Source organism: Colias croceus, chromosome 24 (assembly GCF_905220415.1).
Source record: "Colias croceus chromosome 24, ilColCroc2.1".
In the NCBI taxonomy this organism is placed as follows: Eukaryota; Metazoa; Arthropoda; class Insecta; order Lepidoptera; family Pieridae; genus Colias; species Colias croceus.
This window is the reverse complement of record NC_059560.1, coordinates 2,386,192-2,507,458: the sequence shown is the minus strand read 5'-3', so window position 1 is coordinate 2,507,458 and position 121,267 is coordinate 2,386,192. Positions and strand designations below refer to the sequence as shown.

General features: G+C 32.2%; 3 protein-coding genes across 11 annotated transcripts in view; 2 read left to right on the top strand and 1 right to left on the bottom strand.

Annotated features, from left to right (window-relative positions):
- The window catches only part of LOC123702834, a 6,254-nt gene extending 2,960 nt beyond the window's left edge, over positions 1–3,294 (top strand). For all 3 annotated transcript variants that reach the window (XM_045650649.1, XM_045650651.1, XM_045650650.1), the window contains exons 3-5: positions 402–716; positions 800–2,281; positions 2,556–3,294. In XM_045650649.1, the coding sequence (XP_045506605.1) occupies positions 402–716; positions 800–2,281; positions 2,556–2,789 (2,031 nt within the window). In that variant the 3' untranslated portion in view covers positions 2,790–3,294. The remainder of the gene's footprint in view (positions 1–401; positions 717–799; positions 2,282–2,555) is intronic.
- A 15,834-nt stretch (positions 3,295–19,128) lies between these two features.
- On the top strand, positions 19,129–45,481 carry LOC123702977 (protein phosphatase PP2A 55 kDa regulatory subunit). 7 transcript variants are annotated; one of them, XM_045650847.1, is made up of 11 exons: positions 19,129–19,277; positions 28,042–28,196; positions 30,564–30,764; positions 34,964–35,100; positions 37,911–38,085; positions 38,430–38,493; positions 39,951–40,098; positions 40,904–40,982; positions 41,454–41,581; positions 42,274–42,406; positions 44,183–45,481. In XM_045650847.1, exons 1-11 carry the CDS (start codon positions 19,142–19,144, stop codon positions 44,306–44,308), a joined length of 1,482 nt encoding a protein of 493 aa, XP_045506803.1. In that variant the 5' UTR covers positions 19,129–19,141; the 3' UTR covers positions 44,309–45,481. The 7 variants fall into 7 exon arrangements, with proteins under 7 accessions (XP_045506803.1, XP_045506802.1, XP_045506808.1 ...); XM_045650846.1 differs by having other exon boundaries at positions 30,564–30,773; XM_045650852.1 differs by lacking the exon at positions 19,129–19,277 and adding an exon at positions 22,509–22,702 and having other exon boundaries at positions 30,564–30,773.
- A 6,299-nt stretch (positions 45,482–51,780) lies between these two features.
- On the bottom strand, positions 51,781–111,429 carry LOC123702714 (ABC transporter G family member 20-like). Its single transcript, XM_045650499.1, has 16 exons — positions 111,204–111,429; positions 82,521–82,686; positions 81,696–81,855; positions 77,492–77,754; positions 63,276–63,366; positions 61,470–61,617; positions 60,197–60,300; positions 58,822–58,925; positions 57,061–57,182; positions 56,284–56,408; positions 55,665–55,839; positions 55,144–55,247; positions 54,846–54,928; positions 53,898–54,051; positions 53,102–53,300; positions 51,781–52,792 (listed from the first exon to the last, which is right to left on the bottom strand). The coding sequence occupies exons 2-16, from the start codon at positions 82,634–82,636 to the stop codon at positions 52,578–52,580; spliced, it is 2,163 nt and encodes a 720-aa protein (XP_045506455.1). The 5' UTR covers positions 82,637–82,686; positions 111,204–111,429; the 3' UTR covers positions 51,781–52,577.
- Between the last annotated feature and the right edge of the window lie 9,838 nt (positions 111,430–121,267).

Sequence of the window (121,267 nt, the reverse complement as noted above, 5' to 3'; positions counted from 1 at the left end):
TTTCATCCTCTACTATAGAGATGAAATAAAGTTGGAAAATTTTATTCTAAAATTTTTTTGAGTAACTAAGTAGGTAGGTATCTATACTAGTAACTATTTAGTTTATTTTTCGCTAGATGTGGTACCTAGTCTATCGTTTTTATAATAATTTTTCGTTGATGTTCCTTTAACTGGTAGCATGAATCGCAATCGAGAATAGCAGATTAGTAAAATAACAACTTTCTGCCTACATGAGAAAATCGCGTTCAACTAACAACCTACAAAGTACAAATTAAATATTAATTTTAAATTTTTACTGGCCCATGATTCAACTGAATACTGTTCAAAATTGGTTCATCATTTGGACCAAAAAATTTTTTTATCATTATTAAGTAACTATATAATAAAATAACTCTTTACAGATAAAGCAATGGTACTTTTGCGAGTTTTGCAACGATTTAATAAAAACAAAGGCCAAAATACGATTGCATATTGCTGAAGATTCACACTTGATTAACAAGTTTCGTCAGTCTTTGTTACGATGTGATTATGGCATCCTTGCGTATGGTGTTATAGCCATCAGCAATAGTGCCTGGAGTGGTTTATGTGGAGGTACATGTCTAATCTGCAACTGCGAATATACAGATGAAAAACAACACATAGACGAATCTATGCATATCATCAATTTAATTAAAAATAACATTAAATGCGATGCTCAATATAATATCTATCGTTTGGTAAGCTTATTATTTTTTTACATTCATTTTTTTTTTACATTTCGTTGCTTCCATAACATAATCGCAAATGTTTTTTTTTTCAGATTGATGCAACTTCTTTTCAATGTTTGACTTGCAATTCTCTGGAATCAATTACAACTATAAATTCTCATTTTACGCATGATACTCATAAAAAATTATCCGAAAATTGTAGACAGACAGCTAAATCCCTTAAAACTATGGCCATTACTAAAATGTTACCTGCAAATACTGAATTGAATACGAATAATTCAACAGAAAACATTGATTTGAATGAAAATGGTTCAACAGAAAACATTGAATTAAATGAAAAGGGTTCAACAGAAAACATTGTATTGAATGAAAAGGATTCAATAGAATCGGAATTGAATGCAAATAAAATAGATAAATCCAAGGAAGGACATGAAATCAAGGAAAGTAAACAGACAAAAAGAAAAACTTCGAGAAATGCAAATAGTAATCAAAATCCAATTAATGTCAAATACTGCAACGTAGAAGAACGTGAAAAAATGATTTTGAAGGTATTAAAGACGCAGGATTATTTTGTACCTTATAAAAATGATAGAATGATGTGTGTCATATGTGAATGGTCTATTGACGCAAGTTGCATTCAAGAACATCTCACTGAATCACACCATGAAAGTTTGCTTAAACTTCATAAAGAACGTATACAAAAATTAAAGAATTCTCCACCATACAACTATAAAACAAACGAAAGTAACGAAAACGACTCAAATGTTGACTCTAAGATGAATGATAAAGACACATCCGACGATCGTTCTAACATCTTGGATTCGTTAGAGTTTTTACAGAAAAACAGTATCAATGTTAACTTTGAAACAAATAACGTTATGTGCAAGAAATGCTCAAAATCAATTGACTTTAATTTAAAATGCATTAAAATGCATATTAATAAGCACAAATCCACCAGTAGTGCAGACACGATACAGAAAGAACATGGAAGGTTGTCAAAAGACGAAATAGTCGCAAAAGATGCATTGCCACAAAAACCAGCAGAAAACACAAGTTCCGTAACTCTTAAACATAAAAAAACGGAGAACTCACCTAGTCAAGATGACTTGGAAAAATTTGCAAAAGATAATAAGCTGAAATATAAGCCTGGAGGTAAAGACGTATTCTGTGAACAATGCAGAACTAGAGTGCCACTCACTCTAAACAACATGAGGGAGCATATAAATGGTAATGCACATAAGTCGCGGGATGAATCTGTAAAGAAAATGAAAAACAGAAAAGTGGAAACTGTCGTAATAACTGATTTCATCAATGATATCACTACAGTTACAAAAGACCTCAACATGGATTTCGTTATTAATGGAGAATTTTGCATAACACTAAGTAGCATGCTTTTAATTAAACGTTGTGAAAATTCCTACTCATTTCAATGTTTAATATGTCATGAAATTCTAAATGCGTCAAGCCTTTTCGTGAACGTAAATTTTTTAACAGATCACTCACAGAAGCATTCAATTTTGGACAATATACCTGTGGTGAGAAGTATACCTTCAGAGTTTATTCGAGTGTTAGAGGTAATGTTCATTTTTTATTATATAACTTTCCCTTTTAGTTCAAAATATGTTAAAATATGAAATATAAAAAAAAAATTACCATGTTCAACAGAACAACAACAGCTGTCATAATTATATTGTCATCATAGCTGAAATAATTTTCAAAATTCATCAAGTAGAGTAACAAAAAAACTTCATTAAATTTAAACCTCCGTCTCCAATTTTTCTATGAATCTAGAGATATAGACTGATAAGTGATAAGATACTAGATATATTTTGTTAAATTATATTTCAGGCACGAAATTGTTACCACTGCGGTTATTGCAATGATGTTTATTCTCGGGACAAGTTGGATGAACACTTACAATCGAATGGACACAAAGAACACAAGAATTTCGCTATGTATCGTTTGGAGCAGTACCTACCAGATATTGTACTGAATCAAAGGACACAAGAGCAAGAAAGATTTTTCTGGAATGTCCTTTTTAAACATATGATTATGTCTAATATTATGTCTAATCAGCATTAGGACTGTACTACTAAGGACTGGACTAATATTATTATATGGACTGGACTAATATAATTAATTATATTCAGACTGTTTTTGAAAAATTTTCTTCAAAATTTTTTTTTGTTTGATATAACTAAAAATATAATTTCAAAAAAATTGTGTAAACGTACTACTCTTGGTACAATTTTTCTCATCTATTTTTCTTATTTTGTTAGTTTAACTTTTTTTATTTTTCAAGTAAGTAAGTATTATTAGTTTTAGTTTTCCATTATTATTAAGGTTATTTTTTTTTTATTTATCGATTTCTCTCAAAGTAATATAATTTCGTTATTATAATTTCTTAAAAAATGTTTTTTTTTTATTTAATGTTAAGTATAATTTTTTTTTAGTTTTCCGTTACTCCTTATCCTTAATTACTTAGCTGACTTAATTTTTTTTATTGATGAATATTAATACTTACTTAATTAAAATATAATACTTATTTTGATTTGATAGTTGACAACTTAATAAAAGGTTGATAAATTTTAAGAATTTTAAATTACACTAATAAATGTTTTGATTAAATATTTCTGCTTTTTATTTATTCTACCTAAAGTCACAGAATAATAACTAGTAGGTAGCTTGCTAAAGTTTAAATTGTAATTACCTACATAAAGTTCGTAGTACCTAACTACTATAAATTCTAGTAATACCTAGTTCTTTTTTTCTCTTCGTGTGTAAATTTTATGTAATTTTATTTTTTTATCTAGTTTAGTCTCTTTTTTGTATTGCTGTCCTTGAAATAATGTATTTTCTTTATTTAATAAAAGTTGCTTATTAATTTATTATCAGAAGACATAAAAATGAGGAGATGGTCCTACTTTAGTGTAGGTACCTATATGTATTTTTTCAATCAATGTTGCTAAAAAAAAGCGGTGCTCAATTAGGCTATATTTTTTTATCAGTGTCCTCAGGAACATCAGTGATCTTTTTTGTAGAAAAGGTTTATTTTTATGTATAGTTATGTTATATATTAGGTATATAGTCGAATGGTTCATGGTTTTTACTGTGCATTATTTCACTATGCTGCACTTGCTGACGCTCTCGTCTTCATTCATATAGTCTTATTAGTTTCTTGTAGAATATACCTATAGGTACATAGTATTTGTCTGATTTTACAATGCACATTCTGCCACGAATTTGTAAAATGCAACATTTGGCGGGTCTAATTTCTAAACCTATCACGTGATATTACCAGTAACGCACAACCGAGTCTCAATAGATGTCGCTACATGCTTGTCTATATAGAAATCCAATTGTATCGGCGCCACGGTCGACAACAATAAATAATATTGTTTGTTTACGTCAAGTTTACGTCCACAACGCTGCGAACCACGCTGCGAACGGCAGATTGTTCAACCCGTTCGAGTTGATAGTGCGCTTTGGCTTCGTGTGGATTCAATTATTTCCCGCCATTTTATGACATTGTGTGATATCTGTCAAAATATCTGTGGTTATTGTTTGTGCAATATGTACCTAATACAAGTTAAAATCTTATTTTCCTGTATAAAATTGGTCAGCTAGATACCTACTAAGTAGGTATATTTAATTTAGTTGATAAACTTCGAAGCAATTAAAACTACGGCATGAACCAAATTATTTAATAAAAAAAAAATAGACATATTTCCAACTTTGTACTAGGTAAGTACTTATTTATATACCTACATTTTTATCTATTGAAATTAGGACAATAAAAAGAAGTGCAGTGACTTTTATTATTATTATTAGTGATATTTATTTTCTCTATGCCTATAAATTTTTCTAAGAACAGTGCGTAAAAATGTTATAAAAATTATATTTTCTCGTTGGGAAGTAAAAACTAGCAGCTTACCTTGCTATAAGGTCATTCTTGCCTACCTTGTTAAAAAGGTTATTTATGTTTACAAATTTATATATATGTGTAGTGTGTACATAGTATATATCTTTACTCTATAACACATGTAGCTCCATATTATGATATATAAACCTAAGTACCTACCTACATAAATACATACTTAATAGATAGTACTTAGAAATGTGATCGCTCGACTCTCGGTCTCGGTGAAAAACTACCTAGGTATATCCAAGAGCCAAGAGGCCGGTTGAGCTGTCCTTTCAAATACAGTTTACATTTTTCAAATAAAAATCTACCAACACTGATCCTTATTCTACTTACCTAACCTAGTAGGTACCGTATATACGTGTGTAGGTACATAATATTATGTATTAGTTAGGTATATATCGCGACGAAACATTGACAAATCTGTATATAAACGAAAGCTATACATAACGATGTAGGTATCTTCGATTGAATTTGAATTTGAATATCGTCGATTCGACGACTCATACAAATGGACATACCCACATATTAGGTACTTACTAGCTTTCAGCGCGCGGCTTCATCCGAGTATAGGTATAAAGGAAATTGACATGCATAGTTAATCATACAAAGATGTATAAAACTACGGTTTTTAGTTAGATAAAGCTAACACGGAACCGTATAGATCTATGTTAAATTAAATTAACAAGCGACTGTCGAATTATATTGTCATTGTTAACTCGTTATGCGAAGTCTTTACTTAGTAAATGGAGTCAAGGTTCGCAAACAGCTGACTGACGGTCAGCGCTCTTGAATTGCGCCCTTCGAATAGGGAAGTGAATAAATAATCGATTATTACTTTAATCGATTATTTTTTTTCCATTTTCGATTTTTTATAATCGATTTTATTAATGGTAAAAATCGATTTTTAATAAATCGATTATAAGAATTACACAATTTAAATCGATTTTTGTAAATAGTGCTATCTGTGCGATGGATGACAAATTATGAGACTAAAGTTGACAGACTAAAAATATTCATGATATTTGATGGCAATTAAATTATTATAAAAAAAATGTGTGCATGAACTAGTGTACAAACGTAAGAAGTGAAACTTCTTTAAGACCTTATTTTTCAAAAAATAATTTACTATATGCAACTTTACAGAAATACATCGAATCACGCGTGGTAGGGATAAGAAAAAGATCGCGCGTAACGGAAAAAATGTCATGCGTAACGAAAAAAATGTTACACTACATTTTTTTCCAACCCCGATAAAGAAGTTTCACTTCAAAAAATTAATTCAAAAATTTCACATGTGAAAATTAATAAAAATTACAAATGAAAATTTTTAGAAGCATTTTTTTACTGTAATAAAATTTTAAAATTTACACCTGACAGCTAACTTCAGTATTATGAAATAATTGGTAAGTAAGTTTACTGAACAAGTCGATAAAAAAATCAGCGCCATCTGTACTCCATGTATTTGTATATCTATATTCACAAATATATAGGTATATATAAATGCATGGAGTGTTCAGGGTCATGTCCGGTACATGGTCCGGTATTGGGGCTTTTACCTTACATCGAATAGGTTTTTTCGCATAAAAATTCGAGGTGAAAACAAAAATCGATTATTTTTTTTTCAAAAATCGATTTTTCACAAATCGATTTATTTCTAAACAAAAAAAATCGATTATTGATTAATCGATTTTTCTGAATCGAGGTCACATCCCTACCTTCGAATGTTGACCGTCTCATACAGTCAGTCTAATGTTTTTTGATCATATTTAACTATAGACCAGGAGATAGTGACAGAAATTATTGGGTCATTTGTACTAGTCAGTAGTGTGAAACGATTTGTTCAAAAAAAAAAATATTAAAAAAATGCTGATTTTCGGCGGTATGGCGACCATTTGGAACCGTCCGAAAAGTAGGTATGGCATATTGGCGATATTCGTAAATGGTTGCAACACTTACGATGATTTATTGTGCATAAATTAGCCTGGTAACTACGAATGGTTGATTTTTTTCACAAGTGTCAGAAGTAAAACTTCCACTCCATATTGTGACGGTATTGAATGACGCGAATTTGAAATTTAACTATCAACGCGCTTACAAAAGATGTTTTCTTAGGATGTTTCAATATAGATAACAATAGAATTATTTCAACTCCGTAGGTACCTACGTAATATTATATTATCTGTACCTGCAACGTAACTAAATAAAATATGTACCTACTTACCACTTACCTACTTACTAACATGCTATGGGTAATTCGATCAAATTGTATTATACCTAATAATCGCAGGAATCATGGTCAATTGGTTTTCTATTGCATTAGTAAACAGTTCATCATTTTACAAAGTCGTATTTTAACATCAAAATAGTATCTAGTACTTCTAGTAGGTGATTTCAGTTTTGTAATTATACACTGTGACCATTGAAAAGATCTAGTACTTATTTAGGTAAAATTTAGTTTATGTTGGTTAGTTTTAAACAAATTGTTTTCTTATGCAACGACAAACCATTTGTATTTATTTCTTAATAACTTTGACTTTATGAACTTATGAAGATTCCTAACTGCGTATATTATAATAGACTATATTATATATACAGAAGCGCAGCCACGCGGGAGAAACCGCGGAGCGCAGTCTATTATAATATATATACGCGGGAGAAACCGCGGAGCGCAGTCTATTATAATATATATGTATATATATTATAATAGACTGCGCTCCGCGGTTTCTCCCGCGTGGCTGCGCTTCTGTTGGTCTTAGCGTGATGATTAAATATAGCCTATTTTGCCTTTCTCGATAAGTGGGCTATCAAACACCAAAAGAATTTTTCAAATCGGACCAGTATTTCTTGAGATTAGCGCGTTCAAGCAAACAAACTTTTCAGCTTAATAATATTAAGTATAGATAATAATATAAATGCATCTACTATTTTAAGTAGGTTAAAGGTATGCAAGATTTTGTATGAATCATAGTAATTAAATATGTTACTGTTACCACTTACCAATATGGTACTGATCCTTAAAAAATATGAGCTCAATGCGAAATTCAACGATACGTGATTCAGACATAAATTAAACAAGATGATAAATTAATTGATTATTCACCAATTAATTTTGTGATGTGTCTCTTGTACGTGGAAATCATAATAATGTAATTATTTACATAATCATAATTAACTAGTTTTACCCGCAGTGCTCCGCTCATGTTGTACCTACATAGCCTATAGCTTTCCTTGATAAATGGGCTATATAACATCGAAAGAATTTTTCAAATTGGTAGTAGGTATCTAGTAGTTTCTGAGATTAGCGCGTTCAAACAAACACAAACTCTTCAGCTTTAAATAATATTAGCTTAGATAAGCACGCTATTTGTAATCAATTGTTAGAGAAATTATTATAATTTGTTTACATATTCAAACCTTTAGGCCCTTTGAATATATAAGTCATTATACTTCGTTAGCCGTCTCTGCCCAATACTACCTACTTAAAAGGTCAAAGGTGTGACCTAAATTATAAGATACCTACTCAACATGAATCGAACATCCTCATCAATGAGAATAAAAATCGATTACCGTTTTTATTCACGTGCGAAATCGATTTAACTGGTTGCATCGTAAATTAATGCCACTTCGTACGAATCTATCACAGATCACAGAAATGGAATCTATACTAATATTATAAAGCTGAGTTTGATTGTTTGTTTGAACGCGCTAATCTCAGGAACTACTGATCCGATTTGAAAAATTATTTCGGTGTTAGATAGACCATTTACCGAGGAAGGCTATATATAGGCTATATAGGTAACTGTCATTCAAAATTTAGATTCGTGATCTTTGCGTATAGGTACTTAGTGTAGGTATTTTAAATTTGCACCCAAGCGCTTCCCAAGCGGCAAGCACAGAATAATAACTAGTAGCACCCAAGCGAGGTAATTAGGTACTAGGTAGGTACTTATATGACATTTCTTCAAAGAATTGTAACCTTTAAAATTAATTAGGATAGATAAACAATCATAACTACACGTTTGCACTATAGTTCCAGGTACTAGGTACATCCATAAAGCGCAAACAGTAAACAGACATTGAATTAATAAATAATCAATACAAGACGATAATCCAATAATCTGTTATATTTCTGCAACGTTTCCTCAACATAACGTGTCATGACTTTATAATACACTTTTCCTTAGTCTATGATCCTTCATATGTTTCCTTGTTGCAGATAATTTGTAAGTGGGATTTAGGTTCAAAGTTATGCGATGATGGGATGATTCGAAGCAATATTTGAAACGGTCGTTGCCCGCTCTAAAGGAATTAACGATATTGCCACAGATAATATAATATTACACTCGCCTCGTATTGGTAGAATATCTTATTTTTACGATCATTATTAACAATTTTGTTTTCTTTTTAATCACCCAGTTACCTATTTTTTATTTCCAAATAGAATTAATAAAATTGTTCCATAAAATATTAATTCTAGTAATTACCAGTATTAGTATAGATTTTTATCTGTACTACTAGTATTCAGGGGCCTACTAGTACGAGATCCGGCTGCAGGATTAGTGCGTTCATCGGTTTTTTGCTGAGAACCGAATTTTTATGTATATTTATAATTAGGAGAATATATATCGACTAGGTTGCCAGTCAAAATTTGGCCGCAAGCATGTTTAATTAAAATTTTTCTAATCGATTTTTGGGAAAAAAAATCGTTCACTTGTTTTTTGAATAAAATGTAGTCTACATCACGGCAAATGATATAAAGATTCAAAAAAATCACGGTTGCCGCTTTTCACCTGGCCGCAACATCTTGGCAGCCTGGTGCAAACAGGTATGATTTCGATTCATTTTTACGTTCATAACGTACATTTATGAATCATATATCAAATTAAAGCTAATTTTTTTCTATTTATTATCATATATGGTTGCCTAATTAAATCCGGCCGCAAATAAGGGTTGCCGGCTGTTAAAGATGTTGAATATTTAAGGTTGAGTGAAAGAAAATATGTCGTCCTTTTCAAAATGACAAATTTAAAAAGTAATATTGATTTAATATAATTAACAGCCGATCCTCTCTTTTTCTCGTTGTTTCGCTGCCGCACGCGAATGCGACGGTGTACTAATAGGCGTAAATATTTATAATTTTTAACAGCCGGCAACCCTTATTTGCGGCCGGATTTAATTAGGCAACCATATATAATAATAAATAGAAAAAAATTAGCTTTAATTTGATATGTGATTCATAAATGTACGTTATGAACGTAAAAATGAATCGAAATCATACCTGTTTGCACCAGGCTGCCAAGATGTTGCGGCCAGGTGAAAAGCGGCAACCGTGATTTTTTAGAATCTTTATATCATTTGCCGTGATGTAGACTACATTTTATTCAAAAAACAAGTGAACGAATTTTTTTCCCAAAAATCGATTAGAAAAATTTTAATTGAACATGCTTGCGGCCAAATTTTGACTGGCAACCTAGTCGACATATATTGTCCTAATTATAAATATACATAAAAATTCGGTTTTCAGCAAAAAACCGATGAACGCACTAATCCTGCAGCCGGATCTTAAACTATACCATACATACATAATACTTATACTGCGCTAACGGGGTCATTCAACTAATCTATCATAAATATTAAATATATTATCAAAATGTGCCATTATTCTTCAACTGAGTGTTTATTTTTACGAAATGTAGGTCATGATCGACGAGTAGGTATGCGACTGTTATAAATTAATATTATCAGCAATAAGGAAGCGATTATATTCTATAGATATGTGAGACATTGTTTTATTTTCATTATTAAAATATTTAAATTATTATTAAATAGGTATGATAAGTTTATCACGATACATAATATCTCGATATAAATTAGTGTCCATGAAAAAAAAATGCATCGAAACTGCGTAATTCCTCACAAATCACAATCCAACAACTTCTCTCATGTGTCCACACTAGTCACTACCACATAGTCACATAGGCACTACAGAGTATGGTAAATTAAAATATTATCTGTTAGCAGTTAGACCTACCATACTAAATCTGTGACACCATACAAAAAGAATATAATTTCCAGGGGCACTTAGGTACCCAATTATCTAAAAAGTAAGCTATTGTACATTGATTTCTATAAAGAGAAAGACTCGGAGACCTCCAAATGTCAGTTTTCTTTTTAATTCATAGCCAATAAAAGACTGAAATCGAAAAATGCCATAGTTTAGTCCAAAAACATAAAGTAAGGCTATATTAATTATTAAAGAGTCTTCCTTTTCATCTATTTAGTTTTATCAGTTTTAAAGTATTAGGAAACTGTGGTTAGGTATATATTTACGATTTACGTTTCGGAGTTTAGTCGGAAATAAAAGAGTCTAGCTAACAAATATATATAGGTACATATAATAAATCTGTAGAAGGGTCAATTCTGTACATTGAAAATATTGAAAAAATAAATAGCAGGGGGTGTTACTGGATCGATACCAAGCCCAAATATGTGATTAAAAAAATTTTTGTCTGTCTGTCTGTCTGTATGTTCAGGCATCACGTGAAAACTAACGGTTCGATTTCGATGAAACTTGGTATAATTATACCTTATTATCCTGGGCATAAAATAGGATACTTTTTATCCCGGAAAATATGTAGAAAAAAAATAAATCTTAATTTTTCCGCGCGGACGGACTCGCGGGCGGAAGCTAGTCATTAATATATATTTAATCTGTAGATTCAGCCCAAGTCGGTTCCAGACTTTCACATACCTAATTGTAAGGTCACATAACATGACGTGATATAATTAAACAATGGTTTAAGTACTGGAAAACCGGTCACACGTGTGACCTAGCTCTAACCTCGGCGAGGATATTTTTTATCTGTGAGAGAAAAGTTAATAGCGGGAAGCTTTAATTAGGTGACTTGTGAGTGAAAGTATCTATAAATATATCCTTGTATATGTTATATTATTTACGTGACACGTAGGGGGGGGGGGGGGGGGGAAGTTCCCAAACGGATTCGACGCAGGTACTTTCAAGATAAGGGCATATTAATACCAACACATTCGCGGTGGCCCTAACATCGCGAATGCTTATGGGCGGCGGGCATCATTTTCCATCAGGTGACCCACCAGCTCGTGTGCCTGCTTAAGCGATAAAAAAAGCATGTTTCGTTTAATATAAAAACATGTCGTAAGCTTAGAGTGGGGGTTCAGCTTCACCTGTATATTTATATGACGCTCTAACCGTCTTCTTCAGATTTGACCTACTGTAGTACACTTATCAAGGATCGATGACAATACACTAATTTCATATACGTGTTTTTTCAAACCTTATTATTATAATATTCTGATGGACAATCGACTTAGTCTTTTCGTTAGGTACTCGTAGAGTTAATCGACATAGCACACGTCATTCGATTAATTAAAAATAAAAAATTGATTTTTAATGATACCCCGCTTAATAACTTAATTATATTCGCGTGTGTTCTAATCTATCAACGCTCATTATCTATGTGCATATTAAAAATATAATGAATAAGTAGTTAGGATATAACCTAGTGCAGTTGCAATTTAATATAAATTATACTATTACTACATAGCTGTCCCGGCAAATGTTGTTCTGCCTTACTCTTATCACTTGGGGTATGAAAAATAGATGTTGGCCGTTTCTCAGAACTACCCGATGACAGAAAATTTCATGAGAATCGGTCCAGCCGTTTTAGAGGAGTTTGGTAACTAACATTGTGACTGGGGAATTTTATATATTAGATTTATACTAGCCGCGGGCCGCGGTTTATATTAGAGTATTTATATTTTATACTAGCTTCCACCCGCGACTCCGTCCGCGCGGATGTCGGTCTTCGCGTGGATGGTTATTTCTCCATTTTGAGTATCTCTGTCAATAACATCTTATAAATATCTATTGGACCCAATTCCCAAATACGGCTAGGCCTATAATAATATGCAACGTGTGTTCGCGGTTCTACCGGAACAACGTCTATGGATAAAACTGAAAAATTAAGATTATTTTTTTTCTACGTATTTTTCCAGGATAAAAAGTATCCTATTTTACGCCCAGGATAATAAGGTATAATTATACCAAGTTTCATCGAAATCGAACCGCTAGTTTTCACGTGATGCCTTCACATACAGACAGACAGACAGACAGACAGACAAAAATTTTTTTAATCACATATTTGTGTTTGGTATCGATCCAGTAACACCCCCTGCTATTTATTTTTTCAATATTTTCAATGTACAGAATTGACCCTTCTACAGATTTATTATATGTATGTATAGACTACTGTAATATATACCTACTCTTAGGTTTTTACCCATTGTTCCTCTCCTATTGGGTTTAGCGTGGTGACATTATTTCCTCTAGCCTCCCTCAATAAAAAAGGCTATCTAACACTGAAAGAATTTTTCAAATCGGACCAGAAGATTTTGAGATTAGCGCGTTCAAAAAAGCAAACAAACAAACAAACTCTTCAGCTTTATAATATTAAGTAGGTACCTAGAGAATAACATTATCATTGTAATTTGTATAATATATTCTTCTATACGAGACATACAAAAAATACAAACGTTGGAAATATATAAGATTAGTTGCACAAAAATATGGTATCATCAAAATATTTTAAAATATTTACTAGCAATGATCAAATGAACTCATAATTAAAGAATTTTATTTAAATGTGATCTTGGTCACGTAGGTATATATATAATGAATCAATATTAGGTATCAATACATTTGAAGTTATTTAACAAGTTCTTATAAACAAGCTATTTCTCGCAAGTACATATTTAAAAAAAATGTTGTGTGGTTTTATGAAACCACGGTAAAAGTGAAACTTTTTTTACACTATAGACATTTAACTAAAAATATTTGTACGATAATTATCGTACGTATCGTGCGTCACGCGACATGCGCTACACAGACCAAAAAGTTTGAGACGATGTAATAAAAGTTTCACTTTAAAAAAAAATATAGAATACATAGGTATCCTATACTAGCTGTGCTCCGCGGTTTTTGCCGCTCCTATTGGTCTTAGCGTGATCGTGAGCTATCGAATTTTTCAAATTTCAAATTGGACCAGCAGGTACTTCCTGGGATAAGCGCGTTCAAAGAAACAAACAAACACACTTTTCAGCTTTATAATATTATTTTATTGTAAGTATAGATTACAGACTATAGTTACACCACAGAAAACTAACGAATTGACGTAACTCACAGTCATTAGTTAACGGTTTTTAAAGGCTTCGTAAGTACCTAGGTATTATTATAATAGATCTTGTATTATCAGCAATTTCTTTGAATTAATGCTTCTTCGTCGCATACGTCTTATGTCCGCTCTTCTATCATTCATTTTCCTTGCAGACTTTAGATTTGTAACACAACTTATTGTAATTCTATCGATATATATAATATATAAATATGATGAAGATACACGGATTCCTTCGAATCGATATAAATTAAATGAAAATTTGATGAATTTTAATTTTTATTACTATACGCAATGCTGTATTTTTAGGGTACAGCATAAAGGTAAATCTAAACCCAAACAAATACCTACTCACAGCTACTACAATTATAATAGGTACTTCGTTTATTGGGTAAGAGAAAGAGCATGGTAAGAGTATTAATTTATTGCTCAAAGACCTAAGTTTTATTAGGACCTCCAACTTCCCCACACTGCCCACACATCACGTGAAAGTTGAAAAACAATAGCATACGCATGCTACTATTTACCAGTGATTAACCATCTCTATCACAATATACAGACGTAGTATATATCTGTCAACTGTGTCTCTATCTAGCTCTAAGAGCTACATATTAACTACTAGCTGTGCCGCGCGGTTTCACCCGCATTGCTCCGCTCCTGTGGTCTTAGCGTGAAGATAATATATAGATATAGCCTTCCTCGCTAAATGGCTATCTAACACCGAAATAATTTTTCAATTCGGACCAGTAATTTCTGGGATTAGCGCTTTCGAACAAACAAACAAACTCTTCAGCTCAAGCTTCAGCTTTATAATATTACAATACAAACAGTATAGATTTAGTAATCTGTGCTTCTGTTGACCTTCACCGCGAGACGGCCAGTTCTCTAGTAGAAGAAATGAAACATTCAGATTATTTTTAAGCTATTGCATAGCTTCTATCGCGGGCCTTGAGCGCGGGGACCGAATCGAGAAATTCCGTAACGAAAAACCTCACGCTCCCCACTCCGACGGGCGCGGAGCTCGGAGGTGTGGCTTGGAGGCATCAGGCATAGCATGCAATAGCTTTACCGCGGCAGTCCCCGAGTGCCACACGTCGTTTTTTTTTAATTTGTTATAACTAGTACCTATCTGTGATTCAGATCATCAGAATGTCAAATAATCTATATCTGTATTGCGATTTATTTTTTAATCTGTGGCCGGATGAGCAAAGTGTGAGGCTCTTAGGTGTGAGGCCCTCGGTGAGGCATATAATATGTGACCCCGTCGGTTTATGGCGTCCTATTACAAAATTCCCAAGATAGTTCGAGTAATTGCATGAAAGATGTGTTGATGAAAACCAGTATGAGAGAATTTTATCAAAATAATAACTAAAAAGTTGAATTTGATGTTGAATTCTTTTAAAAAACTATACTTAATCAATACTAATATAATAAAGCTCAGGAGATTTTTTGTTTGTTTGCTTGAACGCATTGATCTCAGGAACTACGGTTCCTATATTTTGAAAAATTATTTCACTGATGAGATCACAGATCACAGAAACTAAAGGACTGAGATAGTCCATTTATCGAGGAAAGCCATAGATAGGCTTATAAATCTTCACGCAAGGACGAAAAAGAGGAGAACAATCACAGTTAGTACATTGAGTAATTACTGTGTACTGAGTTAGTAGCGGTTTTTTTGAGTTAATTTAATTTATTTGAATTTATTTTCATACAAAGAAAGAAGGATCTTTAGAGGACGTAGGGTACTTTTCACGGTGAAAAATTATACACTGACATTACCTAGTGGATAAGTTTAAATTCGAAAATGTTACTAGAGATTTTTCAATGCTTGGATAAAACTTATTCGTCGAATAATGTATAAAACTAACATTTTAAAAACGTATTCTAATTGCCCGTATTTGACAGTTTACGTGACATTTTAATATTATCGTGTAATACTTTATTGGACAGATAAGTTTTATCCAAGCATTGAAAAATCGGCACTTATGTGAGCAAAGGCGTGGGCTAGTTAGATAAATAATTATGATGATTCAATAATAACATACCTATCTACAATGGAACTATGCTTTGTTGATATATTATTAGGCATGACGAAAAGTTACTACATATAATACTGCGTCCGATATTCATAACACTAATATTTATTTTAAAAATATTTGCTACGACGAGTCGACGACATGCACACAAATAAACCAATTATTACATATTATGTATATGTTCGATACTAGCTGTACCTGTATAATAATATAGAGTCACACCATGACTTTGAATACTTAATATTATATAAATGGCATGATATTGAGGTACCTTTTTTGACTAAACTATTTTCAACCGACTTCAAAAGTATCTCAATACGACTGTTTTTTTTTGGACAATAATTTTGTAAATTTTGACTTTTTTACCGAATTTGGAGGGGGTTATTTGGCTGTTAGATACAGATAGGTACCTACTATTAGTAGGTGGCTACTATACACATCTTCCGTAAGCCCTACATCGTTATTTGTACTGATCGTGGGAAAGCAGCGCAGATGTTTACCTCACCTGCTCTCGACCAATGACCTGAGTCTGCAGATGCTTCTCTATCCTGTCATGTCTGCTCCGTTGTTTATATTGAAACAAACAATTACATCACCAAACTATTTGATATGTGATTTTGTAACACGTCGCAAACATATTTCTTGGAACGAATGTTATAGGTGTGAATAATTAATAACACAAAATTTAAGCTATGATTTCAAAAGTATGAATAAACCATATTGCCGCGAAGGCGACTTCGCCCTCGTTTTCAAAGAAACGCATAGTTCCCATTCCTGCGGGATTTTCGGGATAAAAAGTAGCCTATGTCTTATTCTGGGTCTTCAGCTACCTATATTATGTATACCAAATTTCATTGTAATCAGTTCAGAAGTTTTTACGTGAAAGAATAACAAACATCCATTCATCCATACATCCGCACAAACTTTCGCGTTAGTACTTAGGATTTACTTCAAAAGTACTTTTTTTGTCTGACGGTCATAGTATGCTGTATGATTACTATGTAGTGGGTATAGGCCATAGGGTCCATTCATGATAACAAAAAAATTTAAAGAAAAAACAAATAATTAATTTATATTTATTTAATACGAAGGAACGCAGAGTCACCAACGCAGTGGTCCAGAGCCTCCATCAGGTCCATGGTTTCCTGGTGACAGGTTTCCGCTGTGTAAGATTTGGAGGCGATTCTGTCTTCACAAGACTTCAGTGTGATCAGTATCTTCTTTACGTGATGGTCCTCTAAAAGGTTAGGATTGTGAAGTTGAAATTTAAATGACTCTATATATAAATTTAAACATGCAAAAACTTTAATAAAACCGAAACAAATATTGAAAAACGTAAGATTATTGTAGGTAGGTAATAGTATGAAGGAGATATTTAAAAGAATAAAGAATAAATCTTACTTTCCATACAAATGCCTCGTGCTTTGGTCAGCTGGTCGGGCGAATTCTGAGCAAAAAAATCATAGTTAGATATACATATTATATTCATCACATTGATGTAATATGGCCTCGTTATCGATTACCTACTAATCAGACAAAAGCCGGTAGCTAACTATAATTTTCGATCCAGAATCCATATCTTTGTTTAATTTTTGTATTAAAAAAAGCCTTATTCTAAAGCCGAAGTGAGCTGAGTTTATGAAATTAACTTATTGACCTTGGTCCTTGATCTTTATATGCCTAAGAGGAAATGTCCCTCATAATTATTCGTGTAAGTACTGTACCGCAACATTTAATTTTGTATGAAGATCGACTCTCAAACTGTGTAGGTAGATCTTTTTCAAGGTTTTAAACCCAAGCCACAGAAAACATGATATTTTTAAGATATAGGTATAGGCCAACTTTTTACGACACCTTTTTAGTGAAATAAACGTAGTTAAGTAGAGCATTAAAATCTTTATAAAAATGCGAGCCCAAACTGAGTCGTTGGAAAGAAACATACTTATATAAGATCATTGACTCAGCAATTAGTTAGGTACCTACATTAGTTTCTTAGTACACAATTAAATCTACACTGAATTGCATCAAATCAGTTGGAATCGGTTCTCATTAGATCCTTCGTGGGAGTGACGCTAAACAATTAGCGTAACATTTAAAATGTTCTTTATTTTTTCCAGAACATTCTAGAAGTAAAGTTATTGTTTTTCGATTGATTCTACGTTTTTTTTTTTTGTATTTTAAGCTATGCAATGGCAACTCGGGAGCGTATTTCCTATAGGTATTTATGAAAGATAGCATTTCATCAAAGTACAACTCTACATAACTATACAAATGTTTGAAGATACGTACATAAGAAAAGAACATACCTACCTATCCAATGTTCACAACATTATGTTCGTTAATATGTTTTGCAAAAACTATAAAAATACACGTAGTTAGGTCACCAACTTTTAAGAGTTAATTATACGTTTTATGAGCTATAATGTATCGATAATCGAAATAAAAAGTAAAAAAGCAAATAAAGTAGGTTGTGTGCAAAATCACTGAAGGTATTTTGAATTCCATACGTTATATGAAAAATCACTCAACAAATGAATAATCAAATAAAATACAACAACATTGTTGACTTAAAATTGCGTGCAACGATAACGTGAAAGCTTTCGTATGCTATCTACCTACCTATATGTTTATTATATTTTTCCTGATAACTACCGATCGATGTTAACGCTTGGTCAGGGACGTAGATAACAAGCAAGAATATTTCTATAATTGTAAGTGCTCTCCATTCAGATATTATTACTACGTATAGAGAGGACACCACGAACAAAAACTGTGCGACAAGAGCGGCCGCGGCCGGCGGCGCGGCGAGGGGCGGCTAGCTTTCCGCCCGCAGCTCAGCTTCGCCCGCTTTGTCTAAAACATAATTTAAATTATTGTATAACGCCTCGTGCGAAGTCAAAAAATATATGGTATTGTTGAAAACACTACTTTGTATTGTGATTTGTTCGTAATTCATTTAAACATTGGGTGTCCGTTTTTAAAACAAAAATTCTACGAAATTCAACGAATCGAAAATTAACACTACCTATGACTACCTAGGTATTTTATAATAATGTGGACGAATGGATGATAGGTATAGGACCTTGCTCTAAGTTTATAATCGAAGACAACTGAACTATTATTTGCCTTCGATTATAAAACCTACCTTTTTTAATACTTACTAGTTACTACCTATTCTGTTCATTTGATTTTCAAATTCCGCTCTATTGTTGATACGAAGAGCATTTTAAAATTAACGTCCTTTTCAGACATGGTGTAACAATGGCGACATCAACAATGGTAGTTTCGCCGTTGGCAGCACAGTCGCCGCCAAAAAATAAACGTCGTCTTTTTGCTGAGGCCCGGCAGAATAGCTTACAAAAGTTAAGCGTTATTTTCGACCATGGCAATAAAAATGGTGAGTATTTAACAAGAAGCTTATATCTAAGGGCGTATTCAGAAAGAAAGCTTGAAACTTATAAGCGCTTATCGGCGCTTGTCAATGCTCAAACCAGCTTGTCAAAACCAGCATTGACAAGCTTGTCAAAACCAGCATTGACAAGCACCGATAAGCGCTTATAAGTTTCAAGCTTTCTTTCTGAATACACCCTAATACACTGGAGATTTCGGTATGAACATTGACGTGTAACAAGAAAATATTGCCCAGTTCATGTTTTTTATCACTTTCACACCTAACTTGGTATTGCCACTGTTAATACGAAGTTTTCCCAAGGCTACTATGTATGCTGTAATATTCTGTGCAAAAGGTTAGTTTTTGTACATGAGTTTGTTGATAAATTGCCAACAACGTCATTCAGAAGCATTGTTGGATGAGACAATTATTATTTATGCTAAATAAACTAAGTATCTGAACCAATTATTAAAAAGCGATACTCCCTGATTATGGGTAGTCACCATAATAAAATTGTAGCAACTCTCACTTTGTCAATATGGCATGTGTGTCAAAAAAATTGCGTCGCTTCGAATATTTAAGTTAATATTGTTGCTTATTTAATGAATATTTTCCGAATATAAAGAATGCATTGTATTGTGCAAAATTGTAGAAGTGTTTGGACACCAAATTCTGGCGTAGAATTTCACAGGCAAGTGTATATTTACGTTATTTACAATATTCCTCAATACTCCTGCATTTACCTGTTTAGAATCATTTCAATGGCAAAAATTGTCTAATTTAGCATCATTTTAGTAAGCAGTCATGTTAAATTTGTTATTTCCCTAATACTTTATCATTTTTCAACAAGTTTTCAATAAACAGATTTAACAAGTAAGGTAACCATGATGACGAGTTTTTATGGATAGCGAAGAGAATATATTGTAATAACAATATTATGATGAAAATTTAGAACACCATTTTAAAGATTGTTACTAGTAATGAAACAACACATGACATCGGTATTGCACTCACATGTAGTTATAAGATTGTTCGTTTTTACATTGAAATTTATACTTTTTTAACTTACCTCATATTTTTTTGTTTTACGTATTTCAGCTTTCCAAAAAGTAAAATAAAAAGAAATATATGTGCCCATCAAGGTTACTGAGGATTACGACCCAGAAAAAAATACCTTTTGAAAAATAAACTTTGTAAAGTTAGCTGAAATTTGTGCAAGGCTGCTATAAACAGTTTTTCTTTAATGATTCTGGCTTGAAATTGACCCGTCGAAGCAACGCGTTTAAAAAGAAGATCTGAGTAGCTAACAATTTGGTAAACAGCATCTGATGCAAAACACAACTTTCCTCTATTTACAAAGGATGTTAATGCTATATATCGGTTCATATCCAAGCTTTGTAGCCAAAAGTTATTTATAACTATCATTCTATACCAATTAAAATTGTATGTACCTACCTATAAAGTATGACCATAATATTATAATATAAATACTGTTAAAAATATATGTCGTTATTATTTATAGACCATGATTTTTAGTTTTTTCTATTTTGAAAAATCCTGAATTTACAAACCAGCGTGGTCACTCGACAGAAAGAGACAAATAACATGACTGACGTCATTGAATGTCATAGTTTCTTGTTTCAAGTTAATGGTCATAGTGCAATCTCCAGTGTATTAGAGGATATAAGCTTCTTGGTATTTAACGTGTAGATTTTTTTTAAATATTGAAGTAAGTAATATTTAATATATCAGAATATAACTATGTATGTACTTACGTCTAAAAAAAAATGTTGAACCTCTTCAAAAAAGCGGAAAAAATTCTAGGTCACGTCTGTAGATATTATGGTGTAGGTATGTAATTGTAATTATTACCAAATTGAAAAAGAAACTATGTTTTGAGGGTAGCAACTAAAACTATTGAATGTAAATAATAAATATGTACCTATAGGTACCTAATATACCTAGTTATGCCAGTGTGTATCAGCCATATTTTAAATATTAATTATCTAGATCTAGATTACCTAGATTCAGTGTTTTGCACTCCCCATATTATGATATTAAAAATATCTATAGCTATAAGTTGTATGCTTTAAGTGCCTTATGTTGTTACAAGCCTAATAAAAAGTACGTTTTTATTGGTGAGGTTGATTCGATTTTATTATGATGTACTTTTACTATGTACTTTAATGCGTACATACCTCGTCATAGTTTGGCATTTTCTCTGAAATAGGTTTATTATTATTCAAATTTTTGCACCTTCACAATAATATCGATGACAATGTCCGCGTCAGGGAAATAGAAATTAGAATTTATGATTAAAAAAAATAGAAAATCAATTGATGAAAACTATTAGGTAGGTACTTATAAAGGGAAATATTAGTTCGCACAAAATAAATATCAATATGAGCATATTAGTAAAAGAATATGAGCATATTATAATTATTATACAAAAAAGGAAACAAAATATATAAGCACAGACTAATAAATAATGGAATGAAAAGTTAATCGAATATGAACACAAATATTCAGAACATCTGTGATGAATATTAATAACAACGCCATCTCTCCGTCATACTTTTAAAAGCGCTGTAAGAATTAAAATTTCTCTCATGAGCCCATAGATGGCGTGTTTATAAATAACATGAACTGCGTTATTTTGCGCGGTTTTCATGACGGACGCTCGACCTCGACACCAAGCTGTGCATTGACACTTCTGCTGACAATGTTACCATTTTATAAGACGTGATGCATTTGGTAGACATTTTAAAAAACTGAAATGTCTGCACTTATTTTATAAATTAAATTAGTGTATTTGCAAGTTTAACAACTGAAAATGTTGTAGTTAAAATGTGTAGGTACCTATATCGAGATATTTTAAAGAAAACTGAAAAATAAAGACTTTGGTGGACTTTAAATTAATTCATTAGATTTATATAAAAAGAAACATAGAGTTAAAACTGTTATTCAATTTCCCTTTTTCATCAATAAATGTATAATACCAGCAAAATAATTTCACTTAATATTTTTAATATTTTTCACTGTTATGAGCAAAATTTGTCAATAACTGATGAGTAATATATATAGAATGAACAGATTTTATAACAGTATTGATAACGCTTGTATATTACATATTATACAATTTTACTAACAAATTAAATTTTTATTAAGATCAATTTTGCCCGTTTTTTTTAAAAATGTGGTAGAAATGGTAGGAAACGCCAGTCTGCGTATGGCAACACAAAGTTCTGCAGTAATTATTGTATGTTTCTGAAAATTATAAGCGCCATTGCTTTTTCCCGATGTAATGTTGAAATGATTTTAATCGGTTTTAATCCGCAAATCTGTGTAATGTTTTAGCAATATACTAAAGTGATTGTGTACTAAAACTATCGAACTTCTTAAAGTTTTTGTGCTGGGCTTTGTCATGGCCGGTAAGTGCTGACTTTTAGCGCCCGATAGACAAGGGCGAAATCGGAGTCTGGAATCGCAATAAGTCGAAGATGTTTTATCGTTCGAACTCCGACGGTAAATGCAATGTTCTTGTACTTAGTGTGATTACTTATTAGTGTTTACTATTGTATTCGATAGAGTATCTTTGAGTGAGAAAGTGTTTGCTTTATGTTTAAACAGAGTTTTTAACGTTTCTCTCTATGATCTGCTATTGTACTAAAACTACAGTGAAAAGAAGGTTCTCGCAATGATTTTCGATTGAGTTTACGTGATTGTGTCGCATAATAATCCAATGTTGATAATTGTTTGTGTGACCAGATGATTACATTATGTTATTCGTAAAATGAAGGTCAAACGGCCGTCAACAGATTTTTGCTGTTAGGAATAAAATCGTATAGTCGATACGAATTAGTTATCATTGAAATCGTGTGTAAAAGTGAATCCACAATTAAAATGAGGTTACAAGCAGGTGAGAGCAAAATGTTTTTTATATACCCTCTATGTTAAACCTGTTTTGATGGTTATTGAACGAAAATAGTAAGTCTGCTAAAAAAAGTTGTTTGCAATGATCGTGTATGTGGTTACAATCATCTTTGTTGGTATTTCTAAAGTAGTATTCCTTTAAAAATTAAGTTTATTATTATATCATTGACAGATGGCTAGAACTTATAACAGTACCTACCCAGTACAATTTAAGGTCATATCCATAGATATTAGATACTATACATGTTATAAATATATAGTCATGTAGTATCAATTCAATTAATTTCACTTGGACGAAACAGATAATGTTCTATACGCATAAGTTTCACTGTAGTGTAGCTTTATAGTAGTTATATATTTTATTAGTGGTTCATAATTTCTACAATCACTATTTTATTATTGTTGTACTAAATATTTAATGAAATTGATATATTATTATTTAGATAGTATATTGCTGAAACCACATAGAACAAGTTGTTTTATATTTGCATCTCTAAGAAATTAACACACAATTCCATAGATAAATAGAAAGAATATGCCTTGAAAGATGTAGTTTGTCTTATCTGCAGTTAAAACATAGTATCATGTAAATGTTAAAGTAAATGCAAGAAATATGTATGAATTCAGTATGTTAAAGGCCAATAATGCCCTTATTTGCTGATCTTAAATTCTAGTTTTTCAGTTTAGTTAAATTTGGAACATGGTTAGTTTGATTTTCCATTGATATGTAGAAAATGCATTGAGTAGTCTTGTTCTTATACTTTTTTAATGACTAGTTACTCTTTTTCCGTGATTGTTGCATTTTGAGAATTTTGATTTTGTTGAATGGAGTATTCAACTCAGATTCAACTCAACATAGATCATTTTTTTCTTCAATTCTCTTACAGTGAATTTAGATCAAACAAGCGAAAGCTCATTCTAACCCAACTATGTAAAATTCTATGAAATGTTCATATACTTAACAATATTGAATACAAGTTTTCCTTTACACTAAAAGATCACGAGAGAATTCTCTAGCTCTATGTGCGTTTGGTCTAAATCCACCATTACACAGACAAGAATATAATCATTAATCAGGATACTTAATGTCAATAGTAAAACCAAAGAAATAAGTAGGTATTTCTGTAGTTTATATCAAGGTATTGATAAAAAAGTGAAATCCCATGTCCCCGTAGTGGGGTAATGGGCAGATGCATTATACATCTGTTTCACTGATCGATTTTCTTTAGGGACAAGTAGGTGGCCAGCCTCCTGTGTCCTACCAGACCTAGACATTTTTTGAAGGTATTGATAATAAGTAATAACAATTGTAACTAAAAGAATTACTTTTACCATTGATTGAAGAAAAAATGGATAAATAATGGATTTTGATGTGGTTTTTTTAATAGGTAGTAATAGGTAGTTTTGTTTGTATATAATTCAAGCGGGCGAAGGCAGAAAAGTAGTTAAGAAATACAAATCAACAACATTTTTAACTGACTAGCAGTCTGCCCCAGCTTTGCCTGTGACACATGTTTGCATTTTGTCTCCATGAGAACAATCCTCATACTTCAAGGAATATTATAATAAAAGAATTATCGAAATCAGTCCAGTTAGTCACATGTGATGCAGTGACCAAGGGAAATAGGGATTCAGTTTTATTATAACTGATTTTCAAAGTAGGCAAAGGTTTTATTCTGCTCCAAACAAAGTATGTCATATGACAAGCATTTAATCATGTGATTTACAAACATTGGAGAATGGGTAAACAAATAGTTTGCATTGTGGATAATCTATAGTTTATATGTAAACTATGATGCTGATCTTGAATCTATGCCAAATTATATATTTTTCCTTGTGACCTAGTAACAATTTCTTGTTAATTCTTATCTCTAAAACTTCCTTTGGATATACACATGTATACGCATAATATATTTTCTAGGTCTAATGTGATAAATATGACAAATTTATGTAAGGTTGTATGTAAAGAATGCCTATTACACTTACAAATGTAGTCAATGATGTTAGTTTGTTTTTCTCATCTCAAAATGGCCCAATATATCTGGAAAATTTTTGGAAAAGATGGATTATAATCTTGTTTAGTTTATAGGCTACTAGCGGAGATAAACAGTATCTTCTTGCTAAAGTATTAATGTTATCTTTAATTTTAGCAATTTTTCAATTTAATTTAAAAGCTGGATATTGCACTTGCACTTTTGCCCTATATAATATTAAAATATATATTATGTACAATTTTCTTTTCAATATGAAGGACAAGTTCATTATGCACAGCTCCATACAATATTTATTATTATAACCATCATAGTTAAGTTAATCCATGAAATACAATGAAATCTTTCCTCCTTATATGTATCTAAAATTTCTAAAATCAGGTCAAAAACATGTGACATGTATGGTTATGGAATTTTGTCCATGCACTAAACTGACTATTTGCATTAATTTATGATTTATAGTTTCTTAAATCGACAAACAGTATTACACATTTTATTAGGCAAGATTTATTATATAGAAAAATAGAAGTGATACATTTTTTAATTTACACAATTCAATAGTGAAGTCCCATGAGGGGCAAGGGGCAGATGCATTACACATCTGTTTCACTGATTGATTTTCATTTAGGGACAAGTAGGTGATCAGCCTTCTGTGTCCTACCAGACCGAGACATTTTTTTTTCTTCGTCTCCACCGGGAATCTAACCCAGGATCCCTCGGTGCTACGCTCACGCGTCAACCACTGTACCAAGGAAGCGGTCACACAATTCAATAACTGTATATTATTATCTGCACTGCAATGTCTAAATATTTGATGAAAGTATGCAGATAATGCATTGAATTTTCATAAACTAAATCACAACATACAATACAATATATTGCCATAATTTTAAGCACTCTATCCACTCTACAATTTGTGTTGCGAGTTATTAAACAATAGTAAAATCATATCATTCACTTGACGGTCATGTGGCCATTTATATTATCATTGTTAATGTTATACATATATACCTGAGTACAGTATAACAATTGTCCGTGCCTATTCTACCTATTAAAGGACAAGCTCACAATCTCAAGTTTCTTTACAGTTTTCATTCATGGCTATTGTATGACACTATTGTTGTAACCAGTTTGTATCTAGTACAGTTTGTGCCCTGAATTGTGTGTAACATCATGTCTCATTACATCTCTTAGATAATTAAAATATGTGTGGTGTTAATTAGTGAAAATGTTGAAAAGAAGGGAAGTGCCGTGGTATTCAAATAGGATTTGGTTGCAAGAACACATTTATCATTGGACAGATTATTCTTGTGATATACATTTTAGCCGGGCTTGTAATTGTATGTACTGTTGTTGTTTAATGTTATGCCGTATATAATATCATGCAATGCAGATGTTATTAATCATTTAGCAAAAAAATGTATTGAAAACAAATCAATAGTTTTTCAAAATCTTGCATAACAACTATAAATATATAGATAGGTATTTGTTACAACAACTATAAGCATATATTTGTTACAACAACTATAAACATACATTAAAATAATGTTTTTATATTATGATAACTAGATAAAGTTTGTGTCTATGGTATTTAATTTCATTCATGATGTTCAGACCGTAAACATCAGTGCAAATTCTTGCCAGAATGTTTCAAAATAATATTTTTAAGTTATTATTATTAACTTTAGGATCAAAATTATAAGAACTAATATCTTGCACTCTTGCACACTTTTTGTAGTTTTGTTTTAGTATTTTTCAAAAAAATTTGCTTGTATTTGTCCAGTACTATAGATGTTCGCGAGGTAATACTTAACAAATTATTAAAAATCATTGCGTCAACTTTCTTTTCTTCTATCTTCCTTCTAATTCTGTACAGTACATTGCATTTACAGAATATTTTAGTTTGTATGTTTCTACTAATCTTTTAGATTTACTTGTGTTTTACTAACCTTACTCATAATGGTTTTCTTGGTTGTTTTTTATGCAAGTTAGTTTTTATTAACAACTAGATTGTGTGTAGAAAGGTGTTAGGTATAATATGTATTTACATTTTTCAATTTTCATATGATTTATTGTGATACTTAATTTGATAGTTATTGCAATTACACATTCTCTAAATAGCTGTTCAAATATTCTTTTAAGAAATGAAAAAAAAATTATGTATTGAGTAAAAAAAAAAAAAAATTGTTGTCACAATGAAATTTTGATATAAAAAGTATTTTTTGATGGGCTTTGCACAACTATTAATTCTTTATCTTTTATCTATTCATTGTATCTGCTTCTAATCTCTATGACTGCTTACTTAAAATTATAAGTAATAAATATATTTTGCCTAAGTTATATAAGTTTGTCTCAGATTTAAGAGTTGTTTTATATTAAATTCTAATGTGGTTTCTAAGGCAAATTAATTAATTCAAATAAAAATGAAAAATAAACAGATATAGAATTAACACTTATGGAATATGGATATGCTTACTTTGTCCATTTTGCTAGACAGCACTTCACACTTGTAAGATTTCCTCGTTTCGGCGTAAGAAGCCACTTGACATAGTATGTATTTCTATAGCTATGTATATCTTTAGCTTGAGCTAGTATATAAAATTGATTGTAATAGAATCGAATTTAAGTCCTATCATACAGAATTTAATTAATTTTTTTTTGGGAAAATTTTGAAATGAGATTTCCAAAAGTCTGTTTAGTTCTGTATCTTTTGAATATGATAATAGATCTAGAAGATTTATGAAAATAATTTCCACTTCTCTTACCAGACCATTTTTCAGCTTTCTAGAGAACATTAGAATATTCCTCTTATGATTATCTTATTTTAACAACGCATATGCTTGCAGGCAATGGTGGCGAGACGACGTGGTGTTTTAGTCAGGTCAAAGGCACCCTAGAGGATGACGTCACCGAGGCGGATCTCATATCGTGCGTCGAGTTCAACCACGACGGAGAGCTGCTGGCCACCGGCGATAAGGGAGGACGTGTTGTTATATTTCAGGTAATTACACAGAGACAGCTCTCTGTCGCATCTCTATGCTCGTCGAAATTTGAACGAGCTAATGTTAGGAACCACCGCTTTGAATGACAAAATATAGTATACTACCGCATGGCTCCGCTCCTGTTGGTCTTAGCGTATTGATATATTATAGCCTGCCTTCCTCGATAAATGGGCTATCTAACACCGAAATAATTTTTCAAATCGGACCAGTAGTTCCTGAGACTAGTGAGTTCAAATAAACAAACAACCTCTTCAGCTTTATAATATTAGTATAGATTTGTTTTGCATAGTCACTCAATTTGTTGAGGAAGGCTATGCCATCACGATATAATATAATGGAGGTCTACCAGGATAGCAACTAGACCACCTACTTTTTACCGAATAAATGGCGGTTGAAGGGTAATCATCTGTTCGTAATAATAATCGATTAATGCAATGATTACTCTAGTGCCCTATAAAAGGGAAATATGTATATTGTCTGTTAAAAATTTACTTGGACTAAATACATATTTATTATGTACGTAATATTTTTATAACATACTGCAAAAAACAATGCCAAAATTTCGTCACACACGTCTGACGTCTCTAACCATATATAAAAACGGTAGCGAAAGTTACTGCAGCATCTATATCGATAATACTGGTTCTGTGGGCCGATGACGCAATTGCAAGTCGAAATTATTGTGTTTCATTTGATAGATGTTTTAGGGTTTCGAGGTGTGAATCAAGTTTGTTTATATGTCACCTTTTTGATAAAATATTTGAAACTAGCTGTATCGCATGGTTGGACCCGAGGATGAACCCGCGGCCAAAAGTAGTACAATTCAAAAGTTCCGTTGCGTTTGGTAGTTTTCGCGTGAAAGAGTAACAAATATCCATACATTTTAAAATCTTCATGTTTATTAGATGGATTATTTCATCGTTGTATAAAATGTACTTTTTGGTACTAAGTATTAGCTTTTCGCCCGCCAAAGGAAATTCCCTTGGTAATGAGATGTTTTACTGCGGTACAATTAATATAACTCTTTAGTGTCCTCACTATCTCCGGACACAAAAATCATATCATAAAATCGGTCCGTTGCGCTGTGAAAGAACGGCAAACAGCCAAACACATTTTTATGTATTTAGCAAGTAAGATAAGGAAAAAACATGATGCGTTGATCGCACACTTCTTACTTTCGTTTGCATAACAATGATACATACAATATACGTGTACATTGTTTTTCATTTTACACGCGTATCACTGTCAGTTCTTGCGAATTATCGTTCTAATATGTTAACCTTATAGCGTAAACGTCGTCTTAACAGTATAAGGAAATTCATAATACTCTTTAATTTCCAAAGCATAAATATGTAGTATAGATTAATGTCCTTGTGAAGTAATTACAGTTGTAAAGTAAACGCCTATTGTCATGTTATTGTGATCAAGTTCAGAGACATAGTGTAAACAGTTTTTTATATCTTATTTACTATCGCGGTAGACTGAGCTCACATCAAAGGCAGTTTGTAATTTAAGAGTACTAAATTAAATGTGGTTGTTTGACCGTCAAATAAGTGATACTTTATCTCTTTTTAACCTCATAGCTAGAAAGATACATAGAAACAGGACTTGAATATAAATGGTGACATGTATTTTATCCAATGTATTGGTATTTGGTGAATAGAAATAGGATCAAACACTGAAAATCCATACTAATATTATAAATGCGAAAGTAACTCTGTCTGTCTGTCTGTTACTCAACTACGCCTTAACTACTGAACCAATTTGCATGAAATTTGGTATAGAGATATTTTGATACCCGAGAAAGGACATAGGCTACTTTTTACCCCGGGAAATAGGATAGGTTTTATCCCGGAAATCCCTCGGGAACGGGAACTATGCGGGTTTTTCTTTGACTGCGCGGGCGAAGCCGCGGGTGGAAAGCTAGTATTAAATAAAATAACATTGACAAAGATCGCCTGGAAGAGATCATTTCTAAGAGATACCACATATTACTAAATAGTTGTGATAGGGCTAATAAACTATGTTTTTGTGTAAAATTGTAACAAAATTTACTTTATACGTATGTTTTAATGTATTTATATTGAAGAGATGACTAAGATGAAGTCGCGCGCCTTTACTTGTTCGATGACATAGCTTAGTATGCAACCAAAAACGCAACATTAGTATGCAACGAATAAATAACCTCCGTGCTTTTTTTTATCAATAAATTTTTGTCTGAACAATATTTTCATTCAACGCAGTATGAGATGCATCAGAAGGTTAAACACTATATTATGCTCCATTAGGTATACCATAGTTACATCCGTGACACCCTGGATATTACAAACAAATCAATTTTTACATGTAAATTCGTCAATTTTCAGAGAGACCCAGCGTCTAAACAGTGCGTGCCCAAGAAGGGCGAATACAATGTGTACTCGACGTTCCAATCGCACGAACCGGAGTTTGACTACCTCAAGTCTTTGGAGATTGAGGAGAAGATAAACAAAATCAGATGGCTCAAGCGCAAGAACCAGGCGCACTTTCTGTTGTCCACAAACGACAAGACGATCAAGCTATGGAAGGTTAGTTTGGTATGACTGATTTTATATTTAGTTTTAAGGCTGCAGTCTAGCAAAATTGCGTTTTCAACAAGTTATTTGACAATTTTTTCCCGGCTATTGAAATGATAAACTGAATTTTTTTTTCTTGTTTATCAATTAGTGTTATATACGCAATGCGCATGAATTTTTTCACATTTATAAAGTTACTTTATGTTATAGTAGGGGAGCCCAGGATGCTAAATGTGGATTTACTCGAGCGTCACGGGAACCTATTAGAATTGGTAGATTAGACCATAGCGAGAAAAAAAGGTCCTATAATGTTTTCAGTTTTAGCGGTGGGGAAGGGTTTTTTGATTTTTTTTTAATTTAAAAAAGAAAAAAATTGGCTTGGAAATACTCAAGCGCGTTAGATATTGATATTTTGCATGCTCCAGGACGTCACTGAAAAATAGTATACGTTAATCTGACGATTTAAGTGGCGATTTAATCGCTATGAAGAAAGGGTAAAAAATTAAAGTAATATTATTCGAGCGCGTCAGATTAATATATGGGGGGGTTAATTACAATATAAGAAGTCCCCATTTCGCTAATCTGACGATTCGAGCTCAACCTTAGGGAATTATGGATTATTAAAATTTTCCAGCGGGGCCCCTGAGCGCACCCACCAACCATAACTGCTCATATTGACTAGAGGTACTAATGAATAGCTAAGGTACCGTCCCTTATAGTAATCTGACGCGCTCGAGTAAATCCCAAAATCCCCTCTTGGGCTCCCCTACTATTACCTTAATCAGGCCTTCAAGATAAGTCTCTTTCCCCCAAAGACATTTCGAGCTAAGTTTGTGCACTCACTACGTTGCAACCGATTACAATTTATACAATTTGATCAGCGCATTATTATCCTTATATAGTCGTTATTAAAATCTGCTGAATACAATTGCCGAAAAACTTATGAGTTTCCTAATTAGAACGTTATAAATTCATTAAATTTCCCATTTTTTGCCTTACAAAAACTATTGATAAATACTGCTAAAAGTTATTTTTTCCATTAATTTATTCGAGTTGAATGAGTATTAAACCTTTAAAAAATTTTTTTTTGAATTTTGATAATTCTTTAAATATTAAAAAAATATTTAAAATAAGTAGGAAAAATCCTAGCGAATTTCTTTAGTCGCGCTCCTTGGGCCGGAGCGTTCTGACGTGTGCTCTACGCTCGATTTTCCTTCGTACCGAAGTGAAAGTTGCTCTACTTCATTAAATTTAATATTTTTGTTAATTGATTATTTTTATCTTAGTTTTGTGCAAATATTCGTATTTTTAAACATTTGATTTCGATATGGAAAATAAACGAAAAAAATATGCGTGTAACTACTAGAAAAAAAATTATCTTCGAACATAAAGTTAATGAAACCAAAGGTGATTGGCAAAAATTTCGTTATTTTACGGGGTGTCAGTAAAGGGATGTATATTTCTTTAAAACTAAAGTAAGCTCATAAATTTTCTTATAATATAATTTTTTTTTGAAGTTCCAAAAATGTTTATTTTTCGTTTGAGAAATACGAAACATAATATAAACTTGTATTGAGAACTTGAACTTGGGACATACGGGAAAAATGATTTGTTTACTCCAAAATTCCAAATATGTCGAGGTGTTTTAATTTTTTCTTCTAGTCATTTTGAACGTAGCGGCATGTTATTTGATTATTAATTTTGTAACTTAAATACAGGATGTTGGTTTTATATTCTGATCTTACAGACGCGCTGACAAATTTAGTCTACCATTTCTAGTTTAGACCTCTAAGTACCAATATTAAAACGAATGGATTATCATCACATCATCAAAACTCAGATGTAATGGAAGATCACAATAACATTCAATAGGTGTTGAGAACTAAACAAACACAAGTAACAGAGACGCGAAGAATAAAAAAAGAGGACGAAAACGATAATTCGTTGATGCTTTCCCTTTTCGACGTATTGTTAGGGTACATCACCAATCTGCAAAAAATAAAACTGATGATTCCCAATTGCTGATTAAAAATGAAAAACAAATAATCGACAACAGTGGTGAAAATTTGCTGATCACAATGAAACATCCTTCAGTGGTAGCAGATTTACTCATTTAAAATGTAAAGGAGAGGAGGACAGGAAAACATTATGAATGTGGATGGTGGATTGTATACAGGGTGTAATCGATAAGTATATGCAGGCGATTATGACGTTATTATTGCAGGTATCAAAAAACTTAAAACTGATATCGAAATTACTTTACCTAATGAGCAAAATGACAATTATAACTTTTTAAAAGTATAACGAGAAATATCTAAAAAAATTACTTTATACATTCCCATATCAAGAAGGGAAAATGGGACTAGTAAGTAGAAGTTAAATGTCTAATTCCGGCCAAATACATGAATGCGGAAGATGCGGTTAAAAATAAAAAATTTAATATTTGAAATACAATGCAAAAAAATAACACTTTTGTCATAGATAAGAAACATGACTATTTTTTCCAAATTCAGGGACAACTAAACGTTGCAGAAGCAGAAGCCTGCTTATTTGCTGTTTGGACTGGAGTGAATCATAATCGTCTAATATTAATTTAGTGAGAAACGTCTTCCCAGTTCAAAATGGAGAAATAAACCATCCACGCGAACACCGACATCCACGCGGACGGAGTCGCGGGCGGAAGCTAGTCAAAAATAAATATCTTTTGTTTTCATTTGCGCATTTTTCTATTTTATAATTTTTTACACAAACATTACATTTTTTTTTATGATATATACAAAATTTGATAGAACGTATTCGCAAATTTTGTGTACTGATAAAAAGAATCACCCGGTGTAATTTTCACGAAAATTGTTTCAAATTGTCATTTTAGGTACTTATTACGAATATTAAATTATGCATACGAATGATTTAATTTTTAAAAATTAAGTGGAGCAACTTTCCCTTAGTACATTTGTATTATTTACATATAGGATGACAGGATGCATTTGTTTGCACTACTAGACCAAATTTTAATGCATTAAAATTTAACAATACTGTAGATTTTTAAACAAAAGAACATGATGCTGGGGCGGGATTTTGCAAAACAAGTGATTGGGCTGAATAGAGACGTTGATTTTTCAAGATTGAAAAATCAAGTATAACTTATTTTAGAGAAAGTGTAGATCCAAAGAGACTAAGAAAAAGTAAAAAGGTATTTTTTTTTTATAAAAGGTTGCTTTTTTATTTTCTATTGAAACTTTTTTATTTTCTGTTTCATTGCAGCTTACGAATAGTTTCTTCTAACATATAAAATATCTTACAAATTAAGACCAAGTATTTTACAGTAATTTTCATTGAAAAAAAAAATGATATTTTAAAATAATATTCTACACACATTGTGTTGCGTCTTTTTAATGGTTGAAATTGTGTTCAATTAGTTCGTTAGTCATTTAATAAAACTGGATGAGATTCGTTCAACCCTATATTTAGATATTCTGTAATAAAGAACATAATGACGTCAGAAATTAGATATTATTAGATTGTGTATTAATATAGTTTTGGTGACTATAATACGAAATAAACACTTTATATAATATTATACATACAGATTTACACGTTCTTAAAGTTAAAAATAATGTATGAAAAATATCGTCTAGTCAAATGCAATTTATTGCTATGTCATGTTAACAAAAAAATATATTTGTCACTTTACAATATGATGTAAATTAGATGGAGAGATTTAAAATATATAGGAGTATTGCTATTGGCGTCATAGTCGATACGTTGCGATGTTATTTACGAGAACAAAGCGTCGACAATACTTGTCGTGCCTTTTCCTGACGTCAAACACTTGTATTACGTGTCACAGTGTGAATAGATTAGAAATTTCAATTAATCATGTGATATTAGTATCTAGTTAGACCTATTTTTGTATGATGCACTCGAATTATGAATTAATGCAATACTTCTCCATCTCTCTCTCTCTAGGCGTTTTGAGAGTAAAATTTCATGGCAATACTGTCACGTCATCCGGTACGTGTCGTTGTACACCTACCGGAGTACAGCGAAGATTTTGTTATCTTTTAATCCTGCCAAACAAGTTTCACTTCTGACACGTGTGCTCGGCACACACGCTCTTTTTTTTCTGTATTTACCCTTTGTATCGGTGCATAATAAATTAAATTAAATTGAATACACAGCACTAAACACTAAACACGTACAATATACAGGTTTCGGAACGTGACAAGCGCGTGACGGGGTACAACACGCGCGAGGAGGGCGGGCGGCCGCGGGACCCGGCGCGAGTCACGCAGCTGCGCGTGCCCACCGTGCGACCCGCGGACCTTATGGTGGAGGCCTCGCCGAGGTGAGTGCGGGGAGAGGGGAAAGGGGAGGGGGTGTTGTGTAACGGGCCCGCGTGACACGGGTTGGAAGATGTTGCGTGACACGGGGATGTGTGGAAGGGGGTGCGTGACACGAGGACGTGTCGAGGGTAACGTGGGGATGTGTGATATGGAGATGGAAGATGTTGTTGCGTGACACGGGGAAGTGTAAAATTATATTATGTACATTTTTATACCTACTTACTACAGAGCTACTTGTTACCTCATGTCAGTAAGAATTACTTTGTGACCCTGTGCCCCTTATTCAAAAATGATTCATATATAATAATATTAAAAAAGTAATGTAATTAGTAATTACTATATCGATTTGAAATGCATGCAATGCAAACGTAAAACAAATATATTTGTTTCATAATACAAATACATATATTTGTTTCTTTCACGTGTTCTACATTAATTCCAATTGATTTGATTAAGTATAAAATCAGATACCCTCATTTACAAATGCGTCATTTATTTTTATCATATTCAAATGTATATTTGAAAAAAGCCGAAGTCAAACAAAACAAATCTAATGAAAAAAGTTGAATGTCCCCAATACTCTATATCTCTTTAATCTATACGAGAGTTAGGGTGCTTTTCCACGATAATGTGCGAGGAGGTGTAGCGAGTAATTTCTTTAAAGAACCAATAGTATCGCTTCGAAACAGCGGTGCTAGGTTTTTGTGCATACAAAACAAATAAACAGAGAGATGTGTGCGAGGAAGGCGTGCTAGGTATGCTAATTAGTTCTATAAATTTGTGTAATAGAAGACCGCACCGCACATTTTCCTCGCACAAACTCAAACGTTTATTTATTCAATTAGACTTCTACTAGAAGCACTTTTGAATCGTCAATACATATTTTAACATTTACCACTTCTTTGGTGAAAATCCTCACACATTTCAACAGCACAGCTAGAAATCATCGCATGACAAATTCCAAATTCCTCGCACATCTATGGTATAAAAGCACCCTTAACGTCAAAGTAGCTACTTCGCGGCGACAAATATTTACTCTACCACTTATATACATCACGTTTATTGGAAATCATGATTTATCTAATCAGTCGTACAATACATTTGCGTGTGGGATATATGATTGGCTTAATATTTTAGCAAAATAATAACCGCACGACCGACACATTCTTAGAATTATTACATAAATATGGTGGAATTTATGTCTGTATCGAGATTATTATAAACGAGGTTTTTTGTTTGTTTTAATTGACGCAGATAGATATAGTGTCTCGAGTAAGGGGCTGTCCATTAATCACGTGAGGCTCAAAAGGGGGGGGGAGGGGTCCATCAAAACATCACGGAATATCACAAGGGGGAGAGGGGGTAAAGTAATATATCATGTGTATTTGATTTTCGACAAGCACGCGATACTCAACCGAAAAGCGGCGTTACATGTATTTATTTTTAGTCAAACGCGTATACGTACAACTTTTTCGCATATCTTTCATTATTTTTATGTCATTCAAAAACCAACTGCAATCTTTCTGTCTACTTCTGAACGTGTATTATAGTAGTCTTTAATTTACTATAATAAAATTAGATGATACATAAACCTGCATTTTTTTATAAAAAAAAATTGATTCTTTGCAGGTACGAAAAAATACACGTGATATAGGGGGGAGGGGGAGGGGTAGTCTTAAACCTCACCACGTATCACCAAGGGGGAGGGGGGGTCAAAAAATACCAAAAAAAACATCACGTGATTAATAGATGGCCCCTAAGTATATAATATTCAAATGAGAACAATATATAGGACCAAATGTATATTAAATGAATTATACAGGATGTCCCACTATTGGTATACTAAGCGCAACGGGACTTGTAGTTTTACATACACTGATCACGTAAAAAATGCTAAACCAACAAAATTATGTCAAAAAATGTTTGCATAAATTTTTCCTGAAAATCCATGTTTTCATCTCTAGCTTCGCGTAGCCGGCATATACCGCTTGGCTAATGTGAGCATTTTGTCTATTTAAACATAATGATTAAACGATAGGTCACGTGCTGGTAGCAAAGCTGGGTGGGTTGCTTGTTATGGGTGTACACAATATAGAGTTTTAAAAATCCATCTATTTGAAAAAAAGCTGTGTCTGGAATTTTATAAGTATTTTTTACGTACTCAGCGTATGCAAAACCTCATTTGAGCCTAGTATACCAACAGTGGGACACCCTGTATACTACTAACATCAATAGAATCAACATCTTGATATTATCAATTCCAAACAGATTTTTTACCAGGACAGAACTTGTTCTATCGAAATATGATTGACAATAACGTTAGAATAAGTAATGCTTATTAACTATTAAGTGACATGTAGTTTTTTCCCGAATAAATTTAAAACGGTAAACACTACAGTATTTTAGGGAAATAAAAAAAGAGCTGTAATGGTATACAGATGTAATATGACATACTAATAGGTCATAATTTTTTGCATAACATTACTCCAAAAGGGACAAACTAAAAAGTAAAAAATCATTCAAATAAACTTAGTTGTCCTTGAAATAACACGACTTTCTTTCATTCTAGGTTAAAAGAACCTTCAAAGGAGTATAGATAGCGCCCGGCAAAATTCTTGGCAAAAAAGTAGCGTGATGGGGGAAGTTTGCGTATCAAGTTTTAGTACATTTTTATATGCGCAAGCTTCCCCCACCACTCTAAAAAGTGGCCAAGTTACGTGCCGACAACTTTATTAATCCTAGAAATGTATGCATATTTTATATATGTTTATATGTATTAACTATTAATATTAAGTAATACTATCATTTTCAGACGGATATTCGCGAACGCGCACACATACCACATAAACTCAATTTCGCTGAACTCGGACCAAGAGACATACCTCTCGGCTGATGATCTGCGCATCAACCTGTGGCACCTAGAGATCACAGACCAGAGCTTCAACATTGTGGACATCAAGCCGGCCAATATGGAGGAGCTTACTGAGGTACTAAAATAAATAAATAAATCTTTATTTGGTTTAAACATGCTCCTAAAATATGGTGATACATTAATATTTAACATGGAACAGACATGTCCAGCATATTGGCTGTTGAATATAGCATGCAAAACGTACCATAAAGGAGGTACTAAGATAGTAAAATAAGAGCGTGTGTGGCGAGGACACGTGTCAGAAGTGAAACTTCTTTGGCAAGATTCAAAGATACCAAAATCTTCGCGTTATTTCATGACGTGATGGTATTGCCATGAGGCTTCTACAGAAATCAAATTCTAATTGAATTTAAATTGACTCTCCAGTTGTTTATATTGTTTTTTACATGTTAATTACAGGTCATCACTGCCGCAGAGTTCCATCCGACTGAATGCAATCTCTTTGTATATTCTAGTAGTAAGGGTGAGTGTTATTTGAGTATATTTGAATATTTAATTCATTTTTAAAGATTTATTCGTTTCACAATTCATTTAAAATAAAAAATATTTTTTCCCATTTTAAATTGTGTGATTGCCTCTTCTCGCCCAATGCTACCAGTAATTGCTCTATTATGCCCATCGGGATAATAGTACAATGAATACTATTATCCCGATAAACAGTAGTATTTTAGGGATATTATTGTACTATTATGCCCATTGGGATAATAGTACTATGAATAAATCACGTTTATAATCGAACGCACAAGAAAATACTACCGACATCAAATACAATGAAATTTAGCACACGTGAACGGGAGCTATTTTTTTTGAAAACGCGGGCGAAGCCGCGGGCGGAAAATACTTTATATTATAGTAATTGCAGTAATAGTAGAACATCTATCTATACATATAATAAATCTGTAGAAGGGTCAATTCTGTACATTGAAAATATTGAAAAAATAAATAGCAGGGGGTGTTACTGGATCGATACCAAACCCAAACATGTGATTAAAAAAATTTTTGTCTGTCTGTCTGTCTGTCTGTCTGTCTGTCTGTCTGTCTGTCTGTCTGTCTGTATGTTCAGGCATCACGTGAAAACTAACGGTTCGATTTCGATGAAACTTGGTATAATTATACTTTATTATCCTGGGCATAAAATAGGATACTTTTTATCCCGGAAAAATACGTAGAAAAAAATAAATCTTAACTTTTCTTAATTTTTCCGCGCGGACGGGGTCGCGGGCGGAAGCTAGTATAAAAATAATATTAAATAACGATATTACAATTCTATAAAGACCATAACTTCTTGTAAACTAAACTGAAAGAGTACTAGAAATATCATAGCTCTATTTTAGTTGAGACACAAATAAAGGAAAATTCAATCTAACAGCACAATAGAAATAGACAGCCAAAACCTAAGCTATAACTTAATAACATATTATTATTTTAAATGAGAATCCATACTAATATTATAAATGCGAAAGTAACTCTGTATGTTACTCAATTTGCATGAAATTTGGTATGGAGATATTTTGATACCCGAGAAAGGACATAGGCTACCTTTTATTGCGAAATATGTACCACGGGCGAAGCCGGGGCGGACCATTACTTACTTACTTACTTACTCCTGTGGCGCTGAAACCCCGAAGTGGGTCTTGGCCTCCGAGACGAGAACTCTCCACCTTCCCCGGTCCTGAGCGGTCACTTGCCAGTTTTCACTGGCTTGAATCGCACTCAGGTCCCTCTCCACTTGATCGCGCCAGCGATACTTGGGTCGACCCACCGGCCGACGGCCCGAGGGACGGCCCAAGTATGCTCTCTTCAGACCTCGCTCCTCACCCATTCGCTCTACATGACCAAGCCAACGCAGGCGATGCGCTTTTATTTCCCCAAATATACTCGGGGCGGACCATTAGTAAATAATATTTGTAAAATGTGCAGGTACAATAAGGCTGTGCGACATGCGCGCGGCCGCGCTGTGCGACCGGCACGCGAAGCTGTTCGAGGAGCCGGAGGACCCGCACGCGAGGTCCTTCTTCTCCGAGATCATATCCTCCATCAGCGATGTCAAGCTGAGCAACTCGGGCAGGTGAGACTTGGGATATATGATAGAACGGCCACAATTGTAATACTTCAGAAACATGTTTTTTTCTACACTCATATTATAAAGAGGAAAACTTTATTTGTTTGATTGTAAATAATAAGGCTCATAAACTACTGGACCAATTTTAAAAATTCTTTCAACATTCGAAAGCTACATTATCCAAGAGTAATATAAGCTAGGTTTTATCCAAGAAATCCCACGGGAACGGGAACTATGCGGGTTTTTCTTTGAAAACGCGGGCGAAGCCGCAGGCGGAAAGCTAGTATTATATAAATCTCTACCACCGTTAGATATCGCAGTTATACGTTATATTTTAATGCAATAAATGATTTATTTATTTATACATATATCGAGAATGTGCTTTTGCCGTCGATAATGAGTACAAAAGTCAAATGAAACCTACACATATTGAATGCCTATTTCACAATTGGACAAATTCATATCGATAAATTACAATTTACGGAAAAATAATTCATTAAATTGTAAGCAGTAAGGTATCGTTAAGAATTTGTCAATAGGTAACCATCTCATGCATGCATTGATGCATTTACATCAAACGAGCGTATGCTCAGTTAAACCCACTATGTCAAATTCTTTTACTGTAAGCAGGCGTAGAGCATTCTTTCGTTGTTCTTAGTGCGTTCGAAAAGATTCTATGCAATGTTCTAATACTGAACAACATTGAATATGAGTTTTCGTTTACACAAAAAAGATCATGAAAGAATGCTCTAGTATAGCTAAATGTATGTATCTAACTTGTGTAATCAAATTTGTATTTTCTCTGTTTCAGATACATGATGTCTAGAGATTATTTAGGTTTAAAAGTATGGGATCTTAGAATGGAAACAAAACCTGTAGAAACATATCCAGTAAGTGTTCAAGTTTTTTTACTTAGTTCATAGCATTTAAGGAAAATAAAATCCTCTTTATCTTATTACTAAAATAAGTAAGTAGCTGTAATTTATTTTAAACAATTATGGTATATTCTGGTACTTATTTATAATTTTTTTGTTTTACAAACCGTAGTTATATACATACTATAGTATAACCGTAGTTATATACTAATATTATAAAGCTGAAGAGTTTGTTTGTTTGTTTGCTTGTATTTGAACGCGCTAATCTCGGAAACTACTGGTCCGATTTGAAAAGTTCTTTCGGTGTCAGAAAGCCCATTTATCGAGGAAGGTTATAGGCTATCACCACGCTACGACCAACAGGGGTGGAGCCACGGGGGTAAAACCGCGCGGAGCAGCTAGTTTATCATAAATTGGAATTGATCTATAAAATACAACTAAATAGGCTTATTACTGTGTTATTTAAAAATAAATTGTATTTCCCAGGTGCATGAATACCTCAGATCAAAGTTGTGTTCGCTGTATGAGAACGACTGCATCTTCGACAAGTTTGAGTGCTGTTGGAGCGGGGACGACCAGAGGCTCATGACGGGCTCTTATAATGGATTCTTTAGGTAGTGTTTGTGCTTTGTATTGTTTTGTTTGTGTTGCATTTTAAGTGGTAAAAAGACTTGGACTTATCACGACACGGTTCAGACGTGTCAGAAGGGAGACTTTTGTTTTCAAATTGTGTTCTTTAATATATCTATACTAATATTATAAAGCTGAAGAGTTTGTTTGTTTGTTTGTTTGTTTGAACGCGCTAATCTCGGGAACTACTGGTCCGATTTGAAATTTTCTTTCGTTGTTAGATAGCCCTTTTATCGAGGAAGGTTATAGGCTATATATCATCGCGCTACGACCAACAGGGGTGGAGCCAGGGGGGTGAAACCGCGCGGAGCAGCTAGTAATTATATATGTATAATTGTGGTTCTGCCGTAAAAATGGTCGAATTGGTTAATTAACCGACTTCAAAAAAAAGGAGGAGGTTATCAATTCGGCCGGTATATATATATATATTTTTTTTTATGTATGTACCCCGATTACTCCGAGGTTTCTGAACCGATTTACGTGATTCTTTTTTTGTTCGATGCGGGATGGTGTCGAATTGGTCCCATAAAAATTTTATTCGGATAGGCCCAGTAGTTTTTATTTTATGAGCATTTTTGTCTGTAGGTATTTGTAAATTTTGCAAGTGCAAGTTTGAAGTCGGTTGTTTTTAACACTTGTTTTCAAGATGTTCATGTGTTTGTTCTGATGTTTGCAGGATATTCGAGCGCAGCGGGGGCGGCGGCGGGCGGCGCGGGGAGCTGACGCTGGAGGCGTCGCGCGAGGCGGCCGCGCGGCCCCGCCAGCCGCTGCGCGCGCGACGCGTCGCCACCACCGCCAAGAGGAAGAAGGTGCGCGCCGCTCTAACATTTTTTTTTTTTTTTTTTTTTTTTTATTACCATAACCGACAAAAGAGCGGGCGGTGTGAAAAAGGTGGAAGGTGCCCTTTTTTTTATAGTGGGGAAATCTTCCAAAGATACCCACGGCTCCCGGGGAAGGAGCCGTGGGTTGTGTCGGATTCTTACCGACTAAAACCCCACTGTGTTCCGTCGAGCCGCTTTGATGATGCGGCCGCGGGTATTGGTTAGAATTCTTCCGCGACGCGCCGCTCTGCCCTGTACCACAGCCCGGACACTCCATACAAAATTATCGTTTTGACAGTCACAGTAGAGACTGCAAATGTGTGTGTTAACGCTTTACGGTTGGCACATTTGTGACTAGCGTAAAAAAAAATTCGCGTTTTTCTGATGAAATACATCCGTAAACAGCACAATATCTAACCATTTTCTACGAAAAACGATAATCACAAATCAAAAATAATAAAATTTAAGTCAATTTGATTAATGTTGTCAATCTTCGTTGCGTATCGTCCTTGCAGAAAAATGCGAACCATTTTTAGCCTGATCGTGCGGAGTGAGGTAAGTGTTTAATTTTGGCGGGAGGCGGAGAGTGTCCGTTCTGTAGCGTTTAGCTACTATTATGTATTTTGTGCCTGTAGTCGTCGTCCGCAGCGCGCGGTCACCCCTGTAGTCCCGTCCGACTAGGGCCCGTCCGGCCTCCTCCACTCAAGCGATAGCCCAAGCCGAGGGTCGAGATCCCCGTGGCGAGGGGACGCCCGCTACCAGGGTGAACCTTCAGTTATCCCACGCGTCCGCGTTACTATGTAGAAGCCCTTCTGGCTAACATTGAGAAACACCACACAAAAAAAAATAAAAAATACTGTGACACTCGGGGATTGCCGCGGTAAAGCTATTGCTTTGCCACACCTCCGTGCCCGTAGGAGTGGGGAGCGTGAGGATTTTTCGTTACGGAATTTCTGGATTCGGTCCCCGCGCTCAAGGCCCGCGATAGAAGCTATGCAATAGCTTAAAAAAAACCCCTGTAGTGCGACATACAACTCTTGCAACGCGCTCTGCACGGACGACGTCGAAGATGACGACGCTCATAACCCACGAGGACAGGCGTGCATGCGCTGTACACGCTACACTTTACGTAACGTACCGTACTCCTTGCACTTCAAAGCTCGTACAGTTCGACATTTTACACACCGCAACGTACACGCCTTTTTTTTGTAAGTGGGGAAATCTTGCATAGATACCCACGGCCTTCGGGGGAGAGGCCGTGGGTTATGTCGGATTTCTACCGACCAAAACCCCACTGTGTTCCGTCAAGCCGCATCAACGACAGAGCCACGGGTATAGGTAGAATTCGTCCGTGACCCAACGTACACGCCTACACTTTACATAATGCGCCATACACTCCTAATTCTTTCATCCTACACTTACAACCATCTGCTATTATACTACACATTATTATACAAAAATATATACAAGTACTAGCTTTCCACCCGCAGCTTCGCCCGCGCAGTCAAAGAAAATCTCGCTTAGTTCCCGTTCCCGTGGGATTTCCGGGATAAAACCTATCCTATTTCCCGGGGTACAAAGTAGCCTATGTCCTTTCTCGGGTATCAAAATATCTCTATACCAAATTTCATGCAAATTGGTTCAGTAGTTAAGGCATGATTGAGTAACAGACAGATAGATAGAGTTACTTTCGCATTTATAATATTAGTATGGATTCACTGTTATTTCTGTTATCTATTTTAATATATCCCCATTATCTTTCAGGACGAAATAAGCGTCGACTGCTTGGACTTCAACAAGAAGATCCTCCACACTGCGTGGCATCCACACGAGAGTGTGATAGCTGTAGCGGCGACCAACAACCTGTTCCTGTTCCAGGACAAGTTCTAGCGCAGCCAACACTCTGTACTGGGCGGCTAGAGCATACAGAGCGTATATAGCCCGTGTATAGCTCGATACGGATTCGAGTTCGTTTGTGAACACCCTGTGTTATTTGTGAAACAACATCCTGTTTAATGCCGGTTTATTTTTGATTTGGAAACTTAAAAATGCCGGTTTCTTTTGTCGAGTCTGTGAAACATAAACAACATCCTGTATAATATTGCAGTTTACATTAGTCCATTTTTTGTGAAACAACATTCTGTGTAACAATGCCGGTTTAGTTTTGATTTAGAAACAACATTTAGTATAATAATACCGGTTTTTTGTCGAGTTTGTGAAACAATATTCTGTATAGTAATGCCGGTTTCTTTCAATTTGAGTTGTTTGTGAACATTCTGTATACCGTTTTTTTTTCTACCAATCATATAACGTTTAATTTATATTGGCACTTGTGTAGCGTCATCTCGATACATATGAACATTATAAAGTGGTCTACTTTATAATGTTCAAATTCAGTTCAAACGAAAAAAACATTTTCAAATTTTTTTTCAGATTTACTTTTCCTAGACACAAGTCTGTTATAACTAATATTATGCCATCGAGTCTGCGCTACATAAAAATAACACAACGTCAATATATTTGTTCAAGTATTAAAATCTCCCTGTATAGTGCGCTTGCACAGTTTTGATCGGCGTTAGAATATTCTGTTTTTATTATTTCCATTATAAACACGTATAAGAGTAATATTGATGTAAAGAAGAGATGAGCGATTAATTGAAATAAATAATAACTGCCGATCTAATATGTTGAAGCCTTATTTGATCTTTTGAAGGACTCAAAGTTGTGAGAATTTAATTTGAAATAATAAAGAATCGAAATGTACGAAAACTTGAGATTTCTGAACTCTTAAAAAAGTTGTAAGAATTGTTTTGATACATCATTTGAAATAATAAGAATCGTGATGTATGAAAACTTTGGATTTTTGTAATGCTTTTATGGTGTCGTGTTCTTCGGAAGATCTTAAAGTATTGTTAAAGTTTCAAAATGATCATTGTTTAAATGAAAACTTAATTTAACAGGCGAATATGTTATTTGTAATTGGAATTATGAATATCACCAAAATTGTCAAAATGTTGTTCCAAACTATTTTGTTTATGAAAAAGTAAATAAGCTCTAACGTGATTTAAAAGTGAAATTATTTCAAAGGCTGTAACATTCCCTTAACAGCGTTGGCATTCGCTATAAAAAGTTTTATCATTAAAAACCTAGCATTTAGACTTAATTGTTTTACGTTTTTTTTTCCAAATTTTCCTTCAACGAATAGTCGAAACTCAGTACAGAGGTTAATATAGGAAGATTAAAAAAAAAAATAAACGCCATACTCAGCTTCGTTTTTTGCGTCCGAAATTATAATATAGTCCATACCCCAGGCTCTCCATAGCCACAACGCTTTATAATAGAATAAGTAGGTGAATCGAATATATTAACTTGTTAGTTGTTGTTTTTGTAGGGTAGTTGCAATTTTTTCATTAATTCTCAAATACATAGATTTTTGCCGGTATATTGAAAAACATCACAGACACAGTTTTAAGTATTTTTTTTCACAACGCATCAGCAAGATGACGTTCATAAAGTGCGTTTTTTTATATATTGGCTAAGTCACAGATAATATAGAATTATGAAAGTATTGCAACAATCCTACAGATGATGTATTACGAACAAAATATAACCAAAATGATTTGTGTCGTTACCACCGGCTTATGGGCCTAAATGGAATCCATGTTTTAAAAAATGGCTATATCGTACAATATTTCTTACAATAAATAAAAACGCAATGGCGCAACCGGCAGGACGATTCTTCTGTGCCCAAATTAATTATTATTATAAGCGCGAATTTAACAAACTTACGGTCTAAAAGACCAATAATGATACACATATTGTAGTTTATGTATATAGTTTTTTTGTATGTAATTTCCCTTTTTTTTTTCTCTCGTCAAATTGTCAAACTCGAGTTCTTTTAAATTTAAATCGTTAGTGAATTTCAATTGAATAACATCTCAATGCGCTTCTACTTAAGGTTTTAATTTATTTTATCAAGTCACTAGTTGACACCGAGATTAGTTAGTATCGAAGTAATAATAAGATATTTTCATAAACACGGAATATCGTAGCGTTTAGTTGTTGTGAGGTGATTTGAGAACGGTGTGAAAACGGGTGGTTCTTGTATTAAAAATAGTTTTTTTTTGTTTGTTTATAAATCAGTATAGAACTCGTATAAATTCTAGTAAATAAAGTGGATCATCTCTTCGTTAATATAATTGTGTAAAAGCAGAATTACTTTTGATTGTAAACGGTTTTTTATTTGATTCATTTGCCTTTTAATTTGGTATTTAAAATAATATTTTATAGTAAAAGAGAACCGCCCGTTATATTCCAAGATTTAGTACTATAGTAGAGCCATTTTAATAGGCAACATTTGACAGTTCAACAAAATTCAACAACGTAACCTAGTAACGACGACATAGAATAACATGATATTTCGTTTTGTTAGAACTGCACACGAACTGCACATTTGCTTAACTTTTTTCAATTATGATTACATATTTATAATAATAATGACCGATACAAGTAATTTTAAGATTTAATTTTACTGATAAACCATACTAAACATAATAAACAATTTCTGAATTGAAGAACTGACGTCGCTACAATTTTGTGTCAATAAACCTTTTTTCTTTTTAAATACTAGAGACGTTACTCTAAAAATCGAAATCTGACATCTAGAATCGAATGCATTGATTACTTGTGAATAAAAATCATCATAAATTAATAAATTCGATTGACAAATGTTTCAAATCCGTATCGATTAATTCACTTTAATCGATGTTTTTAAGCAGGTTACCTCTCTTCGAAGATAAAATTGATAGACGTCAAATGTTGCCTATTAAATTGGCTCGACTATAACTATAATTATTGACAAGGACTCGTATACGTAATAAATGAAGTAGCTGTGTCAGGGCCCGTGCCTTACTGGACGTAGATGTTTGTTAACCTTTTTATTTATTATTATTATCTATTTTTTTATTATTATTTTGTGAACGTTTTTTGTTGTGCAACTCGTGAGTGAACTTACGGATATGAATGTTTTCCAACTGCCCTCGATAATATTTGTCTTCATTAGAATAAAGAGGGTGGTCGTGTTATGTTTTTGAAAATATAAGAACACTGTTTTAATTACGCATAAGGCGTGTAATAAATATCAAATCACTTTCGTATCATGGGATTAATCGGGCATAATTACTTATTGTTTATAACTCGAAGCTTGGAATATTGAGAGCGAGAATAATGTAAATAAGCGTAAGAACGAATGGAGGCCTGAATAATAAAGTAATAAAAAAAATATCGTCACAATTGTATTATTGTATTGTACAGTTTATTATATACAGTTTGTACTCGTGTTGAAAATTATGTTCATCGATATTCGTAATGATTTTTTTGTAAGCCTTTTTATTGTATAATTTTAAGGAGTTAGTCCGGTGTGTGGTCGGTGGAGTGTCTCGCGGCCGCAGCGGTCGGTCGGAGCGAGTTAGTTTTCGTTCGGGGCCAAGGTCAATTCCGAACGCGTCGTAATTTAAGCGTAACATTATGCTGTCCGCTACGTTATTGGCTGATAGATAGTGATAAATGTGTGATAATTATCGTGAAAAAAAAAAAAATTATGCCTTCGCAGCTAAGTTTTATAATGCTTCGAAAGCAACATAGGAATTGACTCCGACCCCCTCCCCCCGATGTAAAGAAAATGTAGTATAGACAGCGTACGTGCGGTGTGTGAGAGATGCGTGTTAGTTTAAGTCTAGGCTAGTTAGGCAAAAACTGTGAATGCGAACAGTGATTACAACAAAAAAAAAGTTTTTTCTTTCATGCTCGATGGATCAACAGTCATGTGATATGAGAAATTTCATTTGTATTGGGTCGTATTTAGTGTCACAACGAATAGTGCGCGCGCCCGTTTTGACGTTTTATCGATTCGCGTGGTAAGTGATGTTCTTGCTGTTACGGTTATGGCGCTTTAAAGTTATTCGATGACAGTTACGGCGCGAATCGAAACGTGTAATGATGTAGTGTTGTGCCATGAGCGGGGCGGGCGTGCGGTGCCGGCAGTGTTGTTGAATCCAAAATATTTCCTATAATATAAATTTTTATATCTGAATTGAATTTGTTTTATTTACCCAGTATTGTTTCTGCTACATACCCTTACTTACTTATGCTACTCTTGCACAATATACCTATAACCAAATAAAAAGATACCAAATTTATTCCATTTGCTTATGAAAGTGTAATATCTAACTTACAAAATATACAACCAATTATTAATATAGTACATTAATAGTACTTTTTATGCGAATCAAAACTTTTTGTATAAAATATATCAATAGATGAAAAAAAGAACGAAAATTTATTTTCAAAGGGACTAAGTTTGTTGGAAATTATCAAATTAGCTCTAGAATTACTCAACCAATTCTATGAATTCTTTAATTGTTAGAATTCTATATATTAACTGAATCACATACTTCGAATTTACAAACAAACAAAAATTCTTTATCGTGCACAACATAAACACAACCAAGACCAATCTGAATTATCTGACTTCCAACGGATTTTCAAACGTGTTTTTAGTTTTTACCTATACATATTACCTACTTGCTCTGTGGTTTTTACGCGTATGCCGCTTCTACCTCAGGTTTTATAATAATAATAATATGTATTCTGAGACAAGCTAAATTCAATTCATTCATTCAATACTTTAATCAAAACCTTCACTTTTATTATGGTGATAGTGTACACTGTACAAAATCGCGGTTGCACGTTGGTATAAACTAACAGAAAAAATTAAAAACTGCTTTAAAACAATTTCATTTTGAAAATGAAGAATGGATTAAATGGATTGAAATGATTAAGTACCTTACTTAGGTAACATAGAATTCATTACATATATAATGGTTTCAATAGGTAATTCGATTTTGATTCAACCTCGATTTGCAATCAAAAACATTTTTGTATTATCCACATCGACGTAGTTTGGTATACACCAAATCGAAATTTTCGCATCGCATAGTAACTCAATGATTTTTCGCTCGAAATAAATTACATTTTGTATCAAAGTACGATTGTGCAGCGTGCTATCATAATATTCAACGTTGTTGTTGTGCTTGTGCGATTGTACGAATTCAGTGTCGAAACCATTGAATTGGATCTCGTCTATGAGTAAGTTTAGAGATATAATAACCCATTGAGCCCCAAGCGGCCCAATCGGTCCCAGACGCAGTCTGTGGTTCCGGGGCCAGGCCAAAAAGTCTCTAAGTTAGAAATGAGCCAATAGATGGCGCTGGTAGGAAAAACCTATACTAATAAAAAATAAAATATCTAATAGGTACCTAACGTAACGGCACCAGTCTTGTACAGATTAAGGAAAAAATTCAAGTTTTTTGAAAATTTCTCATAGGTTTTTTAATTTTATTGGATATTGTTTTTGAATACCTTTAGTTCAATGTTAGTTTAACATAACCATTGTTAGAAAAAAGATTACAATGCATAAATAATGAAGTTATTAATAAATTAAAAAACCACTTTTTTGCACCAGTGTTGGACAGTTAAAATCTAATGATGGACACCCAGTTTTGGACAACATCCAGTTATGAACACCCATTTATGGACTGTACCTAAAGTTGTTTCTCCAGTTATTTACACTTGGAGAAGACTTATAGTTATCAATAAAATGTTGCAAATGATGATTGGAATACAATAAATCTGGGATGTATTTATAAAAAATAGTATTTATTAATTATTTTGCATACTTATATAATATTTTAAACAGTCTTAATTTCCATTTTCTAGGAAAAAATTGGACAAATGCATCGTTAAATAAGAGTTGTGTCTGTTAAGAAAAAACAATATGGGTTTTCTATTATTACTCAATAAGTCAGGGATGAAAAATATAACTAAAAAAAGTACTGCCTGTACACATCCATCCATTTTGGGAACTCTTCTTCTTCGTCGTATCACTCTAGTCAGAGTGAAGGGTGGTCAACATGAGGTTTGAAGGGTACATGTTACCCGCTTCACGATGTTCCACCATATCTCTCTGTTTCCTGGCATTCCGCTACACTCGTGAAGTGAACCGCCAATAGCAGCTCTGATCTGATCGATCCATCGATATGGATTCCAAATTGTAGCACGAGGCAAAAAGCTTCTTTTAAACTGTTGTCAGGATGGTGTGGATTAAATTTAAGCGTGTGTGCTGTATGGTGGTGGAATTTAGCAGCAGACCGCTGTCTGCTGCTAAATTGGAATGGATCGCTATCCAAACAGTTCATCAGAGATGATAGATGCGTTACAATGCGCTTATGGATGCGATTTATCTACGCAGTGATAGAGGATGAAGCGAGAACGAGTTGCACAGCACATAATGACCCATTGTTCTAAAATATATTCTTCATGTTCAGATATATATTATGTTGTTGGACCCATTGAGCAGACCTTAGGACTTTTAACTGATAGTTTATTGTGCAAAATTATTCTTGGCACTTCAAATCCTTCAGCGGCTTTTGTTACTTTATCTCCATTATTAGGGCATTGATTGCATTACCAATTTGTCGGGGAGTGTAATTTTAACAAAAAATATCAATGTCCATTATAGGAACCAAAGCAAATCCAGTCATGGACAATTGTTGTACAATATTGGAACCCTGTGTTCGAAATGGTCGTGATAGGTATATTATTAATCAGAAAGAAAAGACAATATAGAAAAGCGCATGTAATTAATATCTCTAAAAAAAGTTTAGTTTCGACATTTGTCCATAAATGGATATATCCATAGAATTAAATCCAGTTATGGACACTGACGAATTTTATTTAAACAACTTAACCTATCATGATACTAAATCGTGTAATATTTCGTACACTTAACTACTATAAATAAAAGTAATGTCAAATTTTGTTATGATTTATACAAAAATTCTTAAAAACAAAATTGTGTCCTCACTTCCTTAAGGATTTCTTTAGTAAAAACGGACTTCTAAGAAACGAGTCGCAGCAACTAAACACAAAGTTATGCCATCTTCAAACATTTTGACCGAATAAGACGAAGTGTCGTATTTTGATAGTTTATGAACCAAACTTTTATTTTAAGTATTGCCAAATTACATAACGTTTATTTTGGTCTTATTATTTAAATTTTATATTTATTTTGTCCATTACTGGATGCTTGTCCACCACTGGTGCCGTTACCTTAATTATCATTCGTATGATTCCGATTGTAGGCAGGATTTCCCAAGGTTTTCATGGGTTTTACGGGCATTACTACTGATTACTCAATGGTCATCACTGATGTGATTCTTTTGGGAGCTCATCTAGCCTCTAGGTATAATGATTAGGTATGTTACACTTGAAAAGTTGGAAGGTAAATAAAAGACAGGTAGGTATTATAAAAAAGTATTTATTCATAAATACCCCTACATCACATAATGAATATCACAAGACCCTTACATCTGCAATATTTTTACAAAGAAATTAATTCATCATAATTAAGTCGTTCTTAATTTACCTATTTGAGCAATGCTTTTCGTGACATTTTTTCTTTACAAAGCTAAACATAATCATTAAATGCCGTTTTATTTAAAAATACATCACAATACAAAGTAATATGTAATATTCTTTTAATTTTTTTTGATAACTTTTTTATTGTCATGAAAAATGTACCTATACCTATCTTACCTACATATTCAAAATAACAACCAACTATTTAAAACACATACTTACAAGTTTTAAAAGGACACATTTTAGTATGTTTCCATACATAATATTACGGATAAAATATATAAACGCGTATCTACTTATTACAAGAATTTCAAATTTTAAACAGTTCATTTCAGTACATTCTTACAAAATTACATTTTCAATTTAATTGAAAATACAAAATTTGCTTATAAAAGCTATTTACAGCAACTCGAACTATTAACCAACTATTAACACAATTCCTTATTCTATCTAAATGCTAAAATCTTCCAAACACATTCCACCACTGCCTAGTGCCTATGGCAAAATTCAAAACCCATAAAAAATTAAAAAAATATTACAAAAATGTATCACTCGATTCTCGAAATTGTCAAAATAAACCACAGACTAACTAGGAAATTTAGTAGATTAAAATTGTTCACAGACTATATGTATAGTATATACGATACATATTATGTCAAATTGATCCTAAAATACAGATTAATTACGTTTTCTTATACTTAAGTTTAAGGAAACATATCGAAAGGCTGATTCCGATCCAGAATAGTGTGACAATGAAGCCGAAATAAACGTTGAATTCTGTGATACCAGATCCTTTTTCCATTAAATCTCTGAGCGTTTTGGAGGGAATTGTGAAAGGTAATGCTAATGCAATATACCGGAGACCGACCGGCATCGCTTCTAGCGGCCATAGGATACCTGTAAACAGAAATTTTTATAGAGTTTATATTTTTAATTGTATACAACATTAGATATTAATATATAGGATAGTTTGGACGGTACAATAGTTACAGACTCTTAATGTTATTGTAATACAGAGATAATCTAGATGGATGTAAGTAATTTCGATTACTAATCTAATTTATGACTTGAGAAAATATAATGAATTAAGATGTAATTTTAAAAAGGGGCAATAAAAACACATATCAAAAATCATAAAATAAATAAAACGTTAAACTCTATAGGACGCAAATTTTTTTCTCTATTATTTCTGGCACAAATACTTACCACATAACAACACCATGGGATAAAAGCTTCCCGTAGCCACAAAGAACGACAGCGTATAACTGGGGCATAGTACAGATAACAAAAAGCCATAGCACATCCCGCCAACTCCTTGCAGGAAGAGGAGTATGCCACAAGTAAGCAAAGATCCTTTGAAGGGTAAACTGTAGCCTAGGAACGCGAGCGCCATCATTTCTATTGTCTGTGGAAAAAATACATTAAATTTTTTTTATGGGATTAAATTTAAGAAATGGAGTAGTGGATAACTTCTGTCTACTTAACCAGTTAAATCTCAGAGTCATCTAATTGCTGCTGCTTTTAAAAAATAAAGATTGCCAATTCAGAAAAGGATCTAGAGGATTTTTATAATTTTAGAGGTTAGTTTTAGAAGCTAGTGAGAGTCTTGGATGCCATACTGTGTCTTGCTGGTCGATGTGGAACACGGGCCTCACTAGGGTTGAAGTTTTTAGTGACAATGTAGCTATAAGGGGTCAATGTGGCTTCAGTGGGAGTCACATTTGTCAGTTCATCTTACCTGCATCGCACAAGCACCGGCTGCACACCGGCGAGATCGTCAGCGTGGATATTACGATCGCGGGGATGAAGGAAGGATTCTAGTGGGTGTTAGGGGTCAGTGGGGGGTCACATTGGTCAGTGGGGGGTCACATTAGTCAGTGGGGGTCACATTGGTCAATGGGGGTCACATTGGTCAGTGGGGGGTCACATTGGTCAGTGTGGGTCAAATTGGTCAGTGGGGGTCAAATTGGTCAGTGGGGGTCAGTGGGGGTCAGCAACTCACCTGCATCACGATAACGGCGGCCTGCAGCGCGATGTGCACGTGCAGCATCTCGCGCGGCTGCACGCCGGCCACCGCGCTGCGCTCCCACACGCCCTCCAGCCGGTCCGATATCATTAGCGTGGAGGTAACGATCGCGGGGAGGAAGTAGATTATACTACGGATAAAATGTCGTATGATTCAATCTATACTAATATTATAAAGCTGAAGAGTTTGTTTGTTTGTTTGAACGCGCTAATCTCGGGAACTACTGGTCCGATTTGAAAAATTCTTACGGTGTTAGATAGCCCATTTATCGAGGAAGGCTATATAATTATATCATCACGCTAAGACCAACAGGAGCGGAGCAATGCGGGTGAAACCGCGGGGAGCAGCTAGTTAATTAATATAATCGGTTGAAGTTTTTAACGGCTTTTAAACGCGATTTATTCATTCGTAGCTGTTCTGCGCGGTTTTGCCCGCATTGCTCCGCTCCTTAGCGTGATACTATATAGTCTATAGCATTTCACGATAAATGGGCAATGGGCAATGACAAACACAACAATTTTTCAAACCAGACCAGTAGTTCCTGAGATTAGCGCGTTCAAACAAACTCTTCAGCTTTATTATAACTATAGATATTCCTGTTCCGACGTTTGCACGTGCACGTGGAAAATGAAACAAGCCTTTTACAAGGTGGACGAATTAGATTTACGCAAAATTTTTAATGTGTTTTCAAATTATCCAATAAATTTCTTTATGCAACTAAATAACTATCGCCAGTTAATAAAGATATCTTACTGATTAAAACAAACAAAATATAATAAAAATCAGTAGTAGGGTACCTCAGGGTTATATACTAGGACCTTCGCTATTCAACTTGTATGTGAAAGCACAATATAGTTTTTAGCAATAAAAATGATTAAATACATTTTTGTGTATAAAGATATTAATTTTAAATTAAATACTTACGTGACCATGATACCAGGAGCCATGTAGCTGACCATTTCTGGTTCCATTGATCCGAAAATTGGTGTTTGGAAACGGACTGGAATCTATTGAAAACAAATTATTTAATTTTATTAAAATATGTTGATATTATTTTTAATTATAAATTGCTGCTAAATGCAAATTCAATATTTTTTTTTACTTTTTCAATAATTTCGAAGTTTAAATTGGTGCAAAAGCGATTTTGTTTTATTTTATTTTTCTAGGTTAATCCATATTTATGATAAGATTCTATAAAATAATTAATAGAAGTAAAGTATACCTGAACAAGATCTTCGTTAAGCCCGCAAGCATTCATTGTCCTTTTCGTGAAGTATTCGTACGTTTTATGTAACCGTCGTTTCAGGAAGTTGGAGATTTGATGATCTGAAATTTTGAATTTTTATATTAAAATATTTTGTCTTACAAAAAAGATTTTAGACAGGGCTTAATTTTAAGCGCGGGTTCCATTTAATTTGGTTTTGCTGTATTTCACATAGACAACTATTAAAGTGACAGATCCTTGGTTTAAAGTTAGACTGTGTTTAAATTGTTTTGTGGTAAGACCATTTCGGTTTAATTATAACTGATACTAATATATTCTTATGCAAGTTATAATGAATCATCATGAACAAATCGAGCTACATTCTAATACTTTTGTATTTTTTTAACACTATCCGCACTCATCCTCACTCATCTTTATCATCCTCACTCATCCTCATCCCCATCACCAACTCACCAGCGACACGCTGATAGTGCCCATCCTCAACAACATCATCCTCAACATAACCATCACCAACTCACCAGTCATATCCAGCCACACGCTGATAGTGCCATCTTCAACTATATCATCCTCAACATAACCATCAGCCACCCTTAAAGCGAGAGAATGGCTAAAATTAGCTGGGAAATATAACGCCCCGTATGTTTGTAGGGTCGCTACAGCTGCTTTAGCTTCCACTGTTGTGTTGTAGTACGACTGAAATGGAAAAAATATGGAAATTTTATAAAAACATTGAGAAAAATAACTTTTGGATGTTTAAACAAGTATTAGAAGAGACTGGAGATCATAATTTTTAAGTGGAAGCACTTACAATGAAAAATGTTATAACAGTTTAGCTACATAGTAGTTAGTACATGGGATATAATTCTCATTTAATACGAGATACTTTTCCAAGCGGTTAGAAAATAATGCGTAGGTACAAAGCTAAGAAACAGTGAGAGAAAACTCATATTGGTGACATAAAATTTTCGTAATCAATGGATTACAAACACTATAGGATATTTAGATTTTACGAAAACATTATTCCGTAAGTATTGTCAAACACTATCGGATATTTAGTTTACTTAAAACAATATTCTGTAAGATATAAGATATTGTTGTTATTTTCAATAATATATCCGTACAATTATAATTACTTACCACCATCAAATTCCGCTTTTCCATTTCGTCCAGAAACCAGCAACTCAACATAAAGTAGTCGCAAGATCCGTCTTCATTTATCGATACTCGTGTAAGATTATCATTTTTACACAAATCTATACCCACTGCAAATAATTAGCGGTAATTAATTTCATTAGAACTAACTAAACAATGGGGTATTATAAGATGAGGATAATGTAATATGTTATAAAAAGTTCAGAAAAAGTCTAATTTAATTGACTTGTGTAACAAGCAGTTTTTATGATATGCTTTTTGTTTGATTAAGTATTAATAAGTAAGATTTATATCCGACAGTTATCGCCCTTGACACACGTGATAATTTTACAAAAGAGGTTCCGGGTTTCGATCCCAAGTATTAAAATAAAACCTTCAAATCTATACTAATATTATAAAGCTGAAGAGTTTGTTTGTTTGAACGCGCTAATCTCGGGAACTACTGGTCCGATTTGAAAAATTCTTTCGGTGTTAGATAGCTCATTTATCGAGAAAGGCTATTGGCTATAGACCATCACGCTACGATCAGCAGGAGTAGAGCCACGGGGGTGAAACCGCGCGGAGCAGCTAGTGCAATATAAGAAGGAAAACGGACACAGGTACGATAAATATTACATAACAATACTAGAAAAGAAAATAACAATATATAAATAGTTTATTTTTTAACTACCTAATTACATAATAGACTGTATACACATAAGAATTTAGAATATTAGAATTGTAACATTAAAATCTATGTTATTTGCAGTTATAAATACGTACTTGGTACAGAAGCAGCTTCATCATTAACAACAGCGAGATGTAAGTCCTTAGGGTCGTGTCCCACCGCACTGAAGAATGCTACCACTTGTATGATCGGGAATAATACTGAGAATATTAACCCCCTGGAAATAATTAGCTCCAAATTAGATGTATAGACGAAGAAATTATATTATAATTTATACAGCTATAAATAAGTTAATCCTACTAATATTATAAATGTGAAAGTTTGTATGTTTGTTTGTTACTCCTTCTCGCAAAAACTGTTGAACCGATTTTCATGAAATTTGGCACACACATAGAGACAACGAAATAAAAAAAATATGTAGTTTAATTATTTGTTGATTGGAAAAAGCAATATAAGTTACATAATATCATTTATGTATATGATAAACGGTCCCAAGAATGAGCCTAGTGGTACTCCAGTCATTTATTTCTAGCAATCAATGATCCCTTTAAACTCTAACCTATAGTAAATTCAATTAGTTCAAGTTACAACTTTACTAACTGCTCCGTGCCTGCGTAATCTATATTACATATTTTTATAAGGCAATTGTAAGTAAGTATATAATATCCCAAATGCTAAACAAAAAACCATAAATAAACCGCACAAAAATTAATGAATACACCTTGAGTCCTTGATTTGGAAACTATGGAGCCGGAAATAAATCAAGAGACCTTATATTCAAGATTTTGTAAAGGATTATAAATTTTAAGGCTGAAAATTTATCAATCAGAGCACGTTTCTATCCAAATTGGTTTACGGAAAGTATGCAGTTTGAAGTGATGTGTATTATATTAATGAGGTGTATTTAAAATATTGAAGTCATCGTTTTGATAAGAATTGATTCAAGTAATAAATATGTAGTGTTTCAGATTTCAGAACTTTAGCAAGCCATTTTTTTTCAGTCGAAATGTTATTGTTTAACTTTGGTTTATAAAATTTAATTGGTATACAAATAGTTCTTAAAAATCAATCGCTCAAGATCTGTAAAAAGCCTTCGAATTGGTGAGACATAAGTACCTAATCATATTTAGAGTGATTTCCCAAAATTTACAATTAATTTTCAATCAATTAACTAGGTAATACATTAATAAGTTTCTTAAAGTTCTATGTTATTTTCAAATATGGATAAAACAAATATGTATGTGCAATGTGCATCGCAAAATTTAGTCAATTTGCTCATATGAATAAAAAAAAATTGCCTGTGCAAATTAGTCATTTTGTCAAATTGCACACGTAATAAAGAATTTAATAAACAACTAGCATTCCGCCCGCAGCTTCGTCCGCTTTGTCTAAAACCTTATAAATTATATAGATACTAAAACCTTCCTCTTGAATCACTCTAGCTATTTATTTTTTATTTATTTATTTATTTATTTCATTTACATTCACATTTCATAAACAATTTACACATATAGTAATATCATAAACTAATTTGAAAAATTATACAATAATAATAGGAGGAACTCCGGTATCTGTGGTAGTATAAACTGTGCTACAGATACCTGCGCCCCCCCTCAAATAAATAAACTAGAAATGACTATATTTTTTTTTTAATTAAAAATTAAAATTAGAATTACAGAATATTAGAATTTCATTGCGTTGAAGTTAATAAATTAAAAAAACCGCATCAAAATCCGTTGCGTAGTTTTAAAGATTTAAGCATACAAAGGGACATAGGGACAGAGAAAGCGACTTTGTTTTATACTATGTCGTGATTGTCTGTGTAAATTAATCTCTCTTCTAATAGTTTAACTTACCCAGGATGCCTTGAAAACTGTTGTATACTTTTAATAAACACAGCTTTATATCGACCCTTTTGTTTACTCTTCAATTCCATGTGATTGTCCTTTTTCGTGAGTACCTGTAAATTTGTAATTTTTGTTAAAATCTTTATTAATGTTATAAAGAGGAAAGATTTGTATATTGCACGCCTCATAAGCGAAGCGTTGAGGTGGGTACTACTGTCACTTCGCGCAAAACATCTGATTTTTCAAACTTAAAATGTCTTTATGTATCATACATTGCACTTGTAAGATAATACATACACACACATATTAAGAAAAAACACTATTTTTAACGTTCATGATATTTTTGATGTCATTTTTGTTATTTAAACTAGTTAAAAAACAGTTTAAAAAAGTTCTGTCTTGGACGTCCGTGTGTCTGTATGTGCGGATCCTTTTTCTTGTTAACACGATAGCGACCGAAATACTTTACTAATCGAGTCTTTTTTTTTCTCTTACGCTTGAGTATGCTCAGGAATAGAACCCTTTCATTTTTCAGGGTCTGATTCGATGTGGTTTAATTGTTATTAAATAAACAAAAAGAATATCGACTTTTTTTTTTTATTTTTATAGTGTACTCAAAATTCACCATTATAAACTCGATTCTTTATACTATAAGCCAAGGTTTAAAAAAATAAGTTGGTAGTCAGTCCCTTAAACCTGCGCAGTTTCACATCTAGGTGGGGCCACAAGAAAAATAGCTCAATTATTACGGTACCGCTTTCTTTACTTTTCCAAATGTTTTATTTTATTTCATTTTTATATTTATAGTCACGTACTCTTTATAAATAATCAATTTTATTGTAAAGGATGAGATTATGAGGCGTGCACTTTTGGATTTTCCAAACTATTTGTATGTTGTTGTCGAATTGGCTCAAAATACGGCTATAAGGCCGCGTTTCCATCTGCAAGAAAATTTCCGCAAGAAATGTCCGACAGTCTGTCTGACAGCAGCTTGCAAGTCTACTTGCAGGTGGAAATGCGGAATTAGACTTGCAAGCTGCTGTCAGACAGGACATTTCTTGCGGAAGTTTTCTTACTGATGGAAACGCGGCCTAATACTTGATTTTGGTCGCACGTTCGTTCGGAATATTTTCATTTCAATGAATTATCATATTTTTTGTTCCAATCTGCAAAATATTTTTTATATTCTACTTAGTGCTAGCGCGCAAGAGCAACTTTTGTCTCCGCAACTATTTTGTCTCTCCCATCAACTCTATGGGGAGTTGCGTCGCTACGTGCGCGCACTTTCTTACTAGCCCATAGAGGTGATGCGAGAGACAAAATAGTTGCGGAGACAAAAGTTGCTCTTGCGCGCTAGCTCTTAGTTAATATTTTTTATACTCACATCTCGACTACTCGTGACGATGCTAAAGTCTTCGGTGGATTGGAATCTACTATCATTAGATAAGGTGCTGTCCGGGATGACATCTGGGGAAGCTGAAGTTAAGGCTAGAATAGAAAGTATTAACTTTAGTCTTTAAGTTAAAGTTATATTTGTAAAAAATACCTTAAAGATAATGGTTAAGGTTTTTCGGCCCTGGAAGAAATAAATGATTTTTTCAACTCTAAAATGTGCCCTGGAATAATTTGTTTTGACTTCGGCATATTTGTTTATTTTTTTGTTATCTATACATATAAGATACATATAATAAATCTGTAGAAGGGTCAATTCTGTACATTGAAAATATTGAAAAAATAAATAGCAGGGGGTGTTACTGAATCGATACCAAGCCCAAATATGTGATTAAAAAAATTTTTGTCTGTCTGTCTGTCTGTCTGTCTGTCTGTCTGTATGTTCAGGCATCACGTGAAAACTAACGGTTCATTTCGATGAAACTTGGTATAATTATACCTCATTATCCTGGGCATAAAATAGGATACTTTTTATCCCGAAAAAATACGTAGAAAAAAAATAAATCTTAATTTTTCTTTATTTTTCCGCGCGGACGGAGTCGCGGGCGGAAGCTAGTTTAGATAATAATATTATAAGAGACGTTGCTTTAATGCTCTAAGTAAGAGACCCTTGAGACCTATGAAATACCAATTGTTTAGTTTTCGACATAAGAATTATCTCTTGTTAACGGAATACGCATTATTTCATCGTTTTTATATTAATAATATTATTTACATATCTCACTAGGAAATAAATAAAATAATTCAAATAATTTTGAAAACAACTTTTTGTTTTGACGGACCTGAAAAACGCTTTGGCCAAAGTGCAGACGGTAGATTTCCAAATATGCATAACACAAAAAATATATCTAACTAAATAAACTGTAATAACATCAATTTAAATAAGAACTCTTAATTGAAAATGATGCCATTTTGGTCAATCTAAGATAAATATAGATAATTCGTGACTCAATTTCAACCTCAAGTCTAATATAATATATAAAATAGTAGAAACACTATTACATATTATAATCTATACTAAAATATTATAAAGCTGCAGAATCTGTTTGTTTGAACGCACTAATCTCAGGAACTACTGGTCCGATTTCATATTTTTTTATTATAATTTATTATTAGGCTATAATATATTATCACGCTAAGACCAACAGGATCGGTGTCACGCGGGTAAAACCACGGGGCAGAGCTAGTAAATTATGTATACTCACTGGATTGCCGTCTGTTTGCCCGTAAGCTTTCGTTTTGCGCGACAGCCATTTTCAGAAAAGCCTCTTCAAGTGTCGTACAGTCGTATCTTTGTAGTATTGCATCGGGAGAATCCTGGGCTAATAACTGACCATCTCGGAGAAGACCAATCTATAGAAATAATTTAAAATTGTATGTATGTATCATCCATCATCATCATCACCCCATTATATTCCCACTGAATTTTCATCACCACGGAAAATTAGAAAGACGAAGACTTATTCATTTCATGTCTTTGGCAGAAATTTTCATTAAAAATCCTGAAAATCGTTTTACGAACCTTTGCGTTATTTAAAAGTTATTCTTATAGATTTCTAAGTAATTTATAATATATTATGTAAATTGTAGATGATATTTTTTGTCTCAAAGTTAAACAAAGGGTAATTAATACCTGAGAATTAATAAGTAAATACTACATAAACTTTTCATAACCACGAGAAATATGATTCACCTTATTGTTTGTATCTAAAGGTTTAAATCTCTACATATTATTATATTCTATATAATAGCTCATTAACAGGTGACATACCTACCTATGTCAGTTTTCCTTCACAGTACTTCTAATATTTTTATAATTAGCTAGTTTCAAAACTAATAAATATGTTCTGTTGATCTCTTCTATATCGGCTACTCACCAACCTGCTGCAGGGGCAATTTTGGAATTGCACCCTTAATTGGCTCCTTAATTGTAATATGTATAGGCAAGCAGGGGCAATTTATAGAACAGAAAAATTGGTCCGACTGCTGTCCAACCGAGATTGTTCCAATATTGCCCCTGCTGCAGGTACATGAGCAGCCGGCTTTAAGTGACACAAAATGCATGAAAATAGACGCATAAAAGTGTCAAGTAGGCTATAAATGGATACCTTATCAGCAAGTCGTGAAACTGGACTCAAGCGTAAGTCAAGCGTCTTAAAAATAAAAACAGTTTCTTAACCGCAAATTCATTGTACTTTGACATTTAGACTTTTTAATTCTGAATTGTGAAACACCATGTTCAAATCATGCAGTCTATAAGATACAGATAGTATGTTACATAACGGTGTATTTACATCAAAGGAGTGAATACTCATTCTAACCCCACTATGTCAAATTATTTTCGTGTAAACAGACGTAGTGCATTCTTTCGTTGTTCGTGCGTTCGAAAAGATTCTATGCAATGTTCTAATACTGAACAACAATGAATACGAGTTTTCGTTTACACTAAAAGATCACGAAAGAATGCTCTTGCTCTAGCTCTATGTTCGTTTGATGTAAATGCACCGTTAAGACATATATAAAGTATGTTATATAAAATAAATATTATGAAATATTTATGAAGAACAATAATCATTCAATTAATGTATAATAGCAGACTGCAACACTTGATGGAGGAATAACATGCAATGTCACTCGACCTTGGATAGTTCATATTTTCCTGTATTTTTGCAATTGTTCCTATGTTTGTAATATTATAAGTTATCATTGAAAATCAAAATTAAATAATTTGCATTCTCATTATAATATGTATGTAAAGGTCGAAGGTTAAGTCGATATATTTAAGTGCTTTTATTTGTTTATAGATTAGGATATTTTCCTGTCAACAGCATGCTATTCTTTTAAACCAAATAAGCGTCTTGTTTTAAACGTAATATTATTAAAACAACGACAGAAAAGATCGAACATGATGCAGAGAAATGATAAATCGTAAATTTGTTTCATTATGTAGATTGTAGATAAAAAATATGAAATTTCTTTGTACATCAGTGAATGAAAAATATTTGTCTTACCTTATGTGCTTGTTTCGTTTCGTCGATATAATGCGTGGTTATTATCACAGTGGTACCTTTTGAAGCTAATTCCGATAAGTAATTCCAAATTCTGAAACAAATTGTTACACTTATCAATATATTTCTTAATATATAGTTATATACTAATACTAGGTTTCCGCCCGCGGCTTCGCCCGCGCAGTCAAAGAAAAACCCGCATAGTTCCCGTTCCCGTGGGATTTCCGGGATTGCGTCATTTTCCCGGGATAAAAAGTAGCCTATGTCCTTTCTCGGGTATCAAAATATCTCCATACCAAATTTCATGACAATTGGTTCAGTAGTTTAGGCGTGATTGAGTAACAGACATACAGAGTTACTTTCGCATTTATAATATTAAGTAGTATGGATTATAATGAAATGCTGAATTCCTGAAAAAATTAGTAGGATAAGATTCGCATGAGTTCCTGTGATTAAATTCCAATACCTATAGTTCGAAATGAATTTTTTTGTGTGTAAAAGAGCATTTATTGAGGAAGGCTCTATGACGTCATGCTACGACTAATAAGAAGAGTGTGAAACCGCGGGGCAAGACAAGTGGAGACTTTTTTTATAAAATAAAATAATGGAGTTGGAAAAATTGACACATTGGAATTGTCGTTGTTATTTTATGTTAAGAGTTAATGGTGTATCTTTATGGGATACTAGCTTACTGCCCGCGGCTTCGCCCGCTTTCTCTAAAACGATTTGAGATTTAAACTATCCTATCTCTCAAGTTGGATCGAACTGCACATGGTGTGCGAATTTTATTATAATCGGTTAATATTATTATTCGGTTAATATATTAATTAATCGGGTTTAGGAGTCCATTGAGGAAAAACATTGTGACACGAGATTTATATATATTAGAAGAAAGATATAATATTATGTAAATGCTCTTATTTCTAAGCAGTTATAATAGGTAATAACTAATAGTAATAACCATGTATATTATAATAACATTTACATAATAATTTGTAAGAACAGAATATATGCCGTTCGTTACACTAAAACTGCTGAACGGATCTGGATGAAATTTTTTACAGAAATTTTTACCCGGAAGTAAAAACGCATGACATAAATACATAATACAATAAATACAAATAGGAATGCTTTGTATTATGTTATCCAATTTATGAAGGAAATAATAAAAAATATTAATAAACAATAACAATTTCTTGTTCACTTTAAAGTCCTATTGACTTCGTATCTTGTGTGAAAATTTTTAATACATTAGGATAAATATAAATACCTAATGCTAATAAATAATTACACATAAATGTTTATTAGATGATAATTAAAATTCTTTTAGTATGTTTTGAGGTCGTTCGACTCATATAATTGTAATGTAAACTTTTTTGGTAAACAATAAATTTTAATCTAACCAAGAATTAAAACTTGATTTTTATATGTTTTAGTTCCCATACAATAGGATAAAATACGTAACATAATATTTTTTACAAAATAAGTTTTTATAGGTTTAATCTGCGAAATGCCGATACTTCTCCATAGATACTGAATTCCGAATCGGTGGTAAATGTTAAAAATATGTTATGACGATTCAAAAGACGTTTTTTTTATTCAATAAGACTTCTGTCTTATTGAATAAATAAATGTTTGAGTTTGAGTTTGAAATATTATGAAAAAAAAGCTACCTATCGTGAGGTCGTCATCATTATCAAATACTAGCTATGCCGCGCGGTTTTCGCTCCTGTTGGTCTTAGCGTGATGACATATTATAGTCTACCTCGATAAATGGGCTATCTAACACCGAAATAATTTTTCAAATTGGACTAGTAGCTGTTCCTGAGATTAGCGCGTTAAAACAAACAAACAAACTCTTCAGCTTTATAATATTAGTATATAGATATGTTATTGAATTTTCTTGTTTAGTTTAGTTTTACCAACAGGTATTAAATTTAATTAACACAGACTGAATTCGATAATTAGTTTTATAGCATTCAAATGTTTTGTGAGAAATTTTAAAAGAATAGAAAAAACCATCATCACATGTCGCCGAGAGGTCAAGCTATAACTTTAAACAAAGATTTAACACCTCAGTCTTAATATGAATAATATGTTCTTTAAATAAGATAGATCCTGAACATCTTTAGTAGTATTAATATGTTTTATTTATTTAAAACTTTAATACAAGTGAACGCAAAGGAACCTCTTAAATATTATACACTATAGTCTATACAGTATTAAAAAAAGTAGTTTATTAAGCTGCCTTATGACATAGCAGTTATCACTTCCAGGCATCTAGAGCAAAAGCAGAAATTAATTTTAATAAAAAATAAATGTTCAAAGTTGATAATAAAATTAAATAAAAAAAATATTTAATTTATAATTTATTTAATTACTATAAATATTTATTGTTATCTAATGAGCAAAATTTCCATAAAGATATTATTTAAAATAAAGTGACAATTTAAATTATTTATTTGACAGAATCTTTTTTTATACAATACTTAGAGTTCGTTGAGTTCGCGTAAATATAAATACGTTTATGATTTTGTACATGGCCTTATGTATGTAATGTGAAAGATTTTAATAGGTACTAAGGGTGCTTTTCTACCAATTATGTGCAAGGATGTGTAGAGAGGAATGTTTGTAAATAACCAATCATATCGCTTCATTTAGTTTGAAGTTTGAAGCGTTTAGCGATTGAAGCCATACTATTGGTTATTTACAAACACATTCCTCCGTCCTCGCTACACATTTTCGCACATAATTGATGGAAAAGCACCCTAAAAATGACAACTATTCAAAATATTTAATGATATATTTTTTAACAAAATAAGATAGTAGTAGAAAATGTAGTTAATTTAATAAGAAACGTCATAAAATTTCCGTAACACAGATGGTATTTTATTACTTAATCACAAGTAATTGATTTGTTTACCTTAGTCTATTTAATTACAGTAATTTGAATACAATGCCTACTCTCTGGTGAATTAAAAAATATTGAGAAATAAAATTGTGATTCGCTATCTGCTGTTATCAATACTAATATTATAAAGAGGAAAGGTTTGTACATGTATGTAGGTATGTATGGTTTTCACGCATAAACTACTGGACCGATTTTGATGAAATTTAGCACAGACAATCTTTAGACCCTGAGAAAGAACATAGGCTACCTTTTATTGCGAAATAATATGTACCACGGGCGAAGCCGGGGCGGACCGCTAGTTATATGTAAAACTAGATTTCAGCCCGCGGCTTCGCCCGCGTTTTCAAAGGATAACCCCCATTGTTCCCGTTCCCGTGGGATTTCCGGGATAAAACCTATCCTATGTGTTAATCCAAGTTACTCTCTACATGTGTGCTAAATTTCATTGTAATCAGTTCATTAGAATTTGCGTGAAAGAGTAACAAACACACACACACACATCCTCACAAACTTTCGCATTTAAAATTAGAATATTAATTTATAGTGTTTTCCTGTGTATGGTTTGTCGGACGTATATGAACTAAAAAAAATTTAAAGTATTAAAAACTTGGAAGTTTTTGTATAATATGCAGTGTTATTCTTCTCGACTTTTTGATTTCGATAAACGAAGTCGATAGCTTCAAAAAAGTATTTCTTTTTTAAATTTCAGCATAGAGTGTACAATTGTAGAAACGAAATAGGCCATTTTTTCTATGTTTATGCCTTAAAATAAGTCGAACCTTTACATAATTATCCGTAATATAAAGAAGCACAAAGGAAAGAAAGTCCATATCTTACAATAATGTTTTAAATTTTTTCGCCAGGACTTAAAGCTGTTATTCTGACATTAAAACAGACCATATAAAATTTTCATATTTAAAATCACTAAAATAAAAATGAAATTGAGCAGGTGATCGCTTCAAAGAGCATCCGTTTTCATTGACATTAACAAATATATTTAATACTAGCTTCCGCCCGCGACTCCGTCCGCGCGGAAAAATTACGATTTTTTTTTACGATAAAAAGTATCCTATTTTATGCCCAGGATAATAAGGTATAATAATTATACCAAGTTTCATCGAAATCGAACCGTTAGTTTTCACGTGATGCCTGAACATACAGACAGACAGACAGACAACAATTTTTTTAATCACATATTTGGGCTTGGTATCGATCCAGTAACAATCAATGCAATCAATACAATCCCCTGCTATTTATTTTTTCAATATTTTCAATGTATGACCCTTCTACAGATTTATTATATGTATAGATTGCTTTACGGAAGGACAATGAAGGTATAATTATCTATTAATTAAGAGGTAGGTAATTACTTCAATATATAATAATAATGACTGGGAAATAAATCATTCGTAGTAGGTACTATCGTTTATCATCATACTAGTTATCCGCCCGCGTTTTCAAAGAAAATACCGAATAGTTCCTATATATTCCGAGATAAAACCTATCCTATGTGTTAATCCAAATTACCCCCTATATGTGTGCTAAATTTCATTGCAATCGGTTCAGTAGTATTTGCGTGAAAGAGTAACAAAAATACTCACCTACACATACAGATACATCCATCCTCACAAACTTTCGCATTTTTAATATTAGTAGGATAACAAATACACTAAATAAATACACTAGTATAACATCATAGGTACTACTTCTGCCCGTGGTTTTACCGCCATGTAAGGATGTACCTACTGAAAATGTAAAATCACGTCTAATTTATTTAGCTAAAAGGACTTTGATTATATTTAAAGGTGCATTACATTATTAAAATATCAAGAATCTTATTATTTAACATTAAATATGGTTATTTGTATTATTGTATTTTGATTTAATAAGATTTCCAAGATTATACTAGGATATCAAACAGCATCTTAAGAAAACGAGTTCAATAAAAATAATCGTATTCTAGTTAATAAATGTAAACGATGCTGTAACTAATATAATTGCAAAGTAACCTTTAAGATTTTCATTACAATGTTATAATCTCATCGGCTGCCTAGATTGCTTTATCACCAGAGATTTGCTATGCCACGTAGCTATGGCATAAAGAACGCATCGTTTGATATTCACCAATCATATTCATTGATGCATATAATATAGCTTTACATTGGTTGAAACCGAAACAACTAAGATTTATTTTTTATATGGAAGGCTGCGTGCTTCGGAGTCGCGTTAAAGTATATGTTATATTCTATGCTGTAGCTATGTCGCGCTATGTGCAAAGCGGAGCCTACTATTGATACATTGCATAGCTCGAGCTTAGCATCTTTTTCGGACAGATACTTTACTCGCCCCTCGACATAGCTTAGTGTCAGTGGAAACAGTCACAAAATTTATTTATTTCATAGCTTACCTACATCCTCGCAGCTTACCACTTTAGCACGTCTCTAGTGGAAACCCACCCTTAGCTTAATGTCTTTTTATATTATTTAACTTGTGTTGTTGTATTTGACATTTATAGATCAGGGTTTATTTTAAAGTAACAATAAGATAAATTTAATTTTACACTGACATTCAATTGAAGCGATTACAGTCTGTGATATTTAACAGACTTTTTGAAAAGACCAAGTTTAATTGTTCCTCTGTTTTAATCTTTTTAAAAGGAATTGTATGTTCGTGGTAACTATTCAGTATTGTTTACAATATAAATAAAAAGGTCTAAAAATATCGTGATGAATATGAACTTGTGTTCCTGCTTGCCTATGCAATGGGTTTGTTTCACAATATTAATTTTTGATGGAACCTTCTTCACAAAGGGGCAGCGTATATATTTTCATGAACAAATTCGAAATAAATAAAGTTTATGACCCGTTAAATTGCGGATTAGGTAAATTAAAGTTATAACGTCAATGTAAGAAAAAATACATTGTTTGGATTTAATGAGGAAGAAATTAAAACTAATGAAACAAAAAAGATGACGTTTATTTATTACTATTGTCTTGGGATAATGGCAATGGTGTTGTTGTCATAGGTATTTTATAAACATTTTAAATAAAAACATTAATATTTAATATTGTTATTTATTGTTAGATAGCAAATTAAATATGTGAATTAACTCTGTTCTTAAACTTCTTTAAACTTCTTTATGACCTTATTTAAAAAGTAATTTACTATATGCAACGTTACAGAAATACGTCAAATCACGCGTGGTAGGGATAAGAAAAAGATGGCGCGTAACGAAAAAATGTCACGCGTAACGGAAAAATGTTATAATACATTTTTTTCCAACCCCGATAAAGAAGTTTCACTTCAATTAAATCGTGGCTAAAGCAGACGTTTACTTGCAAACATGTCGGTCATATACAAACAAAGAGGCACATTTATATTTTACGTGCAAATCCGCGTGATAAAGCAGTGTATTAATAAAGCTCAGGCACACTGACCTTCCGTAAAGGTTATGTTTGTTTGGAATTCGTGAGCCTTTAATAACACTCGGGATCTCTTGACCTAATACATAATATAATACATATAACATGTCAATATTTACTGATCCTTGTAGGTGTATGATTTAATAATAATGTTTTAAATACTGTTAACGGTTTATCACTTTACCACAGAATATATAATAGTAGCTGAACAACTTTACATACTAATCCTACTAATATTATAAATGCGAAAGTTTGTATGGATGTATGGATGTATGGATGTTTGTTACTCTTTCACGTAAAAACTACTGAACCGATTACAATGAAATTTAGCACACATATAGAGGGTAACTTGGATTAACACTGTATAGGATAGTTTTTTATCTCGGAAATCCCATGGGAACAGGAACTATGCGGGTTTTCCTTTGCAAACGCGGGCGAAGCCGCGGGTGGAAAATCTAGTTAAAAAATAAATTTACTTTCCGTTCTCTGTCTGTCTACGTATGCTTAGATCTTTAAAACTACGCAACGGATTCTGATGTGTTTTTTTCAATAGATAGAGATGTTCATGAGGAAGGCTTTATATTACTAAGGCTGTATAGTTTCTTATCGCATATAAATAAATTATAAATAAATGCGTAATTCTATAGTATATTCGTTTACGATTTCTTTCCATAAATAAACCATCATCCTCAACTGTTCTTGAACCCCTATCTATCATTATAAAAAAAAAATCGAAATCGGTTCAGTAGTTCTCGAGTTTTGCGCTATAATTACACATTTGGCGATTAATTTTTATTATATAGATAAATACATTATTAAATACATACATAAGGATTAAAAATAGTACCTTATCTAATAACGCAAAGTATCCTTAATAAATAATAATGGTTATACAATACACATATAAGATGTTTTTGAAGAGCACTTTCATGTGAAATTATTTTTAGCGGGCGTTCCCAAAAAATCTTATTATCCCAATTCGTATTGTTTTATGTATTAATTTATACAACCTAATATTATAAAGCTGAAGTTTTTAGCTTAGCTGTTTGTTTGTTTGCGCGCGCTAATCACAGGAACTACTGGTCCGACTTAAAAAAATTCTTTCGGTGTTGCATAGCCTATCGAGGAAGGCTAGGCTATATTATAATATCATCACGCTAATACCAACTGGAGTGGAGCACTGCGGGTAAAACCGCAGGGCACAGCTAGTATTTAATATAATAAGTATTTTTTTTTTAATATTTCGGGACAATTTTCACACACGGCACGATCTGATCCCATACTAAGCTTTCGCTTGCGTTATGGAAACCAGATGGCTGATAAACATACATATTATATATAATTTTAAATAAATACTTATATAGATAATTAACACCCAGACACAGAGCAAACATCTATGTTCATCACACAAATATTTGCCCCGGGTGGGGATCGAACCCACGACCTCTGGTTTGGAAGGCAGGGCCACTACCAACCAAGCCAACCGGCCAGTCTTTACTTTGATGAGTACTTATGAAAATTTGTTTCTTTTTCCTTTCAAATATTAAATGTCAATAACTCAATAGCTGGTTTTAATAGTTCATGATAACTTGTATTTTCCTGTTACTTTCAGTACAAAAGGTTCTAGATTGTGTTATTTTTATTGTGAGCTGATTATTTACTTTATTCTTATGTTAATAAAATTAACTCAAGGTTTAGATACTGTAACTGACTGATTTGTCACGTGAAAATAAGAATTAATTTTTAAGAAATTGTTTCATATATAATGAGTTCAGAAAAAGTTCCATAAATATGTATGTCAAGATAAATAATATTTTCAGGTTATCGCATTTTATAATCATTGTTATATTCTAATTATTATATTATAATCTTATTAATACAAACTTTAATTATTACTAGCTTTCCGCCTGCGGCTTCGCCCGCGTTTTCAAAGAAAAACCCGCATAGTTCCCGTTCCCGTGGGATTTCCGGGATAAAACCTAGCCTATGTTACTCGTGGATAATGTAGCTTTCGAATGGTGAAAGAATTTTTAAAATCGGTCCAGTAGTTTATGAGCCTATTCATTACAATCAAACAAACAAACAAACAAACAAAGTTTTCCTCTTTATAATATTAGTGTAGATATAACATAGAGATAATTTTTTACAATAGGGGCAAAGTCGGGGTGATAGGCAAGTATGGGCAAGCTTTATACATGACTACAAACCTATGACTAACGTTTTAAACTTGCTAAAAACAGGATATAGGCAATTTAAGGATAATAAAAATTATTAAATGTAGGTTAATTAATCCCAAGGATAATAAATAATTATGTAGGTAAAAGTAATAATACATACTTCGTTTCGTAGGTACCTTAGTATGTTAATAGGTACCTAAACATAAAAATAAAACATACCTACATAATATAATATACCTAGTTATCTTCTTTTTTGTGTCATTGAAAAATGCACGGAAGATTCAATATTTAAAAGAACTTAACATGAAAATTAATTGATTTTTTTCCGAAAAGCTTGTTTTGTAAATTGATAATTGTTATTTATTGTACAAATAAATAACTTATGATACAATCGAATCCGTTAAGTATGTTAAGGACGATACCTGCTGTTAAGTTTGATTTAAGTGCATGTAATATTCGGTTGTAACTTAATTATTATAACTTATGTTTAATGAAGTATTTATATGGAAAATTTGCAATTATACCCAAAAATTAAATGACTAGCGTTTAAAATAATTGTTTGTTGTCATAAAACAAAGGTTAATGAGATTGAGTTTTCCTTAAGTAAGGTAAGGTATAATAGCAGTTATCTTAACGGATTCTTTTACAGTTAGGTCTAAATTCTAGATGCTTCGATCTAGGAAAACGAGTATCTAAATATGTTACTAGGTATATTTACAAACAACGATATAACTCCGTTATAAAGGAAAGTCATGGTGGCTAAATAAATACTGTATAGTGTGTTTCTTTGATATCATCATTTGACTAATATTCTGTGCTCTTTTAAATATATTTCATAAAATAATATGGTATTCCAGGAATCAAATCATCTGTTGGTATAATCAAACTGTATCCATTACGCTTCAGTAATTTGAATAGAGCAACAAATTCTAAAACTTACACACATTTTACTTAATCGAACACATTTTTTTTCGGTACGAAAAATACGATAGTTAAAAATAACATAATTATTTTTAACTATTCAGTAATCAAAAGAAATGAATATCTACATAGTGTAGAGTTGTAGACCATTTCCCAAGAGATTGGCAAGCGTTGCAAGATGTTTTGCATCATAGTGTTAGAAATAATATATTCTAATTCGTATCTGATTATACGGTATGGTTAATGGTATATTGTTATATTGTTTCAGTATATAATAGATAGAGACAGTGTAATTATATCGAATTTTTATATATTGTAACATATCCGTCCGCGTTTTCCCGTCAAAGGAATAGACTGAAGCGGCTTTTTTTTGTAAGATGTTTCTCAATGTTAGCCAGAAGGGCTACTACATTTTAACGCGGACGCGGGGGTGAACTGAAGGTTCACCCTGGTAGCGACATGCACAAGGGCGTCCCCCCGCCACGGGGATCTCGAACCTCGGCTTGGGCTGTCGCTTGAGTGGAGGAGGCCGGAAGGGCCCTAGTCGGACGGGCGCTCACCCGGGTGGGCGCGGGAACGCGGAACAAGGACTGAAGCGGCCAATTTAGGGTGCTTTAAATAGTTAAAATTAAGTGCTTTTCCGCTGATAATGTGCGAGGATATAATATAGCGAGGAATGTGTTTGTAAGAACCAATCATATCGGTTCATTTAGTTTGAAGTATGAAGCTTTTAGTGTTTGAAGCGATATGATTGGTTATTTACAAACACATTCCTCGCTACACATCTTCGCTCATTATTGGTAAATAAGCCGCTTCCGAGTGATTTTCGGGATGAAACGTTATCTCCTTGTATTAAACTATCTTTATACAATGCTTTATACCAGATTTCAAACAGATCGGTTGAGCAGTTTTGCCGTTATTATTAACTACATTAAATAATATTTTTTCTTTCTTATGTCGATATTTAAAATTCAGTGCAACTGCACTCGTACAGGTAAATTACCGTAATAACAGTAATGAACTCGTTTTATATGATGCAAAAAAAAAAAACTAAAAGTTATGACGTTTCGTGAACAATTTAATGAGTGTGAACAGTTTTTACTGTGGTTTTGAAATCTCTTAAAAATACACATTTTTGGATAATCTGGTATTTAAAGTCTGTCTATACCTAATACCCTACTAGAGAGCATGAAGAGGACTTCTTTATAGGGGTTGGAAAAAAATTTAGTGTAACATTTTTTCGTTACGCGTGACATATTTTTTCCGTTACGCGGCATCTTTTTTTTATCCCTACCACGCGTGATTCAACGTATTTCTGTAAAATGGCATATAGTAAATTATTTATTGAAAAATAAGGTCATAAAGAAGTTTCACTTCTTACGTGTGTACACTAGTACACGCACACATTTTTTTGTCGGTGTATTTACTAGGAATTAACTCACTATTCACTAATAATGTACTATGTAGGTACTTAATAGTTAATACTTAATATCATAAAGAAATGTATTTTGATTTTTTCTGTTCGATTTTTAGGATTTAACTCAAAAACAACCCGGGCGGTAGTAGTGTTTTTAGTTTTACTATATTTTAAAAGGAACCTTTTAAGGAACCTTTAAAGAAACCCAAGAAATTATGGACTTTAGTAAATAAATTAGCTAATAACAAAACTGTAAAATGTACTTTACCTACTAAATTACTTATAAATTCTGAATATATTACCGAGCCAAATGAAATATGCCAGATATTTAATCAATATTTTTCTACAATAGGATCTCGTCTAGCAAATTTAATACCCCTACAATATCAAACCAACTCTTCCTCAACCTTACCTAAATCACCATCAAAAAAGTACGAATTATCCACTTTTGATCCCTGTACACCTAATGAAATTTTAAAAATTATAAATAACCTTAATTCAAACTGTAGTACAGGTCTTGATGGTATTACCACAAAAGCAATTAAATGCATTAAAGAAAAATTAAATCATACCTTAAGCGATTGTTTCAACCAAGCTATAAGTCAAGGACGTTTTCCGGATTCGTTAAAAATAGCGAAGGTAACTCCTATCTATAAGAGTGGTTCAAAATTTGAACCTGGTAACTATAGGCCAATTTCGGTGTTGCCAGTGTTGTCAAAAATATTAGAGAAAATTTTACACACGAGATTAGAAAAATATTTAGACTCATTTAATTTTATTTCAGAGCGTCAATACGGTTTTAAGCCAAAAAGTAACACTCTGTCAGCGACTATAGACCTGACTACTAAAATAAAACAGAACATTGACGCAAAAAATTTAGTTTTGGGAGTATTTATTGACCTACAAAAGGCCTTCGATACCGTTTCTCACGAACTTTTAATAAAGAAATTAGCATCCATTAACATTACTGGTAAAGCACTAGACATGCTGAAATCATATTTAAAAAATCGATCACAAATCGTTAAAATAGATAACTATAATAGCATTCCCTTACCAATTACGTGTGGCATACCACAAGGTTCGATTTTAGGCCCATTGCTTTTTTTAATTTATATTAATAATTTACAAGATTTAAAACTAAATGGTCATCTAACCCTTTATGCGGATGACACCTGTCTGTTTTATTTTGGTCCCTCTATACATGACATGATAAAGCAAGCACAAAATGATTTAAATAAATTAAATAAATGGTTTCAATACAATCTACTAACAATAAATATATCTAAAACGTGTTATATTAAATTCAAAGCTCAGAACAAAATTATTCCACCACACGCTCCACTTAAAATTAACGGTGTTGTATTAGAACATAAAACCCACGAGAAATACCTAGGTTTGCGAATCGACAGCTCTCTAAAATGGAATTATCACATCGACCACCTAAAAAATAAATTATCAGCACTTCTTAGATCTCTGCGTAATATCACTTCTTGCATTCCTCATAAATTACGCCACACCATCTACAACACGTTAGTCAAACCTCACCTAATGTATTTAATAGAAGTATGGGGTAGCGCTTACAAAAATAAATTAGCGCCACTACAAATTTTACAAAATAAAATTATTAAAACCATTTTTAAATATCCTTTTTTAACTTCTACAAATAAAATCTACGACGATACTAAAATAATGAATTTAAAACAATTATACTTTTATAATACGTGTATGTTCATCCACAAAGCGCTACATAAAAACATAAATACAGATATAATATTTTCAACATCAAATCGCCACTATCCTAATAGACGAGCTAGCTATCTTGCCCTCCCGAAGATCCGAACGAATTATGGAAGGCGAACGGCAACATACGAGGGAGCACGTTTCTATAACGGATTGCCAAGCAAAATAAAAAGTGTAAACTCATTCATTGTATTCAAAAAACAATTAGCGAAACACATCCTGGAAGACCACACGCTCAAACTTTGAATGCAATGAATGAGTACCTACCTAACCTAAACTTATGTTTATAGTATGTAACTTACTCTAAATTTTTAACTAACGAATGATATTTTTTATAAATACCTATGTTTAAAATTTAAGTTTCTCATGTAAGTGACTTAATGTCTTAATGGGAATAAATGTCTTTAAACCTTTTTTTAGGCGTGTAGAGGTTAAAATTTCAAGATCGTGTCATGGCAATACTGTCACGTCATGGAGGAAGGTGACGACTTTGGTATCTTTGAATCACGTCAAGGAAGTTTCACTTCTGTCGCGTGTGCTCGGCACACACACAATTTTTATTTTAAGGGCTGATTTTTCAATCATTGGTTAAAACTTCTTCATCGAATAACGTATTAAACTACCATTTCAAAAATGTATTCTTATCGTCCGTATTTGACATTCTACAGGTGACCTTTTAAAATGTTCGTGTAATACTTTATTGGACGGATAAATTTTAACCAAGGATTGAAAAATCGGCGCTAAATTGAATATAGAAATGTATCCAATTAATAACATTAGTATGGAAATTTATTATATCCTTCAAACTTGAGAAGGAATGCTGTTTCCACCCAGATATAATTATATATGATTAGGCTTAACTAATTATTAGATACCTTTAAAGTTTATTGGCGACTTATTTAAGTGATCTAAACCATATACATGTTAATTTGTTTTTTATGTGTTGAACTAAATGTTAACGCCACTGCATTGGGTCGTACCTATAAATATTTATAATGTTTCAAGCTTTAGTACTAACTAGCTGCGCTTCGTTGTTTCACCTGCTTGTTCCGCTCCTGTTGGTCTTAGCGTAATGATATATTTATAGCCTATAGCCTTCCTCGATACATGGACTATCTAAAACCGAAAGATTTTTTCAAATCGGACAAGTAGTTCCTGAGAATAGTGTGTTCAAACAAACAAACAAACTTCAGCTTTATAATATTGGTTTAGATAATAAGTAAAAAAGATAAATTGCTTTGGCCTCACATCGTTGTTATTTCCTTAAATGTACCGGTTCAGAAATAAATATGTTTAAAAAAAAAGCTAATAAAATACTTTTTACAATCAGTTGAGTACAATGCTTAAGTTAAATCGGTTAGAAAACGTCAAAATTCATCGATGTAAGTATACAATTATAATAAATAGAACTTGGCAAATGAAGAAAATCACCTAGAACTAAAAACTCAAACTCAAACATTTATTTATTCAATTAGACTTCTTATAAAAGCACCTTTCGAATCGAATCGAATCGCCATAACATTTTTTACATTTACCACCGATTCGGAAAGCAGTATCTATGGAGTAGAAACGGCAAGAAACTCCATACTTCTGTTAAACAAAAAGCATAATGTACAAGGTTTTCCACTTACTTTTCTCTCAACATAGGGTCCAATCCAACAGTTGGCTCATCCAGAATCAGCAATTCCGGGTCATGTACCAAAGCGGCTGCTAAGGAGACCCTTCTCTGCTGTCCACCAGACAACTGCTTGATAAACCTCCCAGGGCTTGGCAGTTCCAGCAGGTCACTGAGGAACTTGAACCTCTCGTGGAGCTGTTCCGTCTTCATCCCGTAGATACGCCCGAAGTAATAGATAGCGTCCCGGATTGTGAATTCCGCTACTAGCGCTATGTCCTGGATAGAAGGGGTTTTTATGAATTTGATATTTTTGGTTATAATGCATTCTAATTCAAATGCTTTATAATTATATAAATTTATAAAGAAAAGCTATAAGGGTTTTAATGGTTTATGTTTATTTGTAAAGATTGTGTTAGTATTGGGTAGTAGGAAATGGCGTATAAAGGGATTATATTTATATATTTTGTTTTACGAAGTTAAGGCAAATAGTGCCGTGCTTAGTTAAGGAAGTAAATACCTAATTATAGGTGAAATATATTTAGCTGTTTTTAACTTTTTATTACAATTATTTATAATATAGTGGGCTACTTTTATTACTTGTCTATAATACGTAATTAAACTAGCCGACAATTGGTAATTTGGTGACCTAAATGGCTTTTTAAAACTAAGTAAGTATGTAACATTTAAGACGAGGGAGATTTGAATTCTTAATTTTGGGATTTCGGAAGAGGGAAGTGTATTATAATAACACCGATAACAGATGTGTTGTTAAAAATCCCAGAATATATAAATGCTATGTTGATCAGACCTATATAAATTCAAGTCACATACACCCACAGAATTACAATATTCAATAGGCGGGTCCACACAGAGCGAGCAGCCTCGCGAAGCAGCTCGGTCAGTGTAGACGTGGCTCGGCCGACGAAAGCTAGTGTGCGCGTGTGTATGGTACAGAGACAAAGCTACTTATGAACGTGCAAAACGTACCTATTTTGGTATGGTTGTTACAAATTAGATCACATTTATTTAATAACCTATTGTAATTCTGTTGGTGATTGGATTATGATATATTTTTACTTTTTATAGTATATAATTATTGTAATGGTATATTGCATTGACAAGCGATGACATCTACCCATCTGATTTGCGCGGTTGTATGAACTATGAAGCTATGTCTCTATAGTCTATACCCATTCTATAACCACTTAATTACTCGTGTGTCCAAACTGTGGTCCAAACTGACCGAGCTGCTTTGCGCAGCAATTACTTCGCGAGGTTGCTTGCTCTGTGTGGACCCGCCTATTACATTTGATCTCATGTAACCTACCTACCTTTCAATGATTCTTCATACCAAACTATTATCGGAATCGGGAATCCCAGGAAGTATTATGACATAAAGAAGGCATGTACACCGTCATACTCGCATATAATTAATAATAACAATTGAATACGTCATAGCATTCCAAATGGGCGAGTCCGTGAGCTACATATGTATTTTGGCGTATTGTTGATACGTTTGCTGCATTTTGATAGATATAGGTTTTTTATTTTATTTTAGACTGTGAAAAAAATTCATCCTATGTGTTACCTAATATTATACATTTTTTTAGTATCTATGTGTTTCATAAAATTGAGTTTAGTTTAAGAACGTGTTAGTAATGTGGGTCAGTGTATTTTTTTTCCTGTTTTAAGTAGGTAGGTATGTTTTTAAGTTATTCCAATGATTTGAGTTTGTGAGAATAGATATATTAAAATGGAAAAAACACGCTTCAGCCCAAAGAGCATCAAATAAGCCAATAAAGATATTTAAAATATACTCACATCTATTTTTGAAAGGACTCCAAATTTATTATTATTACATGTTAATATTATGTTAATTTATAATATCCCTTATAATATATATTATTATTTTCCAACTTAATATTAATTTATTGTCATAACGTAATAATAAAGTCTATTATTGTCAACAGCCTACCAGAAAAAAAAAATATTCCTAATTAGGAATGCGTGCTTACAAGAGATAAGTAGGTAGGTTTTTTTTACATATCCGATTGTATTGAATTTTACTTAGGAATTTTACGAAGAACGAGAAGTTTTAAAATAAATAATACCTAGTACCTAAGTATTTATTAAATTATTACATACTAGTCCGCCCCGGCTTCGCCCGCGTGGTACATATTTCGCAATAAAAGGTAGCCTGTGTCCTTTCTCGGGTATCAAAATATCTCCATACCAAATTTCATGCAAATTGGTTCAGTAGTTTAGGCGTGATTGAGTAACAGACAGACAGACAGAGTTACTTTCGCGTTTATATTTTTATTAATATTAGTATGGATAATATATCAAATAGATGAAACAATAATAGTCGTCCCAGAGTAAAATAAACACTACTATAATATTCACACGTCAAGTGCATAATTACAACAATTAAAAGCCGGTATTTTCTAAATAATAGGCCAAGGCGGTTAACATTACCGATTTGATGTATTATGTACGATTCATTTCTATAATCCCTTGAACTGCAACACATATAAGGAGAATAATTATATACTATGTCACAGTTTTTTACTAGTAAAGCATCAGTATTGTTTCTTGGATAAATAGTGTCATTTAATTTAATAGACAAGTGATAAATGCGTTAAAAACAACCGACTTCAAACTTGCACTTGCAAAAATGCCCATAAAATAAATACTGGGCCTATCCAAATAAAATTTTTATGGGACCAATTCGACACCATTCCGCATCGAACAAAAAAGAATCACGTAAATCGGTTCTCCTCCTTTTTTGAAGTCGGTTAAAAATACCTACTTACTACATTTTATGTTACGACGTTAATAGTTTAAATAATATCTATATCATAAAAATAAAGACAAACCTGTTGAAATTAATTAGTCAAATAAACCGTTTATATATGTATAATTATTCAATAATTATTCTTTGATACTTTTTATACACCACAACAACTTCAAGGCAAAAACAAAAAACAAAAAAAAAATATTTGTCATGCATTTGTATTTTGGACGAATCAAAACCTGTATTAATTTTTAAAGTATTATCAAATAATAGACCTATCTATCTAAATTTTATGTACTTATATACCACTAGCGGTCCGCCCCGGCTTCGCCCGTCGTACATATTTCGCAATAAAAGGTAGCCTATGTTCTTTCTCAGGGTCTAAACTCTAAAGATTGTCTGTGTCAAAATTCATCAAAATCGATCCAGTAGTTTATGCGTGAAAACCATACATACATACATACAAACCTTTCCTCTTTATAATATTATTGCGTATAGATATAGATATTTATATGTCATTTCGAATTTCGAATTATTTCATCGAATTTATCGATGAATTAATTCGAAGTACAAGGCCCCGTTTCCACCTGCAAGTAAACTTCTGCAAGAACTGTCCGACAGTCTGTCTGACAGCAGCTTGCATGTGTAAACTATGTTGCAAGTTCTGTCGCGACAGTTTGTCAAGCGCTTCTTGCGAGAAGTTGCGACAGCATGTGTAAACATGACTGCGTCTACTCGCGACAGTTCTCGCAGCTTATCGGTCTAGTTCCGTATATCTCGCAGCAAGCTGCAAGTATCGCCCACATGGCTTTTGATTTTTGTTTATTTGAAATTAATGAGTCGTGAATGCTCTTGTGAAGAATGAAGAAACTATAAAGTCAATAGGATTATATGAGATCTTAAGATGGAATAATGTGATTATTTTTTGAAAATGAAGTGAAATGAAAATTTATTTGTTGAGTTGTGGTTACAAAGTTTTTATAATAAATTTCATGTCCGCACAATTCACCAACAAATTGGCATACAATATATTTATATTATGCTTATCTAATTTTATAATTTAACTAAGTTATTATTTAAACAATATATTATTTACATTAGTTCATTAGATCATTTTACATTAAATAGTACACATTATAAATTATAGTATACGATTTATTTCACAAAATAGAATAGAAAAATTGTAACAGTAATTCCTATCCCGTCACTCGCAAGATCAGGTGTGTAAACACCTCCGCGATAAGTTGCGATAGTATGATGCGCGAGCTTCTTGCATGACATTTATTGCAGCAATAAATTGCAGGATATGTAAACGACATTGCAAGTAACTCATGCAAGACTTCCGCGAGTTTACTTGCAGGTGGAAACGGGGCCTAACTATAGTGTAAGGTAAACAAATCATAAGAATTAAAAAAAAACATACCTGCGGCATATACCCAACCCTAGGTCCGGGTACTCCACTGCCCTTTTCCCCCGGTCTCCCCCCGAGGACCCACACTTCACCGCTATCTAATTTCCGTCTACCCACAATACACGATAGGAGGGTAGTTTTGCCACACCCTGAAGCGCCGAGGAGACCGTATCTGAAATAAAAAATAAACTGCAATTACATTTAGCTTTCCCCCTTCGAAAAAAAATTAACAAATCATATACTAAAACCTTCCTCAAGAACCACCCTATCTATTTAAATAATCCGTCAATATCTGTTCCGTAATTTTAAATATATAAGCAAACGGACGAACAGACGGCGGAAAGCTACTTTTAATACCTACATATTAAGCTCAGTAAAACTATTGACTTGTTTACTACAAAACATATTTTTATGATAGTATTTTTTAATGTAAATATCGCATACGTATGGACAGCTTAATATTCATAATAAACAGTCTATTAAATGACTGTAATTAAACAAGTTCTAGGTAAAAATAGTAGTTTACTAGATGCCCACAATGGTCTTATCTGGGTAATCCGAATAAAAAAACTTTTATTAAATGATAGAACCTCCACATGAAGAGACTCTTTGGACACAACAAATTTCTTTAAATATTATTGTCTGTCATTGTCAAGTGTCATTGTCAACATAATATTATGAACACTAAGCTTTAGTTCCGTATATTTTAAAAATAAAAAAGACCGACAAAATTCAAATGTAAACGGGGCTACACTAACTAGGTTACTACGAAATCTATCTCCTAATGTTTACCGTGAATCAGGCATTAATAAGAAACCAGTACATTACACAACTTACATAATACCCTTCTCGACGGTCATGTCCAAGTTTTGCAGGACTGGTTTGCAGTCATTGCTGCCCTTCCGACCGTAGAACTTGCATGCCCGTTCGACCACAACGGCCGGCGTCGCCATCTTGAATGTGTCAGTTTTGACAGTTCAGTTGGCGCGCATTTTTATGTCAACTAGAAAAAAAAAGAAAGAAAAATTAAAAATACTGTTTTTTGGAGAGAAATATGACATAAATTTATATTTTTATCATTTTACTATTTTACTTATGAGGTTTATTTACTTTGCGGAAATTATTATTATTTAATTTAAATCATTTCTCGGAAGTTAAGCTTTGCGGAAAGTATTTGTTGACTTCTCTACCTGATATTGTTGATGAAGTTAATTGTTTATTTTTATATACAATTTGCGTCAAAATCTTTATATTTTTGAACCTATTCGTTGTCAATAGGGCAGGAAATTGGAAATTTTAATTAAAAAACTCAGATACTAAAGCGTGTTTGACAGCTTTTGCCAAGTTTTAGAAGTGACGTTGTTGGGAGGATAGTCGTAGGTCGTTCTGAAATAATTGTACATATATTTTATATTGTAATACCTAATATATCTGTTGTGAGAAACGGCAAGTTACTGCGATCTATTGTGATTAATACTATACAGATTTTGAAATGCGATAAGTAGGTTGTTTTTATCCTCATGACGTAATATGATTAATTAAAATGAGATTAATTAATTGAAAAATAAAAAACAAAAAAATAAGTTTCAACTTATCATCTTAATGGCAAACTATTAAAAATTTTTTGATTGAAAAAGGTTTTGATTGATTTTTTTGATTGACATACGAAAGGTATAGTTACAAAATTAGTTAAAAATATGTTTGTAATAAAATTGTTTTAAATACATATTAAGTAACTAAGTACGTATTATATTGAAGACTGTATGGCTATGAAGGTTTAATAATATAAGATAGAGAGCTTTTTCACATTCGGGTCAACATATAGGCTATATTCTATAATATTATCACGCACGCTTTGACCAGTAGGAACGGAGCAATGCGGGTACTAATGCAAACCACGGGACCACTAGTATATAGATGCAATTTTGCAAGCAGATGGTGATTTCCTTAGCAAACTTGGCCGACACTCGAGAATTATATCGTACGTCTTTCACTTTTAGCAAAACATGAGACGTGGGGTAACAAACCTGTTCCACTGTCCCACTAAACGGATAATTGAACTCGATTATGGTCGTTGGCCGTTTTTTATAAATATCCGTATCATATATTCATTTATAGAGATACGAGGGAAAATACATATGATTATTATTTAGTCAAAAAACAAAAAAAAAAAAAAACGCGTTCTATTTTTTGTTGATTCAGGGTAATAAAGTTCATGAAATTGGTGTATTGTCACCGATCTTTTATAAATGTAAAATGTTTGAATTAATACTACCAATTAAAAGTAGGTCAAAATCGAGTCTTAAGTAGTGGTTACATATAAAAAACATACACACAATACATGGTCAAGCTAATAAAAGCGGTAGGTATATTTCCTTAAATTTATGATAGTAGATAAATCCATTTTTTTTTTAATTTGAAAATCTATTAGTATTTATATATATTTATAAGGCAATGTTTGTTTTTAGGATTACATTAAAAATTAAAATATATACGTCGCTTACAAAAAAACATGTTTACGATATTTTTTTTTATAATTATTATTGTTATCCTAAATATGAAGATTGGCAATTAAAAAGATAGATAGATAGACAAGGTTACACGTTAAATAGTTGCTTACACAAAAACATTTGTGTAATTAAATGTTAATTATTTGAATAATTAATTTAATAATCTGTTTTTGTTAAATATATAAAGATTTTTTTGTATTCACTACCTTTGCATAGTACACTAATTGTACTTGATGTACTGATGAAATATATAAACAAATTCTAAATTTACTTATAAAAATAATATAGAAAAATGTCGGGTCGCTGTTTAATTAAACAGTATTATATAACTTAAAATATTTAACCTATATTTCAACGATCCCCTGAACTCATCTATAATAATCTGTATTGAATATATTTATTTCAATAACACTTCATTGTTCATAAATTAACTTACTAAATACTAAGAAAATAAACAGTATGATAGAGTACTATAACAATTGACGACTTTATCACTATGCAATGATATCTACCAGACAAATACCTATCAGGTACATCATTATACCTATTACCAATGTTAGGATAGTATTATACTATCTGTGACCTAGATATACCTCCATAGACTATCTACGGAATGTACATCTCTAAGACCTAGTAAAAGAAGGGCCCAACATCCGATAGCCATGACGTAACCGTTACGTTGATGCTCGTGGTGCCGTAATCGTTACATCACAATCCTACTTATTCGACCTCTGAGGCGGTGAGATTAGCACCATTGTTTAAAATATGGGATCTGCAAGGGATCATGATGTGGTAGCAGTATTATTTCCAGTTTGGTGCGCTATACGACCTATATAGCGCTGTTTTTCTATACTGGTTATAATACTGCTATAAGATCGTGGTACGGGGGCAGATGTAAGAATTATTAGAGAGGTACTCTAATCAATTATATTATATTGTATATTATTTGTCACAGCTTCGTCAGGGTTTAACTGGCAATGCCGACTACTCACGTACCTGCCACAGGGGCAATATTGGAACAATCTCGGTTGCACGGCGATTTCAGCAGCTCCAAGTTGCCCCTGCTTGCCTATACACATCATAATTAAGGTGCCAATTAAGGATGCATTTCCAATATTGCCCCTGCTGCAGGTAGGTGTGTAGCCGGTTTTACTGGGACAAAAATGTAGAGATTGTCACTCGGTAAAGTAAAAATATTTTTATAATGGTCTGGTTGGAGTGAGGTTTTAAATTTCAATTAAATATCGTTACTAAGAAGTATATGAGCCTATGGGATTTAGGCTATAATAATATATATGTATCCAAATAGATAGATACGATCTGTTGTTGTTGAAACTGCAATACTTATACATTCTTTCTCATTATAATCACGTTCAATCATCTATCATCACCAATTTACGCGTAAAAATTATAACTATAATTACTATATACTATACTATTATCAATGGATTAAAACACACTGTGTGGTCTATGTTTTTTTGCGTGTGCTATCCACGTACCGCGATGATAATATCATCATATTATGTAAATCATTGTTTTATTAGTACTACAATACATTTTTTAGAATGTATGTTTGTTATGTATAGTCGAATACATAAGATTGAACTTTGTTTTATTTTTAATATGATTACTTATGGCTATCATTGTGGTTCTTCTGCATTACCACTTTTTTTCATTTTGTTGAGTTCTTTCTTGAACTTGTATAAAAATATCTAATTATGCATACTACGTGTTTGATTTTTTTCCATTGAGGTAGGTATACTTTTCCTTATTAATTAGACCTTGATTAAATTATGAAAATGTAAATTTATACCCAGGGCTAATTTACGGATAATAATCATCGGAGCTTTGGTTTGCAAATCTAGTAAACCGGATAAATATGTTAATATTAAGTATTTATTAGTATTTACTGGGAAAAGTTTAAGAAGTTTGACGTCAAACGTCCTTTAATTTGATCGATTATGAATATTAATGTATCTGTTTATATATTTATTTGTTTATTACCTATATAAATTTAAATAAAAAAATAAGAAAAAAATATACAGCTTGGTAATCATATTTAAGTATCACTAAATCAACTGACAAACAAGATATCATAAAATTAAAAACCATATATTTTTTTGTGAATATTACTTTATTTAAATTGTATGGATATTGACTTTTTTTCAATATTAGTGGTACTCAGCTTGAAGTTTTCAATGTGTTTAATATCGAGAAAAAAACCTATTTAAGTAGAATTTTAACAAGAATTTAGAGTATGGAGTAAAAATAATAGCATAGCCAATGATATAATAAGTAAAAAGTTTATAAAACAAAGTAGCATTCTCTGTCCCTATGTATGCTTAAATTTTTAAAACTACGCAACGGATTTTGATGCGTTTTTTAACAGATAGAAAGGTTTATATGTACCTATAATTTACGTTCTATAATAATACGTATTATCTGTAATTCTATTATGAAACAAAACCTTCTATCGAAGTATCAATTAGTATGAATTACACGGCGTAAAATTTCGCCGTCAATCAACACTTACGTGGTGAATTGATTTCAATAATTATTATAATTACTTTCGATTAATTTATACGCGACTGTATTTTATTTTAATATTTTGAACATTATTTTTTCATCCCGGTCGGTTTTATGATACTAATTAAGTAAAATTGACAGACAACAAACAACAAACAAAAATACTTTATTGTGCACCACAGAGAAAATTACAAGTAAAGACACAATACATTAGTTAGTAAAAGAGCACAACAGGCGGTCTTATCGCTCAGACAGCGATCTCTTCCAGACAACCTGGTGGACAAGGAGACGAGTGCAAAAGTAATAAAGACAGGGCAAAGTGCACTAAAAACAGAAAAAATAAAATAAATAAGAATCTATATAAAAATAGACATTTGTATAAAGCATACAAATATACATAAACATACACATATATACATACATAATATAATCACTATATAAATAGATACAGACATATATATTAAAATATGAAAATAAACATACATATATATATATATAGGTATATAAATACACATACATAAAATAGGAAACGCACACCGACACAATTAACTATGTAATAAAATAAATAATGAACTACATTACAGACGGACGGACGGACAACAAAGTGATCCTATAAGGGTTCCGTTTTTTCCTTTTGAGGTACGGAACCCTAAAAACGCTGTTTTACGGTACCATTTTAAAGCAATTACACGTGAGCGGTGAGAGCATAGTAATATCTTAATTTAAAGATAATATATATTTACTTCTACGTTCATCTTATAAAAATTGTCCCTTATTCGATAAAAAGATTGAGAGTTTTAGTACCTACCTATGAATAGATGATAATGATTTTCAGTAATTGCAAATTATTAATTATTATCATCTCCTGTTCCAATTATTGTCGAAGGAAAGTATACGTCAGAGTATAGAGTCCAAGAATATTTTTCTGTTAAATAACTTGAACCTGGCGAAATTTTTCCTTATATATGTATATGTAGAAATGGATTGTTGTTGATGATGATAAGGTTGTTTGATTGAAATTATATACCGTAAGAGCTAGCACGCAAGAGCAAATTTGGCTCCGCGACTATTTTGTCTCTCCCATCAACTCTATATGGGGTAAAAAAAAGTCTCCCGGGAGTTGCGTCGCTACGTGCGCGCATTTTCTTACTAGCCCATAGAGTTGATGTGAGAGACAAAATAGTTGCGGAGACAAAAGTTGCTCTTGCGCGCTAGCTTATGAACTCAATAGATATTTATGAGTCATAGGATTCATATAAAATGATTATTGTGTTAATTATAGAGAATATAGAATAATGTATAGCCAAGTGTAATAAATTGTATAAGGTACATTGAGTGATTAATTGGATTGAAGGTATAATTTAACTTTAGCTATGGTGATTTATAATAACCTCTAGGTTAAGATTTTATCTGCAGGATATATAGAGAAAATCATTTTTAGAAAATACAATATACTTAGGTAATTATTAAGAATAGCCGGGTGTTGTAGGTAGATACTTCATGTCTCTTGTATTGGATGCCTTGTTCATTTTTAAAGATTTTTTATATTCTAAGGCAGGAATAATATCTAATTATTATTTAATATTAGTAGGTCAGTGTATTTCAAATTACACAAATAATAGGATAATGTACGGATGTAATAAATAAGAAAAAAAACGAAGCTTATTTCTAAACACATACCAAAAATGCATCAGGCCAAATATTTTATAATTATTTTTTTCGTAATCACCGTATGAAAAACAACAAACAAGTTGCATTTAGCATAGTATACTACATGTTGGACACCCTGTAGAAGGTATGTCTTTACATTAACATACCATGTAGGTATTTGAGAAGAAAACGTTCTAAGTTCTAATGGTCCTTACGTCACAGTATTGACAGACGGACTGTAATCATGTTACTTAAGAACGCGTGAACGAGACGTTTATTCTTTTGTGATTATGAGATATTATGCTAGATGTAAATTGAGCAATTTGTATTGATGAAAATGTTCGAAAAAAGACAAATAGATGGTTGTAGTTTTAGTGTAGAATGTGAGTAAGTACACTAATGAATAAGTTATTTCAATAAGGAAACATTTATTTATGGAACAAATATTATAAAAACGCCAAAACCACCTAACAAACCAGCTAACGAGAATGTAGGAATGGAATTTAAGAGAAAATAACCACATTACATCATATAATATAACTTCTTTTGGTAATATTTGACGTCACATCTTTTGGAGAATGGTTAAGTGCAATGAACTATAGTGTAATGCTAGATAATATCTAGTACTACATATTAGAGGTTTTTGTTTGTTCCTCAATTGCGCAAACAGTAGGACGGAATTTGATGGACTTTGATAGAAGTTTTCTGTTTAGATTACACACACACACAAACATAGTAACGTACGCATTCACGTACTCCGTAGTGAGACAAAGAATATAAATAATAAATATTTAACTACTAGGCGAAAAATATATGTACATGTATTCTAAGTTTTAAAGTAAGAACGTTTAGGAGAGCAATTAGGTATTGTGATAAATAAGAAATATTATAATTATTGCATTTGACATACATTATTCCCACACGATCGCGTGTTTGATAATTTTCTATTGCATGACATAGAAGTACTCATTTGTTTTTGTTATTCGCTTGTCAGTTGTCACGCGAATTCCAAAACCAAGCATAACAGAATGAGCGAGCGAGCCCAGCGTATTTATATTTGTTTTAGGACGAATTATATATACTTACCTATACATACAATAAAAAGACAAAATTTGAAAGAACAACATTGTAAGACGTCAATTATATTTAAATATTCAGATTATATTATATTTTCACTGAGTTAAAAAATATTCAAAAATCTACAAATCAATCAATCCAACCCATCCAACATCCAGCCGCACCCAGCGACGCTTAACCTCGATTGATCAACAATCACAAACGATTGTAAAAGAGTAATAACTTGCAGTAATATTTATTGCATCGGCCTGATGTGTCGCCGTGTTGGCAACGTAATTTCGTTTGTAACCTACATTCAGCCGACGATACGGATGCGACACGATGTTTTGTCGTCACTGTTAGCAGATGTAATAGGTACTAAGGTGCTTGAACTTGAGCTTATATTAAAAAGGCAATGTAAACGGGTAGTAATATGCGTGGTCTTTTTAAAAGACTGAGTAGGTACGTGAAAACACTTATGTATATACCTACAATATGTAAATTTTTCAATGCGTGAGTACGTACTTCAATACTTACAATATAAAAATATTATTATGCTTTTAAAATAAATAATATTTATTATATATTTTAATTACATATAGGTTAATATAAATAATAAATTTTAAATAGGTTAATACGTAGGTATTTTACCTACATTGGATGGATAGATTAACATATTAGACACGTGTAAGCTACAAGGCCCATAATGAACTTGCAAATTTTATTAACTTAAAAATGGCTATAAATCCTTTAAATTCCATCATAAAATACTATAAAATATAGCTCTGTGAATCCCAATCAATAATTAATATACGTATATATTTTTGTAAAGTTGTAATGTGTTAACTTTTACATAAACTACATTTTTTCTCTGCCTAAATTCATTAAGATGCTATCAACTCTATCGTCCAACACAAACAAACATCCTATCTACACAAAATATCGTGTTAAAATACCTTCCAAGTACTTTAACTAGTAAATACCTAGATAATATAAGAAAAAACGACGTGTGGCACTCGGGGACTGCCGCGGTAAAGCTATTGAAAGCTATGCCTTCAAGCCACACCTCCGTCCATCGGAGTGGGGAGCGTGAGGTTTTTTCGTTACGGAATTTCTCGATTCGGTTCCCGCGCTCAAGGCCCGCGATAGAAGCTATGCAATAGCTTAATAATTAGTAATAACGATCTGTAATACACGCGCAGGCCAACGGCGACGACATCCTAGATATAAAACAGGAATATATCGTATTGTCTAAAGTGCATCTAAACACCGTTAGAGCTAGTGTACAATGAGGCCAATGCGATCTGTTTGTTGCGTTCGCGTTATACGTACTTAGCTATATATTATCTATGTTTATCTTTATTCTTTAAAGAAAAAGAAAAGTAGGTAATGTTACTTATAGTCTTGTAACTTGTAATACTTTAATAAGCGATTTCCAGTCTAGGTCATGGTCTATCAGCTATCTATTGAATGAATTTTATTAAAATTAGTTATATGTTTTGGGTATGGTGGATAGACAAACTTCTGATTGATTAAATGTTCAGACTTTAGTAGATATCATAATAAACGTGTTAATGTAAGTCACGATCGTACATATTATATACCAAATAATTTTGAAGCATTTCATACAGTACTTCGCATTTTGAACTTTTATAAGTTTTATTTACTAGCTGCTCCGCGCGGTTTCACCCCCGTGGCTCCACTCCTGATGGTCGTTGCGTGATGATAATATATAGCCTTCCTCGATAAATGGGCTATCTAACATCGAAAGAATATTTCAAATCGAATCAGTAGTTCCCGAGATTAGCGCGTTCAAACAAACAAACAAACTCGTCAGCTTTATAATATAAGACTTTAACAGTTTTACCACAGAATAAATGCTAAATAGGTACCTAGTAGTAATGTAGTGAGTTATCAGTCACTTATAAAGACTCAGTGTGTCGCAATGAAGAAATCACGCATAATTAAGATACTCAACATGTGTAATAAAAGAGAATTAGTAAATATTATATACTAATGTTATATAATGTAGAAATGAAAGGCCACGAGTGTAGATCATGGTCACACCGTAAGGTCATTGGGAAATGTAAGTCAGTAAGGTGTTATAGAAGAGTAAGAAAGAGAAACTTATGTAAATTATTAAAAAAAAATACTGATGTACCTACTACTTAAACTACTACTGGATGAAGTGTTCGTAATGTTAAGTTTATTTCAGGAACCTTTCAATAGACCGTACATATTGTAAAGAAAAAGTTGTAGGTAGGTAATTTATACTATGGGAAAACGCAAAAACTCTTTATATATTGTATGTATTTAAAAATCTTTCACATAGAAAGCTAAATAATCAGTGCGTAACATTGTTAGCATAATTTTCTCTATAATATGAAAATGAATTGCAAAATGTGTTGGTAGGCGCATAACTCGAGAACGGCTGAACCGATTTCGATAATTCTTTTTTTATTACTATATTCCTTGAAGTACGAGGATGGTTCTTATGGAGAGAAAATGTAAACATGTACCACGGCACGGGCGAAGCCGGGGCGGACCGCTAGTTTAGTTAGACCGCTTATCAAATAAGTATGAATGTACCTATTGATTGAAACAAAACCGCAGAACAGCTAGTATCAATTATGTTGTAGTATTTGTTCTTTATACTATTTGTTTAGTTTATTATATATATTTTGTATAAGAAACGTGGATAAAAGTAAAAAAAAAATAACTTTTTCGAAAATTAATTATCTAAATTCGTAGTGTGTACTCAAATTTAATCGTTTACGAATTGTCTTAATTTTAATACATCGCAATAACAAGGTGACTGTGACTGTCTACAAGACATCAAATTTAATTTAACCTTAAAAAAAAAAAAAACGAATTTTAATGCGAATCTTTCTTTCCTTAGAAAATGACTCATTATTTATTAATTCATTGTCTATCGTTAATCTATTACTATTCGCTTCAAAATAAGGAAAATTATTTAAAACAATATAGGCGGTAAAACTAGATGTAACCTAGCTGCGGGGGCAATAATTATATTATATTGGAACAATCACGGTTGCACAGCGCGGGTTGGAGCAATTCAGCTGTTCCCTAATTTGCTTGCCTACGCACATCACAATTACCTATGGGTACATTTCTAATATTGCCCCTGCTGCAGGTACGTGAGTAGCCGGCTTTATAAATACAAATTTGCATAATAATGTATTAATTATTCATCATAATATAGATTATATTATGGTGAAATGTTAAACAAGTATCATAGGAAATTTTATGCGTAGATATTTTATAAAAAATTTAATGGCCTTTGATGGAATACTAATTAATCTATGACAGATCCGATCCTGATAATATGTTGATATTTTATAGCCAAGAATAAAATTTAAATAAAAATATTTTAATGATTTTGTTATAGGCCTACTCGGATGAGGGTGTTAAGGTCACTCATTTATCTATGGCGGAAATATACATTGAATAGAATTAAGATTTTTTTGTGCATTAGGCCGATAAAAATGTACGTTTGTTTATTGTAAAATGGTTAAACTCAGACTTCTGAGGCGTGGGAACTATACGAAATATTTTTGAAATGAAACTTCTTTATCGGGTTTGGAAAAAAATTTAGTGTAACATTTTTTCGTTACGGTTGACATTTTTCCGTTACGCGCCATCTTTTTCTTATCCCTATTCCCTACCATGCGTGATTCGACGTTTTTCTGTAAAGTTGCATATACATATATAGTAAATAATTTTTTGAAAAAATAAGGTCATAAAGAAGTTTCACTTCTTACGTGTGTGCACTAGTTCACGCACAAATTTTATTATTTTTTTTTATTTTACATAATACTATACTAGTAGATTGATGATGATGATGAAGATTGATGTTATTCCATCTATTACTTACTGAAAATACAAAAAAAAAAAACAAATAAAAAAATTACATGTAAAGCCAGGACAATTGGCTAGTATAATATTAAGTTACTATGTACTTATTATAATTATATTGACGCGCAGTTGTCATATTATAATAGGTCTAGTTTTGGTAAATAATTAAAATACAGGTTTTGCGAAAAAAATCCATAATATTCATAACGTGACTCCTTCAACACGTGATTTATTTGCATACACACCTACACGTACACACCAATGAATTATTAATTTCATATATATTTAACCGACTTTGAAAAGGAAGTTTTTAAATTCGAACGCTCGTAGGTATAACTTTTTTAAGATTTGTTGAAATATTGTTGGTTATTGAATTGTCTAATATTATACAAGAAAAAAAATATAATTATAATATTTTGCTTGGGTTCGTAGCTTTCTTATGGTAAAATAATGTTAAAATCACTTGTGTAGATTTTGAGATGAATCATTAATAACCTCCTCCTTTTTTTTGAAGTCGGTTAAAAAAGCTTTGAGGTTTCCTCTTAATAATATTATTTTGAACATACATTATGTTTTTTTGTTGTTCATAGATTCATTATTCATACAATTTTAAATGTGAAAGAAAGTCCGTTTGTCTGTTATTCTGTTACGCTTTCACGGATAAATCGCTGAACCAATTTTGGACATTCGTGGTGGATCATAGGTCAAATATGGCAGTTTTATGAGCCTTAAAACATTTGAAATTTTATTTTTTAGTATATAAAAGTTTTTGTGTAACAAACAAATACGCATACAAAAGGAAACAAAATTGACATAAAAAACGTGAAAAAAATGAAATAAATTAAAGTGGGTTTGTGTGTGTGGTAAATGAAGGTTTTTAAACGGATTTATAAAAAGTATTAGGTATTATAATTAGTAGTTAGTATCTAGTATATCTAGTATACATATAATATACTAGCGGTCCGCCCCGACTTCGCCCGTGGCCATCGAGATATATGTACTACGTACTAGAGAGGTTATTCCAAACAAAAACATTGCGCGCGGCCGATGTGGTGGGGTACGTGTGGAACGAGCGAGGCGTGGCTTCAAGTTCAAAGATTAAGCAATGCGTGCAGATGCGACACATTGTGCAATCTGTTTACTTGGTACTATCTGGTGGTACTGATACTAGGGAATTAATAAAAAGAGGATTTTATATTAAACTATGTATTTTAATTTCCTTTAAATAATATCAATTTAGTAAGCTTTTGTCGTTTTGTGTAGTAATCAATAGTTTTATCAGTTTTTGCTTCATGATGTAATCGAATTTTGGAGTATTGGTTTATAATAGCCCTAATTAAATGGATACGATGATTCAATGTTGATGGCGTTTACGTATAAGAAACTCACATTTTGAAAAAGCTCACGTGAGATTCGAGGATGGGGGAGGGGGTTGAATAAAATCTCACGACATATCACCAGGGGGGGAGGGAGGGGCAGAAGTAATTTAAAAAAAACACCTCACGTAATTTATGGACGCCCCCTTACTCGATCACAATTTTTGTAACGAATGTGAAAGACGACACAATAAATACGCAAAGCGGCTTTTACTATAAACGAAACTACATTTAAAAATATACTTTATTTATTGAGTTATAAGGTTGCTTCCATTCTGTTTATTTACATTCTCAAAAACATCAATCGCCGCAAGGGCGGCTTGCGACAAAGGCGGCTTGTGTCAAAGGCCTCGGCGATATCATTTAAGAACATAATATTATGTACTTTAGGCAAACTTGTAATAAAATCTATTTTACTTTCTTATTAGTCCATTTGACAAGGATATTGGGTAAGATACCTATTGGAATAATTTTATTATTATGTATGTACTTATTAAATCCGCGAATAAAAAAAATTTTTACATTCGAATATAGAAATTGGGTCGCATTTTTTTAATCCGCGAATAGTGAAAACGCGAATAAAGGAAGCGCGATTAAGGAACTTTTACTGTATTAGTTTCTGTGAATGTTGTGTTTATTTGTAATTGTTCTGCATAATAATTTATAAATCCTATTGGAACAACTGTTGATGAACCTTTTTTTAATAAATAAAAATAGGTAAATAAATAAATATTACTTAATATTATAACCTACCGTTTTACTTTGCGTAGTCGGGTAAAAGTATAAATATTTAGGTACTACACCACGGTAATCATTCATATTGTATATTCATAGTTAAAAAATCCAGTTACATTTTTTTAACACTCATCGATAGTGTCACGTCTGTGCTGTTAGTCTATGAAAAATGGCGCGAAACGCAGAACGCGTGGTGATTTTTCGCAAAATGATAACAATATTAGTAAAATGCATGACTTACTTTTCACCAGTAAGTTTCCTTATTATGAAATAAGGAAACTTACTGGTGAAAAGTCACTCCTCGGGATTTGTTTGTATTATGGGAACTGTTAAAACAATATCTTAGCACACACGAAGGCATTTTGAACAGAGCAATAAATAACACGTGTTGACGCGGCAAGCGTCCGGCACAGACTAAAGAGACTTGTGATTCTTGCCTCTAGCTCGTGTTAAAGAGAGTTTAGTAGCGATCGCCTCTCTAGTACGTAGTACATATATCTCGATGCCCGTGGCACATATTTCGCAATAATATAATAGCCTGTTCTTTCTCAGGATCTAAAGATTGTCTGTGCCAAATTTCATCAAAATCGGTCCAATAGTTCATGCGTGAAAACCATACATACATACATACATTATACCTATTTACAAAGTACAAACCTTTCCTCTTTATAATATTAGCACAGATATTAGTATAGATAGGTAGAAATAAGAAAACACAAAGAAACAGACGAAATTCCCTGAGATCATTGCACAGATATTAAATCTCTGCTAAATTAATATTAGCATTATTCATAAAGGATTTCTTTATATTTTCAATAAACAGACATACATAAGAGATAACTTATCTTAATATATATAAATCTCGTGTCACAATGTTTGTCCTCAATGGACTCCTAAACCACTTAACCGATTGTAATAAAATTCGCACACCATGAGCAGTTCGATCCAACTTGAGAGATAGGATAGTTTAAATCTCAAATCGCTGTAGAGAAAGCGGGCGAAGCCGCGGGCGGTAAGCTAGTAACCATATAAAATACTAGCTTTCCGCCCGCGGCTTCGCCCGCGTTTTCAAAGAAAAACCCGTTCCCGTAGGATTTCCGGGATAAAAAATATCCTATGTCCTTTCTCGGGTACTTATCAAAATATCTCTATACCAAATTTCATGCAAATTGGTTCTAAGGCGTGATTGAGTAACAGACAGACAGAGTTACTTTCGCATTTATACCTAATATTAGTATGGATTATTCAAATCATCTAGTTGTTCAACTTATTTAAATATGTCCGAATTTTTTTTAATAATGATTCACATATAACGTTAATTAATTTATATGATATTCGTGTTTCAAAGTTGATTGAACTTTGTTTTAATAACATGGGTTTGATTTATAACTTTTTAAGCATGCCTTGATCGATTTATTGTTTGCAATAATTATTATACAATAATAATACCTATGTGATATTTTGTGTCATACAAATTTAAATAAATAGGGGGGAAAGCAAGCTCCGTCACGCTGGAACCCGCTTTAAAAAAAACCTTACTTTTTTTCAGCCTATTTTACCTACAAACGATGCTAATAAATGTAGTATAGGTCAATTTTTTGTAGTCTTATTAGTTACTTAGAAAACATCATTGATATCGTTGGAAGTAAAAAATATAAATAATAGCGTGTTGATTAGTTTTGGAATGGGTTCCAAATTGATTGTAGTTTATTGTAGTGGCAAGAAAATTCTTTATTTGCGTTGTTTTATCTCAAATTATTGCAAGAAGGTCACAATAACAAGATTTTAAAAAATAAATAACACTTGTTCAAAAACTACAAACGATGCCAATAAATGTAGTATAGGTCAATTTTTTGTAGTCTTATTAGTTACTTAGAAAACATCATTGATATCGTTCGAAGTAAAAAATATAAATAATAGCGTGTTGATTAGTTTTGGAATGGGTTCCAAATTGATTGTAGTTTATTGTAGTGGCAAGAAAATTCTTTATTTGCGTTGTTTTATCTCAAATTATTGCAAGAAGGTCACAATAACAAGATTTTAAAAAATAAATAACACTTTTTCAAAAACTACAAACGATGCCAATAAATGTAGTATAGGTCAATTTTTTGTAGTCTTATTAGTAACTTAGAAAACATCATTGATATCGTTCGTAGTAAAAAATATAAATAATAGCGTGTTGATTAGTTTTGGAATGGGTTCCAAATTGATTGTAGTTTATTGTAGTGGCAAGAAAATTCTTTATTTGCGTTGTTTTATCTCAAATTATTGCAAGAAGGTCACAATAACAAGATTTAAAAAAAATAAATAACACTTGTTCAAAAACTACAAACGATGCCAATAAATGTAGTATAGGTCAATTTTTTGTAGTCTTATTAGTTACTTTGTGTAGTCTTATTAGTTACTTAGAAAACATCATTGATATCGTTCGAAGTAAAAAATATAAATAATAGCGTGTTGATTAGTTTTGGAATGGGTTCCAAATTGATTGTAGTTTATTGTAGTGGCAAGAAAATTCTTTATTTGCGTTGTTTTATCTCAAATTATTGCAAGAAGGTCACAATAACAAGATTTAAAAAAATAAATAACACTTGTTCAAAAACTACAAACGATGCCAATAAATGTAGTATAGGTCAATTTTTTGTAGTCTTATTAGTTACTTAGAAAACATCATTGATATCGTTCGAAGTAAAAAATATAAATAATAGCGTGTTGATTAGTTTTGGAATGGGTTCCAAATTGATTGTAGTTTATTGTAGTGGCAAGAAAATTCTTTATTTGCGTTGTTTTATCTCAAATTATTGCAAGAAGGTCACAATAACAAGATTTTAAAAAATAAATAACACTTGTTCAAAAACTACAAACGATGCCAATAAATGTAGTATAGGTCAATTTTTTGTAGTCTTATTAGTTACTTAGAAAACATCATTGATATCGTTCGAAGTAAAAAATATAAATAATAGCGTGTTGATTAGTTTTGGAATGGGTTCCAAATTGATTGTAGTTTATTGTAGTGGCAAGAAAATTTTTTATTTGCGTTGTTTCATCTCAAATTATTGCAAGAAGGTCACAATAACGAGATTTTAAAAAATAAATAACACTTGTTCAAAAACTACAAACAATGTAGTTGATTGTAGCTAAACTCATATGTTTGTAGTGGCTGCTAAACCCCTGTAAGCAATAAAAAACAAAAAATTTAGTGTTCAATAAGTTAATATATTCAAAACAATTATGAGCCTTGGATTTCGTGTCGTTTGTAGTTTTATTATTAGTTGAAATTATAAAAAAATAACAAATAGTAGTACTAAGTTATATCACATATCACTCTTGTAATTGCATATAAATATTTATGATTATTTTATTACATAAAATAGCATATGTATTGTTTTTTTCTTCATTAAATCTTTTTTTGACACTACTTTTTTCTTAGAGCTGCTGGAGATTCCGTCATGAAGTTCCCATTTATTGTTGCTTCTACGTAAGTAAGGTCGATAATGACCAGTCTCATTGATATATATATGCTCTATGGCACCAACTAAAATGTACGTATTATTTAACACTTCTAGCTCAGCAGGGATTTGTAATAACGAAGTGCCAGAATTCGGATCCCTTTTGAGACTATTTTGATTGACCATACTTGTGAAGAAAACTTCAATATCAATCCATAGATGATTACCTATTACCTAAAAATTGACCTATACTACATTTATTAGCATCGTTTGTAGTTTTTGAACAAGTGTTATTTATTTTTTAAAATCTTGTTATTGTGACCTTCTTGCAATAATTTGAGATAAAACAACGCAAATAAAGAATTTTCTTGCCACTACAATAAACTACAATCAATTTGGAACCCATTCCAAAGCTAATCAACACGCTATTATTTATATTTTTTACTTCGAACGATATCAATGATGTTTTCTAAGTAACTAATAAGACTACAAAAAATTGACCTATACTACATTTATTGGCATCGTTTGTAGTTTTTGAACAAGTGTTATTTATTTTTTAAAATCTTGTTATTGTGACCTTCTTGCAATAATTTGAGATAAAACAACGCAAATAAAGAATTTTCTTGCCACTACAATAAACTACAATCAATTTGGAACCAATTCCAAAACTAATCAACACGCTATTATTTATATTTTTTACTTCGAACGATATCAGTGATGTTTTCTAAGTAACTAATAAGACTACAAAAAATTGACCTATACTACATTTATTGGCATCGTTTGTAGTTTTTGAACAAGTGTTATTTATTTTTTAAAATCTTGTTATTGTGACCTTCTTGCAATAATTTGGGATAAAACAACGCAAATAGAGAATTTTCTTGCCACTACAATAAACTACAATCAATTTGGAACCCATTCCAAAACTAATCAACACGCTATTATTTATATTTTTTACTTCGAACGATATCAATGATGTTTTCTAAGTAACTAATAAGACTACAAAAAATTGACCTATACTACATTTATTGGCATCGTTTGTAGTTTTTGAACAAGTGTTATTTATTTTTTTTAAATCTTGTTATTGTGACCTTCTTGCAATAATTTGAGATAAAACAACGCAAATAAAGAATTTTCTTGCCACTACAATAAACTACAATCAATTTGGAACCCATTCCAAAACTAATCAACACGCTATTATTTATATTTTTTACTTCGAACGATATCAATGATGTTTTCTAAGTAACTAATAAGACTACAAAAAATTGACCTATACTACATTTATTGGCATCGTTTGTAGTTTTTGAACAAGTGTTATTTATTTTTTAAAATCTTGTTATTGTGACCTTCTTGCAATAATTTGAGATAAAACAACGCAAATAAAGAATTTTCTTGCCACTACAATAAACTACAATCAATTTGGAACCCATTCCAAAACTAATCAACACGCTATTATTTATATTTTTTACTTCGAACGATATCAATGATGTTTTCTAAGTAACTAATAAGACTACAAAAAATTGACCTATACTACATTTATTAGCATCGTTTGTAGTTTTTGAACAAGTGTTATTTATTTTTTAAAATCTTGTTATTGTGACCTTCTTGCAATAATTTGAGATAAAACAACGCAAATAAAGAATTTTCTTGCCACTACAATAAACTACAATCAATTTGGAACCCATTCCAAAACTAATCAACACGCTATTATTTATATTTTTTACTTCGAACGATATCAATGATGTTTTCTAAGTAACTAATAAGACTACAAAAAATTGACCTATACTACATTTATTGGCATCGTTTGTAGTTTTTGAACAAGTGTTATTTATTTTTTTAAATCTTGTTATTGTGACCTTCTTGCAATAATTTGAGATAAAACAACGCAAATAAAGAATTTTCTTGCCACTACAATAAACTACAATCAATTTGGAACCAATTCCAAAACTAATCAACACGCTATTATTTATATTTTTTACTTCGAACGATATCAATGATGTTTTCTAAGTAACTAATAAGACTACAAAAAATTGACCTATACTACATTTATTGGCATCGTTTGTAGGTAAAATAGGCTGAAAAAAAGTAAGGTTTTTTTTAAAGCGGGTTCCAGCGTGACGGAGCTGGGAAAGCAGACTTTAATCTCTTACACACAGATACAGACTTGTACCTATTTCAGACACAGACTATATATTTTTTTATCGAAGAGTGATGGATGAAGTTTTTATACTCTCAATACAGATAGGTAGCTTCTTCTCTTCAAGCGTAGAGTGAACAGGTACCTTCTAGGGAAGCGCGTACCATCTTAGACCACATCTCAGCTTAACATCAGGCGAGCTTATGTAGTCAAGAAAAAATTTTATATTAAAAGTATATAAAACACCCATCACAAGCTTTAACATAGCTTTTGAATAGTAAATATAGATTAAAATAAACACGCTCTATAATAAGTTTAACTATGGATTTTTTATAGTCTTTGATAAGTGTATAAAGTTTGAATTAAATCTGTCCGTTTAAAGTAAACTATAACATACTAAGTACTAACAAATGAACAGATGAAGCAAAGAAGATTAAACAAGATTAAATAACTACTTATTATACATTATAATTTAAATAATATAAACGAGGCCAATTTTATATTAGAATAATAAAACAAAAATATCATGGGAGTCACATGTCGGAAATCCTTAACTTTGTCCTTGAAAATTAGTTAAAAACCGCGACACGTGTTCCTTAATTAAGTGTTCCTTAATTTATTCAAATAGATTTCTTTGAAATAGGCGCTTTTTAACCGACTTCAAAAAAGGAGGTCAATTACCTACTATAAATGTATAAATATTATAAAGGTGTTTACTTCTAAAATTACAAGTTTATAACTATCTTACACACCTGAGATTTGCAGATGACATAGTTTTAATATCAGAAAATCCAAATGAACTAGAAGAAATGATAAACAGTTTGAACTTTGAAAGCCTCAAGGTCGGATTAGAAATGAACTCAAAGAAAACTGAAATAATGTCCAACAGCTCTAACATTCCTATTTGTGTAAGAAACAATACTATTGAATATGTTGACAAGTATATCTACTTGGGCAAACAGTTATCATTCAATAAAATAAATAATGAAGATGAAATATCCAGAAGAATAAGCATAGCATGGCGCAAATTTTGGTCCCTTAAAGAAATTTTAAAAGGAAACTACTCTTTAAAACTCAAGAAAATTGTATTTGATACCTGCTTGTTGCCTTGTCTACTATATGGCTGCCAAACATGGGTGTTTACAAACAAAGTAAAACAAAAGATCAGATCAACACAAAGCAGCATGGAGAGAAGCATGCTTAACCTAAGGAAAATATATAAAATTAAAAACACATCAATCCGAGAAAAAACAAATTTAACTGACGCTCTCACACAGGCACTGAAACTCAAGTGGCAATGGGCTGGACACATAAGTCGTTATACTGACGGACGTTGGACATCGGAAACATCATTGTGGAAAGGACCAGAAGGATTGAGGAATGTAGGTAGACCAATCAGACGGTGGTCTGATGACATTGTCAATATAGCTGGGAAAGACTGGGCTTCCTGCGGTAAAGATGGAGGAGGCCTTCACCCAATGTGGGATCCAACACAACAATTAATAACACATTAGACATTACTAACACAATTTGTATTGTATAACTGTCAAATATAAATTTAAATTTTTTAAAATTTTATTTGAATTTTTTCCAAATTGTAACTAACACAAATTAATATTGTAAAACCATCCAAAGTGTGTGGAAATAAAAGGCTTTTTTATTTTTATTTTATTTTATTTTATTTACTTCTAAAATCAGAATAATTCATGATTATAAAACATTACCTGTTTACCACAAACTTTAGACAGGGTTTTACTTTAAGCGCGGGTTCTCTTTAATCTTGTTTTGTCGTATTTCATATGGACAAATATTGACACTAGACAGATCCAGCTGGTTTAAAGTTAGACTGTGTTTAAATTGTTTTTTGGCAATACCATACATATTCTTATTAAAGATAACATTAAGTACATCCAAAATACTCCTTTTCTTAGTTACATGACGTGATTAAAACAATACACTTGAAAAACAATGATGAGGTCACAGTCGATTGTTTTCATAATAATGCTATTAGCGATGTCCCGTGGCTTCATTTGTCGACAATTATGACCATTTTTTAAGTGTTAAGAGTTCTTTTGAATCTCTTTAACCTTTTAAAATATGATAAAACTAGCTTACCGCCTGCGGCTTCGCCCGCTTTGTCTCAAATCTAATAAATTATATACTAAAACCTTACTATTGAATCACTCTATCTATTAAAAAAACGCATTAAAATCCGTTGCGTAGTTTTAAAGATTTAAGCATACAAAGGGACATATGGACAGAGAAGGTGACTTTATTTTATACTATGTAGTGATGTAGTGAAGACGCAGCAGTGAAATTCTTAGTGGCTATGATTTTTTTTGTATAATCATTAGGTTAAAACTTTTCTAGTAAGATTTTTTATATTCCAAGTGATTTTCCTGGCCAAAAACGTGTGCTGGCTAATAGGTATGTCTATTTTCTATGGCTCTACATTCGAAATCATTGTAAATTATATGGAGCTATTTTTCGCTGATTATAAAACGATCTGAGCAATATATATGATCTTAATAAGTCAATTGAAGAAATACGACGCGGACTTTCTGTAATTAAATTATACCTAAATGATTTTTTTAAGCTTTTCTCTTCTTCTGCATAATATATATTCCACTTCAATCTGTACACGTTTGAACACGATATTAATAACTATCTAATTTAATTATATTATTCTCATTAATTTGAACAATTTTTTAGATGTCATAGCTACTTATTTCTCCGGGAAATTATATGTAGCGCCGAGAGGCGACTAATCATAATTAGTCTTAAAATTATTAAAATATTAAATGATAAATGTATTTAAATATTTGATTCTTATTACATTTATTTTAATTATATTTTCCTGTGAAGAATCACAAGCACATTTCATTCATAACTCCCTAATGGCGACTCCCATAAGGAAATTAAATGCACATACAAAAAGAATCATTATGAGTTACATTATATATAACATAATATAATTCTAGAAAACGACATTCTAGTAATCTAGTTCCTTATTTACATCCTTCCGCTTCTGTGTTAAAATCAACTGTGAAATGGGTATTATGTAGTATTATTTAACTCTTTATTATGAAACTAGCTTACCGCCCGCAGCTTCGCCCGATTTACTAAAACCTTCCTCTTGAATCACTCTATCTATTAAAAGAAACCGCATCAAAATCCGTTGCGTAGTTTTAAAGATTTAAGCATACAAAGGGACATAGGGACAGAGGAAGCGACTTTGTTTTATACTATGTAGTGATAACGTTATTTTAACATTGGCTAAATATGGAATTTACCTGCGTAATTTAATACTTGAATCGAATTTTTACACGTTAAAATCTACCTTCTAATATGTATTATACCTAAATGCGAAAGTTAGTGAGGATTGATGTATGTGTCAATATTAGGATAGGTTTTATCCCGTAAATCCCACGGGAACGGGAACTACGCGGGTTTTTCTTTGAAAACGCGGGCAAAGCCGCCGGCGGAAAGCTAGTGTATGATAATGTATCTACAATATGAATTATTTGTTTCATTGAACGATATTGCTATTATTGGATTATCCTGCTAAACTCATAATAGTACTGCATAACTTATTTATAGATGATTGGAAATATGGTTCAAAAAACATTCTAAAGTAATATATCCCTTTAACGTTGAAATCGTAAATCATCATCATTAGCTCATTATGTTCCCACAGCACGGGCCTCCTGTAAGGAATCAGGCCGTAATTTACCACGCTGCAGCTGGCCAAGTGCGGGTTGGCGGACGTCACATGTCGTCGAACTTTTTGATTCTTCGACATGTCGGTTTCCTCACGATGTTTCCTTCATCGTTCAATTCGTAAATAAATTTGCGAAATTCAATTATTAGAATCACGAACAAAATTCTTTTAACCCCACCTCTTAATACAATATTAGTGCAGATGCGAATTATGAAATCCATACGAGCAGAATATTTGAAAAGGTCGAACTTTCACTTATTTTTATTTCGTCATGTCGTATCACCTTAACGTTCAGCTCCCGTACTATGAATTAAAACAGTATTTTTTCCAGTGTGGGAAAGTGACAGCGATATAAAGGTCGTCTAGCGCCATCACATTCCCACCCTAGCAATAATACTGCAACAAGACATCATGGTAACTGACGTCTGTAACGTCTGTCTATTACTCTATGACCTCTTTCGATTTAATGAAACGCCTTCCCTTCGCTTCAACGACAATTTAAGTTAGTATGAAGTCTTATAGCAGTATTATTTACATAACGGGAGAGTGATGGCGCTATACGACCTATAAAGCGCTGTTTTTTTTGGTATGTTCTAAAGTTTTTAGGCATCAGCGAATCCAACGAATGCGTGGCGACATCAAAAGAGGTCACAGAGCAATAGACGTCGCAGACGGGTCAACAACCATCGTATTTCACATTGCAAGTGAAATTAACCTTCGGCATTATTATTCAACGCTCGTCTTTTGTGTAACTGGCCTTGGTGAATAAGCAGCGGATATATATTCTGTGAAAGAAAAGCAATGCTCTCGCAAGATACCCTATGTCGTCAGCGTTTTGTGTCTACAGGAGTGGTGTGTGAGTCATGTGTGTATGTGTTGTTACAGCATTTAAAATGGTATATGCATTATGTATGTGTGTGGTAGGAGATGGATGCGGGATATTATCTACGTCGAATCTATAAAAATATAGAGCTTACCTTAGATTTATTTATTTACAAATTGAAATTTTACAATACATAATTGAAACCTGTGTCTCGAGATTTTGACGGTTTATAATGAAATTGTTTTATCAAAAGAATTTTTAACTGATTATAATAACATATAAGAATCATTCATTCCTATGGTACCTACAACGAGCGGTCAGTCTAAAAACTAGTTATAATTTAATACCTACACAGTTTTCTGCAAAGAATCAGTATTATAATTTATACCATGTTTAACTATTTACAATCGTATGAAAATATTATCATTACAGTATAGCCATGAACTAAGTGGCCAACAAAAGATCATGTGGGTTTCATATTATCATCATCACATTTCATAGTCACCAAATAAAATATGCCTACCATAAAATACTTAAGTTGAAACTTCTTATTATTCGTCTATTTCTTATAAGATATATTTAATCACCACGAGTCTCTGAACCCCAGAATAAATAAACTGGTCAAGTGCGAATAATTCGTGCAATGGTTCCGTACAATGTAATTGTAATTCAATCAACGTGCTTTAAGAATAGCTTCTTTTAGTTTAGTTTTACTTAACTCAATTTCTAGGCAATATGCGTACTGGAATCGCCCATTTATTTTTATGAACAGTTTGAAAAAGACATCTAAAACGGTCAAGGTCGATATTGTAATCAATCTAGGTTGCTTTTTGTTAAATGAATTTCCGAAGTGATTGTTGCTTCTCATTGACAATTTTTTATATCTTTTATTTGTTCATCTAGAGAAGCCTCAAACTGCGGTAGTTCATTGCATGTTGCGAAACTTAGAAAAGGAGGAGTCTATTTTTCTTTTATACGTGATTCTTTTATAATCCATGTTATAGTTAATTGCGTTTCTTCGCTCTATATAATCCAATATTCGTAAACCGACTATTAAAATGGCGTCCACAATATTGTGTTATCACTCTTCCCGATTTAAATTATTCAAAATGTTAACAGTTATCAAATATCAATGTATTTATGCGAACACACGACATTAATCATAAAAAACAGTACAGTTGCAATTCTGGAGTTATAATTTGATAGATTTATTATTCACTAGCTGTGCTCCGTGGTTTGGATCGCATTCCTCCGCTCCTGTTGGTCTTAGCATGATGATATAATATAGCCTATAGCCTTCCTCGATAAATGGTCTATACCAGTAGTTCCTGAGATTAGCGCGTTCAAACAAATTCTTGAGCTTTATAATATTAGTATAGATTATTTATATAATTCACCTTTATCCCAAGGAACCCTAGTAATGAGAAATGGGTGCTTGGCAAACGTTAATGGAATTCTAAACAGGGTCGTTTGTAATTCAAATTGTAATGATACAGGATTTTCCTTAATATTAAGTAAAATAGTTTATAATTGTGTGAACTGTGAAGAATTTACTTCCAAAATAGAAAGTTCTAGATATATTCTGATTTAAATACATAATCGTCTTTACATATTTTCGAGTAAGTAGTTCATATATATTTGCGTTAATTGTGATTTAAACTATTTAGTTTTGTCGATACTAAGTGTGACGATATTTGATATTTTATAAATATTGTTTTTAATATAAGTCCATGGTTTACAAAATACTATATAGATACATAATAATGGACATATTATCCTGTTTTTCCGACTACTTTCATAAACAAGCAAGATTCTAAACAAGTAAAGATGAATGTTTGTTGTTCACAACAAAAGTACCGATCAGTTAGGCGAAATTTTGCTAAAAGAATATGATTATAAATAACCAAAAGTTTATAGGTACATATAGTTTTTAACTCGCTTGTACAATTTTGTTTAAGAATTGCCAGATAGTGTAAATTAAATCAAAATTAAATGTAAAAAGATATTTTAAAATTTATCCAGTGAATAAATATTCAAAGTTTAACCGCATTACCTACATATTATTCACTTATTACATAAATAACGACACAAATATATTTCTTTGATCTTTATACTATAAACACAAGTTACAATTAAATATTATAAGGGGCCGTTCATAAAATACGTTCGCATACAAGGGGGGGGGGGAGGGGTTTACGCGAGTGTGACAAGATGTGACAAGGGGGGGCAGGGGGTCTACGGCAGCGTGACGTTCGCCGTTCATTAAAAATTTTTACTGATGGTCTAAGATCCGAACATAAGTCGACCTGCAACGGCCGCGGCGTGATAATAGAATGAGACCAATTTTATAATAAATTTAGTGTATTAAAAAATGTATTAAAAATGGGTTGACTGGGAAAATCCTGGACAGGACATTTTTAATGAATTAAAAATAAAACATTTTTTTTTAATTAATTGCAGTATCAAGATAATAAAAAAAAAATTATAATAGACTTAAAGTATGAAACCTACAGAATGTGCAGTCATAGTCGTTTTCTAATATTTACCGGGACAAACGGCTAGGTTGGCAGGTATAAACAGGTATGTCGGTACCAGTTACTTTTACTTGATAGGATGATGAAAAAAAAATTATGTCAGCGCTGTTTTATTACAAAATTGTTTTATTATCTCGAAACTGCAATTAATAAAAAATGAAAATAAAATTAATTAAAAAATATCCTGTCCAGGATTTTCCCAGTCAACCCATTTTTAATACACTAAATTTATTATAAAATTGGTCTCATTCTATTATCACGCCATTGCAGGTCGACTTATGTTCGGATCTTAGACCATGAGTATTCGTTCTCTCGACTTTTTTTTCAATTTTGTAATGATAGAAGTCATTTATTTCGTATTAGTAAATATATACAGATATTTAAATGTTGTTTATTACAATAATTATTGTAACTTTATATATTTATTTTTTTCTGTGTCGCTGTAGCGTTTTGACTTAGCTCTAGTGGCGGCATTTAAATTTTATTATAAAAAAAAAATTCTAATATCAAAATTTGTGTATTATCAATCAAAATTTATCATGTTTAGGGGGGAGGGGTCTTAGTTTTTGTGACGAAATATTTCCAGGGGGGGTCACAGAAAGTGTGACACAGCGTGAAAACCGGGGGGGAGGGGGTCAAAAAAAGTTAATTTTAGTGTGACGTATTTTATGAACGGCCCCTAAGTAACTACAAATAATACCGATTGAATTAAAAATATGAAGTTGGTTCTAGTTCCTGAGATTAGCGCATTCAAACAAACAAACAAGCTTTATAATATTAGTAGTATAGATAAAGCGTGTTTAAAATTAATTCCAAAGTCTTTAATTTTATATATTTTTATAGGAATAAACAAAGCTTATTTCTTGTACCTATGTCTGTGCACATTTTCTCCTGGCTTCGTACTAAAATTTTAATATAATACTTTTGGCGAATATATTCATTAGTTTCTCTATGCCTATGCAAACATTATAAAGCTGAAGAGTTATTTGTTTGTTTGAACGCGATAATCTCGGGAACCACTGGTCCAATTTGAAAAATTCTTTCAGTGTTAGATAGCCCATTCATCGAGGAAGGCTATAGGCTATATTACATCATCACGCTAAGACCAACAGAAGCGGAGGCACGCGGGTGAAACCGCGCGGCACAGCTAGTAATTTATAACACGCAAGAGCGTCTACTTACCATACGTTCAAAAAATAAACTAAAATTTACTTATTCCTCACATCTATGGTTTCCCACATTATTGACGCTTCAGTTACCAATAAAAAGTTAAACATACATACATTATTTACACGGTTTCAAACTCACGTAAGTTCTTATTTCGTAAATATTGATCAACAGACAACAAACAGGCTTTGTTTTATATTATGTCAAAAATATCTTTAGAATACAAATACAAATAGAAAAAAATCTTCAAAAGAAGGTAAAAGAGTTAATACTCTTTACCACAGATAGGATAATTCTTATCTGTGGTAAAAGGTAAGAAAGTAATCCAGTAAAATAAGGAAAAAAACTAATTCTGTGACAGGATAATGATTTATAAATAACTTTTCTAAGCAAGGGTACATAATTTTTATTTCCAGTTAAACCAAGTTAAGTTACAATAGTTATATCAAAATTTCAATTTAATTATCTCATCTCACTGTTATGTTAGTAACAAACTTTTTTTTTTCATGGAGACGACACCGCCTACATCACTTATGTTCCGCTCACCATAAGCCATATGGCTTGACTGCACGCTCATTTTTTATTTGTTTTAAAGTGAAACGCATCAAATATGCCTTCATGTGTGTTACGATATTGCACAAATAATACGGAAAAGTGCAAAGGAATAACTTTTCATCGGTAAGTACCTAACTAGATAATAATTTTTAAAACTTAGAGCAAAAAATGCGCCCCGCGCGCCGCCACGCTTGGCGCGCAGATTTTATTCGTGGTGTCTCCTCCATACGTAGTAATATTATCTCAATGATTGTTTTGGAGTTATTTTCGGAAAGCGTGCGTACTAAAATCGATTTACATTAAAACTTAAGAGCTTATTTCTTTGATCAGGAAAGTTGGACCCGTATTGACCTCTTATTTCCAGACAGATTATACTGTAAATTGAACTGACTGGCTAATTTATATTATGATCGCAATAACCAGCCATGGTTAATTATTATGCTATTATACGAATTTGCCAGTCAGTTCAATTCACGGCGTAAACTGACTGGGAATAAGAGGTTATAATACGGCCCCTGCTCACAGTTATAATTCGATTCTATTTTTAAAAGAGTTATATCACTAGGTATTTGTCTTAGAAAATATTATATGATTAAACAAATATTGATATTACGTTATATTAAGATTAAGAAATTCACGGACGACGTAACAGCCTTTGGATTTTTTGGTTTCTTAATACCAATGAGACTGTTATGTTTAATGAAATACAAATTGTTTTTAATATAATAAATAGGTACGCTTTTTATTACTTTTGTTTTAAATTATCATAATAGAAATTGTTAAATTTTGGAACGATAGTAATTAATGTGCAAATCAAAGTAAGTTACTGATATAGGACAAAATATGGGTTAAAAGTTAAAAGTTAACGTCATACCTAAATATAATATTATCTAAATATTATACCTAAGTTAATTTGATAATTTTCCCACGAAAATTGCGCATAATAACTACCTACGTACGTTGTACGCATCAGTGATTGCTAAATATCTGACATAATTTGATGTTGAAAAAGGTGTGTTTAATTAATTTTATCTTAAATAATTAAAACAAAGAACATCTTTAATTATTAAGAAAGTAGGTATTCTAGACGATTATGATTATAACGGAATGTTCCAAATTCTACATTTCCTAAGAATTCCAATTGGGTGCCAAGTTAAAAAAAAATGTCTAAACTTACAAAATTTCTTTTTTAAATTACATTTTACGGTCAAAGTATCCTTGCATTTTTTAACAATTGTTGAAATTTCACCGTAATGTAAACTATAGCATGACTCACCGCTAAGAAATGAGAAATTTCGTTTCACATCCGTGCAAATAGTAAAAAAACTGTTCAAAGAAAAACAATAATAATAACAACGAAAACTACGCTATAACATCTTATAAATAACTAGAACATAGTGTTACTTACCAAATAACTAAAAAGTTTCACTTCCTTTTACTTTCAAAGCACTTACACTTTTAATTTCAATTCAATTTGTTATTACTGAAATTAAAAAATGGAACAGACACTTTTCTGAGCACAAATAAAAAAATATAAATTTGAAAAGCGCGCGCGTTTTGATTTTGACAGATTATTTTTTTTTTAATCCACGATACAGCGTATGCGGCCAGCGTTCGAATTGAAACTGCTTCGTGCTTCGCAGTTCGCAGTTCGCTCTCACTGTCCAACGCGCAGACCTAAGGAACCTTGAGAGCAGGCAAATAGTCCATTGTATTTAAAAATTATAAGAATAATTGCTAAGATAATATTAACTGAGCAATCGCGGCTGTAGCAAAAACAAGTGTTTAACCACGCAAACTTATGACACGTTTATCTCTGTAATTAGCATTTTATTGTTTTTTAAGCTTTAAGTTTTATTTTTCCAAGTGAGGAAAATGGTCTTATAAAACGTGTGTTTTAAAAATGTTTATAGGTTTTCCTTAGAAGAGCAAACGATGACACAGTATGCAAAGCTTGGTCGTATATGTTTATAATTTTTAAATTGAATTATGTGTTAGTTTCAATCAAAAATTTTTTAGCATTCCAAATGTATGGGGGAGTATTTGGTATAAAAAATCTAATATTAAAAAAAAAACATTGGTTGCGTTATGATGCTTATATTGATGGATTGAGATAAATCAGAATTGAAAGAAATGATGACAATGAAATAAATAACAAAATATGCAAATCATTAGTTAAATCACTAAACTCTAAAGAAACCGTTATACATTTGTATGGAGGTGTGAAGTTATTTCCTTACTTATTTGTTCCTCTCTAGGTATAGTGTAATTTTACATTATAAAAGTTGTTATGTTATTACGAAGATGCTCTTCTACTTACAACAAGGTAAATGAATCACCATAAGAAAATAAATAGCAATTGATGGCAAGTCATCATTCACACAAAGAGATCAGAAAAGGTCATAATTATTTCTTGAAACTATAGATAATAGTATACGTACCTATTTAGTACATCAATTGTGTACATATTTAACTTATAAATTATATTGTTATAATAGAATTTTCGAACTTCGTCGTTTTGAGGTAATTAATTAGATACATATAAAAATTACGATAAAAACTTTGACGCATCTTATTATGGATGCTTGTAATTTTTTTATTATTAGATTGTGATTGAAATACTTCAAGATATATTTAATTCAATAAGTAGGTACGAATAGAATAAAAATAAAAATAAAATATTGAGGAGTGTCTAAACTTATTTACATCTACGCAATTTACGCACGGTGTGAGGTGTCAAATTCAAATGCAAGTGCACTATGTTATTGAAATCGAATCCTTCATGCTAACATTGTTTACAAATGGTTTACAAATCAATTAGGTAGTTAATCTTAATATTATATATAAATCTCGTGTCCTCAATGGACTCCTAAACCACTTAACCGATTATAATAAAATTTGCACACCATGTGCAGTTCGATCCAACTTGAGAGATAGGATAGTTTAAAGCACAAAGCGGGCGAAGCCGCGGGCGGAAAGCTAGTGTTATCATAAATTTTGAATACCTATGTGAAGAAGTTGTTTCTACTGTCTGTCTAATGGTCTACAGATTCTTAACTAATTCAAATTGAAACTATGTGAAAAAAATGATTGAATATACGTTCGTGGAGAAAGGTTTACAGACAAAATTTATTAATTTCATTTTTTTGAATAAAATTAAATATTGTCATAGTTAAATAGAAACAAAAATATATTATGTAGGTATGGGTATGGGTACCTTATACAGTCTGTGCTTATACGTATTTTCATACGATCTATAATACAATTTATTTTTTTATTCGTTCCTGCCAGTTCCTGCATGGATAATAATATGTGCAAGCGTTGATAGAATTTTTTTTCGTAGTTTTCGTATACGTAGATATATAAAAGTATAATAAGTATCATATTGCTCTGTAGCCTGTAGGTATAATAATATAGATACGATGGAAACAATTTAAGAGCACTTATAAGAACTCTATACTTTGTGATTTTAGGCCAAAAACTGTAAGCAGAGGCCTCGGGTTCTATGCACTCTTTGAAATTGGTGCCTTGCGAAATTCGATTTCAATTCAATTAATAGCTAGTTAAAACTATTAACTTCAGACTTAAAAATAATCTGTGGATAATGAAACTTTTTCTTATTGCTTCAAGAACTTATTTATAATATTATAGAGAGGTGATGATGATAATTATTATAGAATATGAATATAGAGTCTGATATTTATGCTATTTTAATAAATTACTTTTAGTTCAGCACAGGGCCGGATCTACCCATGGGCTTTATGGGCTGCAGCCCAGGGCCCCGAGGTTAAAAGGGCCCCCTTACCCCGATAAAACCAATGGGCGATAATAATTAAAAAAAAAATCTGTAGTCGGTTTTCGAAAAAAAAAATGATGAAAATCGCATACCTACCTATAACTTTTGCTAACATGTAAAAGGATGTTAGCATGTTGATTTTCAACTTTTAGAAAATGAATCTCAATTATTGAAACTATTTGGTTATTTTATATACAGTGGTGGACGTTTAATTAGAAACAGTAACACAATGAAGTAGTCATCAAGTTTATTTAACATTTGTGTATTAACGTTTTAGAGATAAAGCACTATTTCATATGTAATAGAACACTCGTTTATGTAGTTTTATAAGAAATTGCTTAATTTTAATCAAACATTAGCTTAAATTAATAAAATTAAACAACTTTAAGTGCAGTCTGATTTCCGAGTATTTTCAGTCGGGACAACAAATTAGAAACAGCATGGTTCGAGTGTTCTAAAGTCAAAACCTATTAAAATGTCGTTAATATTTTTTTCTTCTACAAATAATTGCACCATTTTTGTCAAAATGTAAACTTAAGAGTACAGTAATCCAAAAGTAATAATGCGCCTGTTCGGCAACTGTCATATTCTCGGAGAGTCCGAAGATGATATCTATATAGAGCGGTTAAATGCATTTTCTTCATGCATAATTTAGTCAAATTATGTTTTGTGCTAAAAGATATTAATATGTATTTGTAGGTAAGAAACGATTTTGTTTCGATAATTCCTTGTAAGTAAATAGCGAGTATAACCCCACGATTGCGAATATAATATTATCTTTGTTGGATTGATTTACTTGGAAAATTTATAGTACTTTTAAAGTGTCTTACTGAAGCTGGTGTAATGATGGAAGAAAATAAGGTTAAAATAATACAAAATTTATATTGTACTAGCTTTCCGCCTGCGGCTTTGCCCGCGTTTTCAAAGAAAAACCCGCATAGTTCCCGTTCCCGTGGGATTTCCGGGATAAAACCTAGCCTATGTTACTCGTGGATAATGTTGCTTTCGAATGGTGAAAGAATTTTTAAAATCAGTCCAGTAGTTTATGAGCCTATTCATCACAATCAAACAAACAAACAAAGTTTTCCTCTTTATAATATTAGTGTAGATAAAGTATGGTTTTCAAACACAGGTTTATATTTAAACCATATACGTAAATCTTATCATTAAAATCTCAGTTCAAAAGTATTTACAGTACTGATCATTCTTCAATATTATGACAATTACAAAAAAAATAAAAACAATCAAAATCAGGGATTATCTTTATTTCTGATATTTTAGATACATCGGAACTCTTCTTCATTTTCACTTTCCCTACTGCCATCACCTGTGTAAATCATTTCATCGATTAATTCAATTCACCTTTAAAAACAAAACCAAGAAGGGTACGTAATAGCAGCTCTATATAATTCCACACAGAGAGAACACGTGCAGTCACCACCAATATTTAAAGACAACTGACGGATTTTTGAGTTTTTTGACTGACAGGCTACCGTCACCTACCGCCCGATTTGTTTTTGATTGTGTATGACCATGAATTGACTTCTATTTCTTTTGAACAAGGTGTAAAATGCAAGTTTGTTGTTTAGGGCTCTTACGATTCAATGATTCGAGTGTCTTCGGAAATACGACAATTAGCGAAGATTTGCATGTGCATTATTAATTTTGGATTACTGTATTTTTCTTGTTAATGGGTCACAACTCTTACTTTTACCCATTTTTTTTGCAAAGTTAATTAATTTTCAGAAACTTTTAGATAGAATGTTTAAAAAATGGTGTAAATATTTGTAGAAGAAAAAAATATTAACGACATTTTAATAGGTTTTGACTTTAGAACACTCGAACCATGCTGTTTCTAATTTGTTGTTCAGACTGAAAATACTCGGAAATTAGACTGCACTTAAAGTTGTTTAATTTTATTAATTTAAGCTAACATTTGATTAAAATTAAGCAATTTCTTATAAATCTAGATAAACGGGTGTTCTATTACATTTGAAATAATGCTTAATCTCTAATACGTTATTATACACAAATTTCAAATGAATTTGATGACTACTTCATTGTGTTACGTGTTTCTAATTATACGTCCACCACTGTAGGTACCTTCCTATATAAAATAACCAAATAGTTTCGCGGGGCCCAGCTAGTTTATGTATAGGTATACATAATAATAACTAGCTGCTCCCCGCGAATGTATAGGTATACATAATAATAACTAGCTGCGCCGCGCGATTTCACCCACGTGGCTCAGATCCTGTTAGTCTTAGCCTGATGATATAATAGCCTTCCTCTATAAATGGGCTATCTAACACCGAAATAATTTTTTAAATCGGACCAGTAGTTCCTGAGATTAACGCATTCAAACAAACATACAAACTCTTCAGCTTTATAATATTAAGTAATAAGTATAGATACTAGTATAGATATATATTCATGACTTTATTTCATATACATATTACAAAAATATAACTTAAAAAGTAGCGGAGAAATTAGCACTAGATTGTCATCCGACTTAGCCTTTAACCAACGACTTAGCAGTTGGCAACGCGCTTAAAAGTTTCACTTCAAAAATGCACTTTTTACTCTTTTTAGAGGGCTATGTAAATAGGCTTATTTTTAAGCTATGTTTTTTTACCAAACCGTTTCGAAAAAACTTGTTATTTCCCTCTTAATAATATAATTGATAATGACATTTTTTTTCGATAAATTAATATTTATTTGTCCTCGTTGAGATATTCAAATACTTTTTTTTATTAATACAGATTTATTGTAACTATCAACGTACTATTAAAAATTTATAAGTAACATTTGTGATGTTTTAACGAAATGCGTTATTCGGTTATTAAGAAGTGTTTTAACCTTAGAGTACAATAGTAGATAGTATATATACTCTAAGGTTTTAACTCTTATGTACGAGCCCGAACGAGTTATGGCCCAGTCATGTAAGGTTGAATTAGGTAAGAATCTCGGAATTCGAGATACCCAGCTGTAAGTCTGTAAATACTTGTATATTGACACCCTAAAAGTTGTCTCAAAATCTACATATTATGGTAGGGTGTAAGGAACTATTAAATTTCAAGGTCAAAAAACGGTTGTATGCGCTTTCTTTGGAAATATCTCATTTCTTATGGGTTTTTTGCTATTTGTTTTTATTATCAATATTGTAGAATAAAAAATACTCCACAAATTTTGTTTAAAAAATTTTGTATACGGTGAACCGTTTTCGAGATAGAGGGCGGAGAACGCGCGGTCACAGTATCACTTCATCGACATTTCAACCGTGTATAATATTATAAGTTCACTTTGTTTGTCACTTTGTTTGTCCGCTATAGACTCCTGAACTAATGAAACGATTTAAAACCAAAGGGGTTTGAAACTTTTTGTATGAACGCTGGCAGACGAACAAAAAATGTCTAATAAGATAGTACCCTAAAGCGTCACATTACCGAGATATTTGGAGGTAAATATTCACTTATGAGTACGACAAACACTAAAAATAGACTTATTACGTGTCTATATGCATGATATTATCTCCAAATAATCACTCCCAGGTAGATTATTATTATTACAGGAAGAAAGTAGGTATTCATTACATTACTTACATTTTTTTGTAATGTATGTATGTTTTTATGTAATGAATCTACCTACTTTCTTACAATAAACTGTTATTTACCTCCAAATATCTCGGTAATGTGACGCTTTAGGGTACTATCTTATTAGACATTTTTTGTTCGTCTAGGTGTCCTCTATCCATACATACCACTTAAATCGTGCGCCGCGATTTTGAAAAAAAATCAAAATGGCGGCGGGTTTGATATGCCAGAAAGTTTCAATGCCCTTTGATTATGTTAAAATAACAAAATTGCGAAAGTAAGCATTAAGAAAATATGAACATTTCCAAAAAAAGGCCCCTGGGTAGTTTCAGCCCAGGGCCCCACAAGTTCACGGTCCGGCCCTGGTTCAGCATGAGTTTTGTTACATGTCGAAACTTCTTCAGCGAGAGTAAGTACCTAATACACAGACCTAATAGATACAATAAAAATATATTAAACGATTAAAGTTTAAATAATGGCAGTCACAAACAATCACGTTTAACTAAGCATAATAAAATATCAGCCAGAAATGCCACAAACAGCATGACTTTAGTAAGAAATAAGAATTATATAATTATTTTTTCGCAAGATGCGAGCTGGCCGTGCAACATAGTTTGACATTAATAAGTGGGTCTGTGCCACTTCCGAGTTGAGATTACTATGTACAAGAAGATAGATTTGCGAAAGAGAGAACTTTTTATTAATTTTCTAATAAAAGTTAATAAATGGCAAAACAAGAACGATACACGCATTTTGCACACCTACACATATTTCCAAACAAACAATTATTTCAATGTTTCATTGAATATTTATAGTCAATGTAAAGTTAATATTGATACCTAGTTATTCTTCCAATGACCAATACCTACTTAGAGTATATAATATTTTATATACCAGATTTTGTTATCATTTAGTTTATACTTTATAGTATCATTAAATATTTTTTTTGTAATTATTCATTGACATGACATCACAGAACAGTAAAAATATATTGTGTTATATAAGTCCCGTGTCCCCTTAGTGGGGTAAGGGGCAGATTATACATCTGTTTCACTGATCGATTTTTCTTTTTAGGGAAAAGTAGGTGATCAGCCTTCTGTGTCCTACCAGACCGAGACATTTTTTTTCTTCGTCTCCACCGGGAATCGAACCTAGGACCTCTCGGTGCTACGCTCACGCGTCAACCACTGTACCAAGGAGGCGGTCGGATTTTATTATAGCGCCATCTAGTTAATCCTATCTAATTTATGTTAACGATTTAAATTAAGCCGTCTTCTATTTCAGCGCCATCTATGTGTTATAATAAGAATCACTAAGAATGGTTTGGTACAGACTGTTTTGGTGTTTTTGGATACGAATCATAGATGGAGTTAGTCGCAGAACTGGTAATATAATTTGGTATTTTATTTTTCCACTAGTTTTAGATATTTTTTATCGTTATAAAATTAAGACGCTTTTATTATAACGAAAGTGTTAATGAGGCTTTGAGTAATTATTTTACTCATGAATTTGTGGCAATAAAACTTTGCCCACATTTTTAATAATTGTATTCCGAAAATATATTAAAAATTACGTTTACACCAAAATGCAACTCTTCTCTTATATAGATAATAGCCGAGTGTAGATTATTTTAATTTAGTTTTAGGTAGTTTATTCAATCATTTATAACAGATAAGTAATTATTGATCTAACAATTATATAAGTAATTTGTACATACATAAGAACCTGTAATACAGGTCACCGGGTCGTCAAATAATGGTGTATTCAACATACTTACCAATCAAGTACCTATCCATCTAATAAAATTAATCTTTATTTAAACATACATTTATTAAAGGTATCAAGTTATATTGCCTATAAATAAATATAGTTTGAAAAAATAAAAAACACGCTTTCAAGATTTTTTTTTTTTTTGTAAGGTGTTTCTCAATGTTAGCCAGAAGGGCTTCTACATTTTAACGCGGACGCGTCTTTCAAGATACTTAGGATACTTACAACTAAAAAGTAAAAAATATTTTTTAATCTAGAAAAGCGTGGGGTGCCTTGTAGGTACAATCAGCTCATGAAAAGCGCCACACGCTTTTTTCTCAAAAATACCTAGGTATTGGTTATTGCTTGATTTCTAGATTAAGAATTATTTTCTACTTTTTAGTTGTAAGCATTGGGTCCATGGTTGTAAGTGACTATCTTGAAAGCGTGTTTTTCAGTTTTTCAAACTATATAATTATGTTATACGTCTTACTAGAAATAGGTAGGTACCTACCATTTATTCCATTAGATGCTAAAAAGAAATTCCCTTATTCAAATTGAGTGATATTTGTATATGCAACCTGTCAATATCCATACAGTAGGTACATATATCTTGTGTTTGATATTACGCGAGAAAATTAGAAATTAACATTTTTAACGTATTTAAGTAATACTCAATTTATTCATACAATTTACCAGTTAATCCATCTCTAATGTTTTGTAACAGATTATTATTACTCTTAAATTGTTTTATTTTTGCTTTTTTTTTGTCCTGTTTAAAACAGGATTATATAAAAGAAATATAAACAGTATTAATATTAAACTTAGTACTGTGTTAAGGACACGTTCCTGGCCCGTACCTTGAACTAGTAATAAATATTATAGTAAAGTAAATTTTACTATGCATTGTTCAAATACAAAATGGCGGTATTACAAAATAAATAGCTAACCTTCATTTTATTTTGACGGAAGAAAATACACACTAATATTATAAATGCTAATAATATCTGTCGGTTCAGCCTCAGGATTTTTGAAATTAGTTGAAAATACAGGCAAATATGCATTGAGTTACGATGTGCTACGTATTAATACCTCAGTACAAATATGGGCAAGTTTTGTCAATTCCTATGGCAAAATCAAAATCCCTGTGTTTTAGTGGCAAGGCGGTTTGCCAGCACTCCCCTCGTGGGATAATTTATTTTTCAAGTACCTAAGTCCATAGAGTACATTATTACAAATGCTAAGTCTAGGTCTCCCCGTGACCACACTCGCTGCCAGATTTTTGAAGTGAAACTTTTTTAGGCGCGTTGAGAGTAAAATTTCAAGGTCGCGTCATGGCGATACCGTCACGTCATAGAGTAGAGCGACGATTTTGGTATTATGAATCTTGACAACAAATAAGTTTCACTTCTGACACGTTTGCTCAGCGCATACGCTCAAATCAAAATACAAAGGTATATTGTTTTTTTGTGCTAAAATTATGAATCTGTATCCTATTTCAAGTAATTTTAATGTCGAATTTTACAAGAGTACCGTGCACGTTAAAAATCATAAAAAATAGAGGTAGGTACCATTCCGCTCTACCAATCTAACCAAAAGTTAAACTGTAGCCTGTAGGTACTAAACAAAACGTGTTTTAAACCCGTTAAACTGCTTTATATTACTAACAACAGTCTTTTTCTATTATTGTAATATTTAATAATATTACTTTTATTTTATTAAATAAAAATGAATTATTAAAACACATATAATTTAGGTGAACAATATATTATTAATAAACCTACGTAGTACATATTACTTAATTAGTAAATGCACTTAAAATCACCACTTATTTTTAGTACAAAAAATCTAGCACATTTATCGAGGGAGGTGTATATATCATCACGCTAACACCAACAGGAGCGGAGCAATGCGGGTGAAACCGCGCGGAACAGCTAGTAATTAATATTGGTGTAATAAGTGTATGATTCATAATCTATTCCAAAATTCCGTCTAAAATATAAACTAATTCTCAGAAGATGATGATTTTAATGTTAATTACAACTAAAATGAACAAGAATTTATGTTTTTTGTATAAACTATAGGTACATGTTTTCAGTACCTATGGTTGCGAATATTTCAAGGTTAATAGTGTTTTTGTGAAGATTTTAAAGCAGTTATTATTGGAGAATTTTAAATGACAATTGTGATAAAAATTATATTCGTAACTAGCTTCCGCCCGCGACTCCGTCCGCGCGGAAAAATTAAGAAAAATTAAGATTTATTTTTTTTCTACGTATTTTTCCGGGATAAAAAGTATCCTATTTTATGCCCAGGATAATAAGGAATAATTAT

Bases quoted from the DNA above. Each gene is read 5' to 3' on its own strand.
- LOC123702977 (XM_045650846.1), top strand. From the start codon at position 19,142: ATGGCGACATCAACAATGGTAGTTTCGCCGTTGGCAGCACAGTCGCCG. The intron at 28,197-30,563 runs GTAATTACACAG...GTCAATTTTCAG, and splicing joins GACGTGTTGTTATATTTCAG to AGAGACCCAGCGTCTAAACA. The intron at 42,407-44,182 runs GTGCGCGCCGCT...ATTATCTTTCAG, and splicing joins CCACCGCCAAGAGGAAGAAG to GACGAAATAAGCGTCGACTG.
- LOC123702714 (XM_045650499.1), bottom strand. From the start codon at position 82,636: ATGGCGACGCCGGCCGTTGTGGTCGAACGGGCATGCAAGTTCTACGGT. The intron at 63,367-77,491 runs GTAAGTGGAAAA...AATTTGTTTCAG, and splicing joins GACCCTATGTTGAGAGAAAA to AATTTGGAATTACTTATCGG. The intron at 52,793-53,101 runs GTAAGTATTTGT...TTCTGTTTACAG, and splicing joins TCCCATGGTGTTGTTATGTG to GTATCCTATGGCCGCTAGAA.